This window comes from Lygodium microphyllum, chromosome 16, assembly GCF_053477565.2.
Source record: "Lygodium microphyllum isolate KBCC chromosome 16, Lygodium_microphyllum_v1.1.10, whole genome shotgun sequence".
Classification (NCBI taxonomy): domain Eukaryota; kingdom Viridiplantae; phylum Streptophyta; class Polypodiopsida; order Schizaeales; family Lygodiaceae; genus Lygodium; species Lygodium microphyllum.
In genome coordinates, this window is record NC_141150.1 from 12198538 (window position 1) to 12342716 (window position 144179).

A 144179-nucleotide genomic window follows, 5' to 3' on the forward strand; every position below is an offset into this window, starting at 1 on the left:
ATTCCTGGTACAATTGACAATATTTCCCTTAGGGGAAGACTCCAAAGAGGTGACACACAATTTGGAGAATTGATATATTTAATGGCATTATTATCTCAATACTACAATTTGAATTCATAGTAGACATGAAAGTATTATATAAAGAAGGGACGTCAAAGCTAAATTGCACTACACTTTGTATCATAACATTTCAAATTTTGATTTACAAGAAGAGGCACTTGCAACATCATAGTAACCTCTTCTATAGGGCAATTTTAAGATACCTTTAATGGCATGATATTTTACCTTACAATATATGTAGTACATCATACTCTCATATTCATTTCATCCTTATTAATCTTATTTGTTTAAATAACATTTGCAATTATTTTCATAGTAGCTTAAAGCATAGATTTTCCTTTAATTTTGTGAGTAGTCATGAAAGTTTAATCTATAACACACACATTGGACCTATTTTTCTGAGAGTGTTATTCTTGCAAAAACATAGAAACCAATTCATCAAATGACACGAGAGATTTGATAAGAGTCAAGAAGGCCATTGAGGATAGTTTGCACAAGTGAAATGTCCTGAAAAATGTCATTTATAACAATGAACTACTTCTTAAGATCTCTAATCTTTATTGAAAAATTGTCCATGGAGTCATCTTCATCCATATATTCACTCTTCTATATTTTCTTATGCAAGTAATAAATATGAGTCTCATTTCTTCCTTGATAGAAATGTACAAGTAAATCCCCAAGCAATTGTAGTTGTCTTACATGAGCAAATTTGTGGGATCAAAATATGTTTAACAAACAATAAAATCAAGGTATGAACCTTAAATGTATATTTGTCATCCCTAATGAATCTTTTTAAGAGTAGATAGTGGCTGTGCTTCAATATTAATTGGAGTATAACTAGAACTTGCAACATCCTTGACAACACTTATTTCTATTACACTTGCAGCTTTCAAAACACCACCAAGTCGTAGTTCACTTTAGCATAATGTTCCAAATCCTCATGTAACTAGGATGTAATATATCATATAAGCCCACAATGAATACTTGTTCCATCCAATATGCCCTTACTAGTTAATGTAAGGAGGACATCATTATTGCCAACCATCTCCATTTACTACAGTTGTTGCAAAGCTTGGTTGTATAGAGTAGAATATGCATAAAACCAACCAATGCTATGTAACAGAATACAAAGTAGATTGTAGAGGCTCTAGCCTATATAATTTATCATTCTACACAAGTGAATGAAATAACATGCATAATAGCGGCACTAAGTTGTAAACAAAGAATATGAAGGTTGTAAAAATAACGTGCAGTATCCAAAGGGGAAAGAGAAGAAAAGGAGAATAGGGTTGGAAGCAAGAGAAGCTTAACTATCCTAGTAGCTCTCTCTCTCTCTCTCACTCTCATCCTCTCTTATTCTCACTGTCTCTTATAAGCAACAGTTGTGTTGGAAGAAAAATGTTGAGCTCAAAATGGCACATACAATTAAGAACGAGAGTAACTAGTTATTGTACATATTATACACGCAGGGCGCAGAGTCTATTAAGCAGGTAGGCTCAACCGTTGGCCTCTTTCTCAAGTCTTTCTATACGCGAAAGTAGTGTTTTTGAAGCTTGGTTTATGGAATCTGATCTCTTGTAGTAGAGCCACATAACAACAATATTGTAATTATTGTCGTTGGATAATAGACATCTTCGTACCAAAAATTAGGTGATATCGATTATCAATCTAGCCTCTCATTGGCGCGCGCGCGCGCACACACACACACACACGTACGTATACAGTTAGTCGGCATATCTATCAACTACGTCATCGTTGGACCTGCAACCATGCGGATGCCTTCTGATCTGATCGGGCGTTGTTCTTATGTCATATTCAGATTGCGATCGTCAATTCGACTCGGTTGCTCCATCCAGCATATACAAGGGCGTAAACAAGTAAGGGGTAACTCGTTTTTTTATAATAGCTACTATTGTATGTTTGAGCTGCAGAGTAGACATCTGTGGCATGGATCTTGAGCTACCTTTAGCCTTGACAGACGATAATACTTTTGCAGTTGCAGTCGTGATGAGCTAGTAGATATATTATACTCATAAGCCGTGCGTTGTTATGGAACTGATGATCTCAATATGATCTGGCCTAGTCGAATAACGTGCTCACTACTAGTTACGTTAATTGCACGGCAAGCTAAATATCCTCCTGATACGACCGCATTATATTACGTCGTGATCTTATACGATGGGCTTAATTCATATCCTCCTTTGATTTTGAACGTCTGTGACGATGGAAAATATTCCTGTGCTACAGTATATCTAGGTATATAATGTTCACTCTACCTGAATCCTCTGCTTACGCAATTTCAACAGTCTGGTGTTATAACGAAGACGATTTATAATATAACGCCTGGTGCAGGGTGTTACGAGGATGAGGAAGCGGCAGCAAAGGCTCACGACCTTGCGATTCTCAAGTGCAAGGGTGCCGGATTTAAGCTTAACTTTCCTGTGAGCTCCATCCATTTCGTTTCTTAAGCAAGCTTACTTGGATAGATTCATTGCTTTATTTTGTAACCTAGAATCACTATAGATATCAGTGTTGTGTCGTGTTGCTGCGATTATGTTCTTGTATGTAGCTGAAGACCTATGCATTGGACATCGTGACGATGCATCAGATGAGCGATGAAGACTATATCAAGTCTTTGAGAAGGTGAGATTCCTGATACATTATGATCAAAGGTTTTCCTAACACACTAAAAGCTCAACCTTCTGGAAAGTCTCATGTCCACATTTGTAATAATATTGAGCGCCCAATTCAATGACACAGGCAGACTAAAGCATTCGCGAAGGGCGAAGCTAATTTTCGCGGCGTATCGAGGTAGGGAATTCCAACTGCATGCACTCCCGAGTCTGCAGTTTTGAACTAGTCTTGTCTTATAAAGAAACGTCTGACTTTCTTTTCAAAGCATGCTAATCATAAACCAGTTATATCAAAGCTCAGGAGCGATCCTGATAAGAGATTATGTTGCGTACTATCTCCACAAATTGGGTACATGCACACCTTCCCTCATAGCAACTCGCATCTTATGATATCATGGCGTCCTTGGTCTTAGCTATTGGAAGTCTCGAATCGTTTAGAATTCCATTTTGAAGCATGATTCCCAGTCTTCACGGGAGTTTAAGGTTTCACATGGAAGGTTGAATATACTTTGTAATGAGGCGTCGTATATCATAATTAAGATAGAGGTATAGTGGGATAGTATGTCATAATTAAGATAGAATTTAGGACAATTTGCCATGTCCTTATTATTCCTCAAAAGTGTGAACCTTGTTTCCATCAAGATTCTGGTTTTTTTTTTGGGGGGAGGAGAGTTGAAATAAAAATTTTCCCATCTTTGCAATTATTCCTTAATACATTGATGAGCCTTAAACCTCAACTCAAAGAGGGTACTATTGACCAAATTCTAACTATGCTTGGCTAGATCTCTCATGGCAAATGTGTGCATCAAAACATGATGATGTGCATTTTGAGGGAAATAAGTAAGACAATCAATTGTTTTGTGTCAATCAATCATGAAGAAGTCCAATACCTACTAGCCAACATCTACTACATCATGCGTACATGAGATTAAGCTAGTGGCACTATTCTTTTTATCCAAGTTTTGTGACAATGCTTGCTATAATATGGGGGAAGGGGGATGCTACTTGACACTATGTGGGGTCCATTCTCAAAGGAGAAGTAGATGACGATATTTCCAAGATAGTAGTATGGATTAATTCTCTCATTTGTGTTGGCGGCATATTTCTTGTTCCTTAATTATATGTCTCAAAAGGGTGGTTAAATGAAACCAAGCAAATGCATTAGGGACTAGAAATATCCACAACTATAAAAGTAAGAGGAGAGAAAATATGTCAATACAACTAGTTCTTCATTTAGCCACTTACAGCACATTATGTATGGGATTTCCCAGGAGCACTCATGTAGAGTATCCATTTTTATCCACGTTGTCGAAGGGTTTTCAAAAGCAAAGTCGCGACCACAGAGGACTTTGAATAATTTCAGGATAGAAGGTCAATAGTGGCGGCCTCCACAAAGAATAATATTTATATTTCAACAACTCTTCAGAAGACTGATGAGACAAACATCTTATTAGCTTAACAACTCCCTCTTTTACATCAGAGAAGCTGAACTCTGTTATAACAGCTTATTCTTTTGATTCAGACAGGTAATTATTGTCTATATTCACATCTACAACCTTTGAGAATCCTGAATCCAATTTAAGACAACAATTTTGTATGTCTCAGTTTTCAGAATAGCTACAGCAGCAATAAAGGACGAGTACGAAAGATCTTCAGAGGTGTATACAAGAGGTTTAGGAAACAGTTTTAGTGCAGATCATAATAATGTCCAGTACTGTAAAGGATTTATACAAAAATCCAATAACATTGGACCAAAATCAAGGATCCCTTTTCTGAATAGCAAACTTCTCAATTTGGCATTATCATAGTTCGAGAGTTCATCACAGAATCATAGTGAAGTTTGTTGGAGGATGGAGAAAGCCACCAGTATGCTGCATCATTACAGAGTACCTTCCTCTGGATCTAAAACAAAAGGCCTATTTGCAATATAAACAGCCAACATTTTTCATTTCACTGAAATTGGTTTTCAACATGGCTCTTGATATAGCTCGTGATATGAGGTATCAGTATTCTCAAGGTATACTGCATCGGAATTTGAAGTGACAGAATCTGTTCTTGGCAGAGGACCTGACTGTGAAGATCACAGATTTTGAGGTAGATTGTTTTGAGTCAGAGTGATATTGTTTAAGGAGTGAGGATATTGGAATTTCTTGCTGGATGGCACCTGAAATGTTCAATGATACGCCTTGTTCCAGGAAAGCAGATATTTACAGCTTTGGATTGGTAGTATGGGAGCTTTTGATAAGACAAGTACCATTTGAAGGCTACAATCCATGTCCCAGTGCTGTCAACAAGTATCCTCGATTATCCAATTCCTTGGCATTTTGCATGACCCGCAGCTGAGGAAGGATAGAAATAGCCTCCAAGTACACACAAATGCCCAAAGGATCCTGTTCACCTTTGCGCAGGTTTTCTTCATCCCCTTTGCCTAGCCGTCCTCTTCTGCAGATTCTTCTTTGTTGCATCTTCATCTAAATATCTCAGCCACTTGATCTCCAGAGATGGAATTTGGATCCACACCTGTGATTTTCACAAAAGTATCAAAGATCTTCCTCCAATAGCCCTCGCCTTTGCGCACCTTAATTCCTCAATGATGAACCACACAAACGATGACCCCAGCACTGTTGACGGCCCACAGTGGCAGTTTTTCACTCGTTCAAGATTGCCTTTTTCCCTTCCTCGCTTCGTTATCGTTGTAGTTTTCTGCAGGCTTCGTCACCAGCACTTTGTTGTCGCAGTAGCTCGCTAATCTTCTCCTCGTCATCATCTTCGTCCCTTCCTCGTCATCATCTTCAGACTCCTCTACCTTCATCTGCAAGCCGACGATGTTGAAGGCACTGTTGTTTCACTTTGTTCGCCTCCGCATTGTCACCTCGTGATCATCTTCTTTCTTCCTCCCTTTGTTGTTACTTTCGTCATCTTCCTCCTCACGGCCTGGTCCTGTTACTTCCTCTGATAATAGGACTTGCACTGGATCTGGTTGAAATCTACACTTTCCCAACCAAGGAGGCCCTTGGGCACATTTCTCCTGCTTTGCAATAGTTCGACACATCCACTTTTGATGCTTATTGTCTTCCTCATCTTCAATATCTCTGATTATTTCATCAAAGTTCAGAACATCTTTTCCTCTGTCTTGTCTTCCAAAGCTCGCCGAAGCTCCCCTGATTTCTCTTCCTTCCCCTGCTTTTATGCTCTCTCCTGGTAGATTCCAATTATCTTGCACCTCCTCTCCCCATATGTCGTTTGTTTTTTCTAATTTGAACACACTATGCCGCCTTTTTCAGCCTCTTTGCTTTTATCCTCTTTTCCGACCCCTTCTTAAAGCATCGGCATCATGCAATCCTTCACCAATTCCTAAAGCCATAATTTGGCTTGATTGTTTTCCATAAATAGGGCTTCATCTGAATCCACAAGGAGGCCACATGCTTGAAGAGTAGGAACAATCATTAACTCCAGCTGAACTGGCCAAACCCTTTCCTCTTGCATTTGCTTGTACAATTTTAAAGCATTGTTACATTTACCCTGCTCAACATATGCTGAAAGGAATGTTGTCCATGACACCTCATCATGACCAGTTCTGCTTCTGGTAGGCTTCCACAGCATCAGAATGTAATATACGACCAATATCCAGAGAATTTGCTCTTCAACCTCCATTTGCTTGTAAAATTGCCAGACCTTTTCTACTTTGTTATGGTCTACTCAGGCTAAAAGCATTGCGTTCCAAGACACTGTATCATGGTGATGCAACTCTTTGAAAGTAGCCTCTGCTTCTGCAAATAAACCACACATGGCATACATACAAACCAATGTGCTGCCAACAAAAAAGATCTTATTCAAACCCCTCCTTACTATATTACCACGCAGAATAAAGATGCAAACATAACAACTAAGTATGTACAAAATATCAACTCCCATACACAACTTTTGGGTGGATTTCACACCTCGAATGCGCAGCAATACGACATCCACCCCCTCTAATCCTGCGCATCCTCCAGATGGGCCAACTACCCATGATCGTTATCATCAAGATCCACAAACAGATTAATCTCTTCATTGTGCATTTCTGGTATATCAACAAGATTATCTGTCATATCATCTGTCTCTTCCATTGGAGTTTCTTCTCGTTGCTCTTCTCTTGAAAATTCTTCCAATGCATAATCTTCATCATCTCTTTTCTTGAAAATCTTGATTCTTTTTCCCGCAATAGGCACTCTAAGCACTGTCCCATCCAATTCTGTCAACTCATATGTTGCATTATCAAAGACATGTCTGACTATGTACGGCCCAAACCATCTTTTCACCATCTTCCGAAGTGGAGTATGTTGATTTTCGAGGCTGCTATCAAAGACTAATACCTAGTCTCCCTCTTCTATTGCTGTAGGCCGCAAGCGATGCCTGCTGTCAAACCTGTCCTTATTTCTTAGTCTAGCAACCTTCAACCTGTCAATAGCTAGCTGAATATCTTCTCGTCTTCTCTCCAACTGTCGAATCCGAAGAGCTAAAAGCTCCTCTCTCGTCAAATCCTCCTGCCAAGGTAAAACTGACCAAGTCAAGGCACAAGTCTCAGTCGGCATAACCGGTTTCTGACCATACATCAACTCTATGGGCATATATCTTGTGGTAACACTGTGAGTCGTACGATCAGCCCACAAAGCAAATGGTAGAAGTCTCGGCCATTCTCCAATCCGTCCTCTGCATGCTTTGGCTAATGCTTTCACTATCGGCGGATTCCCTCTTTCACTCTTCCCATTTCCCTCTGGATTGTATGCTGTGGTTAGAGCCAACTTGATTCCTAGTTGAGAGAAAAACTCCCTAGCTTCATCTGCATCCAATTCATCGCGATCCGCAGTGATCTTACCCACACAGCCATACCTGTAGAAAATTTCTTCCAATAAGAACTTATACACTGCACTAGTGGTCTTCGTTCTCAAAGATCTACCCTCAACATGATTGGTAACATCCTCTCTAGCCAAAACAATATATCTCATCTGCCATAGACACATAGGCATAGTAACCAAGTCAACTACCCACTTATAATGAATGCATAGCGGATAGGTTGGATGAAGTTCATCTCGATGACGCACTACCGAACACATCTGGCAGTCTCTACAAGTCTCTACAAAGTGAGAAACATCTCTATACATGCCTTTCCACCAATATTTCTCCTTGATTTTCTCATAAGTAGCCCACACTCCTCTATGACTAGCCCAAGGACTCTCATGAAACTCCCTCATCACCTGTAACTGTGTCTCTCTATCGCAGACAACCCACAAAGGTAATCCACCTCTTTTCTTCGAATGCTTTCAAAGAAATCCGTCCTTGAGAAAATAACCATAGGCTTTCCTTCTGATCTTCTTGAACTCTTCATTTGTCTATTCATCTCTTTTGCTTAGTGTACTAAGGTACTTGCCAATCTGCCACCAATCTCCAACATAGAGTTCTTCTATGAAAGCCACAATATCATAGACATTGCAAACATGATCAACCATAGCGGCTGAAATTTCTGCATCATCCTCTTCTACAAGTAGTATTTTCTCATCATCATATCTGGCTCTAGACAGCATATCTGCCACTGGATTATCCTTCCCAGCTATGTGTTTAAATTCTGGATTTAATGACTTGATGTATGTAATCCATCTCAACATAGCTATATCCAGAGTAGAGAAACTCGTAATCATACCAATCAATGGCAAGCAATCTGTCTCTACCACAACTGAGGCTCCAATAAAGTACTCCTTGTCACATTTGAGATCCGTAACAATCCCCAGTAACTCCCTCTTGATTTGCGGATATCTCCTCTGTCTCTCGTTTAGGAATTTCGCCCCAAACCGAATAGCACACCTGTTTCCATCTGCATCATCTTGACCCACAGCCCAACCTATGCCAATTGGACTAGTGTCAACTGTCAATACAATAGGCCTTCCACAATTATAATCCGCTTTCCTGAGAGTAGGAGCAATCTGCAATAGCTTCTTCAATTTCTGCATGGCTCTAGTGTGGCTCTCATCCCAATAGAATTTCTGCCCCTTTCGAAGCAACTGATATAAACAATCTGCTATGTGTGCAAAATGGGGTATCCAAATCATATAAAACACACAAGCTCCAATGAATCTCTGTACCTCTGAAGTGGTAGAACAATACTCCGTAATCTTGCCTATAGCATTCACCTTATCAGGTGAGGGTTTCCTGCCATAATATCCACACATATGTCCAACAATGACAACCTCATTCACTCCAAAAATAGATTTTTGCCCTGATAGTGTCAAGTTCACTTCTTCTAACCTGGTCAAGATCTTCTCATAAGCTGAAATATGATCAGCCACAAAGTATCTGCATCCCTGCTCATTTAGACTCTCATTCTTCTCTTCTTCTGCACACCCCTTAATGGGCACATCATCCAAGAAAGGCATGGTAAGTTGAGGTATATAATCACGAAGAACCTTATGCATGGCATTCATCATATGCGCAACAGAATTAGTGGCACCTTGAGGCAAGGTACACATCCTGACAAGCCCAATAGGAGTTCTCATAGTGGTTATGTCCCTGCTTTCCAAAGCCAACTGAAACTGATCATATCCCGAATACAAATCACCTAAATAATAGATGGCATGTCCAGCAAATGCTTCTGCAAACTCATCCACAACTGGACCTATACCAACATTCTTGATAGTAACTCTGTTTACTGGCTGCATGTCCTGTATAAATCGGAGAGTACCATTCTTCTTTGGAATCGTAAACCACCTATTTGAGTATGGTGCAGATGAAGGCTCTAGGATTCCCATCCTGATTTTCTCATTCAACAGATCAATCAGCTTTGGCAGGTGTGCCTTAGGCATTGGAATAGGTCGGAGGTTCCATGGAATATGAGGAATAGTAAAGATTACCATAGGAGCAAAAATATCTGGATTCACACATCCAATCTCATGCGGGAAAAAAGCAAACCCCCTTCCATGTCGCTCAAGAATCTCCTGAAAGCATTGCTTCTCTGTGGGTAGCAAGAAATCACCATTTCCAATTTTCAATTCAGCAAGAGTCTCTGCTGAAAATTTATGGCCTATATGCTCTGGATTTCTCAAAATTGACTATTTGGCAGCCCTCTCTATTTGCTGATCACTGTCAGGTGGAAGCGGTACAGCTACCGGCTTCACCTTCTTATCCACAGTCTTGTATTTTGTGTCAACCCTGGCTTCATTATGTTCCTCTGCATTACTCAAATCTTGCTGTAATTCAGCAATTCTGCACTCCAATGGCTGAATATCCTCAGCCCTCTGCTCTGTGGACTGCATAGGAACAGCCCTAAACTCTGGATGCTGAAATATTTCAGCAGCAGTAAACTCTGTTGGCTGAAAGTTTTCAGCCCTCTGTGTCTCTATAAGCTGATCATAATCAGCCGAAAACTCTGTTTGCTGAATTTCTTCAGCACTCAATACTTTTTGCTGAATCACCTCAGCCTCTGACTCAATCTATGACACAAAATTTGCAATTTCATGAAACATGTCCAGGGATTGTACTAATACATTACTGTGACAACTCTACATATCAGTTTTCAGCATATTTTCCATCTCTATCATCGTATCTACACAAATCATACTGTCATACATCCCATCTATATGCTCATCATCCTCTAAAATTCTTGCATTTTTCAAAATTTTCTCCTTCCTGCATATGTAATGTCTGGCAGCTTTAGGCAACTTAGAAGTCTTCTGATAGCTCATCGAACTGTTTGCTAAAATCCCAACAAAACTGGAGGAGAAAACACTACTGCCAGGAGGCGAGAACTCCAATCTCCTCTGCTCTGTACCACCGTCGTCTCGCGAAATGGCGGTACCTAATGAAAACCCAAATCCCTCACAGTGGGCAAAGGTGCATCTCTAAGAGTATCCCTGTTTCTAACATGGTTCACACACACAGTCATAAACTGAACTTCTCTCATGCCATCTTTACTGCGAATCCGTGCATAAGTAGATCCATCATCCATTACCTTTGTTTCCATGCGCATCTCTGTGATGAATGGCTGTCCAAGAATTATGGGATAAGAGCATGAATCCTGCACAAAGAAATGGAAATCCTCCTCTACATCTCCAATAGAAACCCTGACACTGGGACAGGCAGCATACAAATCACCTGCAGTGTTGTTGGCGGCTCTCATAGGCCACCCATGCTCTACATCCATAGGCCATCTGTTACTCTCATCAACTCCACGAACTATGAGATTAATCTCTGAACCATGATCCACCAAAGCAACATAAGGCACATGTTTCTCTCCAATTTTTACCATCATTTATGTAGTTGCCCTAGCCCAATGACTCCGCGAAAAGTGACTACGTGGTATCAAGGCTGGCTCATCAGTTTCAGCATAGTGCATAGGCTGAACTCTCTTCTCTATCTGTGGAAAAACGGAAGCATTCTCAACCATAACCTCATCCTCATCCTCATCCAACTCCCCAATCAAAACTCCCTGTGTATCAGTAGTAGGCAATGCATGTATTTTCCTCTTCAGGAGGCAATGCATGTATTTTCCTCTTCAGGACCTCTTGGAACTGATCTTGAAACTCTCTTTTCGAGATGTCCAAAACCTCAGAAATAGTAAAAGTCACCTCACTGCCAAGTATCTTGTCATTAAAAATTTTCTTCATGTCTATGGATGTCTCAATATCGGACATCAATCTAAACCCTGACTGCTTTCTCTCTCTAGGCTCTTGCCTCTTTTCTCTCTTTTGAGCATCTTCCATCTGTCGTTCTGGCCCTGGTCTCAAAGACAGTCCTACAGTAGATGGAGTAACAAACTCACCCCCTCTAGTCTTTTTAGCTGCACTTGGATTCTCTTCATCCCTCTTACGCTTCTCCTCAACAAGTACATCTGCTCCCTAAGACTTAGCCAAGTAGGAATAAATAGAGTACCTGTCAACAGGCAAATCCCAACCTGTCTCAGATCTGATGCTAGAGCCTGCACTAGTCAAAACAGTTTGCTGAATTTTTCCCTTGTTTGCCATCTCCATAGCATAAGTCCATAATGCTGACTGATTCTCTGATCCTTTCTCAATCTGGACTCCATATGCAGAAGCATCTCCTCTAGCTGTCACATAAGAAGTACGCGCAGCCATGTCATCCACTAACTTCTTCATTCCGCCTTTCCCAAAGTTGGTAGCAAGCGAAGCTCCTATTTCAGTCAACAAAAACTTACCATCTTGTCCCCAAAATACCAAATTCTTCCTCCTTGCATCCTGAAAATATTCACAATCACAATCCCTTCAATGCTGATGGTCTGTACTATCACACCAAATACATCTTCGATCTCTCCTAGGTGCACTAGGAGCACTCCTAGGTGCAGTAGGAGCACTAGAATAAATAGTAGGCGCAGTCGAAGCAAACTGCTCTTTTATTTTTCCCACCAACTCCGCTTTAACTGACTCCAGTGTCAAATCCGTTATGCCTTTGATTATGTCATCAAGAGAGGTAGGCACCGATGGAGTGGATGGTTTTGGAGTAGAAGGTGCTGGCACCGGTTGTGGAACAGGAGGAATAGGAGGAGTAGAAACAGTAGGCACTAGCATAGGCCAAGAAACTGGATGAGGAGGAGAAGAAATAACAGGGATAGAAGCAGGCATAGGAGCAAAAGACGGTGTCGGTGTCATAGAACCATTCTGTAGGCGGGTCTTCCATATCCTCCTCTTGGTCAAAGTCGAGACTGCATCCTGGGCATCTTGCCAATCTGTTTTAAGACCCACAGGCTTCATGCGATCCTCAAGAAGCTCTCCTAATTCTTCCTGAAGAGCAGGATCTGCAGCTTGCAAGAAAAGCTCAACTTTCTCAACATCCAATGCTCTTTGTTCAATGGCATCAAGTTGACTATACCTCTCTGAAGAATTCTCGAATCAACTCTGAAGCAGCTAGACCTTTGTTTGGCATGTAGACCCACTCTCGGAATGATCGCCGTGTAGCCATCCCAAAGTCCTCAAGGAAAGACTCTTCTTTTAGGGCCTTCTTAAAATCTTTCCAATGCAAATTTTGAATAAAAAGATCAGTCACTTTCGCCCTCAAGGCGGGTGTGACAAGACGAAGGAAATACTTACTCATAAGTCTAGCTGGAACTCCAAAAAACCCAATCTTGATCTCATATGTCTTCAAGTATGCTGAAACATTACGGCCATCAAATAGCTTCTTCTCATTCTCAACTGCTTCAATCGCCTTAGTCGCGCTAATTGCATTCTTCTGCTCTGAATATAGTTGCCTTTGCTGAGACAACTGTTGTTGATGCAATTGCTGCTGCTGCTGCATATACAATTGTGTCTACTGATTTTGAAGCTGCATATACATGGATATATTTTGTAAAATCTGCTTCAGATCATCTGTTGAAGTACTTGAAGCAGTAGACAATGATGGAGCTGAAGTAGAGGATGCAGCAAGAATCGTAGAAGAGGCTGAAAATGATGCTGCAGTATCTCCCATCCTGAAATTTCTGCGACGCTTTCACATCAGGTTCACCAAAGATATCGAAGGGTTTTCAAAAGCAAAGTCGCGACCACAGAGGACTTTGAATAATTTAAGGATAGAAGGTCAATAGTGGCGGCCTCCACAAAGAATCATATTTATATTTCAACAACTCTTCAGAAGACTAATGAGACAAACAGATTATTAGCTTAACAACTCCCTCTTTTACATCAAAGAAGCTGAACTCTGTTATAGACCACAGAGGACTTTGAATAATTTCAGGATAGAAGGTCAATAGTGGCGACCTCCACAAAGAATCATATTTATATTTCAACAACTCTTCAGAAGACTGATGAGACAAACAGCTTATTAGCTTAACAATTTCCTCTTTTACATCGGAGAAGCTGAACTCTGTTATAACAGCTTATTCTTTTGATTCACACAGGTAATTATTGTCTATATTCACATCCACAGCCTTTGAGAATCCTGAATCCAATTTAAGACAACAATTTTGAATGTCTCAGTCTTCAGAATAGCTACAGCAGCAATAAAGGACGAGTACGGAAGATCTTTAGAGGTGTATACAAGAGGTTTAGGAAACAGTTTTAGTGCAGATCATAATAATGTCCAGTACTGTAAAGGATTTATACAAAAATCCAATAACATTGGACCAAAATCAAGGATCCCTTTTCTAAATAGCAAACTTCTCAATTTGGCATTATAATAATTCGAGAGTTCATCACAGAATCATAGTGAAGTTTGTTGGAGCATGGAGAAAGCCACCAGTATGTTGCATCATTACAGAGTACCTTTCTCTGGATCTAAAAAAAAGGCCTATTTGCAATATAAACAGCCAACATTTTTCATTTCACTGAAATTGGTTTTCAACATGGCTCTTGATATAGCTCGTGATATGAGGTATCTATATTCTCAAGGTATACTGCATCGAAATTTGAAGTCACAGAATCTGTTCTTGGCAGAGGACCTGACTGTGAAGATCACAGATTTTGAGGTAGATTGTTTTGAGTCAGAGTGATATTGTTTAAGGAGTGATGATATTGGAATTTCTCGCTGGATGGCACCTAAAATGTTCAGTGATACACCTTGTTCCAGGAAAGCAGATATTTACAGCTTTGCATTGGTAGTATGGGAGCTTTTGATAAGACAGGTACCATTTGAAGGCTGCAATCCATGTCCCAGTGCTGTCAACAAGTATCCTTGATTATCCAATTCCTTGGCATTTTGTATGACCCGCAGCTGAGGAAGGACAGAAATAGCCTCCAAGTACGCACAAATGCCCAAAGGATCCTGTTCACCTCTGCGTAGGTTTTCTTCATCCCCTTTGGCTAGCCGTCCTCTTCTGCAGATTCTTCTTTGTTGCATCTTCATCTAAATATCTCAGCCACTCGATCTCTAGAGATGGAATTCGGATCCACACCTGTGATTTTCACGAAAGTATCAAAGATCTTCCTCCAATAGCCCTCGCCTCTGCGCACCTTAATTCTTCAATGATGAGCCACACGAACGATGACCCCAGTACTATTGATGGCCCACAGCGGCAATTTTTCACTCGTTCAAGATTGCCTTTTTCCCTTCCTTGCTTCGTTATCGTTGTAGTTTTCTGCAGGCTTCGTCACCGGCACTTTGTTGTCGCAGTAGCTCGCTAATCTTCTCCTCGTCATCATCTTCGTCCCTTCCTCGTCATCATCTTCAGGCTCCTCTACCTTCGTCTGCAAGCCGACGATGTTGAAGACACTGTTGTTTCACTTTGTTTGCCTCCGCATTGTCACCTCGTGATCATCTTCTTTCTTCCTCCCTTCGTTGTTACTCTCGTCATCTTCCTCCTCACGGCCTGGTCCTGTTACTTCCTCTGATAATAGGACTTGCACTGGATCTGGTTGAAATCTAGGCTTTCCCAACCAGGGAGGCCCTTGGGCACATTTCTCCTGCTTTGCAATAGTTCGATGCATCCACTTTTGATGCTTATTGTCTTCCTCATCTTCAATATCTCTGATTATTTCATCAAAGTTCAGAACATCTTTTCCTCTGTCTTGTCTTCCAAAGCTCGCCGAAGCTCCCCTGATTTCTCTTCCTTCCCCTGCTTTTATGCTCTCTCCTGGTAGATTCCAATTATCTTGCACCTCCTCTCCCCATATGTCGTTTGTTTTTTCTAATTTGAACACACTATGCCGCCTTTTTCAGCCTCTTTGCTTTTATCCTCTTTTCCGACCCCTTCTTAAAGCATCAGCATCATGCAATCCTTCACCAATTCCTAAAGCCATAATTTGGCTTGATTGTTTTCCATAAATAGGGCTTCATCTGAATCGACAAGGAGGCCACATGCTTGAAGAGTAGGAACAATCATTAACTCCAGCTGAACTGGCCAAACCCTTTCCTCTTGCATTTGCTTGTACAATTTTAAAGCATTGTTACATTTACCCTGCTCAACATATGCTGAAAGCAATGCTGTCCATGACACCTCATCATGACCAGTTCTGCTTCTGGTAGGCTTCCACATCATCAAAATGTAATATACAACCAATATCCAGAGAATTTGCTCTTCAACCTCCATTTGCTTGTAAAACTGCCAGACCTTTTCTACTTTGTTATGGTCTACACAAGCTAAAAGTATTGCGTTCCAAGACACTGTATCATGGTGATGCAACTGTTTGAAAGTAGCCTCTGCTTCTGCAAATAAACCACACATGGCATACATACAAACCAATGCGCTGCCAACAAAAAAGATCTTATTCTAACCCCTCCTTACTATATTACCACGCAGAATAAAGATGCAAACATAACAACTAAGTATGTACAAAATATCAACTCCCACACACAACTTTTGGGTGGATTTCACACCTCGAATGCGCAGCAATACGACAATGTATTATAGCAAATTAGTTAAGCACTATAACTCCTTATAATCTCATATAAGTTTACTATAAATTGATCCCTATGACTCATGATTAATGTTATGTTATCGTACTGGAGGTGGAAGGATCTTAAGGATTCCCACACTCTTCATGCCTTTCATGAATATCATTAGATGTGGTGTTGGGAATTTCTCAATCAAAAGGAGATAAATGCCTAACCTTACAAAACACACTTCTTAATATAGTTTAGGAACCATAAGAAGCTTACGTTCCTCAAATCCTCGTGAAATAGACGTACAGTAATGAACTAATGCTTCCACGTGAAGCGGAATTTCATTTTTACTAAATTGGGCATGAATGATTAAGGGGGAAGGGAGATTCTAAGGTTTCGAAAAAAAAGAATTGGAAAAGGAAGATATGAAATCCATCAATGAATTTTCATCAATTGGATGTGCCGCCACCGTCTAGGAGTCTCATTCTCCATCGCCATCCCAATATGCTACATGCATCCCTCGATCATGTTGAGAAGCTATTTGCATCCCTTGATCACTACTATTCACCGCTTAAATAAGACATTCGCTACGGCTACAAAAGGTGAATAGGTGGACAAGAAGAGAACGGAAGAAGAAGAATAGAAGAGAAGGAGAAGAAGAGAGAAGGTGGAAGAGGAGACGTGGTGAAGAAGAAGTAGAGAGTACGCTTATGGGAGGTACTGCCTGTGTATAGCTTCCTTCAACTTGTCCCAAGTAATGGTCACTTCCACAACCCCTTGGTGCTTGCACCATTGTTTCAACCAAAGTTGGGCTTCACCCATCAACTTCAATTGTTTTGCTTTACTACATTGAAGTTAGAGGGTGAATAGCTATTTCCATCAAAATCTTTTCTCAGCAAGGTTACAAACAAATCCTTCCTATACATTAGCTCCATTAATTTGCTCTAATACCACGTGTGACATGATCACTTGTTCGAGACATCCTTTGGGGTAGGATTTAGTGGTCCATCAAGATGATTTCTCTAGGAAACAATACTTAGTACTCTTTCAAATAACATTGGGTTTGCTACCTAGACTCTCTCAAGTACACTTTGCAATAGATGGTCTTACCTGTTCCCATGAGAATTGACCTAAATTTCAACTTCTAGGTAAGTTAAGGTCTGCTATTTGAGACTAAGCATAGTGTTGGTCTTCGAACAATGGCTTACAATTGATTGCTCGAATGAAAGTGGACTTGCATTGCACTCGGTTCAAGGAGAGTGAGAAATGAGGAGGAATACGAGTACGTCAGTCCCTCCACCCATAAGGCAAAGTCTCACTCCATTCCCCTAAAACAATACGCAATCAAGGTCCTAATTAATTCTAAGAGTCAAATTCTTTTATACTCTAATTCATCGAATTTGTGAGAAGCTCTTAGATTATTGAGACCACCTTGCCTTATGGCGAATCCAGTTAGGAATCACACCCTCCCGCTTCTCTTGATTGGGTAGTTTTAGTTATTTACTTGTCTAACACATTTAAGTTGTACATATAAAATCAATTTCTTTAATTAACCCTTTTAATCATAGTGTTCCTTTATGTAATTTAAAATCATAACACACAAATAATGAAAACAACCCTTTTTGAAAGATAGCTTCTTTACTTGATAGAAATTTCTTATACAAGTGTTCACCTGCTGCCCATCATATAGAAGAATAGCACGAAGGCTATTATTTCTCCAAGATTTCTTCCCCTAACTAGTATCGAGGCCTTGAGGAATCCATCCTAAGTCATATAGGAGCTTAGATGGTGTCTAGGAGTCTGAGGGTTTATCAACCATAGTCCCCCCTAGCACCCTTAACTCCTCTTGCCCAAGGATTCCCCTACAAAGCGACCTCTTGCCATTGGGATCAATCCAAAACTCACCGAGGTGGCAATTTGTTTCTCCTTGAAAAAGAGACCTACAATTAGCCTTGGGGGAGGTCTAATGCACTTTCTCTTTTATCCATTTTCTGACTTAGTGTATTAGAATTTTTTATTATTCAATCAATTTTCTAAGTGCATCAAGTTAAACTTATATGCATTGTTACAAGCACAAATAGAGATGCAATTGAGCAAGATCTTAACTTAAAGGTAATTCTTTCTAACTTGATCCTCTCACTATCTTATCGAGTTTTCTCCTAGTTTTTAGTTGGATTGGTTGTTCCTAAGTCCCCCTTTTTGAGATCTCAACTTTGATTAACTATTGTTCATTGGGATTTTCCTTGGTTGTTGTTAGTCTTTGTTTGCAAGTTTTACTCGTAACTCTTATCGAGGTTGGTTGCTTAACCTCATTCACTCTACAAGATACAAGGCTCATACCGACATTCAAAGTGATGCAAATGTTCATTAAAAAAACTACCCCATCATCGCTAAAAAGTGTCGGTATAAGTGTCTCTATAAAACCGTTGCTATGTGCCTCGCTATTTTTGTCATTGTTGCGACACAAATAGCAACATATATAGTGACGCTTTGTGATGTATATTGTGACGCCAATAGCGATATATGCAAAGAAATTAGTGATGGTTATACAGAAAAAAAGATTTGGCAGGGCAGCTTATTGTCCTGTCACATATAGCAGCATGTGCTATATAGTATTCTACAAATGCATTACATGTTGGGTACGCAATGGTCGTCAAGATGAGCACAAAATATACTTGAATCCATAAGACTGATACATAGAATAAGTACGAGACCACTGATGAAAAGTCATGGAATTATCACAAGATACAGAGGATCATAAGTACATCTAAGGAATAGTACATGGAAGATGCTTGCACAGATCACAAGACCAAAAAATAAGAGGGTGTGCACTCCACGAATCCAAGTGCAAGCTAGATATCCTCGCCATTAGAAAGCTTGTCCGCCGGATGCAAAGGAACATTGAATGCAGACTCTACAAAGTGAACAACTACATATCAGTCCACCATACAAAATGCATTTTTAAAAGCATAGTAACTACGGACAAGAAATATGATTTACTTACTGGGCCACGGCATGCATATAGTCTATTGATCAATGTAGTGAGACCGTGTCTCTCTACATATATCGAGTCTCTGAGCCGATGGGATCACGATTTGTAATGTAGTGCTATAAAGAAAACATAATACAATTGTTAGAAATATGAGTGTCAATGCAAGTCCTCCAGATAAGTCATGTAATCGCCACTCCCCAAATGATGCATGATGCCTGTCTCTAATCGTGACCTTGCTACTTCCACTATTGTCACCAATGTTCTAGAGAATTTGTAGCCTCCTCCCTGAGTCTCCACCAATCATTTGTGTCTAGCCACTCGAGCTTTGAGGTGCAACTCTTGAGTGCCTTGTGTGTGTTTGATCGTCTATGTGACATGTATGTACACATACACTCCATTATTCACCTAGTGAGAAACCTCTTTGCCATGGTAGGGACCGAAAACTCCTCGTGTAAGGATGCTACTATATAGTCCTTGCTCCCCTCGAGTATACTCTTCCAATGGTCCAACACATTGTGCAAAAAAACTTGTTGACACAACTCTCTCATGCGAGACATCACCCTTCTCTCCTCATCATTCATGATCATAGAACCTATCATGTTATCTATGAGGTATCTATACCCCTCTAGGATATGTCTAAGGTGTGTCCTCTCCCACCTATGATCGCACTCTTGAGCATAACTAGGAGACCCCTGTACATCTGGTGTATCCATGGGGATAGTATCTCTCGGAGTAGCATCCATAGAGGTGCCACTTATGGACCCGGCTGAGAAAAAGCAAGAGTCACTGGAGTAGATATCTCCACAAGTGTGACAAATCCTACACATGACATACCTCCACCAAAATAACGAGATGGAGACACTGCATTAGTGACTCGACAACATCCATCTGAGCCATTCTCTCTAGAACATGTATGAGAGTGAGGAGTGGCATCCCTATCTAGAGCCGACCATGGGCTCACAACATCCACATCTCCACAACACTCCCTAGAACCACTCCTTCCATGTGCGCCCAGACTAGAGCATGGATGTCATTTACTAGATATGGAAGCATCAAAGTGTGCCAAAGTAGATCTCACGGAACGGCCTAATGGTGTTCAAGACAGCTCGTAGTCTGCCATATCTCTGTATCGAGCCATCTAATCTGGAGACATATGTGTGAATATCTCCTACAACTCCTCATCGCTCATTCCTCGACTCATCTTGCTCTCCAAATATCATCAAAGGTAACTTGCATAAATAGAAAATGATGTTAGTATAATTAATATAAAGATTTAAGTAAATCGCAATAATATAACTCTTAAAAAGACAATGCTACTTAAAATGCATATTCTAAAGTACCCTTAAAAGCCATTCATCAATGAATTGAGTAGGTGAATGCAAGAAGTATGACCTAGCTTATGGTTCCATATCAATATCCTAGCACAACTCCATGTACACTAGAAGGTCTATAGATAGGTCAGCATAGAAGGATAAGTCCACTTCATTCTCAAAGAATTTTTGGCCTATTGTTATTCTGTCATCGTTACCTAGATCTGCCTCCTCTACATGCTCCAAGCCTTCTTCGATCTCCACCCTCTACAATATCGACCCCTCCATCTGCATACTTTCCTCAACTAGGTTGGGAACATAATCATATATTCTTGCACTCCGAGGGGATGACGACACAATATACCACCATCGAGATTGTCAAGGGTTTGAATAGAAAATTACTTGTTCAAAATAATATATAAGAGTGATTCAATATCTGTGATGTTCTATGTCGTGAAAAAATTTTAAAAAATAGTTCATATACCTATTCACAATGGGGTAGCAAGACAAATGTGTCACGCAGATTTGTCCATGTTCTTGGAATCTATTTCTAGAAATCCAAATGGACCTCATTGAACGATTGCCCCAGCTCCTTTCAGTATCACTTTGAATCACTATACATCAAATATGATCATGGAGAAGCTATAGTAATCCAGTGAGATAACACTTTGCAAGTTTCCAAAATACTTCATCTCATCTATAATGGTACTTGGATCCGTGGCTTTCCATGAGCTCTCTTGCTGAGACCTTGCCATAACACCACAATCCATTGTGGAGCACATTTTGTCGATGCGCTCAACGTGAACATTAGGAGAAATATGGACTCTCTTTTTTGCCCCTTAAGGGGTTTCTCTCACCTCTCTCTCTCTAAAAAGAGATTCCAAAATAATATTATAAAAAGAGATCTTCTACAATCAAGAAAATCTCGTTTTTGTGTTTTCAATAGATTTCACCTATTATTTTATTCCCAAACTGCAGGATAAGGTCACTTTTTCTCAAAATCCTCATAACTAAAAAAATACAATTCTATTTTTTCTAAAAACGCAGCCAATCATTCTTTAATGCCCTCATGACTCTTTAATGCCCTCTTTAGTGCCCTCATGACTTTTCAATCATTCTCATTCTCGCTTCTTAAAAGGGCGGAAGTTAAAAAACGATATAAAATGACGTACACATCATATTTTAAGATTATTTTTTACCCAGAGACACCTTTTTGACTCAAGAGTTTCCTTGTAAATTTTCATCTTTTTTGGACAAGTATATACCTATTTCTGGGCATTTTTTCATTCCCTCAGAAAGCTCTAGTTTTGTCCCAAATTTTGTGCATTCTTCTCTTTCCCTCCAGAATATGGTTTCTTGCATACGAGTTCTTCTGAAGCAGCATTGAGGAGTAGTTTTGATACCATTTGTTGAAATCAAAGAATCTCTATCTACAACACACTCTACCCTGCTACAAGCCATCTTCCTCTTCAGAAATATGCAGTAAGAAATCTTCGTCTTCAACAGTCTATACTACAAGCAATCCAGTGATAATGGAGGTATCTTTATTTTTTAAATCTTTGTGATGTTATTATTCTTCGCAGTTGTTGTTCAGTCCTTAAGCATCAATTCATAGAGCGAGAGAGAGAGGGGAAGAGAGAGAGAGAGAGAGAGAGAGGAGGGGAGAAGGGGGGGGATAGAGAGGACTGTGTGAGATGAACAAAGAAAATAAGTGATAGAGTGACAGATAGTAAATTAGGGTAGAAGATAAGATGATGTTATTGTTTTCCACTAGCCAAGCTTCAGTATGAATGTGTTTAGGGTTTCCTTGATGAATTTTTGTTGAGAGAGAGAGAGAGAGAGAAACAGAGAGAGAGAGAGAGAGAATATTTTGGATAGAACAGAAGATAAGATTTGATGCTAATTAGAGGTAGATTAAAAGCCAAGATTACAGGCAGAACCAACTGGGTTTTTAAAAAAACACAGATATAGTGAATCAAAGGGGTGTAGTTCTGCTATTTGAATGTTAATCCAAGTTAACGTTTGCATACTTTTTTTTTTGCAGAATGCAGGTGCAGGATGTACCAAGAGAAAGAGAGATATTCACTTTCAATTGGAGGATGAATATGCACCAATGTTCAAAAGAACTGTGGAAAGAGATGATGCAATAAGATGCAGGATGCAACAAGAAAGAAATGCAGGGAAAAAAAATGTGGACCTTTGGGTTGATGGGTGCATTTATCCACCCGATCCACTCACTCGAAGGCCACCACAATTTGAAGGGCTTACATCATTTGTAAAGTTTGCTTGTGAAGGCAATGAAGGATTGTATGGATACACATGCAGACTTGTCACACAAGGAATAGCAGGGGCTCATCAAACCTTGACAAATATGCAGACAAGATTACAAGGGAATATGCAGTCTTTGATGGAAAAGGATAGATTATTGGCTGAGAAGGATAGAGAGAACCAGAACCTACAACAAGCAATGTCTGTCATTGAAGATGCTATGCATGCTACACACGTGCAGAATATGGAGTTACAGTCTAAAGTCAATGACTTGGAGAAGGAGAATCAAAACATAGAGAGGAAGCTCACAAAAACTTTGGAGATTGGGCCCACTTTAAAAACCAAAGAGGCACGTCGGCGCATCCGATCCGTTAAACCAATTGGCCAATTAGCCAAAGGAAGTGGATAATATCATAGACGGATATATGCTCAATCTACTACAATGAGAAATATGTTTCCTCATGCAGAGAATGATACTATTGCCAAAGTCCTTAGCAAGAATATGGTCAAAAATGCATTGGAAAATCGTAAATTCAGGGACATTGTGGATGGTGTTGCTAGTGAACGTCTTAGGGATGTGAGCAACTTGTTTACTGCTACAGATGCTCAGGGATTATGTGACAAGGTGGGAATGAGTTCTGAGTCATATAGTATGCTCTATCAACAATTGGATACAGGTTTTAAGCAAGTCTTCAATACTAAGCGAGTAATGCCTCTGCCAAAACCATTTCACGTGAAGAAGGCTCGAAAACAACTAAATGAGAAAGTTTTAGAACTAATTGGTGAGCCTACGCATCTGGAACACACACACATATTGAAGTATGGTTCCAAAGAAGTTGCCTTTGTATTGAATGCATCCAACAACTTTGTATTGGATATATGTAGGGTTCAGATTGCTATGGTCAAGTTTTACAATATGTCTATGGAAGAATGTAGAGGCAAGCTTAAGTTTGTCCTCAAACTTGATGAGAGTGAGATTATCAAGGGGCAAAAACTTGAGCGTGTGAGTATAACACTTATGAATCGAGCATTGGATCCCAACATCGATGAAAAACATCCTTTATACTTCAGTGTACAATCGGAGAATGAAATATGGTGGCTTGCAGCATTTGAAGTACCAAAGGAGGACCATGAAGTACTTAAAGTTTTTTTTAACCTCACTAATATACCCTGTGTTATTCAACAGCAAAATAATGGAGCAGTTTTACATGTTGAGGGGTTTGGAGACTATCAAGTTGAATGGCATCTTGCAAGTGATTTAAAAACATTGAAGTGTATGTTTGGTTTATCAAATGCAGCAAATGCAAAATTTCCGTGCATATACTGCATGCAAACTAGGAAGAAAGGGAAAGATGGAAAGAAAGAATGGCTTGCCAAGGCAGGACAACAGGGTGCTCCGACACGTGATCAGAAAGTCATGAGAAATGGAATGCTAATTCCAGTGGATCCAAACTGGCGCCCTATTTTGGAAATACCACTAACAAGGGTTCACTTTTGCACATTGCACTGTTTGGTTAGAATAATTGAGAAGCTAGTATATGAATATATATGCTTTGCATACAAGATGCAGCCCGTGTCAGAATCTGATGCTACATGCAAGAAGGTAGAACAAGTCCTCTCTGAAGTTGGATTGCACGGAGGCCAAGTAGAAATAAAAAAGGACGAGAAAAAATCGGGGAAGAGTGGAAATGTTCCTTGTAAACCATGCTTTGGCGGACCCAAGGCTAGGAAGTTTTTATCTCCACCTCGAGATGGGGAAGGCAATATACTAGTAAAACAACCAGAGAAGTACGAAGCATGGAAAAAGTTGCACCTTGCTGTTTCAGATTGGAGCAATGGGGGACGAACGAGGATTGCGAAGGCAGAAGTGTGGATAGACCTAGATAGATTAGCAGCTCTCTTACAGAAGTTGGGGTTTATGGATGGTGATGCCAATGCATTTAAAGAGACAACTGCTAAATTTCATAAGTCCATGGTGGAGGCATGGACTACAAATAGCATAACACACTACATGGTCAGTATTATCACCATTGCAAAAAAAAATCATCATTTCGAATTACTTTGTGTTTCTAATCTCTTTTCTTGTGCAGCATATACTTGAAGCACATGGTCCATACTTTGCAGATCAAGGAAGTTTGGCAATATGGTCAACTCAAGGCATGGAAAGATCTCACTGGCAAGCTCGCTGTGCTTTTCAAAAGGCAAGTGATCATGGAGGTGGCATCAATGATTCCAATTCTATGAGGCAATTATTCCAATGGTGGTATAGGAGACTAGAGATACGATACGAGGAAAAAGAAAAGAAGTCCAAAACATCTCAAGCAGAATCTATAAGTAGGGCAATATATGAAGTGAGAAAAGCAAGATATGAAAACAGCACAGCTAGACAACGGCATGCAGAATGGTTGGCAACCCAAGAGAGAGATGGCAAAAAATGGAGACCTAGATAAAGATAATAATTTTGATGCATTTAGAGTCCACAAGAGAGCACAAGTCCCAAGGATATGACACATCAATACTCATATCTCTAACATGAGATGTCTTATAAATTTTCTTTAAAATTTCAAAGGTTTGTCACTATATTTTTCAAAGTCGATTTCGAACTTTGTTTTTTAATTATGAAAAGTCCATTTTGAAATCCTAAGACAAAGATATGAAAATTCTAAACATTGGAACATTCATTGGCCTAGAGAGAGAGGGGGGCATGAGGGGGGTGTCAGGAGATAGAGAGAGGTAGGGATGGGGTGGAGAAATGAAATGAAATGATAAATTTAAAATTCATTTACACCACAGTAAGTTTGAAAGTTTTGTATTTAAGTCGTCTCTCCTTTCATTTTTTCCCATTGCTCTCCACTCTACCCTCCACCTTTCTATCCTTCATCATCACAGCCATGGCACGTTCCAAGCTTCCTATCAAAAAGGCGCCTGCGAGAGCAAGAGCTCAACACTCTTCCGAATCTAGTGAGCGTACTGTGAGTGACAAAGATCCCCTGGTGACCGATAACGGTGGCCCTACTGCAGCCAATAATGGTGGCGCTACTATGGCCAACAATGGTGGCCCTAGTATGGTCGATAATGATGGTTCGCCATTGTCCAGAAATGGTGGTCCACATGCTCCAGCTACTCCACCTCCCACTACTGCTCCAACTCGTAATACACGCCCTCCAACACATAAAAAGCGAAGATGGAGACCAGGCACAGCTGCGCTACGCGAGATAAGGAAATTCCAGAAGAGTGCCGACTTGATTATTCCTAAGGCACCATTCTCCAGGTTGGTGTGAGAAATACTGCAAGATCTACAGTCAGGGCATCATCACAAGTTCTTTTCGAGGAACCAGGCAAGGAATGTGGGGCGATGGTCAAGCCAAGCCTTGCTTGCTCTCCAAGAAGCAGTTGAAAGCTACTTGATTGATCTAATGAGTGATGGTCAACTTTTAGCCATTCATGCCCGACGTATCACTATTAAGCCCATAGATCTGGTTCTTGTTCGCAGGATCGGCAATAACAAGGATGCATTTAATCTTAATGTCAACAATATGCTTTGAGAAGCTACCTTGTAATTGGATCTATGTTTTTAGCTCAGGTTTGGTTGTAGATTGTAAGGATCTTAGTTTTGGGTTATCTTTCCAATAGACCTTCAAGTATTTGATAGTAGTGGCCTGCAAAATGGAGCTAAATTTTCCCTAGCTCTAATTGTACTTGGTTCGATGCACTATCTACCGTGTATTTCATAGTTTCGCAATGCTAAATCCAATATGTGATATTCTATTTTGACCATGTTTCGCATTGTGTGAATTTTCAAGTTTCCAATTTTGTAAGTAGTTTTGTTGAGGATAAATTCAATGTGCAACCACGTACACGTCGGTGATCAGTTGTACATGGGCCGATGCACTATATCCTTACTATATTTAGTGGTTTGGCAACAGTATATCTGATGCGATATTCCATTTTACCCATGATTTATTTTTTGTCAATTTTTAAGTTTCCAATGTTTCGCATTGCGAGGTTGACAATACATTTAATCTGCAGTTGCACACACTCATTATCAATACATTTAATCTATAGTTGCGAGGTTGACAATACATTATCAGTGCAGTATAATGCAGTTAACGCATTTTCAAAAAAAGATTGAACCGTCAAATTTATAAATCGGAATCTGGTGAAACTTCACCCTCATGCTGGGCATTAGAAAAACTCATTTATATTAAAAATTTGGCCCCATCAGAAGCCTCTGGGTCCCCAGATTCCATCAGAAGCCTCTGATATAAACTCATTTATATTAAAAGTTTATATCATTTATATAAATGATATAAACTCATATAAACCATCCAAACTCATTTATATTAAAAATTTGGCCCCATCCAGAGGCTTCTGTTGGGGCCAAAAAAATTTTGGATGGTTGATGTGTCCTTGAGGAGCCTACAGGTAAAATTTCATGTGAATCGGAGCACTGGTGATATTTTTCCTAAGCGTGGATTCATTAATTGAAATTTTAGGGTTTTTGAAAAGTTTGGCTATAAGTTTAAAGTTTCACCTCCTTTTACACATTTCACTTTTGAGTTCTGAGTTCTCTCTCCTAGAAGACATGGTACGCACCAAGCAAGCGGCCTGGAGATACCCCCCTGGAAATTCCATACGGCAGCCACGTCCTCCAGCTCCACCACCACCACCACCACGCCAGCATCGCAAGCGTCGATGGAAGCCAGGCACAGTGGCTCTTCACGAGATCCGCCACTACCAAAAGACCACTCACCTCCTGATACCGAAGGCTCCATTCCAGAAGTTGGTGCGGGAGATCATGGAGGGCATAGTGATCATGAACAACAGGAACCAGTTTCCAAACACATCACGCGCGAAACAACCAGATCGCTGGACTGCCCAGGCCCTCCTCACACTACAAGAAGCTGCTGAAGCCTACCTCATCGACTTATTTGGAGACTCAGTCTATGTAGCGGTGCATGCAAGGAGGGTCACTGTCACCGAGAGGGATCTGCGGATAGTCAGGTTCTTTCGGCGATGGAAAGATAGTCCTCGCGGAGGTCAGCAAGGATAGAGGTGTACAAACTCAAAAGCACATGGAATGTAGCTTCTGAAGACATTTTGTAAAGCCTTGGTTGTAATGGACCCCATGTAAAATTGTTATTAATACAAATACAAAGTTTTTGGCGCGTCTTATTTTTGTTTAGTCACTTGATATTTATTTTATTTACGTCGTTGAGTTATCGTTACATGCGTTCGAACAAATACATGTTGCGCACGAATTCGATAAAGCACTGTGTATTAAATTTAGGGTACGAATTGTGTTACGTATAAATTCGATAAATAAATGTAACATTCAAGTTAAAAAAAACAGTAAATGACACGTATCACAAACTACATTGCACGCGAATCCAACAAACATCAGTTTTCATTACTTGAAGAGAAGATTACAAAGTGCAGTACATCAGTGATGCGATATCAGTAGGCAATAAGTACATCTATTCTCTCCTAGGCTTCTTGGAGCTAGGCTCCCCATGGTCAGAGCTATTCTTGATCATAGGCAACAATACATTTTGCCCCAATAGTTCCTGTCTAATGACAGTGGGGTCTTCAACATCGGCAACCATGCCACGGGCCACCATGGAGAAAAGTGGGCCAGACCTAGTACTCGTGAATAAGTAGAGAAGCTTCGAACGTCGAAGCAACACTACTTTCTCCAGGCTGGAGTTGGTCAGGATGGTCTTGAAGGGCCCAGCCTTTGTTAGTGCCCTCAACTTCAAGAAGTTCTCTGCAAAAGCAGGGGAGCATGTCTTATAAAATACAATAATGTCGTTGACAAGCTGCCCAACATACTCCTTCAATGCCGAGTCTTGCACCCTTCCTTGGCTACCAGATCGGCCACCCTGCCTAGATGAAAACTCATCTATATAGACAATCTCCTGCAACACACAAGTTCAGTATCAGACTCACTATGCATGGAGTGTGCTGAAGATATATAAATCATATTCATATGAACCTCTAGGGCATCGGGAGCACACACATGTGTTTTTGTCGGGATCGGGCCCCCAGAAGTGCCCTGGCCGGAGGCTCGCGTCTGGGGGCCTGAATCTGCACTTCTGGGGGCCCGATCCCGACAAAAACACATGTGTGTGCTCCCGATGCCCTAGAGGCCCTACTGGTTAAGTTTCATATGAAACCGAGAACATTACCTTCTCTACATCATCTATCTGCCGCTGTAATGGAGCATCCAGGTCTGCTCCTGCCACTGGGCTGCCCTCGTCTCTCTCCTGGGTAGGACCAAAAAGGCTTTCCTGCAACCGCTCGAACTCCTCATCAGAGATCTGATACTGTGGCGCTGCATCCTCAATCTGCTCCTGGATGCTCACAATGGCAGAGATGTCATCGATGCTCGTGCCATCATAACGAGCCACCTCATCAACATGTGGTGGGGCATCCTGTAAATCAAAATCTATGAAATCACTAGGTGCATCACGCACCATGATACAGTATAGTTCTTCTTCCCTAAGCTCCAACAACTCTAGCACATCCTGCATGAGTAGATATTCCACCCCCTCGATGGTGATAGCATGGAGAGAAGAGAGGGGTGGCTCTTCGCTCGTGGGCATCTCATCAGGGCAGGGAGGTGGGTGCACAATGGCCAAGCTCTGTGCTGCCTCAACACTTAGATCGAGAGTGATCTCCTCAGGCTCCCTCTCAAAGTACTCTAATAGTGGCCGAGAGGGTGCATCGATGTCCTCGTCACTGTCCTCTTGCACCTCAGTGCACATAACATATATGGCAAAGGCGGCATCCCTCTCAATGAGATCCATCGTGACGTGGTCCTGTGACGAGGTGGGCACTGCTCTAGCACGGAGATGTTGCCCCACATGCACCAGGGCTCGACTTATCACCTTTGCATGGCTGGATCCGGCACACAAACTATACAAAAAATCCATGGGAACCCACCTAAGAGTGGAGTCGGGAATAGAGCAAGTGAGAGGGTTCACTGCATCACAAAACGATGCTAGTATACTAGAGTCAGGGTCTACAGCGGAAAGTGAGCTCTCTAGACTCAAGGTCACACAAAACCTAGGGTATATCTGGTCCCCTATGTGCGTGTAGCATGTGGAACTGATCCATGCGGCGAAGGCGGGAGTGGTAGCCATGGCACACAAAGAGAGAAGGAATGAGAGCACAAGTGTAGGGAAGTGGAGAATGAAAGCGAAAATGAGTTTGGAGTTATAGCTTTTATGTGTCTAGGGTTTTAAATAAAGGTTCTTTATAAAGTTATTAATTCTAAAGTTTCAAATTAAAACTCTTACCTTAGTTTCTTTATTTCAGTACTTTAAAGTCACTGTTAAAATTACTCATACAGACAAACGCTTCGTTCTACATTATTATATCCTCGAATATGTTTGGGTCGCTGAGTATATTCAAGTCTAACGAGAGAAAATATATAATTTTTTAAAGAAAATAAATCTAAAAGGCCTTGAAATTCCCTTTGGATCCAATTTAATATTAAAATGTAATAAACGAGCAGCAGAGATGCGCTACAATATATCATTGTGCAAAGACAATATTCTCTAGATTATAGACCTCTAACCTGCAATTTAATTATGATTTTTAACTGCACGATTGAGTAATTACAGTATGTATTATCGCACGCTTGGATCACAGTAAACTAAAATTTAAAGTACTCAGAAGTTCAAAAAAGGTATGTATTCGCTCTTTATAAAGTTTTTTTACAAGGATTCCACTATCTCAAGGATATGTGGAGAAGCACATTGTTTACATGTCATGGATTGCTCACTACGAGTCCTGACTTTTCTATTATCTAACTTGAAATAGAAGTTGTAGAGGGGCTCACTAGACATTAATTGGATTTCTTGTCTCAGAAAATAAATGGGCCAATGACTCTCTGCACTGACTACGAAAGGATTATGACCACTCCACAAGATTACCACATCTACGAGCGATGTATGTGTGTCATCTCGGATATCTTGATCCAAGCTGATCCACTCCCCTCGCAAAAGTCGCCATCTTCTATATCGAAAGCGAACGCACAGAGTTTGTCTAGCAATGAAATACCTGTAATAAAAACAAAAATAATGGTAAGTGATCAATGCGACTAACATAACAATTCATCTAAGCGAGACCTATGTCAATTAAATCAAGGTATGCAAAGTAGTAAAAAAGTTTTACCTGAATGTAATATCAGATTGGTTGACCCTGCACTCAATCGTCTCATCAAAATGTGTTCTTTTGACTTCCCAAGACTCACCCAATAGCTGACTCATCCATTCCTCGGATGGACACTTGCATTGATAAGTAATCTTTGTTTTCTTCAAAACATCACATGAACCAAACAAATGTGCAAACAATGAGAATGGAATAAACCAATTAAGATGCACATCTTTGGAGCCTGTGGTGGGTTTCATAGCACTATTGATGTCAGATTTTATCTTCGACTTGCAAGCTCCTGACAACTCCAAGCTACCAATGAACCATTCACCACTAGACAGTGGCGGCAATGGGACATGCTGCAATCTCTGGCTTTCTACCACATACAATGAATTATAAAAAAAGATGTTTTGAGTGGCAAGTTGACTTGTAGAGGTATTATCATAGATCAAAGAACCTATCTCTTCATGCCAAACATGTATCTTGCCGCTTAAACATTCCACATTCTGCCATTCATGCAAAGTCGATGGATATAGAGCTGTCAATCAAACAAGACTGAATTAGAATACTGCAAAGACTTTTAAAAACAACTCTGATACAAAAGAATAATCAATGATAAAATTTAACAACTTACTGTTTTGTTTATAGTTTGCAATGTTGTTCTCGTCGTGTACAGAGATTTGTTTATGCGTATAAACATGTTGAATCAACACTTCTGTTACTGCACTTGTGCCATTAAACACTTTTCTGAACTCTAGAATTCTACCTTTCCAATGTTTGCTAGGGTTTGCAACATCCTTGCGCTTGACCTTGAAACTCCCTCGAGTACTTGGGTGCATCAAAATCCAATCCAACTTATAATACTTATCACAAATCCAATTACCGCCATTATCTTTCCTGTTGAAGACCTCCACTGCAAGTATGCTACTGATATTTTTCCTCCGTGAAGACATCTGTAACAACCAAATACAAAAGTTACCTATCAACATGTGTATAATTTGCAAATGTTATCTCCAAATGAAATTAAATTTAAATGGATCAATTTAAAAAAGAAACATTGTACCTGTAATTTCTTTCACAAAGATCCCTAGATATGTTGAACAAGAAGTTGACTTATAGCAAGACCATTGTTCCTTCACTGACAGATTCCTGTAGTACAAAAACAAAAGAAATATTGGGTCAACACATACATATAACTTATATAGGCTTTGTCCAAATGCGTTGAAATTTAACCATGGAACAGTAGTAAAAAATGGCAATATACTTGTGGCTTTCTCTGCAAAAAATCCCAAAGATGTTGTAGAAGTTGAGTTCTTAATAAATCATTGTTCTTCACCCTCGGAGATTCTTGGAGTAAAAAAACAAAGGAAAGCTCAGTATGCATGTAACTTGTATACATTTTGTCTAAACGAGATAAAATTTAACAGTGGAGCAACAAAAAAACAAGACAATATACCTGTAACTTTGTTTACAGAGAAACCCTAAGATGTTGAAGAAGAAATTGAGTGTTCAAAATCCCAAAGATATTGTAGAAGTTGAGTTCTTAATAAATCATTGTTCTTCACCCTCGGAGATTCTTGGAGTAAAAAAACAAAGGAAAACTCAGTATGCATGTAACTTGTATACATTTTGTCTAAACGAGATAAAATTTAATAGTGGAGCAACAAAAAAACAAGACAATATACCTGTAACTTTGTTTACAGAGAAACCCTAAGATGTTGAAGAAGAAGTTGAGTATTCAAAATGTCACTATTATTGACTGTAAGAGACTCCTAGAGCATCAAAACAAAAGAAATTACATGTCAGAGAATGCACATAACTTACACAGGTTTTCTCCAAACGAGATAAAACTTTACCATAGAACATCTATGGAAGAGAAAAATATACCTGTAGAGTTTTGTGAAGAGAATCTTAGGGCTTTGGTAAAACAAGCTCTGCTCTCATGAAACACATGAATCTCTCTCTGTGCTTGTGCAAAGCAAATGAAATTTTACAGGGTTACAGACATGGCAAGAAATAGTGAGGCTGTAAAATTTCGTCAGGAAAGAAGAAGTGGGGAAAGAGATATGACAAATTTGAGTTCCGCCTAAAAAAGAGGGGGAAACTGAAAAGGGGAGAAAAGAAAAGTCAAACATAAAAAATAAGAAAATGAAAATTCGAGGCACAAACTTCCAAGAAGTGACAACTTTGTACTCCCCTTTTCCCTTATTTTATTGCTGAGGGAAGATTTGGTCCAAGATATGGCTAGAAGATTCATGTTACATGAATCTGGAATCCCAGCTCTCTCATTGGTTAGGCCTATATTTGTTTATTCACTCCTTAAGGGGCAAAAAAGAGAGTCCATATTTCTCCTAATGAATGTCGCGTTCATGACCACACTACACTGTAGATTCTATATTGTACATTCAAACGGTTAGATTAGTTGTCACATATAAAATCCAGATACGATAGCTTATAAAACATACGGTCACCTTCAGACTACAATATCCCCTTGAGGATTCCCACTCCTCAGTAGAGACCTCCACCCCTTCGCGATAAGCTACAATCAAAGCTTCATGTAACCATTGCATAGACATAAACCATGGCATCTCCTCCATGCCATCGAGATATCAAATCAGTCGATGATGTGTATTACGATAAAATTCCAATAGCACTTCGTCCCAATCTTTCCTGGCTTGCTCGTACCTAGCGAGCCATGTCTCCATGGATGCATGGTGCAATATACAAAAACGATTCACTTTTTCCTCCATTGCAACGTCCATCCTTTTTCCTACCCCATTTCCAACCACCACATCTAAGGTCAGTTTATCATCATCCTTCAGCGAGACCATAGCATACTATTGTCTGAATCCACCATTGGTAGCAATTATGAAATATGCACTAATGCCTCTGATACCAGCCAACCTTCAATAATGCTACCTTCTGACCAAGCTCGTTGTCGCACAAAGCCTTTCAAGGTTTTCATGAAGCGCTCCAAGAAAAATATACATCGCGTATGGACGGATCCCGCAAACTACACTTCATCTATAAGATACACCAAGAGGTGGGTTTGTATTGTGAGCATGCTAGTGGTCAGGTACTTCTCAAAGAGACAGACGATCTCCATGGCTACCTACCTTGCGAATTCAATAGAGGATGTCTTGATCTCCGTCTATGAGATCCATTGCACTAAATTTGACAACCTCTGAATCGCCCCGTATATTTTAGGAGTGAGGTATCTTGCGATTGTGATCGATAGTACAAATTCTTACAAATAAAGAAGCATTATGAACACCCTTATAAGTTGTAACATGAGCATAAAGCTTGTGATATTGTGCCCTTCTGAGCTGCAAGAGGATATGGTTCTTTTTAGATTTAATATGTGAGCATTGACCATTGCCTTACTCTTGGGTGTATAGGATTTCCAATAGATTGGAGTTTCTATTAGTTGCTTAGGTCTTGGGTAGTGTTAGACTCTATTTCTCTTTTAGTTCTGCGATGGAAACTGATATATTCAATAGTGAGTGGAAAAAGTGGATGAGGTCAATGGAGCAAACGGAATAGGTAAAAATCAAGGGACCCCCCATGATTTTTGATTTTAAATAGGTGGGAAAACCTTTTTTTAGTCAAAGTCAAAAGTTTAGAAATTTTAGCAAATATTCTAGAAAAACCTTATCTTGGAGTGTTTTGGGTGACTATCAAGCTAAAATGTATCAAGTATTATACATAGGACTATATATTTAATTTTCTAGTTGGAAACTTAGGCCTTCCACTCAAAAAGTCTCCAAAACATAGCCATTGTGCTGAAAGTATCCTCTATATTGTACCTTGGGATAGATGTAGAGAGGGGTTAGTTTACAAGGTAGAAGGCGGTGATGATGTAGGCTTGAGAGTGGTACTATTAGTTGTAATTATAGTAAGAAAAATTGTAATCATTGTTGCAAATAGTAGTGGTGGTGACACTGATGACTCTATTGTAAAAGTGATGGTATGAGGATGGTACAATGGTAGTGGTAGCATTGTACTAGTAAATATAGGATTGTTAGTAATAGTGGTAGTGGTAGTAGTAAGCATAGTTAAAATTTTAGTAGAAATGGATGTGGGCATGCTTGTCACCATGGTGATGGTCATAATCATAGCAATTGTGTTCATAATTATTTTATTGATAATTGTGGTTCTTGTCATCATGCTTGTGGTGGTAGTGGTTGTAGTGGTAGTGGTAGTGGTAGTGGTGATGATACTAGTGTGGTAGAAGTAGTACTTACAAAAAAATTTGTGTTGCATTGCATATTATAAGTAATTATGCATTGCTAATTTTGTTACTTCAACCAATGCTCCTTTTACTAGAATAATAGAGACAATAAGAGTGTATAGCCTAGGTAGAAAACATTTGTTTTCCATTCTCAAGGTGTTGTGTATAGAGCAAAGTATTAATAAACGAGTCAATGACACATATTGTTGAAAATCATAGAAGAAACATATATCTACACACACTAGTAGCTTTGCAATGTATTATTGAAATATATTAAAGTCGTAGAATCAGACATTTGTGGGTTTGGAACCATTACTCATATTCCATATGGTCACATGACAGACGTTCTAACAACAGATGGTGTGCTAAAATAGGAAAATTTGAGAACAAAGATATCCACCTAGGATGCTATGGTAACACACTTGCCTTTATTTTCTTAGTTGTGATAATTTTATAAAGCCTCCTTACTATAAAAATGGTAAGCATTTTGTTTGTTTGTGAAAGAAAATAGGTTCTTTTTAATATTGACAATTTTGAAACTTAGACATGAATGAAACTTTTACCTTTTCAAATGTTCTACAGAAACTCCAGAAGAAGCTGCAAAAGCATATGACAAAGCAAGCATAATCTTGAGAGGACCAAATGCACCTACCAATTTTAATCATGTGTATCCAGACTTGCTTGAAGCTCATATGAAATTCCAACCAACGATCTACAAAGATGCCATAAATCTTTTAGAAAATTTTCAGATCAGAAAGAAAAAATGAGATGGTTAGAAAGATGGCATGACAATATATTTTTATTTCACGAGAAAAATAAAATAGAAAGATGTCATGACAATCTTGGTTGATGTTATGATACATTGTGCTTCCATGAAAATATTTTTGTCTACCTACAATAGAAAGAATAGTAAGAGAAATGGACCTTGAATACAAATCTTTCTTTTTTAAGGCATTGTCAAAAAGAATAATCCCTTAACTTCAACTAGTTTAAATAGTGAGTGTACTCTAAAAGTGAAATTGTATACGATTTTGATACTTTCTATTCATGTTGATATATATCATTTGTATGGTTTGAAAAATAAACGCAAGGGCTTTTTGGAATACTTGTCTCATGAATTTGAGCACGTTCTTTATGGCCATGATTTTTTGAGTTAACATAACATTGAGAATTCATCCACTTCTAAGGATAAGAGAATAACTTATACTTTTGATCTTTTGAGGAGCTCAATTGTCATACTTACAATCACACCTTCATAGAAAGGATAGAAATGTATGAGAATTTGAAACACTACCTTTATTGAAATTTAAGCATAATAGTATGCCTTCTATCAATTTACATAAAACATTTACTGGAGATTAGTAACTAAACACTCTTAGGATGAGCTACTAATTTGTAGAACTAGTACATTAGAGCTTGACTGAAGGCCATTAGTCCCTTCATGTGGGAAATGAACTTTCCCAAGTCTTCCCCTTGTATTCTAAGTTGAAAAACTCTATTTCGAGGGAGATTTTGGAGTTATTTCCTCTTGCGCCATACAATTCCTTGAGCTCATCCCAGTTCTCCTTTGAAGTTGTAACTTGATCAATGTGGTGGATTCGGGATTCGTGTAGGTGCAACATTATTACTGTTTGAGCTCTTTCATAATCTTCTATGTCTATATGAATGGATAGATTAATGGCCTTGGTCCCTTTGATGAAGAGCTAGTAACACCTCTCCATCATTTTATATTTCACTAATACTTGCCATGGGTGAAAGTCTCTCCCAATGAACTTACATATTTGAGGTTTTACATCAACATAGGCCATGATAGGAAGGTCTTACCGATTGCACAGGGAAATGGAAGTGTCTAACCCTTTACAATGTGGGCAATAAGAGTGGAAGAAAATGAAATGATGTTTAAATCAAATGAGGAATAGGCTAAAAGTGATTAAGAAATCAGCAAGACCACTTATGGAGAGGAGGTAAACTGGTCTATGTGTTTATATAAAACACATAACCTTACAATGGTCAAGAGAGAGAGAGAAGATTATAGTTAAGAGCTTAGTGAATATGCTTAAGATCTAAAAACCTTTAGATTACTATGAATAACTAGCAAGCAATGATAGCCAGATTGATGATGAGTAGTGTTTAAAAACACTAATATCTAAGCTTAGTAAAATGCTTGCGCTCGAATTTTGATTAAATGGCAAGCTTGAGAGTCACATTTGGGACAAGAAGATCTAAGTATTGAGTCTCTATATTTGCAATGAACTTGAATTTTTCTCACTTAGTGACTAGAATCATTGTTAATGACTTCATTAAGAAGAAAAACAAAAAACTTAAGCTTCAAGCTTTTGGCTATGGTTGCTACATAGGGTGATAATAAGGGTTAGTCCATAGTGGCCAATAGAGAATGAATTTTTGTAGGCCCTCTTAGAGGGAGATAACCTTCTTAGGGGGCTCCAAATGCCTTATGAAATCCCCTTCAATGAAGCTCCTAGAGAGAGTTTTAGTAGGTCATTTTTTTAGTAGCAAAAATAGCACCAGATTTGGGTTATTTTACAATGCCAGCCCAGAGAGTGCACAATGTGGTGGATTAAAGTGACAAATACAAGTATCTAGAAAAGACCATGAGTTGAAATGCCCTCCTTTGGCCACACCAACTCTTCCAAGATTTGTAGTTCTAGAACTACCTATGGAGGTTAGAAGGTAAGATGAAAAATAGAACTCTCATGTGCTCTTAGGGTGAGATGAGGTTAAGCGAAGCTAAATGGATCACAGATAGCTATGATATCATGGTGGAATGTTAGAGTTGCAACATAGAGCAGTGTGCACAAGAGGGAGAAGAGAGCTCACAAAGGACAATAAGAATATATTTCTTATTTAGTTGCTCGTGAAGTACAACTATTACACTCTCTCTTCTACACTGAGAGTGACCCTTAGGGTTGTTTATATGGCCACTTGAAGTTAGGTTTAGGATTTATCTTGTCCTCTAGTCTATTCACACCTCACCTTCCCTCATACACCATTGCTTACATAGGGTTCTAATGCTATACTTCTAACACGCTACATGCTCTAACACCATGATTATTATATAGCATTGAATCCTTCAAAGTATGTATTTGGGGTTTCTTGTGGTTACTATTGGGTCATATTATGAGTGGATTTGGAACTATTATTGATCTTAAAATGTAGCTATTATTGTCACAATGCGTCCACTCGCTAGTCCTAGAGAAGTCCACAATTTGGTTTCATCTATGGGTTATTATGGGAGGCTTATCAATGCATTGGTTGAGTGCTCATTACCCTTGACAAATCTTTTGTCACAAAGCTATAGTTTTGAGTGGATTGAACCATGAAAAGTGGTGCTTGAGGATGTGAAGATGGAATTATCTAAAAATTAGTGTAAAGGCTTCAAAAAGGAGTGAAGTTTTATATATCTTCATGTTTGCAACAAGACATGATATATATTTGTTGCCTATCCAACATTTGGAAGCTGTGACTATACCATGCTATCACTTTTGTAAGCTATGAGTTTGGTATTTCAAAGCTTTGATACAATTATTTAGGGAAGGTTTTTTTGGCTATGGTATTCACCATTAAGAAGTTTAGACATTACATTTTTTAAAGAAGGTGGTGTTTTTCACCAAGACTGAGAGTTATGCCTATTGTTGAATAAACTTCAACGTCTTGATTTCCTAGCCAAGTGGCTAATATCTTTGCAAGAGTTTGATTATTTGATTCGGAGCAAGCCTCCAAATTTACATGGAATTGTTGAATGTTTAGTAGATTTTGGTGAGCCTAAGGAGGAGTGGGCTGATATCATTGATTGTAAGAATCCTTGTAAGATTGATGGAGCCTCAATCCTATCGTGCTATGATTCCATTATATTATCTTTCCATAGGAAACTTGGTAGAAAATCTTTCGAAGTTTCAAAAAAGGAAGATCAAGAAACAAGCATTTTTCTTTTCTCTAATAGCTAGTGTCTTGTACAAAAAGGGAGTGGATGAGGTATAACATCGTTGCATGATGCATGATGATGTGCCATCTATTTTCAAAGAGTGCCATGATTCACTATGTGGGGGTCATTTTTCTAGATATCTCATTGCCTAGAAGGCTTTGCATGTAGAATATTGGTGCTCCGTAGTTTTCCAAGATGCCTTTAAATATGTAAAGCATTGTGATATTTGTCAGAGGTATGACGCTAGAAAAACTCGTATTAACTCCATTCTAGTGATCTTGTCCTTTGTAGGACATTGATTTTGTTGGATCTATGCATTCTTTGTCTACAAAACAAAATCAATATATTATTGTGGTGATAGACTACTTTACGAAGTAGTTGGAAGCTCATGCTATGATGAAGAGGATGATGCCAAGAAAATAGTGAGTTTCATCCCAGAGAAAATCACTTATCAGTTTGGTTCACCCAAAGAGCTTGTGTTTGATTGAGGAACATAGTTCTTGAATAATGACATATGCCATACAAGCATTGAATAAAACTCTAAAGATTAAACATAATAAAACGACACCTTATAATGTCAAAGAAAATGGATAGATAGAGAGTACTAATAAGCATCTTGTGGGAATTTTGCTCAAGATTGTATTATGTTGAAAGATAAGCACAGGAACCCTCCTAGGGAGGATAAGGGTAGCTAGGTGTAAAAGGGTTGGTGGACAGGGGAAACTCTAACCCTAACTCCTCCAGTATCTATATAAACAGCCTAAAGTGCACACTCAATGTAGAGGAGAGTGTTCATTTTTTCAATGTTTGGTCATTAACGGTGATTTTAATCACTGAGTCAACTCTTTCTGAGTCAATTACGGATCTGGGAACTTTATCTCAGAGGTTATTGTACTTGGAAGGTCATCATCAAGCTCATCAAGACTGACATCTACCATCTCTAGCAACATGAGCTATAGATGAGTGCTTGTAAGCACTAAGGCACATTGCTTAATCAACATTGCTGCTAGTACTTACACAATCTAACTGTTTTTATCGAAAAATTAAAACAACTGAGTGCTTTACTTCATGTTGTAAGGCTATGTGTACAATCATAAACACATAGACTGTCATACCCTAAACTTGTATTGCATGTCTTGTGTGGCTTTTTTCAAGTACATTGGTCAATGAAATCAGAGGGATTAGTGTCATTGGACTCTCCTCGGGACTCATCAACAACAAGCATGAAATGATAGACCATCCTTGTCCAACACAAGGTTCATCAACTAAGCCATACCACAAGGAGCCCGAAGTCTAGTATAGGTCACATCATTGAAGCCTAAAAAGACCATTAAACCTTAGAAGAAGACTGCATATAAGAAAGCACCATCCAAGTCATATTTTGAAATATTACATATGTATGATTTTCAGCCTTTTTCCTCATTACAACTTTGATATCAATTGTTTAATTTGCTTCCACATTCAGTGGCAAGGGACTAGACACTGCCCTTATTCTAACAAGTGGTAAGACCTTCCCAATGGCAACAACATATGCTGATGTCCATCCTCAAATTCGGAAATTTAATGGAAACGATTTCCATCCTTGGTAGGTTTTGATCAAATACAAAATGATGGAAAGAGGATATTGGCTCTTCATAAAGGAACCAAAGTAATTGACCCATCTAATCCCCTTGATGTAGAAGATGATGAACGGGCTCAGGCCATCAAAATGCTTCATTTAGATGAATCCTTAATTCATCACATTGACTAGCTCTTAACTGCAAAAGAAAAATGGGAAGAGCTCAAAAGGCTCTACGGTGCTATAGGGAAGAACTCCAAGATATTTCTCAAGATTGAGCTTTTTAGCTTGGAATACAAACAGGGAGAAGATCTAAGCAATTTCATTTCACATATGAAGAGGCTTATGGCACAGCTTGCCTCCGTTTAGGCACCTATCCATGATGAAGATGCCATTGCCATCTTGCTAAAGTTTGTGAAAAAGGTTTTTCCAACCCTTGTGACTACCCTAACTAATATCCCGAACCCAACTTTAGCAAGTACCATCCAGTCATGCCTATATGAAGATAAGAGAAACCATACTAAAGGGTCTTCAACATTTACTTCCCATGAGCAAGTTTTAGTTCATACAACTTCTACTAAGTGCTCCTTCTGTCACAAAAAGGGGCATATAATGAGCAACTGCTAGAAGAAATATCTTGACAAAATGAGGTGCAATAAATGCTAAAAGATCGGGCATATCAGTAGTAAGTGTCCTAGTATTCCAAAAGTACCTAAGGACTTGGAGGTCAACTTTGCCTCCCAATCCACATGTGAGTGACTCTTTTGAGTCTTTTAACACTCTCTACCTATAACCTTTTCTTGTAGCCTGATTTATAAAGGCATCTCATTGAGAATTAAGGGGAGGCATCCTATTATGTTTTTATCCAATGCCAGCTAGCATTGAGGGGGGGTGTTGAAAGATAAGCATAGGAACCCTCCTTACACTAGAGAGGATAAGGGTAGCTAGGTGTAAAAGGGCTGGAGGACAGGGGAAGCCTAACCCTAACTCTTCCAGTGGCTATATAAACAGCCTAAAGTACACACTCAATGTAGAGGAGAGTGTACTAGTTGTACTTTGAGCAACTGACTAAACAAGATCATGTTACTTGAGCTCTCTCTCTCTCCCTCTTGTGCACACTCTCTCAAGCCTTCTTGCCAATTTTTACCATAGTCTTTGTAGTAGTCTGAGCCCAATGATACTTAGAAAAGTGACTATGAGAGACAAGGATAGGTGTGTCACTCTCGTCGTAAATAATTGGTTGTGACTACTAAACAACATGTGATGAGTATACATGAATACTCTCCTCAGGTAACTCATCACTGCTCTTGTCCAACAACTCTATTTCAATTCCTTGTCCTTCAAGAGTTTTCACAATTTGTCTCTTTTGCTTTATGATGTTGATAATCTCTTCATGAAATTCCCTCTTTGCGATGCCCAACATCTTACCAGGAGTAAACTCCAATTTGCTATTTAAAATCCGATCCTAAACACCTTCTTGAGGTCTATAATATTCTCAATGTCAAAAAAGAATCCATAGCTAGGTTTCTTTTTAGATTGTGTATTTTAGCATTCTCAATGTCAAAAAAGAATCCATAGCTAGGTTCTTTTTAGATTGTGTATTCTACTTTTTCTCCTTGGGCTAAACATCATCCATAACCTACTCTGAAACTAGCCTAGAAGGGAGAGTGGACGTTTCACCCCCTCTAGTATTATTGGATGTACAAGGAGCCTTATCTTCTCGTCTTCTCTTCTCCTCCACCTATAATTCAATTCCTTGGGTCTTTTCCAAAAAGATATAAATCAAGTAAGTGTCGACTAGTGCATCCCAACGAATCTCTCTCTTTATTTTGTGACTTATAGTAGCTACTCTAATTGCTACATCTTTCCCCTATGAGCTATATCCAAGGCTAAAGAACATAAATCATACTTATTCAATGAACTCTTCTCAACTTTCATACCATAGCAGAAGCATGACTTCTAGCCACATAAGAATTTCAAGTAGTCATCTCTTTAGGAACCTACTTCATTCCTCCTTTGCCAGAATTAGGATGGAAAGGTAATCTAGTCTCTTTCAAACAATTTTTTTTTTCAAGTCCCCAAAGTACCAAATTCTTTTGTCTTGATTCCTTGAAAGATTCACACTCCTTGTAATAATGCTTAGGATTATCACACCAAATACATCACCGGTTATTATTTCTTATTGGATCTCTAAGAGGCAAAGGTGCTTGCTTTTGTTGCCCTACAAATTTAGGAAAATCAATTCTTAGATCTTTCAAAAATTTTAATTAACTCAATATCGATATTTAATGGCAGTGCATCAAAAGCTAGTGATGTAGTCGAAGGTATAGGAACATGCATAGACATAGAGGTAGAAGCAGGTGTAGGCATTGGAGTTGAAGGAGGCACATAAGGTGCATGAAGAACAACCATAGGCATAGGAGTTACATGCATGGAAAGAGAAGGAACATGAGTGGGTGTAGGTAGAGAGACTGGAGGTACAAGTGGAGTGGAAAAAGGCATGATATAGTAGGAGGGATCATGGGTGTCACAATGTCGTTCTGTAGCCAAGACTTCCACATCTATCTCTTAGCTGTGCTTATATCATTGGATCCACCACTACCTATAAGAATAACTCCACCATTTGAGGCTCTCAAGTAAACAAACTTCATGTTACAATTCCTTCTAAGTTGATGGAATCACATCGATCTTCCACCTACATTGATAATGACTTGTTGAACGCATTAATTTTTTTTTCTTAAGCCTCCATGCTTTTTTTTTCTATATGAATGATAAGAGAGTGCAACCAAACCATAGGCAACCACCCAGACAGCTGTCACCGGCCCAAGGATAACAATAGCCTCCTCGTTTCTTTTCTTTCTGAGGCAATGCTTCATTTATTTGTGCTAAAGGTGGTGAAGAGCCAAAAGCTTTCCCACATTCAATAATGCATGTTTTATTTTTCCCTCCAAGAACTACATAACTACCTTTCATAATAGTGCATGCATGGTATTTTCCCAAAGCACAATCTCTTTCTCAAAAATCATGTTTGCCTTTTATCCTTTCTAGCAATCACATCCAAGGCATGACAAAAAGCTAGCCTAAAGCTAGCAGTGTAAGTAATACTTAGTAGAGAGACTTATTTTTGCTCCCACTTCATTAGGTATAACGGTGTATATAATAATGCCACCATAAGGAAGTTGCACTTGGTGCCAATACTAATATATCCATGTCTTAGCTTGACCATCTCATAAGTTCCTCACTTCCTTATGTCAAGCATTGCAACTTAAACTTTGCTTCATCCTAGCATAAACCATCTTGTACTTCTATTTATTTAGCAAGTGCAACCTAGGTTTTTCAAGCATGAATGTGTGGCATCACAATACTAGAGTGAGATTCAAAAGTGAATAGTATCTCCAATGGAATTTTTGTTAAAGTAGCTTCAGACTACCTCCTTTCTTAGATGTATCAACAAGGGTGTATGGATCACCTTGATCGGGGTAATTGGATGTGGTAGACATGATGCAGTTAAGATGGTGATCACCTTTGGGATGGCCTTCATTAGATGTAGCACAATGGAAATTGGATAATATATATTCTAAATGGATGTAGTTAACGTTAGGAAACATGTTGAGTATAGTTGTGCTTGTTCACCTTAAGTACAAAATAGATTGAGTCAAGGTGGTGCATAGTTGAGTTGGTTGCAAAATTGGTAAAAGTAAAGGACCACCTTGAGTTGGTTGGAAAATTGGTAAATATGAGAACCACCTTATATAAAACCCTGAGTGCTTCTATGTAAGGTGATGGATTGCCTAGAGTGAAATGTATAGCACATTGATGGTCTATGTGGTATAGTAGTGGTGCTCTAGCAAGATTGATAAATTCTCTCCCATAGCTCAACCATTAAAGAAAAAAAGTTGGATGAAAAGATAAGAAAATTAAGAGAGCATGAAACAAGAGAGTGCATGTCACAAGATTAGGTGCAATATCTCCCAATGCATAGAGAGGGTTATCCTCAATGCATGTATGTAGTTAACTAAAGTTATGTTCGTTTAGAAATAGAACATTACAAATGTAAAACAAGCTTTCAGTAAAATTTCTTGTTTATTTGAGCAGAGGTTTATGAATCCTCATTTTTGAAAAAAGAAATTGAATTCTAAGGATAAATAAAACTAATTGTCCAATGCCAAGGCACTCATTAACCTAATAGCCATCAACATTGTAAACATTTAACTAAATCCATTCATGAGCCTCTATTCCAATAAACTTGATCATTCAAATAAATAGAAATGAATATAATATCTCACAAAATATGTGGAATGCTTAGTCTAACACTATGAGAATATCCAACACCCACCTCTAAACATCATCTTACTCTAATAACATGTAGAATTATGAAAAAGATTGCAAGCAAGGACTATTTACATATAAGGTGGTCCATATGTTTTGGATTTTTGTACTGATGGAATTAGAGTTGTACAAAAGATTGAGTCTCACGCTTGGAAAGGAAAAATGTTACTTTCCTTTTACCACCCAAAAGAGACATCTAAGGCCATTATCCCCTTGAGAACATACCTCAATGCATAAATAAGAATTATTTAAGGGCATCATTCCTATTTTTTATGCCTCCTAGAAACATAGGTAATGTATGTCAGTTAAGGTGGTGAGTCAATAAAGGTAAAGGGCAATCAAGGTAAAACTAAAGGCCAACGGAGGTGATCCATTTGAATACCTAGACTTGTACATTTTACCATAAAATATGCTCATTTGCATGGTATTGAATAGTATGTGTCCCTAAGATATATCCCACATAAAGAGTGATAGCAAGGATTGCATCTTGTATTTTTTTTTTTCTCTAATGTGGCATTCTATATGATATAACCATTTAGTCAATGTGATCATGATAGCAATCTAGATGTGTCTAACATATTTTTCGTCCTTTCTACTACTTTTTTGTAGACTTATTATGGGTGGTCCATAAGCCATAGGTGTTCCATAATGCACATCCTATTTCATAAGCGTACTTTGGTCAAGATAATGGTAACCTTCAAAACTGATTTGATGATGCCAAGACATTTTAAATAGACCTAAAAGGGTTATATCACCAATTAAACAACTATCCTGCATGCAATGGCATTCTTAGGAACCATAATGGTGCTAGGTATTTCTATGGATGGTTAATAAACATTCTTTTTGCCCAAAAATCAATATTTGAGGTTGTTACATTAGCAAGAATTGAGGTATTGATATGTTAATTCCCCCAAATTTTGTTTCACAATGGTGTTTGATGTTCACACAAGATGTAGTGCATACAAAAGGTTGCTTAAATGCAAATTGCAATGCAAGCTAGTATTGTTGATGTAGAATAAGTACTTTCTTGTCTTGTTGGGGGGGGGGGTACTATATGTAAACATGTTGTATCATACACATTCAATGCCTATTTAAAAATACCCTTATCTGTGAATTTTATAAAAATAAAATGCACCCCTTTTCTATTAAATATCTAAGTGACCCCTTTATATGGCACCCTTCTATATCTAAAAAATGTCAATTGTAGCTATGAAGGCTACCCTCTAGTAAGCTTCAAAATTAGAAGTGGCCCCAAAGGGCTACTCCTTTCTCAACCATGTTATGCATGAGTTTCTAAGCATGATTTAAAAACAACCTGCGAATATCTAAATGTTGTAACAAGCAACACAATCAAAAATCGAAAAGGACAAAGGTTATAAATTTGACAGTGTTTTTAACAAGATCAGAGGAATTCCTGGTACAATTGACAATATTTCCCTTAGGGGAAGACTCCAAAGAGGTGACACACAATTTGGAGAATTGATATATTTAATGGCATTATTATCTCAATACTACAATTTGAATTCATAGTAGACATGAAAGTATTATATAAAGAAGGGACGTCAAAGCTAAATTGCACTACACTTTGTATCATAACATTTCAAATTTTGATTTACAAGAAGAGGCACTTGCAACATCATAGTAACCTCTTCTATAGGGCAATTTTAAGATACCTTTAATGGCATGATATTTTACCTTACAATATATGTAGTACATCATACTCTCATATTCATTTCATCCTTATTAATCTTATTTGTTTAAATAACATTTGCAATTATTTTCATAGTAGCTTAAAGCATAGATTTTCCTTTAATTTTGTGAGTAGTCATGAAAGTTTAATCTATAACACACACATTGGACCTATTTTTCTGAGAGTGTTATTCTTGCAAAAACATAGAAACCAATTCATCAAATGACACGAGAGATTTGATAAGAGTCAAGAAGGCCATTGAGGATAGTTTGCACAAGTGAAATGTCCTGAAAAATGTCATTTATAACAATGAACTACTTCTTAAGATCTCTAATCTTTATTGAAAAATTGTCCATGGAGTCATCTTCATCCATATATTCACTCTTCTATATTTTCTTATGCAAGTAATAAATATGAGTCTCATTTCTTCCTTGATAGAAATGTACAAGTAAATCCCCAAGCAATTGTAGTTGTCTTACATGAGCAAATTTGTGGGATCAAAATATGTTTAACAAACAATAAAATCAAGGTATGAGCCTTAAATGTATATTTGTCATCCCTAATGAATCTTTTTAAGAGTAGATAGTGGCTGTGCTTCAATATTAATTGGAGTATAACTAGAACTTGCAACATCCTTGACAACACTTATTTCTATTACACTTGCAGCTTTCAAAACACCACCAAGTCGTAGTTCACTTTAGCATAATGTTCCAAATCCTCATGTAACTAGGATGTAATATATCATATAAGCCCACAATGAATACTTGTTCCATCCAATATGCCCTTACTAGTTAATGTAAGGAGGACATCATTATTGCCAACCATCTCCATTTACTACAGTTGTTGCAAAGCTTGGTTGTATAGAGTAGAATATGCATAAAACCAACCAATGCTATGTAACAGAATACAAAGTAGATTGTAGAGGCTCTAGCCTATATAATTTATCATTCTACACAAGTGAATGAAATAACATGCATAATAGCGGCACTAAGTTGTAAACAAAGAATATGAAGGTTGTAAAAATAACGTGCAGTATCCAAAGGGGAAAGAGAAGAAAAGGAGAATAGGGTTGGAAGCAAGAGAAGCTTAACTATCCTAGTAGCTCTCTCTCTCTCTCTCTCTCTCATCCTCTCTTATTCTCACTGTCTCTTATAAGCAACAGTTGTGTTGGAAGAAAAATGTTGAGCTCAAAATGGCACATACAATTAAGAACGAGAGTAACTAGTTATTGTACATATTATACACGCAGGGCGCAGAGTCTATTAAGCAGGTAGGCTCAACCGTTGGCCTCTTTCTCAAGTCTTTCTATACGCGAAAGTAGTGTTTTTGAAGCTTGGTTTATGGAATCTGATCTCTTGTAGTAGAGCCACATAACAACAATATTGTAATTATTGTCGTTGGATAATAGACATCTTCGTACCAAAAATTAGGTGATATCGATTATCAATCTAGCCTCTCATTGGCGCGCGCGCGCGCACACACACACACACACGTACGTATACAGTTAGTCGGCATATCTATCAACTACGTCATCGTTGGACCTGCAACCATGCGGATGCCTTCTGATCTGATCGGGCGTTGTTCTTATGTCATATTCAGATTGCGATCGTCAATTCGACTCGGTTGCTCCATCCAGCATATACAAGGGCGTAAACAAGTAAGGGGTAACTCGTTTTTTTATAATAGCTACTATTGTATGTTTGAGCTGCAGAGTAGACATCTGTGGCATGGATCTTGAGCTACCTTTAGCCTTGACAGACGATAATACTTTTGCAGTTGCAGTCGTGATGAGCTAGTAGATATATTATACTCATAAGCCGTGCGTTGTTATGGAACTGATGATCTCAATATGATCTGGCCTAGTCGAATAACGTGCTCACTACTAGTTACGTTAATTGCACGGCAAGCTAAATATCCTCCTGATACGACCGCATTATATTACGTCGTGATCTTATACGATGGGCTTAATTCATATCCTCCTTTGATTTTGAACGTCTGTGACGATGGAAAATATTCCTGTGCTACAGTATATCTAGGTATATAATGTTCACTCTACCTGAATCCTCTGCTTACGCAATTTCAACAGTCTGGTGTTATAACGAAGACGATTTATAATATAACGCCTGGTGCAGGGTGTTACGAGGATGAGGAAGCGGCAGCAAAGGCTCACGACCTTGCGATTCTCAAGTGCAAGGGTGCCGGATTTAAGCTTAACTTTCCTGTGAGCTCCATCCATTTCGTTTCTTAAGCAAGCTTACTTGGATAGATTCATTGCTTTATTTTGTAACCTAGAATCACTATAGATATCAGTGTTGTGTCGTGTTGCTAACTAGACACAGCGATTATGTCCTTGTATGTAGCTGAAGACCTATGCATTGGACATCGTGACGATGCATCAGATGAGCGATGAAGACTATATCAAGTCTTTGAGAAGGTGAGATTCCTGATACATTATGATCAAAGGTTTTCCTAACACACTAAAAGCTCAACCTTCTGGAAAGTCTCATGTCCACATTTGTAATAATATTGAGCGCCCAATTCAATGACACAGGCAGACTAAAGCATTCGCGAAGGGGGAAGCCAATTTTCGCGGCGTATCGAGGTAGGGAATTGCAACTGCATGCACTCCCGAGTCTGCAGTTTTGAACTAGTCTTGTCTTATAAAGAAACGTCTGACTTTCTTTTCAAAGCATGCTAATCATAAACCAGTTATATCAAAGTCCAGGAGCGATCTTGATAAGAGATTATGTTGCGTACTATCTCCGCAAATTGGTACATGCACACCTTCCCTCATAGCAACTCGCATCTTATGATTTCATGGCGTCGTTGGTCTTAGCTATTGGAAGTCTCGAATCGTTTAAAATTCCATTTTGAAGCATGATTCCCAGTCTTCACGGTAGTTGAAGGTTTCACATGGAAGGTTGAGTATACTTTGTAATGAGGCGCCGTATATCATAATAAAGATAGAGGTAGAGTGCGCATAGTATGTCATAATTAAGATAGAATTTAGGACAATTTGCCATGTCCTTATTATTCCTCAAAAGTGTGAACCTTGTTTCCATCAAGATTCTGGTTTTTTTTTGGGGGGGGAGGAGAGTTTAAATAAAAAATTTCCCATCTTTGCAATTATTCTTTTATACATTGATGAGCCTTAAACCTCAACTCAAAGAGGGTATTGACCAAATTCTAACTATGCTTGGCTAGATCTCTCATGGCAAATGCGTCCATCAAAACATGATGATGTGCATTTTGAGGGAAATAAGCAAGACAATCAATTGTTTTGTGTCAATCAATCATGAAGAAGTCCAATACCTACTAGCCAACATCTACTACATCATGCATACATGAGATCAAGCTAGTGGCACTATTCTTTTTATCCAAGTTTTGTGACAATGCTTGCTATAATATGGGGGAAGGGGGATGTTACTTGACACTATGTGGGGTCCATTCTCAAAGGACAAGTAGATGACGATATTTCCAAGATAGTAGTATGGATTAATTCTCTCCTTTGTGTTGGCGGCATATTTCTTGTTCCTTAATTATATGTCTCAAAAGGGTGGTTAAATGAAACCAAGCAAATGCATTAGGGACTAGAAATATCCACAACTATAAAAGTAAGAGGAGAGAAAATATGTCAATACAACTAGTTCTTCATTTAGCCACTTAGAGCACATTATGTATGGGATTTCCCAGGAGCAGTCATGTAGAGTATCCATTTTTATCCACGTATTATAGCAAATTAGTTAAGCACTATAACTCCTTATAATCTCATATAAGTTTACTATAAATTGATCCCTATGACTCATGATTAATGTTATGTTATCCTACTGGAGGTGGAAGGATCTTAAGGATTCCCACACTCTTCATGCCTTTCATGAATATCATTAGATGTGGTGTTGGGAATTTCTCAATCAAAACGAGATAAATGCCTAACCTTACAAAACACACTTCTTAATATAGTCTAGGAACCATAAGAAGCTTACGCTCCTCAAATCCTCGTGAAATAGACGTAGAGTAATGAACTAATGCTTCCACGTGAAGCGGAATTCCATTTTTACTAAATTGGGCATGAATGATTAAGGGGGAAGGGAGATTCTAAGGTTTCGAAAAAACCATTGTGGAAAAGGAAAAGATGAAATCCATCAATGAATTTTCGTCAATTGGATGTGCCGCCACCGTCTAGGAGTTTCATTCTCCGTCGCGATCATCCCATTATGCTACATGCATCCCTCGATCATGTTGAGAAGCTATCTGCATCCCTTGATCACTACTATTCACCGCTTAAATAAGACATTCGCTAAGGCTACAAAAGGTGAACAGGTGGACAAGAAGAGAAGGGAAGAAGAAGAATAGAAGAGAAGGAGAAGAAGAGAGAAGGTGGAAGAGGAGACGTGGTGAAGAAGAAGTAGAGAGTACGCTTATGGGAGGTATTGCCTATGTATAGCTTCCTTCAACTTGTCCCAAGTAATGGTCACTTCCACAACCCCTTGGTGCTTGCACCATTGTTTCAACCAAAGTTGGGCTTCGCCCATCAACTTCAATTGTTTTGCTTTACTACATTGAAGTTAGAGGGTGAATAATTATTTCCATCAAAATCTTTTCTCAGCAAGGTTACAAACAAATCCTTCCTATACATTAGTTCCATTAATTTGCTCTAATACCAGGTGTGACATGATCACTTGTTTGAGACATCCTTTGGGGTAGGATTTAGTGGTCCATCAAGATGATTTCTCTAGGCAACACTGCTTAGTACTCTTTCAAATAACATTGGGTTTGCTACCTAGACTCTCTCGAGTACACTTTGCAATAGAAGGTCTTACCTGTACCCATGAGAATTGACCTGAATTTCAGCTTCTAGGTAAGTTAAGGTCTGCTATTTGAGACTAAGCATAGTGTTGGTCTTCGAACAACGGCTTACAATTGATTGCTCGAATGAAAGTGGACTTGCATCGCACTTGGTTCAAGGAGAGTGAGAAATGAGGAGGAATACGAGTATGTCAGTCCCTCCACCCATAAGGCAAAGTCTCACTCCGTTCCCCTAAAACAATACGCAATCAAGGTCCTAATTAATTCTAAGAGTCAAATTCTTTTATACTCTAATTCATCGAATTTGTGAGAAGCTCTCGGATTATTGAGACCACCTTTCCTTAGGGCGAATCCAATTAGGAATCACACCCTCCCGCTTCTCTTGATTGGGTAGTTTTAGTTATCTACTTGTCTAACACATTTAAGTTGTACATATAAAATCAATTTCTTTAATTAACCCTTTTAATCATAGTGTTTCTTTATGTAATTTAAAATCATAACACACAAATAATGAAAACAACCCTTTTTGAAAGATAGCTTCTTTACTTGATAGAAATTTCTTATACAAGTGTTCACCTGCTGCCCATCATATAGAAGAATATCACGAAGGCTATTATTTCTCCAAGATTTCTTCCCCTAACTAGTATCGAGGCCTTGAGGAATCTATCCTAAGTCATATAGGAGCTTAGATGGTGTCTAGGAGTCTAAGGGTTTATCAATCATAGTCCCCCCTAGCACCCTTAACTCCTCTTGCCCAAGGATTCCCCTACAAAGCGAGCTATTGCCATTGGGATCAATCCAAAACTCACCGAGGTGGAAATTTGTTTCTCCTTGAAAAAGAGACCTACAATTAGCCTTGGGGGAGGTCTAATGCACTTTCTCTTTTACCCATTTTCTGACTTAGTGTATTAGAATTTTTTATTATTCAATCAATTTTCTAAGTGCATCAAGTTAAACTTATATGCATTGTTACAAGCACAAATAGAGATGCAATTGAGCAAGATCTTAACTTAAAGGTAATTCTTTCTAACTTGATCCTCTCACTATCTTATCGGGTTTTCTCCTAGTTTTTAGTTGGATTGGTCGTTCCTAAGTCCCCCTTTTTGAGATCTCAACTTTGATTAACTATTATTCATTGGGATTTTCCTTGGTTGTTATTAGTCTTTGTTTGCAAGTTTTACTCATAACTCTTATCAAGGTTGGTTGCTTAACCTCATTCACTCTACAAGATACAGGCCTCATACCGACATTCAAAGTGATGCAAATGTTCATTTAAAAAATTACCCCATCATCGCTAAAAAGCATCGGTATAAGTGTCTCTACAAAACCGTTGCTATGTGCCTCGCTATTTTTGTCGTTGTTGCGATACAAATAGCAACATATATAGTGACGCTTTGTGACGTATATTGTGACGCCAATAGCGATGTATGCAAAGAAATTAGTGATGGTTATACAGAAAAAAAGATTTGGCAGGGCAGCGTACTGTCCTATCACATATAGCAGCATGTGCTATATAATATTCTACAAATGCATTACATGTTGGGTACCCAATGGTCATCAAGATGAGCACAAAATATACTTGAATCCATAAGACTGATACATAGAATAAGTACAAGACCGCTGATGAAAAGTCATGGAATTATCACAAGATACAGAGGATGATAAGTACATCTAAGGAATAGTACATGGAAGATGCTTGCACAAATCACAAGACCAAAAAATAAGAGGGTGTGCACTCCACGAATCCAAGTGCAAGCTAGATATCCTCGCCATTAGAAAGCTTGTCCACCGGATGCAAAGGAACATTGAATGCGGACTCTACAAAGTGAACAACTACATATCAGTCCACCATATAAAATGCATTTTTAAAAGCATAGTAACTACGGACAAGAAATATGATTTACTTACTGGGCCATGGCATGCATATAGTCTATTGATCAATGTAGTGAGACCGTGTCTCTCTACATATATCGAGTCTCCGAGCCGATGGGATCACGATTTGTAATGTAGTGCTATAAAGAAAACATAATACAATTGTTAGAAATATGAGTGTCAATGCAAGTCCTCCAGATAAGTCATGTAGCCGCCACTCCCCAAATGATGCACGACCTCTGTCTCTAATCGTGACCTTGCTGCTTCCACTGTTGTCACCAATGTTCTAGAGAATTTGTAGCCTTCTCCCTGAGTCTCCACCAATCATTTGTATCTAGCCACTCGAGCTTTGAGGTGCCACTCTTGAGTGCCTTGTGTGCGTCTGATCGTCTACGTGATATGTATGTACACATACACTCCATTATTCACCTAGTGAGAAACCTCTTTGCCATGGTAGGGACCGAAAACTCCTCGTGTAAGGATGCTACTATATAGTCCTTGCTCCCCTCGGGTATATTCTTCCAATGGTCCAACACGTTGTGCAAAAAAACTTGTTGACACAACTCTCTCATGCAAGACATCACCCTTCTCTCCTCATCATTCATGATCATAGCACCTATCATGTTATCTATGAGGTATCTATACCCCTCTAGGATATGTCTAAGGTGTGTCCTCTCCCACCTATGATCGAACTCTTGAGCATAACTAGGAGATCCCTGTACATCTGGTGTATCCATGGGGATAGTATCTCTCGGAGTAGCATCCATAGAGGTGCCACTTATGGACCCGGCTGAGAAAAAGCAAGATTCACTGAGTAGATGTCTCCACAAGTGTGACAAATCCTACACATGACATACCTCCACCAAAACAATGAGATGGAGACACTGCATTAGTGACTCGACAACATCCATCTGAGCCATTCTCTCTAGAACCTGTATGAGAGTGAAAAGTAGCATCCCTATCTAGAGCCGACCATGGGCTCACAGCATCCACATCTCCACAACACCCCCTAGAACCACTCCTCCATGTGGGCCCAGATTAGAGCATGGATCTCATCTACTAGAAATGGAAGCATCAAAGTGTACCAAATGAGATCTTACAGAACGGCCTAATGGTGTTCAAGACAGCTCGTAGTCTACCATATCTCTGTATCGAGCCATCTGATCTGGAGACATATATATGAATATCTCCTACAACTCCTCATCGCTCATTCCTCGACTCATCTTGCTCTCCAAATATCATCAAAGGTAACTTGCATAAATAGAAAATGATGTTAGTATAATTAATATAAAGATTTAACTAAATCGCAATAATATAACTCTAAAAAAAACAATGCTACTTAAAATACATATTCTAAAGTACCCTTAAAAGCCATTCATCAATGAATTGAGTAGGTGAATGCAAGAAGTATGACCTAGCCTATGGTTCCATATCAATCTCCTAGCACAACTCCATGTACATTAGAAGGTCTATAGATAGGTCAGCATAGAAGGATAAGTCCACTTCGTTCTCAAAGAATTTTTGGCCTATTGTTATTCCGTCATCATTACCTAGATCTGCCTCCTCTACACGCTCTAAGCCTTCTTCAATCTCCACCCTCTGCAATATCGACCCCTCCATCTGCATACTTTCCTCAACTATGCTGGAAACATAATCATATATTCTTTCACTCCGAGGAGATGACGACACAATATACCACCATCGAGATTGTCAAGGGTTTGAATAGAAAATTACTTGTTCAAAATAATATATAAGAGTGTTTCAACATCTATGATGTTCTATGTCGTGAAAAAAATTAAAAGAATAGTTCATATACCTGTTCACAATGGGGTAGCAAGACAAATGTGTCACGTAGATTTGTCCATGTTCTTGGAATCTATTTCTAGAAATCCAAATGGACCTCATTGAACGATTGCCTCAACTCCTTTCAATATCACTTTGAACCACTATACATCAAATATGATCATGGAGAAGCTATAGTAATCCAGTGAGATAACACTTTGCAAGTTTCCAAAATACTTCATCTCATCTATAATGGTATTTGGATCCGTAGCTTGCCATGAGCTCTCTTGCTCAGACCTTGCCATAACACCACAATCCATTGTGGAGCACATTTTGTCGATGCGCTCAACATGAAAATGTCGCGTTCATGACCACACTACATTGTAGATTCTATATTGTACATTCAAACGGTTAGATTAGTTGTCACATATAAAATCTAGATATGATAGCTTATAAAACATACGGCCACCTTCAGACTACAAAATCCCCTTGAGGATTCCCACTCCTCAGAGGAGACCTCTACCCCTTCGCGAGAAGCTACAATCAAAGCTTCATGTAACCATTGCATAGACATAAACCATGGCATCTCCTCCATGCCATCAAGATATCAAATAAGTCGATGATGTGTATTACGATAAAATTCCAATAGCGCTTCGTCCCAATCTTTCCTGGCTTGCTCATACCTAGCGAGCCATGTCTCCATGGATGCATGGTGCAATATACAAAAACGATTCACTTTTTCCTCCATTGCAACATCCATCCTTTTTTCTACCCCATTTCCAACCACCACATCTCAGGTCAATTTACCATCATCCTTCAGCGAGACCTTAGCATACTATTGTCTGAATCCACCATTGGTAGCGATTATGAAATATGCACTAATGCCTCTGATACCAGCCAACCTTCAATAATGCTACCCTCTGACTAAGCTCGTTGTCGCACAAAGCCTTTCAAGGTTTCATGAAGCGCTCCAAGAAAAATATCTACACTTCATCTACAAGATACACCAAGAGGTGGGTTTGTATCGTGAGCATGCTAGTGGTCAGGTACTTCTTAAAGAGACAGACGATCTCCATGGCTATCTACCTTGCGAATTCAATAGAGGATGTCTTGATCTCCGTCTATGAGATCCATTGCACTAAATTTGACAACCTCTGAATCGCCCCGTATATTTTAGGAGTGAGGTATCTTGCGATTGTGATCAATAGTACAAATTCTTAAAAATAAAGAAGCATTACGAACATTGACTAGATATTAAATAGAAAAATACGCAAGCCACTTATAACCAAGGCCAGTACAACTTGACATATCTTATACCAATCATGGGATTTTAGCCTTAATAGTTGGTCACCTTTAGAAAAAGTGAATCTGAGAGAATACATCATACCTGTCGAGGTGCAGATAGACTTGATAATTTGCTTCATAATGTGCTCTTGTTTAGTAGACAAACCCAAGGAGCGGGAGGTAGTTACAAGCAACCATCAGTGCTTGACCATGGCCACCATCTTGCCTACCTCCTTCAAATCCATTCATGCCCCTGTAGTGTCTCTCTTTCCTATGATGTGGTCCCATAATAAGCTGCCCACATTCTTGAAAATATGCATGGCATCTAACAGGTGGTTGATCTATAAGTGGGTGAAAATATATATGGGATTCAACAAGTGGTTGATCTATAAGTGGGTCTAATACGGTAACTCATAGAAAATCGAGAAATGTCATATTCAGTTTGGATGTGACTTTGTGTGGACCATTTTCAACTCGTACTAGCTTTGGGCGCTCATTCGTGCGGGAGGTCATCCAAGAAACCTTCCCTAAATTTATGAGCCTCTCGCAAGAAATCAGTGTGTCCTTGATATACCATCTTCTTTATGGTTCATGACCTTTAGGATTCTAACTGTGACACACACGATGGACATGCATAATAACGTGAGGTAACCAGACATATCCCAACACCCCTATTTAGTCAACGCAAACTTGAACGAGGTATGTTAGATATCACCAACGACAATGGAAGCCTACTTACCTAAGACATCTCCAAACCTCGGAAAGTCATGCATGGTGTACATGAGAATGGCTCGAATATTGGCCGATCGTCCACCATCACATATGCTCATATTTTCCACGTCGACCCCCTCCTCCCACAAAATCTTGACCTCATCAACTTATGGACGGAGATAGACCTTCATATTCTCGGATTTTTAGTGCCCAAGAACAAGCAATGTAAGGATTGGGTGTCCTTTTCTCGTAGAAAGCCATGGCGGGATGTTGTAGTTAATAAGAACTACAGGCCACACACTGTAAAAAGTTGAGTAGAGACCAAATGGGTTCACGCCATCCATAGCAAGACCAAGCCTACAAAGCCTGGAAAGGTAGAGTCAATGTAGCTCCATGCGTGTGAATTTGTTGATATTCATTGGACTCCATCTATGGATCTATTATGCACATGCCATGTTGTCAAGCTTGCCATGCGCTTGACATATGAAACATATGACATATATGTTGTATAAGTGGAAAGTGTCAAAGAACTTTCTAAGGGATATTTTTCCCTTTTGCAAGTCCTATAAATACGTGTGAGTACCACACTTTGGGCATGTCTCCATAGTCCTGTAATCTCCTCGAAATAGCACACAATCGTTGACACATGCATGGATGTTATTGTAGTCCATACAAAGCTTTCTTAAAACTTGCTGCACATCATTCACGAGACTCAAGCATCATATTTCCGAGATGTAATATATGATACTTTAGCAACCTGAAAAGAAATCATAAAACACCTTTAAAAATCACAAGTGTTTTTTATAATAGAGTTAAAAAGATCAACGGAGCATATGTAGAATGTACCTGAACAACTTGGTCACACGTGCATCGCTCCACTTATATTTTGTCTACACACTTAGGAGCGCAAGAAGTGTCTTCAGACAAGATACTCATCACCCATCATATAATGGTATGGACACTTCCTCTCTTAGTGGATGAGATGAATCAATATCCTTGGGCATCAATGCATTGATCATTGCCTCCATCTCAAGCTCCAAGATTAGAGGAAGGTCCAAAAGGCTGATTGTCTCCTCTAGTATTGAGGGTGTAGACTGAGTCATGCCTTCCAACAACTAGTGGATTGGCACGTCTAATGATTTTGTATATGATATTCAATCAGTTTCCGAAAGTAAGGCATGATTGATACACACTTTTCTTATTGTTCACTCAAAGTTTGAGATCGCATGATCAATGATCTCTGATTGGAACTCAGTGAAGAATCGTACGTGTTCTATAGACAAGCGATGCGTTCATCTGATTGCCAACTTGCATTGAGAGTGAGGACACTGGACACACTGATTAACATATATCTCACAGTCTTGGACATCATGACAATCATTGTTTTCAATTTGGTCTACGTTACGACAAACAACTAGTTTTTATTATCTTTCTCTTTTTCTTTTTTTATTTGCCTCCCTTCATCCTTCTTTGCTTCTCTCTCCCCCTCTCTTTCTATTAATGTTTCTTTATCTCCCCCATCTTTCCTCCCCACTCTCACTTCTTCTCTCTTTTCCTTTCCCTCCCTTCTTTTCTGTATGTCTTTCTCTCATTTCCTCTCCACTCGCAGTTGATGTATCTCGTTAAAATCAAAATCAAATATAGAAAATAAAAAACCCATAAAACAAGACATTGAAAGAATCTCTCTCCTCACCCCACTTCGTGCCTCTCTTCCCCCTCTAATATTTTCTTTATATCATTTCGTTGTCTCTAATTCTCTCATTGTTTCTGCTTTTCTCTCTCATTCTCTCGCTCTCTATTTGTTGTTTTCTCTATTCCTCTTTTTCTCCCCTTCTCTTTCTAGCTCTCTCTTTTTTTCAACTCTCCTTCCTCTCTTTAGTACACCCTTTTATCCATTTCTCCCTTCACTATTTTTTTCTTTTTCTCTCCCCCCTCTCTTTCTTTCTCTCTTTCTCTTTTTTTGTTGCCTCTCTATTTGTTTCTCTCCACGCCCTCGTTGTTTCTCTCACTTATTATTCTCTTTCCCTCCCTTTCTCTCTCTCTTTGTCTCTTTCTTTGTTATCTTTTATCTTTCTCTCTCTCTCTCTCTCATTCTCTCTCCCTTTTCCTTCCTTATTCTCTCTCTCTCCTTTTCTCTCTTTCTCTCTCAATGCATCTCATTCTCAAGAAAAACAAATAAAAGAAAAGAAGAAAGCACAAGAACAAAGCAAGAAGAGGTAATGTACCTACCGCAAAGGTCCGAGGATGGATTCTTTGTCTCTTCTTCGCGATGTCCACTCTTTCTCCCTTGTGCACTTCTCACTCTTCTTCACGTATGACATTGGTGGCGGTGCTGAGATGCTCTCATTCTCTCTCTTTCTCTCTTTCTCTCTCTCTCTCTCTCACACACAAAGTCATGATCTCTCTCGCTCTCCCTTTTGCTCTCTCTCGAACTATTAGCGGAAAAATGATGCACTTGAGTTTTTGGTCCTTTTATTTTCTCAGAGTGGCGTTGCTATTTGCGTCATTATTTGTGTCACATTTGTGATGTGAATAGCGACACAAATAGTGACACCGTTGTTTCTCGTCAGAAATGACCGTTGCTATTACCCATTCCCTTGTAGTAATTATGGATCTAGAATTTATCCTAATTCATGAGGATTGATCGGTTCTTGAAATCATGATTTCTCTTCCGAGATTATGTGAGTCGAAAAAGTGAGTTCTTTCTCCCTAGGAATTCTTAGCCTTTTATTCTTTCCAATGAGAATTATATTATCCTTTTTGGTTATCTCATTATCCAAGACTCCTATTTTGCTTTGTCAAGTTGGCAAAGCGAATGGGTTAGAATATCCTAGGATTAAGATTAATTACATATTAGATTTTATAATTTTTTATGAATTGTGTATGCCATAATTTTTAACTTGATTAATAGTAAAGAGTTTCTTTGCTAAAAAAAAAGGACTCCCAATCAATTCACTTTGAATGAATTTTTGATACAAAGAAAAAGTTAATTTCTTATATTTTAATATTAAAGGAATATTTTTTATATTTAATAATTTTATAAATAAAAAATATTTTTTATATAAATTTCACCTTTCTCTACATTCAAATACTTTGTGAATAATAAAAGAATTATTCTTAATGCAATTTTTTACCTTTCTCTACATTTACATAGTTTATAAATACTAAAAGAGTTATTATTAATACAAATTTTTACCTTTGTCTATGTTTACATAATTTATAAATGCTAAAAGAGCTATTTTTAATTAGTCTTAATGTAATTTTTTATTTATAAGGACCTTAAGATAATTTACCCAAAATAATGCAATGTTGTGCAATTTATCCTCACTTCGAATAATAGAACTCTAATTTTTATAGCTTTTACATGTCTTAACATTTTCTTTCGATATAATTTCTTTACCAAATTGAATTTTTTAAATTTACGTTTCTAGTTGTGTATTGAATGAACGTTGATTTACAAAGGAACCTGGTCTTATGTCTCGTGTGATAGTGGAACAACCACGTTCATGACCACATTGAAAGCTCCCACCCCCTTCGCTCCTAAATACCATCTCTTCAAGGTTATTGTGAAAGGGCATCTATGGCATTAGCTCCAACTATATCTCCTCACTCCATCATCACTATACTCTCTTGATTGCCAAAGCCAACAATACCTACCTCTGTTGGAGCTCCTAGAACTTGCAAATCTTTCCCTCTACTCAAGTGTAGCTGGTCAACACCATAACCCATCACATTGAGCCATCCTTGCTTCGACATTGCACAAATTCATTGTCACTGCCCTCATTTTCTCTATCAGCGTGTCATACATTAAATATTGCACGAGCAGTTTGCGGTTTACCTTATGACCAAAGGGCAATCAAAGCCCATTATATAGGCTACCTTTCACTTAAATGACATACCAAAAGATCCACCCCTTGAGGTGTTGTGAAAAAAAGACCAGTCACCTATCCAGAAACCCTAAAGCAACCATAGCCATGTTCCTTCAAGCTCATTTTTCACTTTACTTACTCATTCCTCTGGGCTCTACCAAATCAGTGATACTATGATCCATTGTACCACTGAAGTTTGAGCAAGTAAAACCTTGAAACTCAGGAATAAGAAGATTCAAGTTAAAGATAAAAATCCAACATTAAGATTCAAGCTAGTATCTTTTGATACTACATAGTGTTATTGGACAATGTCATTGCTTGTGTCCTTTGACACAATTACTTTCAACTCTTTTGCTAGACAAAACTAAGAGATTTGAGGCTCATCGTCAATCAAGGGAATGAAGCTTTTAAAGTGGGCACCTCTTATGAAGAATGACACACAACACTTCTTGCTCACTTGGACTACATAGAAGATGTAGACAAAACTTAGAGATTTGAGGATCATCGTCAATCATGGTAAGGAAGTTTTTAAAGTGGGCACCTCTTATGAAGAATGGCACACAACACTTCTTGCTCACTTGTACTACATAGAAGATGTTTTTGCTATACTTGCAGCAAGAAATGAAGCTATCTACATCTAAGTGTAATCAATGATTCTATCTGAAGTTTTTGAATATGTTTTAGCCCTCATGGTCATTATGAAAAACCTAAAGCTTGTGGCCTCTTTGCTTGAGGGGGACCAAAAGATAAAAGACAAAGAAGAAGCAAGCAAAGTGGAGAGTATTAAAGTGAAGAAAGACGAGGAAAAGAAGATCTCCTATGATGGAAGAAAATCATAAAAAGCTTAAAATATCATATTTAAAGGAAGATCTGTTATGCTGAAAGAAAATCATAAGGGCCTATCGGTCCTTGTCTCCAAATTTTACTAAACCTTTTTTAAGCCTTGTATGTACTTGCATTAATGATCCAATCATAAGCTTTGTAACCCTCATGTAACATATGGTCTTGTGAGAGTCTGTAGCTTTATATGGTTTGTTTTTTCCATGTCTACATTTAGTAAGGTTCTACTTATGAGAACCTCTATATACTCATTGCTTTTTATGGTTGAGATTAAGGAGGGGTGTTGAGATTTATGCAATCACACTCCTAAGATAACCTCTTTGTATTGAGTAGAGTAAGAGACATGCAACAGCTTAGGAGAAGTTGCCTTTATCCCATAGGCATAGTGGAGGAAAGTGGTACCATCTTGTAACTATAAAAGTGTCTCGGGGGGGGGGGGGGGGGGGGGGGGGGGGGGGGGGTCACTCATGAATATATGTATATATAATGTGAGTTCAAAATAAGGGGTTTCTAAACACCATTTTTATACATGTTCTACATACAGAAGGGTGTCATATAAAGGGGTTACTTACAGATTGAATAGAAAAGGGTTTTTTTTAATCAAGAAAAATTCATAGATTAGGATATTTATAAATAGGCCATGAACGCACGTTATATAGAGAATATATATATAGTAAACCCCCCGAGAAAAGTGTGTACTTGATAATCATTTGATAGAGAATGCTATTGTACTTTGTACTTTCAGTCTTGTCTCTCTACTCAAAATTGTGTTTACGAATCCAAGCTAATCTATCTTGGAATCTAATTCACTTGAGTAACAGTCTCAGTGTGTCTAGTCTCTTCCATCGTGCATCTTTTCATTGACTTCCATCCTCCTTAGCTAAAACATACTCAAGGATCCGTGTTTCTCAAGATGTATCTCGACACAAGTCCCTCCTCACCAAGTCTCGATCTCCCAAGGAGCCCCCAAACCATTTAAAAGCTCAAGACCATTAAAGCTTTTGGAGCTAGTGCCATAGACTCTTCTTACAATGGCCTCGAAGAGGTGGTATTCTAGAGCGAAGGGCGCAGGAGCTACCAACACAATTACGAATGTGGTTGACATGCCATTACACATTACACAAGACCATGTTCCTTTGTAAATCAATATTCATTCACTATGCGACTATGAATGTAAATAAAGAAATTTTAATTTATTAAATAAATTATAATACAAATTATTAAAATATTTAAAGACTATAAAAGTTAGAGTTTTATAATTTGAAGTTAGGATAAATTTCTTAACATTGCATTACATTGGATAAATTATCTCAAGCTACTTATAAATATATAATTGCATTAAGAATAATACTTTTAGCATTTATAATTTGCGAAAAGTTAGGAAAATGTAAAAAGTTTCATTGAGAATATACACTATAACAAAAAGGGTTCATAGACGCACTTGTAGACGCAATATTTGAATTGTGAAAAAAAATGTCGGGCGCGTTTATTAACGTGTCTATTTGCGCGTCTACAAAATCGTGTCTAAAAGCGTGCTTATGATCAGCGTTACACGCACACTTAGACGCGCCTTTAGACGCGCGTATAAACACACTACGTAAATATATAATCATATTTTAAAAAAAGTGGACATATTCATATTGTGCGTCTATACAAGTGTGTATCTACGCGTCTAAAACCGCGTTTACTCTGAAAGTTTTTGAGGAAAATAGACGTGCATTTATCCTGCAATTTAGACACGCTGATAGACGTGCAAAATAGAGGTATGAAAAAAAAGCCACATGCTCTCTGGTTTTTTTCCCCCCCATCAACATCAAATTGTATGCTTAGGGATAACAGAGAAAGATTATTTCGAAGATTGGATACTGAAAACAAAACAATGTATGTAGCACATGAAATTTCATATATATAGATGAAACATTTTTACATTATGAGTTCTAGTGCTTGTGACGTCATGGTCGTAAGCACTAGCTGAAAGTAATACATATCAAAAATGAAATTTACAAGCCAAGGGGAGGCATGCATACATGGGGCTCCTCTATATCTGGTGCGCAGATCGGACGCAGGTAGCTCACGTAGTGAATTCCCAAAGGTCCCCAAGAATAAAGTACTCTACTTTTTAGCACAAAAACCAATGTAAAAGCAAGCACGACATGAGACAAGAGACAAATTGGGTTGAATCTCCCCCATGCCTTGTGTGAGCGCTTCACAAAGCATGTATTTAATGTATATTTCCAATCTTTTTGCTCAAAAATAGCCCAATTACAAAAATATGACAAGCTTTTAGCTTTTGAGTTTGCTTTCTACCAAAAATAGGAAAATAAAGCTAATGGATGGTGCCCAAAGAGTCTAGCATGCCCAATCTCAATGTCCAAATAAAAATAACATATCCAGGCGCATAAGCGCATACAAAATAATAATAAATAATCGATGTCTCTATAGACATAATCAAAATATAGGCGTGGCGCCTATCAAAATATAGTCCAAAGATCGAAAACCCGCTAGACTCCAATGCTTTCCTCCGCCACTGCTGCTATCTCTACACATCAACTGAAGCATTCACAATCGTTAGTAAAATAACACAATTAAACCGACAAAAGTGAATACCTAGCAGTCTTCAGCTACATAAATAAATCAACTGGTTAGAAATAAATCCTAACCTTAATTTATTACGAGTGCACACTCTAAACTCATAAACGTTTATTAATTTAATATGCATTTTGCAGAATCACCCGCTATGGAATCACCCATGTACACACTAAATTAATGAAACGCCCGAAAAGGACAGGCGTCCCCATCAACTTCTCGCACAAAGAATCCTCTTTGCGTATGAGCCCCGGTCATCTAAGTTTACGGAATCCACCGTAAAACCTCACGGAATCCACCGTGGAATATGCCTCCTGGCATCAATATCTCCTCAGAAGAGGCATCATCATCGCTACCACCACCGCTGCCTGTGCCACTGCCATTGTCACCACTGCTACTGCTAGTCCCCCCTTCGCTATCCTCAACTGCATCAGGGTTCGCCTACACAAAGGATTAAGGTATATAAATACCATTACAAACAATAAATTAGAGTTACCTATACTTTTCATGTAAAAAATAAAACATACATCTTCTGGTGGTGGAATCCTCATGGCGCGATTATATTACTCCTCCGTGATGAGTCCCTCCTCATAGAAATTTTGCCAAGTGGACGCCCGGTTATGACCTCGATGGTAGCCTACCTCTCTAGGAGAAGGCATCCTACCAACGATATGATACTACAAAACAATTTGAACATACAACGTATTAAAACACACTACATAATGAAGTGAAACAAATTACAAAATTTAATTTTTTAAAAAAATCAAATAATACTTACAAACTCAACCTCCCATGACTCCCTGCCACCCGATCCATAATGCGACGATCCCATGGTTGCCATCTGGATACGTCGCGCCTCTACATGCTGGCGACTTGTCATTTTCTCCGCTGCTCTCTTCTTGGCCTCTTTCCACTCCTTGCGGTGGCAATTGGGTGGTTGGCCATATCCAGTGCGCCCCTACTCTTGTCTCCGCAATGACTCCTTGGCGCACGTCATAAGGTGAGACCTCTTGTTATGAAGCGCGTCTCTCACCTTTGACCGTCCCCAATCATCTGAGAATCGTGAATTCTTGGGATTAGGGTACCTTTTATGTATTGCCCGTAGCACCTCTTGCCACAAACCATTTTTCTGGTGCTTGAAGGGAATCATGCAATCTTTGTATGTGGCATGCACGACACTCCTCAAGTAGGCTATCACTTCCCTCCCCTATACATGTATATCATGTCCGTATGATCCTATACATGTATATCATGTCCTAGCGTATGATGATTGTAATAGAGATAGAGAAAGGCATATTATCCATCAATAAATCAAAGATATGTGAGCTATAAGTGCACCTTGACATGATTGGAATAGCTTGCATATGCACAAGCCAACTGATTTACATCAATCTACTCATGCTATGAATTGGCATCCACAATCTTTCCCACTGCATCCACAATCTCAGCCAACTTATCATCAGTAAGATCTCTAGCATCATCCTCCATTTGAAATCGGCCTGTTTAGAAGGTTTTGTTCCACTAGCTGGCTATTATGTTTTTACATTTATCATTGATCTCCACAATAACAACAGCCTTCAAAATTATACCCAATTTGTGCAATGCCACTTCTTTTCCACCAAGGCTCGAGAATAAGGACAGAACTGTTAAACCTTGCGAATATAATTCTTTTAGTGGTGAAAGACCGTACGCAATAGTATTGACCTGAAATGAGTTGCCCAATGCATCATACCGATCTGAAAGGGTAGAGCAGCCTCAAGTGTGGTCACGATCATATCCAAGCACTAGCTCAATCTCATGGGGTTCAAGTGGGGCAGCTTGACCTGGGCTGACCCAAACCAAGTTCCATATTTTGCATGCCAGGACAATCTCATGTTGAAGATAAGAAGGTATCTTGCTTTCTTTGTGGGAAGAAAATATTTTTCTGATCAATCCACATATAGTGCTAGGGGCACCCCGTGTGTTTATGCAATTCAGCTTCTCTCTCGGATCCCATGGGGGGCAATACTTCTTTGTTTTAGGAAGCACCTCAAAGATTGTCATGGGAGCAGGGGGAAGGATCAACCTTCTTCCATCTACTGGAAGGTTATAAACATAACCACCTCGGCCTAAAGCATGCTGAAAAATATCTAGAGTCTGTGAACTCTGGATGTATGCCATTAAAATGCCGTTTGATGGTCTCCCACTATGAATTGGAAACGTTCTCAATATTTTCAAAGTAGAAAAGGGGAGGGTCTTCCATCAAACTATTCAATGGTTTTGGCTTGCCTTTAAAAAAGCCAGGAATTCCAAAACCCATGCCCTTTTTGAACTTGAAGGGTGGGATAGAACCTAGATGTGGACGTGATGTTTTTCCATTCATAGATTGAGTCTCAAGCCATAAAACACTCGAGTCTTCACTGGCACTTTTATCCAAGTCTAGAGTAGGAGTAATGTTGATCTTTGTTTTAAGGCCCAAGTAAGTGTACCATAGCTTAAGGGCTCTTTCATCTACCCAGTATATTTTGCTACAGACACCTCGTGAGGGTCCAGCATGTCTAGTTATTTGAACACCTCGTGAGGGTCCAGCATGTCTAGTTTGATCTTTTATCTTTTACGACTAGTGCACATTATTCAATGCACTTTGGTGTGAGGGTAAACATCTTCGAACTCAACGTAAAGATGAAAAGAGAAATGCCCAAGATTGTGGTGTCCTTGCTCACTTCGAGGATGCCAATGGTACTTCGAGTAATCATTAACTCAATTTTTTTAATTCAATGATTCAATGTGTATATTTCTTAATTCTATGGTTTTTATCATGCACGCACGTGCATGCTCAAGAATCAATTTCAGGTGGTTAAATAATTATTAAATTTGGTTTTTTAATTATGTGAATTGCAATTTTAGGTGGTTAAATAATTGTGCATCTGCTGGCGCGTCTATATTAGCGTCTATTTGTGCGGATAAATAGACGCACAATTCACGTCTATTTACACGCACGTTTACACACAGTTATAGACACCATGATAGACGCGCCTGACTTTGCGCGTCTATGCCTCGTTTCTATTGTAGTGATACTTGTAGCATTTATAAATTGTACAAACATAGGAAAAGGTGGAAAGTTGCAGTAATAATAATTCTTTTAGCATTTACAAATTTTGTTATCGTAGAGAAAGGTGAAAATTGTATCAATGTTTGTTTTTGCATTATAAGTATAAAAAATATTTCCTTGATATTATTTTCTTAATATTATAAGCATTCGAAATTATCTTTTTCTTAGTATAAAAAATTCATTTAAAGTGAATTAGGATAGCTCAAGTAGGTGATAAAAAATTATTGATTGGAAGTACTTTTCTTGAGGAATAAAAATTTGTTACTATTAATTAAGTTAAAAATTATGAGGTACATAGTTCATTTGAAATTATTAAATCGAATATATAGTTGATCTTAAACCTAGGATATTCGAACCAATTCGCTTTCCAACTTGACAAAGTGAAATATGAGTCCTAGATTATGAGATAATCCAAAAGGATAATTACTTCTCATTGGAAATAATAAAAGACTAAGAGTTCCTAGGGAGAAACAACTCACTTATTGGACTCATGTCGTCGAAGGACTTTTAGTTGAAAGGTTGTATCCATCGGGAATCAGAGAGAGAAGAAAATAGAGAATAGGAGATAGAAGAGAAGAAAAAAAATAGACAAGAGGTAAACAAGATAAAGACAAAGCTCAATGATTCAAAGCACTATGTATTGATAGAACTTGAGAAGATAAACAAAAACTTTTCCTAGGACTACTTGGAAGTAATCTCCAAGCATTAGATCTCCTGGAGCTCCCTAGTAGTCCTAAAACATGCACCAAATACTAGCTTCTTCTCTACTGCTCAAATGGCAAATCTGATAATTCCATTGGCTCCCAAAGGGGGATAAAATCATAGGACACCTACTTCAAATAATCCCAGATCTCTCTTTCTTCTACCCCAATGTTGAAGGTGTTTTAGTCGAATGGTCGTATTTATCGGGGATCAGAGAGAGAAGGAAGTATAGAATAGGAGATAGGAGAGAACAAAAAGAATAGATAAGAGGTGCACAAGATAAAGACAAATCTTAATGATTCAAAGCACTATGTATTAATAGAACCTAAGAAGACAAACAAATTCCTTGTTTGAGACTGCTCGGAAGCAATCTCCAAGCATCAGATCTCTTGAAGCTCCCTGGTAGTCTAAAAATGTGCACTAAACACTAGCTTCTTTTGTGCTGCTCAAATCGCAAATGTGATGGTTCCGTTGTCTCCGAAGTAATATCCAAAATATAAAAAATAGGCTAAACTTGTCCAAAAATCTTATATTTCGCAATTATCAGAACTATGGATACTAACACTAATGACTAATATGACATTGCCTCTGTAGATTAGTAAGAAAGCTAGATGATGATTCACTCCAGGGTTTTTCACACTATTTTCGTGTAGTAGCACGATAACGTAATCTCTAAAGAGAAATTGTGATTCCAAGACCCGATATCACAAATTAGGATAAATTCTAGATTTGTAATGAGGCTAAGCGATCAATCTTAACAAGAATTATGAGTGAAAATTGCAACTAAATACTAACAACAACGAAGAAAAAACCCAATGAAGAAAATTTAATCGAAGTTGAGATCTCAAAAAGGTGGACTTAGGAAAGACAAATCTAACTAAAAACTTAAAAATAACCCCGAGAAGATAGTGAGAGGACCAAGTTATAAAGAATTGTCTCCAAGTTAAGTTCTTCCTCAATTGCCTCTCTATTTGTTAGGAATATTGCTTGAAGGAAATTATTTGTTCTTGTAACAATGCATACAAGTTTAACTTGATGCACTTAGAAAATTGATTGAATAATCAACAATCCTAATATATTAAGTTTGTAGCAAAAGATAAAAGGAAAAGCACATTAGACCTCTCCCAAGGCTAGTTGTGGGTCCCTTTTCCAAGGGGGAACAAATGCCACCTCAAAGAGTTTTGGATCAATCCCGATGGGTGAGAGGTCACTCTGTACAGGAATCCTTGGACAAGAGGAGTTGAGGGTGCCAATAAAGCTATGGTTGGTAAGCCCTTTGACTCCTAGGAACCATACAAGCTCTTGTGTGACTTAGGATGAATTTCTTGAGGCCTCGATACTAGTTAGGGATGTAAATCTTGGAGAAATAACTGCCAAGGTGAACACTTGTATAAGAAATTTCTATTAAGTAAAGAAGCTATCTTTCAAAAAGGGTTGTTTTCATTGTTTGTGTATTGTGATTACAAATTATATGAACGAACACTATGATTAAAAAGGTTAATTAAGGAAGCTGATTTTATGTATACAACTTAAATGTGTCAGGTAAGTAAATAACTAAAACTACCCAACCGAGCAAAGTGGGAAGGCATGATTCCTAACGAGATCCATCCTAAGGCAAAGAGGTCTCAGTAATTTGAGAGATTCTCACAAATTCAATGCATTAGAGTATAGGAAAAAGTGACTCCTAGAATTAGGACCTTGACTCCATATCGTTTTAAGAAAACAGAGCGAGACTTTGTCTCATGGGCAGAGAGGAAAATATATTCATACTCCCCCTCATTTCTCACTCTCCTTGAACCAAGTGCGATCTAAGTCAGCTTCGGTTTGAGGAATCCAGCACAAGCAGTTGCTTAAAGATTGATGCTGGTTATTTCTAAATAGGAGACCTTAACTTACTGAGAAATTTAAATTGAGTTCGATTCTCATGGGAATGGCCAAGACCTTCCATTGCAAACTTGAGAGAGTCTAGACAGCAAACCTTGTGTTATTTGAAAGAGTACCAAGTGGTGTTGCTTAGGAAAATCATCTCGATGGACCATTAAATTATGTCAGTAAGGATGTCTCAAGTGGTCACGTCATACTTATCTCTTAGGCCATGATATGGTTCCAAGTTCCACATCAAGCTCCACAATTATGTTGCCTCACTCCTAAATCATGTCATGTCATTTTCTGCAATGAAGAAGGAGAGAAGAAGAAAATAAAATAGGGATGCAAAGTAGAAGCTCTTGCACTCAGAATCATTACCTCACCCTCTCACAGTTCATCTCAATCTCTTTGACATCCTCCATACACCCCCAATAGATGGATAGTAAAAGATAGAGACAAACTACTATGCCTACATTCCCACCCCATTTTGTGGCCCTTCCATGATTAGCCCCTTTCTTTGAATCCCTTGGTGGGACCCCTACTATTAGTCTAACATTTTGTCCCCTTTGTTGAGTTCCTATCCTTTGAAAATCATTGGAGATCAAATAGATGGGCACAACTATGGACGGTGAGTGTTAAAACTCAAGTGGGGTAGCTAGAGTGAGTTTGATTAGTTGATATAAAGTGGAATTATCCAACATTCTAGTCTTTGCTTGCAAGGTTGATGGCGTGTGAGTAGAACTAATACGAAGGAACCGCCTCATGTTTTCTTCCTTCTAGATATTCTAGTTTTTTCATGCACATGACACACATTTTTGAATTAGATATGTGACACATGCTAGGTAGATATAAATCTTGTATATTTTATCTTCCATTTGAGTTTCCAACCCATGCTTAGTTTGGAGCATAATTAATAAGTAAGTGTATGTTCTTACATAAGTTATTACATAAGCTAGAAAAATAGATTCTTAATCTTGTTCCTAGAATATTTTTCTAATGAAGGTATCCCTCAGTGTTGAGGGATATGATAATTGATGAAAGTGACTTTTTGATTTAATGGAAGGAGGATTAGGAAGAACTTAAAGGCTAGAACCATTGATAGTTTTCTAGGAGAACTATTCCAATGTTCTTCAATGACCACTTGGTTCTTACTTGAAGCCACGATCATGTATAGCATGGGACCTAGGATGTTGTTATTTGCACTAATAAATTAGTCACTACATTTCATCGATGCTTAATATCTATGGATAGGAAGAAGAGATGTTATGATGAACAAGGATGTGATAGCATGGAAGGCAAGATGTGGTCACTATAATGGATTGAGGGTTCATATCTGTGTATACAAATAAGAAATGTTATAATGAACAGGGATGCAATAACTAGGAGTGTGAAAGATTTGGCACATTAAATCTTAGAGCTATCTATGATATAAGTAATGCATTCTGATTCGAATTATTATGAGGACCCCTAATTTATTATGTACGGCTTTGAAAGATAAGATTATTAATGGGATACTCATTCTCCTATCTCATATTTTGAAAGTTATTTTGTGAGGATTGAAATTAGCTTTGTGTATTTTTAATATCTAAAATGAGAACTTATGGTTAGTGAGGCTGATTTTTTATACTAACCATTTTTATTGTCTATTTTGAATTTGGAGGAGGTCATCATGTCAAGCACTGTTGGACAAAATGATCATGCTAAGAACTTGCACTTAAAAAAGACAACGATAATAATGTCATTTTTATGTTTTAAAGCAAGGTGATGATGCTAATAATAAGGTACATAAAGTTGAGTTGATTGGGAAGAAAGGCCAATGGATCCAACTAGGTTCAAAGAGAGAGAGAGAGAGATAGAGAGAGAGAGAGAGAGAGAGAGAGTGTGTGTGTGTGTGTGTGTGTGAGGGGAGGAGAGAAGAGGGGAGGCCATTGTCAAGAAAACTAGTAGGGTAGTAATGTTGAATAGTGCGCGAGCGAGACGAGGAACGGAGGAAGAGAGAGACACGAGACACCGAAAGTGGAACCCCAGAAGTGCATCAACTGAGCACACATGATAGGAATATATAGAGGGGACCTAGGGCACTGTCGTGCTACTGTGCATCCGAGCCGTAAACACCTCCATTTTTGTTGTGCATTTGTGTTATCTTTTCGCGTGTGATACTCTATCCTTTCAGTACCCGCATCCAATGTAGATACTCCACTTGTGTGTTTGTGTTTATGTGTGTTTCAGTTTGTATGCATGTTGTATGTGTGACAGAAAAATATGAAAAACTGATGCCAAAAGACATTATCAAGCTGATAATTTCAATGATGATCTCCAAGAAAAGTGCAGGATATCGTGGAATCAAAGGAGGCGGAGTAGAAGCTAACATTAATAAAGATTGATTCTTCCCTCCTAGATATGTTAGAATTCGCCATGCCAATGAAGTCAAGACTGCAAAGAAAGGAGGGGATACGGAGAATGCGGACATGAGGCGGATGGGGGAGATGAACCAGAGAGCTTTGTGACATCGAAGGTCATTGAAGCATTGAATCAGATCGTGCTATCATGCTATTTTTCTGATGCTTGTGGTTCATGTCATCCATGGATGAACTTATGGACCTTGCTTCAATTGGATCACAACAGAAATCCTTTGCTACATCTGATTTCAAAGGTTGGTTATAAATTGGTGCATTTGATACCATGGATTCATGGGAGAAACCATTGAGGTAGTAAAAGAGAAGGCTTTCTGTTTTGAAAGTTGGAGGGAAAGATAAAAAGATTTGTACTTTCAGAATAGCCTTACGAATGCTATGTTGAGAGGGGGGAAAAAGCTAAAAAAAAGGGGGATTTTTTTGAAAGGCTATGAATGGCGGGCTGCGCCCGGATTGGACCATGCAGACACTACGACATGTTTCCAGGGGCTCCGGAGGAGGCATCGGCTGGCAAAAATCCACAATGGGTCAGGGAGTTGTGTGCGGGGTGCCGGCTTTTCGAAGCTATTGTTCTGAAGTGAGCTATATTTAAAAAGGAACGCAAGAGTAAAGAAGAGGGACATGCTCTTGTGATGGAGTTTTTTTCAAAATAAGTACAGGGCAACCAAACCATGGATTCTAAGAAGACGAGGAGGAAGAATCGATGAGGAACGAGGAGGCATAATCGATGAAGGAGGAGAATTGATCCATTTATCGGAGGGGCTGAAGCTCTGATTAGACGAATAAAGCATTATCGACAACAAAGCGGCATCTAACTTCAAGACTTGATCATCTCTCCGCTAACTGGGATCAAAGCAATGAGCTGCAAATTGAATTAAAGAACGAGGACATTGCAAACTCTGGAGTTGTTTATCTTTACAATTTTGTGGAAAAGATGGTCATCATAGGGTCAACCATCTGGATTTGTCCGATTTGAGAATGATGAAACCGCACAGAAGGCTCGCACTGCGGCTGTCTTGGCAGAAGCGAGTGGTCTGATTCTGAAGGCTCATTTAGTGACCCTTGAAGCTGTGGAAGGTGAAGATGAAAGGGAACATTGGACCATAGAACTCGGAGCTGCGGCCCATATACTCTCAACAAGCTGCGACATGCTTGGGTCTAAGCTTGGTGTAAGCTACATGTTGTAGCTCTGATAGGAGGATAAAGACTATCAACGGCTGCCGGAAAGCGCATGAATACTAGAGCTTCCAAACGGAAAAACCTTCTGTTACTACTTGTTTATACACATGATTTGTAAAACGCTCGTAATCCAATTTGGATTGTGAGCTTGATTGAGCCATAGACGATGATGGCTGGTTGAAGACTAGCTGAGACGGTTTCAAGGCAATTTGTAGACGATATACAGAGATGCAGCATGAAGAGGCAGACCAGGGACAGCCTCAAGTATATGATGAGCTTGTCAAGACTGTGGGAGAGAAGGAAGGAGTCTCACTTGAAGCTTTCTTGCTTGCACAATGGGGGAATACACACAGAGATGGAGGCTGAAAACAGTTTTCCTCTTCTTAGTTGTGTAAGCCAAAAAGAACTCTAGTACAAAGAAATAGAAGAACCCTATATATGGGTCTCAAACCAAACTCAACTAACTAAGGTGGCATACTAACTGAGCCATGAGCTAGAGTAGATAAGGATAGCTATCATGTAACTATTATTCATGTGCGGTGTACCAACCGCATCTGCAACTGACAAGTCGGTGACATAAATGCACAACGGTCACCCTGGCATATCACGAGTGGAGCTCGATATCTCAACACTCCCCCTCGAGCTCAATCCCAATCCCTGCACACCAAGCAGGTCTCTGAACTTGCGCAGCTTCTCTATGCCCAATGCCTTCGTAAATATGTCAGCTACCTGATCCTCTGTGCTGACATAAACTAGATCAATAAGATCTAGTAAAACCCTCTCTCGCACATAGTGATAATGCACTTCAATGTGCTTTGTTCTAGCATGATAGACTGGGTTATTTGCCAAGTGTATACTACTCATGTTGTCACAATAAATGACAACTGGCCCATCTATAGACTGATGCATATCATAAAGTAGCTTATGCAACCAAGCTACCTCACATGCAGCCATTGCTGCACCCCTGTACTCAACCTCTGTGTTGGATAAGGCAACTGTAGGCTGTTTCTTGCTGCTCCAAGTGACTGCAGCACTCCCAAAAGAGAACACATATCTACTGGTAGATCGTCTATCAGAAATGCTACCAGCCCAATCAGCATCAGTGTATCCATGCAACTATGTCTGAACCCCAGTCTCATAAAATAGTCCATACTGCAATGTGGACTTCACATACCTGAGTATGCATCTAGCCACATCCAAATGCAGTTTCCTTGGAGCCTGCATAAACTGACTTACCAATCCAACAACATAGCTCAAATCTGGCCTGGTAATAGTCATATAAATCAAGCTTCCTACTATGCGTCTGTACATAGTAGGGTCTTCCAGAAGCTCACCTACATCTGCGCTCAGCTTCACATTCTGCTCCAAAGGAACTGAAATAGGCTTACAGCCTGTCATCCCATATTTGGACAGCATGTCCAATCCATACTGCCTCTGTAAGAGCTGTATCCCACTTGGTGATCTAATTACCTCAATGCCCAAGAAATAACGCAACTCTGCCAAATTCTTTATCTCAAACTTCTGCTTCAATAGCATTTTCACATGAAGGATATCTTCATCACTGTCACCTGTCATAATCAAATCATCAACATAAATGACAAGTAGCATAATACCTCTCTCTGTTTTTCTCACATAAAGTGAGAAATCTGCCTTGGAAATCTGAAAGCCAATAGTGACAAGATACTGTCCTATCTTGTCAGACCATGCTCTAGGTGCTTGCTTCAAGCCATATAAGGCTTTCTTCAATCTGCAAACAAACTCAGGATGAACAGCATGCACATAACCTGGTGGCTACTCCATATAGACCTCTTCTTGCAAATCACCATGCAAGAAGGCATTCTTTACATCCATCTGATGTAAAGACCATCCCTTTGATGCAGCCATAGCAATGACTGCTTTTACGGTTGCCATCCTTGCAACCGGACTGAATGTTTCTTCATAATCAATGCCATATGTTTGTGCATACCCCTTGACTACTAATCTTGCCTTGTATCTGTTCACAGAACCATCTGCATTGTGCTTCACCTTATAAACCCACTTACAACCAATTGCATTCTTACTTTTAGGCAAAGGTACCAATTCCCATGTAGCATTTTCTTCCAAGGCATCCATTTCTTCATCCATGGCTTTCTCCCATTTTTCTTTTTCCATGGCTTGCTCAAAAGAAGTGGGTTCTAGTTCCTGTATCACTTTGACCATATATGCATAGTGAATGGCTGTAAATCCATCATATTTCAGCCTATCCACAGGATACCTAGCTCTCGTAGACCTGCGCAAAATAGGTTCACTCCCAGGTGCTCTCAAAACATCCCTGGTCTTCCTTACTCCAAGTATAACAATAGAAAGAATACCCAACTCATCATCAATGCTCTGTTTTGAGCCACTGGATTCACCATCCACATAAGAATGACCTGCATTCACATCAAACATAGGCTGATCAACCTTCTCTTTTCCTTTTCCTGATACCTGCATACCACTATCTGCATTGCTTTGAGAAGATTCTCTTGATCTCAATCTGCCTGTCCATGGCGAAGAATGTGAACCACTGCTAGAGGACGCTCCAGGTCCACTAATATTTTGTGATTGCGGCTGTGAATTATGTGCAGCATTGCCATTTTGTGCATCTACATCATCAATCACATTTACTGGTTTATACCAGCTACTCATCTCATCAAAAACAACATCTCTGCTCACTGTAAACTTACGAATAGAAGGGTTATAGCATCTATACCATTTTTGCTGCAGAGAGTAACCAATAAAGATGCACTTCTCAGCTTTTGGATCCAACTTGGATCTCAACTCATGTGGCACATGTACATAGGCAATGCAACCAAAAATTTTCAAATGAGGAATATCTGGTTTCCTACCAGTATACCTCTCCTCAGGAGTCATCCCATGTATTGCTGCAGTGGGAGTCCTGTTCATTATGTAGACTGCTGTAGCAACTGCTTCAGCCCAATAAAAATCTGGCAGGTCTTTTTCATTGAGCATGGCACGAGATACCTCTCCAATATGCCTGTTTTTTCTTTCTGCAATTCCATTTTGTTGTGGGGTATGACTGCATGAATATTGCTGCTTTATGCCATGCTCCTGCAGGAACCTTGCAAACTCATTTGAGAGGTACTCTCCCCCTCCATCTGACCTTAGGCATTTTATTTGCAGGCCTGTTTCTTTTTCAACCATAGCTTTAAGAGTTTTGAAATTCCCAAAAACTTCACTTTTCTTTTTCATAAAATACACCCAAACTTTTCTACTATAGTCATCAATAAAAGTGACAAAATAATGACAACCTCCAAGAGATGCAGCTTTAGTAGTCCACACATCAAAGTGGATTAATTCCAATGGCTTCTCACTCTCTTGAACATGTCTAGGAAATGGTTTCCTTGCCTGTTTTCCAAATAGGCAGGCTTCACATACCTTATGCATTTCTGCAATCTTGAATTTAGGCAATCCTGCAACAATATTTTGGGCCTGCATTGATTTAAGTCACTGTACATTAACATGACCAATGCGTTTATGCTAGATATCAATATCTGCAACTACACCGGTCCCATGCGCAAACATTGTTGCACTCAATTCAGACATGTCTGCATCCAACGTAAACATTCTGCCCTTCTTATTTCCTTTTGCTATCAAGCGACCTTTATTTTTCATATCCTCAACAAAGCATCCATGAGGATTAAATCTGACCTGCAAGCCCTCTTCAACCATTTGACCAACAGAAACCAGATTCTTGGTGATATTCGGGACATGAAATACATCGGACAGGTATTTCTTTTTCCCATCCTGCATAGACAAAGGAATATTTCCAATCTGCACAATCGGATGTGCAGTATCATCACCAGTCTCCACAAATCTTGGTTTTACTATTTTCCTTGCATCCTCCATCCATTCTGCATGACCTGTCATGTGGTTTGATGCACCTGAGTCAACATACCATACATTGTTGCTTTCTTCTGCACTTGTCACAGAATTGTTCATGTGCTGCACCATAAACAAATGCTCATTTCTGTCATCACCGTGTCTACTAGAAGATGCATAATTCCCTTGTTGCAGTTTTCCATTCATGATGTCATTCTGCTTTTTATAGCAGTCTTTAGCCATATGACCCATTTTACCACAGTAGTAGCATTCAACATTACTGTTTTCATTTTGGCCTCTTTGCCATCCACCACGACCTCTTTGGCTCCCCCTACCTCTAGAGTTACCACGTCCTCCTCCATAGGACTGATTTTCTTGAGTTTGCTGCATATTCTGATTTCTACCACGGCCTCCAAATCAGCTTCCTCTACCTCTGCCTCTACCTCTTCCAGCATTTGAGTAGAAGACAATTTCTTTTGAAGTTCCTCCTGAAGAAGATGCACCACCATTTCTTTGCTCCTCAGAAATTAGAAGAGCAATCAACTCCTCAAAATCACGAAATCTTTCACGAACTGAAATGGATGTCCGAAACTGTGCATAATCCTTTCCTAGACCATTCAAGGTCACAGAAACTAAATCATCATCTTCCACTGGCGACCCAATGGAAGCAAGTGCATCTGCAATCTTCTTCACCTTCATGTGGTAGTCATTGATGCTCATATTTTCTCTTTGCACATTATGCAACTCTTGCTTGAGCTGCATTTTCCTGGCTTGCGTATTTGTGCTATACATTTTTGACAGAGTATCCCATGCCTCCTTTGGCGTACTTGCATCCTGAATATGCACAATCATAGAGTCTGAAATGCTGATAGATAGCCAGTACATAACTTTCCTGGCTCTCTCATGCCATGCTTTAAATGCCTGCATTTGCTGTTGATTGGGAACATCAAGAAGAACTCGTTCTTCTTCATTTCCTGCAACAAATTCCCAATATCCTTTTCCCATAAGGAAATTCGTCATTCTAAACTTCCATGCTTGGAAGTTGTTCTTGTCAAGCTTTTCAGTGACAATCTGTGAGAGAGAATCAGACGCCATTACAGAATACTGCAAAAAATTATGTCACTGCAGAGAACACAGCTTTAGCCTCACAAAGGCAAATGTGCAAAACTAACGAAAGTCGTATTTGACCACACAGTCACTTCCTAGTGACGATTTTTGCATATACAGGACCAAGGATGATTCTATAACTCCCAATGTCTCTGCATACGAGCATACGATGCAATATCTGTGGTAACTTTTCACCGACCTGTAGAACAGTGGTCGTACAGTATAAAACAGGGCTTTTTTCTGAGTGCGTGCAGAAAACTTTCGCCTCCAAAACAGGCCCCGAAATGGCCTCAAATAAAAAAAAACAGGGTCGCCAAGGGCTAAAGCCCTTACCCGCAGCATATACTGCCCTCTTGCTTCACCGCGAAGGGCGTCTCAACCTGAGACAATGCACTCTTGCAATTTTCGGCTCTGCTGCCTGCAGAGATCTGCTCCCAAAACAGAAAATGAAAGCAACACTGCTCCTCTTACCAGAACACCGCGAGATTGGCTTGCTTTATTGAGCTCCTTACCACGAACAAGGCTCTGATACCATGTCAAGATTCTGGGAGAGAAGGAAGGAGTCTCACTTGAAGCTTTCTTGCTTGCACAATGGGGGAATACACACAGAGATGGAGGCTGAAAACAGTTTTCCTCTTCTTAGTTGTGTAAGCCAAAAAGAACTCTAGTACAAAGAAATAGAAGAACCCTATATATGGGTCTCAAACCAAACTCAACTAACTAAGGTGGCATACTAACTGAGCCACGAGCTAGAATAGATAAGGATAGCTATCATGTAGCTATTATTCATGGGCGGTGTACCAACCGCATCAACTGACAAGTTGGTGACATAAATGCACAACGATCACCTTGGCATATCACGAGTGGAGCTCGATATCTCTACAGAACTTTGGCACAGAGAAGAACCTGCTTCTGTCAGCTCAGTTTCTGCACAAGGAACTGTCCGTCCGCCTCGCCCACCGTGTCATTGAGCTTGAGAACCTGCCGCTTGGCCTTTCCATCAAAGCTCCCGTCCTCCGGGATGCTGTACTTTTCACTAGAGGTGAAGACTGCACTGTGAGAGCATGGGATATAAGAACAACTGAGCTTGCTCTGAAAATATCCGGTGCTCATTCCAATCGAATCAGGGGGCTAAGTGTATTGGGTTCAAGTCATACAGCAGAAGTGTTTCCATTCTCTGATGTCCACTGCTATTGTCTTCTCCTGTGGCAATCTTTTGCTGAAATTTGAATGCTGAGAACAGGCTTGAACTGGTGCTGAATGTTGGGTATAGTTATAGGTTGACTGCTTTATGATTAGATCGAGAAAAGGCTCAGAATTGCTGCCCAGTAAAACTCTTTCCAGCAGAACTCTTCAAGACACTTCAAGCTTATGTGCCAATGGCATAACTATCTTCAAACACCTGAATGCAAAACAGTTTATGAGATACTATAGATTTTTCATAACATGGACCTTATGTAATTTACTTGACAAGGAATATAGTGAACTTTGGCATCAAAAATTCGATTTCTTCTTGTTAGCCTCTTTCCTTGTTGCAACTTGAACTCCATGTTCAGCAGCCCTTACACGAAATCTACAACATTTCTGGTGAACCCGACGTGAAAGTGCTGCGTCAATTTTCAGCAAGATGGGAGACTTGCAAGAAGAGATGACAGATGACAATGTCATGAAGAACCTGTTTCAGTCATTTACAACCTATATGGAGCAGCAAGCTCACGTGAAACGTGATAGTGATGCCATGGATGCCTTGAAAGCTGTCCAACAGGAGATGAAGCAGTTCAACGGCCAACAAGTGTCAACTTACCTGCATTTGTATAAAGAAAATATGAAGTTTTTTGGGGTTTCTCAAGATGTTTGGAGCCGCTACTTCTTGCGGATCGTGGTGCGCGCTCTTGAAGTCCGAATTTCAGAAATTCAAGGAACACATGCTGGTTGGGCAGAGTTTAAGAAGGCATTAAAAGATGAATATTTCCTTGAGGATACAGGTCTTATGAACCGCAGGAATTTCTTAGCATGGGTTTCTATGCCTAATAAGGGACTTTCAGTTACCGCCCTTCTGCGAGAGTTTGAGAGCCGCTATGATCAGTTGGATGGAACTGAGCAGCAAGCTTTGGAGATGCAGAAAGTGGAATTATTTTTACAAGCCACTGATGCTGATTTACAGGAAAAGTTGGATTATCTTTTGGAAGATCAAGCTACTAATTCAGGTTTAAAGACCGAGTGGAGACATGTCATTGATGCTGTGAATGCTCTTGTTAAGAAGCAGCGCAGGAGAGTACGATTGCATCGTAATACAGGATCTGCTTCTGAAAAATCCTTGGAGACCTCTTCTTCTACCCCTGCTGCAAGTTCTATGCCTAAGCCTACTTCTCCTGTTGTAAATCCACCAGTTCCTGCTGCTCCAGTGCCCTTATCCGTAGATGATGTTATTAAAGGCTTGGCAGATTTGACGATAGAGGCAGTCAAAGCTGAAGTTGGAAAGTTAAAAGAGCAACTTATGTCAGTACCTGCTGTAGCACATGTTCCAGCAACTGCTTTTCCAGCTGGCCAAAGAAAAGGGAGATGAGGTATTTGGTGCGATAGTACATAGCACCAACACTGCAGAGATTGTGATGCTTTTCAGGAAGCCCGTAAGAAGAATGTAGTGTTCTGGGGACAAGATGGGAAGATATGGCTCACAGAGATTAGTGCTCCTCTTGACATGAACTTTGGTAAGGGAGGCATGAAGAAGCTTGTTGATGATATGGCAGCGATCAGCTTATCTGAGTATTAGAGGAGATGCTTCAGCTTATGGATTCCAGCTTGAGTAGAAATCAGATGGAGACTCTGCTTTATGGTCCTCTGCCTTGGAGATAGCGAGAAGAGGGAAAGTTCAGGCATCCACTATGACTTGTGTGGGCTCCAACATTCGAGGAGAAACAGGATGGGATTCTCTTCTTGATAGGTATTCTATTTTTGCTTATATGGTGAAAACACAGGGTTTAGATGCCATGGTTGAGGAAAAGAGAAGAAGAGATGATGAGGGTCTCAGCACCTCCAAAAAGACTAGAGGGGGTGACTTTGTTTCACCACCTATTACAGCTCCACCTATGACAAGTTCTCCAGCTCAATCAGGTCCTGAACAACCTATGGGAGATAAGTAGATAAAAGAGAAGAGGCAACCAAGAAAGGAGCCAGGATTCAAGCTCTTGTCAGACCTTGATATGCTGATGGATATGAGTAAGATTTTTCATGAAAGAATTTTGAATAGTGAAGTCACTTTTACTGTTGGAGAAGCTCTTGGGATTGCTAGAAGAGAAATACAGGATCAGATGCATGATCTTTTGCGGAGGAAATGACATGCGATGGAAGGACCTGCTTTACAGGGATTATGGCATGGAGCTCTTGGGGAAGAGCATGATGATGCAGTGATGGTTGAGAATGCTTCTGTCAATCCGCAATTGGAGAAAATAGTTCAGCCTATGCAGTATGAAGATGATGATACCCCTATCCTCATTCCTTGCAGCCATTTTTCACGCAATCATTGGGCTAGAGCAACCACTGAGACGGTGGTAAGGATTGGAGAGAAACAGATTCCTTTGGTCACTTTAGTCGATCATGGTTCCGAGATTAATCTTATTGCTCGAGGTGTTTATGAGAGTGGCAAGTGGCCTATGGATGCAGAGCATGGCTGGCGCATGAGAGCCGCCAATAATACTTCTGGTGATATGTATGCTGCTTGTCCGAGCATCAGAATTTCTATTGGTAATGTTGAAGAGGATTATCATTGCTTTGTTCAGGATTCTTGCTCTTATCCGATTATTCTTTGACAGCCTTTCATTACAGAAGCAAGAATGGAGACGAAAGTGATGGATGACCGCTCAGCCTATGCACGGATACGCAGTAAGGATGGTATGCGAGTTATTCAGTTTATGACTATTGGGGTAAATCATCGGAGAAACAGGGACTCCTTGCGTGAGGCACCACTACCTGCGAAGGAGTTGGATTTTCATTAGGTACCGCTGTCTTGTGAGACACCAGTGGTACGGAGCGGAGAAAAGAGGAGATCTCGCCTCCTGGCAGCCTGTCTTTCTCCACTAATTTTGTTGGTTTTTCTTCAGATAGTTCAGTGAGTTATCAAAAAATTTCAGATTTGTCTAGAGCTGCCACGTAGTACATTGGTCGTAAGGAGAAAGAGTTGAAGATTGCAGGTATTTTGCAAGCAGAAGAGCATGTAGATGGGATGTATGAAGGGATGTCTTATGCGGATACATTGTTTGAGATGGGAACTATGCTGAAAACTGATGTATGTAAGGGTTCAAAGATCATACCTGTGAAAACCTTGGATATGTTTCAGGAAATTTCTGATTTTATGCTGAAAATAGAGTTAAAGGCTGAGAAAACTCAGCAAACTGAATCTATGGCTGATCTTGATCAGCTTACAGAGTTGCAGAGGGCTGAAACCTTTCAGGCAACAGAGTTAAATGCTGGAAAAATTCAGCATATGGAGTATGAGGCTGCACCCATGCAGTCCATAGAGCCAAGGGCTGAATCCATTCAGCCAACAGAGTTTAATGCTGAAAATTTTCAGCATACAGAGTTTCAGGCTGCACCCATGCAGTCCATAGAGCAAACGGCTGAAATCTTTCAGCCAACAGAGTTGAGAGTTGTTGAAAATTTGCAGAAATTGCAGCAAAGAAAAGAGTGCCTAACTGATGCCAAGGTTGACACGAAGTATAAAACAGTTGATAAGAAGGTTAAGCCGGTTGCAAGGCCGCTTCCTCCTGATAGTGATGAGCAGATAGAAAAAGCTATGAAACAGCCTATGTTGAGAGATCTTGCAAATATTGGACATAAATTTACAGCTGAAACTCTTGCAGAATTGAAGATTGGAAATGATGATTTCTTGCCTCCAGTGGAAAAAGAATGTTTTAGAGAGATGCTTGGATGTCATGGTAAGGCATTTGCTTTCTTTCCTCATGAAATTGGCTGCATTAGTCTCGAATTGGTTGCGCCTATGGTCATCTTCACTATCCCTCATGTGCCATGGAATATACGTCCTATACCTATGCCTAAAGCACACTTGCCAAAGCTGATAGAGTTGCTAAATGAGAAGATTAAGATGGGGATTTTGGAACCCTCTTCTACGCCCTATTCTAACAGGTGGTTTACTGTACCAAAGAAGAATGGTACTTTGAGATTTATTCAGGATATGCAGCCCGTGAACAAAGTGACAATCAGGAATGTGGGAATAGACCCAGTTGTGGATGAGTTTGCTGAGGCTTTGCAGGACGAGCCATCTATTCTCTAGGTGACTTGTATTCTGGTTATGATCAGTTTCAGCTTGCCTTGGAAAGCAGGGATATTACTACTATGCAGACACCTATTGGTCTTGTGAGGATGTGTACCTTGCCTCAAGGTGCCACCAACTCAGTTGCTCATATGATGAATGCTATGCATAGAGTTCTACGAGACTATATTCCGCAGTATACCATGCCTTTCCTAGATGATGTGCCTATTAAGGGTTGCGCAGAAGAAGAAAAGAATGAGAGTCTTGATTTGCGAGGATGTAGACAGTTTGTGGCTGAACACTTGGTTGCTTGTGAGCAAATATTGACACGATTAGAGGAGGTGAACTTGACTCTTTCAGGGCTGAAATCTGTCTTTGGTGTTAATGAAGTCATCATAGTTGGGCATATGGTTGGTTATTATGGCATGAAGCCTTCACCTGCAAAGGTGGATGCCATAAGCAGGATTGCAAGGTATTGCTCGACTACTTCAGAGGTGCGAAGATTTGTGGGAGCTTGTGTATTTTACATGATTTGGATTCCTCATTTTGCTCACATAGCAGATGTTCTCTATTAGCAGCTTCGAAAGGGGTAGAAATTTCATTGGGATGAGAAGCATTCGAAAGCCATGCGTAAACTCAAGAAGCTGTTGCAGTCAGCTCCTACTCTTCGCAAGGCGGATTATCAGTGTGGACGGCCAATCATGTTGACAGTTGATACTAGCCCTATTGGCATAGGTTGGGCAGTGGGACAGGATGATGCTGATGGAAACAGATATGCAATCCGCTTTGGAGCTAAAGTTCTTAATGAGCGGCAGAGGAGATATCCGCAGATTAAAAGAGAGTTGTGGGGAGTAGTCACTGCATTGAAGTGTGATAAAGGGTATTTTATTGGTGCTTAAGTTGTTGTGGAAACAGATTGCTTGCCTTTGCTTGGCATGATTACTAGCTGTTCAACTCCAGATATAGTGATGCTTCGGTGGATTGCCTACATCAAATCATTGAATCCAGAATTTCGACACATAGCAGGGAAAGATAATCCAGTTGCTGACATGCTATCTAGAGCGAGATATGAGGATGAGGAGTCAATGCTTGTAGAAGATGATGAGATAGAGTTTGCATCTTCTGTCCTTGTTCATGATTGTCATGTATCTACTGTTGAAGCCTTTATTGAAGAACTCTATGTTGATGAGTGGCTGAAAATTGGACAGTATCTAAGTTCATTGACTCGAAGAGCTGATTGTACAAATGATGAATTCAAGAAAATCAGAAGAAAGGCTTATGGGTATTTCTTGAAAGATGGTTTTCTTTGGAAGCATCCAAAGAAGAGAGGTGGCTTACCCTTGAGAGTAGTTTGTGAGGTAGCGATGAAAATACAGATTATGCGAGAGTTTCATGAGAGTTCTTGGGCTGGTCATAGAGGTGTGTGGGCTATCTATGAGAAAATCAAAGAAAGATACTGGTGGAAAGGGATGTATAAAGATGTTTCCCACTTTGTGGAGACTTGCAGGGACTGTCAGCTTTACTCTTTAGTGTGGCATCGTGATGAGTTGCATCCGACCTATCCACTATGTATTCATTATAAATGGGCAGTTGACTTGGTTACTTTGCCAGTGGGACTTTGGCAGATGAGATATCTTGTCTTGGCTAGGGAGGATCTTACAAACTATGTTGAAGGCAGATCTTTGCGGACGAAGACCACCACTACAGTATGTAAATTCTTGTTGGAAGAAATATTTTGCAGGTATGGATGTATAGGCAAGATTACTGCTAATCGTGGAGAGCTAGATGCAGACGAAGCTAGAGAATTTTTCTCATGGCTTGGGATTAAGTTGGCTCTTACTACTGCTTACAATCCAGAGGGAAATGGCAAGAGTGAAAGAGGACATCCGCCGATAGTTAAGGCATTGGCAAAAGCTTGTAGAGGTCAGATTGGAGATTGGCCGAGATTACTACCTTTTGCATTGTGGGCAGATCGCTTTACACATAGTGTGACTACTGGATATATGCCTGCAGAGTTGATGTATGGGCAAAAACCTGTCATGCCTACAGAAATCTGTGCTCTCACGTGGAGTGCTCTTCCATGGCATGAGAATTTATCAAGGGAGGAGCTTCTAGCTCTTTGGACTCGTCAACTAGAGAGAAGGATAGAAGATGTGCAGCTAGCAGTTGATCGTTTGAAGGCAACCCAACTCAAAAACAAGGACAGGTTTGATTTGAGGCATCGCTTGAGGCCTAGAGCCATAAAATAAGGAGATTGGGTTCTAGTCTATGATAGTAGTCTAGAGAATCAGCGTAGTAGCATGAGAAAAATGGTTCAAAGATGGTTTGGACCGTATGAGGTGAAACAAGTTTTTGACAATGCTACCTATGAGTTGGCCGAATTAGATGGAACGGTATTGAGGGTGCCCATTGCTAGAAAACGAGTCAAGATTTTCAAGAGAAGAGAAGATGAAGAGTATTCACTTGAAGCATTGGCAGAAGAAGAGCAAGTAGAAGAAAGTTTAGCAGAAGAAGCAGAGAATATGGATGATGAAGCTGATAGAGAAACAGGTCTACTAGAAATTGATGAAGGACTAGACCTGTTTGTGGACTTGGATGATCCTGGATAGTTGGCTCATCTGGAGGATGCGCAGGTTTAGAGAGGGTGGATGTCATGCTGCTGCACATCCGAGCCGTAAGCACCTCCATTTTTGTTGTGCATTTGTGTTATCTTTTCGCGTGTGATTCATTGTGTGTGATTGATGCATTAAGATAATCCATCCTTTCAGTACCCGCATCCAATGTACATACTCCACTTGTGTGTTTGTGTTTGTGTGTTTCAGTTTGTATGCATATTGTATGTGTGACAGAAAAATATGAAAAATTGATGCCAAAGGACATTATCAAGCTGATAATTTCAATGATGATCTCCAAGAAAAGTGCAGGAAATCGTGGAATCAAAGGAGGCAGAGTAGAAGCTAACATTAATAAAGATTGATTCTTCCCTCCTGAATATGTTAGAATTCGCCATGCTAATGAAGTCAAGACTGCAAAGAAAGGAGGGGATACGGAGAATGCGGACATGAGGTGGATGGGGGAGATGAACCAGAGAGCTTTGTGACATCGAAGGTCATTGAAGCATTGAATTAGATCGTGCTATCGTGCTATTGTTCTAATGCTTGTGGTTCATGTCATCCATGGCTGAACTTGTGGACCTTGCTTCGATTGGATCACAACAGAAATCCTTTGCTACATCTGATTTCAAAGGTTGGTTATAAATTGGTGCATTTGATACCATGGATTCATGGGAGAAACCATTGAGGTAGTAAAAGAGAAGGCTTTCTATTTTGAAAGTTGGAGGGAAAGATAAAAAGCTTTGTACTTTCAGAATAGCCTTACGAATGCTATGTTGAGAGGGTGGAAAAAGCTAAAAAAAAGGGGGATTTTTTGAAAGGCTATGAATGGCGGGCTTCGCCCAGATTGGACCATGCAGACACTGCGACATGTTTCCAAGGGTTTTGGAGGAGGCATCGGCTGGCAAAAATCCACAATGGGTCAGGGAGTTGTGTGCGGGGTGCCGGCTTTTCGGAGCTATTGTTCTGAAGTGAGCTAAATTTAAAAAGGAACGCAAGAGTAAAGAAGAGGGACATGCTCTTGTGATGGAGTTTTTTTCAAAAAAAGTACAGGGCAACCAAACCATGGATTCTAAGAAGACGAGGAGGAAGAATCAATGAGGAACGACGAGGCATAATCAATGAAGGAGGAGAATTGATCCATTTATTGGACGGGCTGAAGCTCTGATTAGACAAATAAAGCATTATCGACAACAAAGCGGCATCTAACTTCAAGACTTGATCATCTCTCCGCTAACTGGGATCAAAGCAATGAGCTGCAAATTGAATTGAAGAACGAGGACATTGCAAACTCTGGAGTTGTTTATCTTTACAATTTTGTGGAGAAGATGGTCATCGTAGGGTCAACCATCTATATTTGTTCGATTTGAGAATGCTGAAACTGCACAGAAGGCTCGCACTGTGTTTGTCTTGGCAGAAGCAGGTGGTTTGATTCTGAAGGCTCATTTAGTGACCCTTGAAGCTGTGGAAGGTGAAGATGAAAGGGAATATTGGACCATAGAACTCGGAGCTGCGGCCCATATACTGTCAGCAAGCTGTGACATGCTTGGGTCTAAGCTTGGTATAAGCTACATGCTGCAGCTCTGATAGGAGGATGAAGACTATCAACGGCTGCCGGAAAGCGCATAAATACTAGAGCTTCCAAACGGAAAAACCTTCTGTTACTACTTGTTTATACACATGATTTGTAAAACGCTCGTAATCCAATTTGGATTGTGAGCTGGATTGAGCCATAGACGATGATGGCTGGTTGAAGACTGGCTGAGACGGTTTCAAGGCAAATTGCAGACGATATACAGAGATGCAGCACGAAGAGGTAGACCAGGGACACCCTCAAGTATATGATGAACTTTGGCACATAGAAGAACCTGCTTCTGTCAGCTCAGTTTCTGCACAAGGAGCTGTCCGTCCGCCTCGTCCACTATGTCATTGAGCTCGAGAACCTGCCGCTTGGCCTTTCCATCAAAGCTCCCGTCCTTCGGGATGCTGTACTTTTCACTGGAGGTGAAGACTGCACTGTGAGAGCATGGGATACAAGAACAACTGAGCTTGCTCTGAAAATATCTGGTGCTCATTCCAATCGAATCAAGGGGCTGAGTGTATTGGGTTCAAGTCATACAGCAGAAGTGTTTCCATTCTCTGATGTCCACTGCTATTGTCTTCTCCTGTGGCAATCTCTTGCTGAAATTTGAATGCTGAGAACAGCCTTGAACTGGTGCTGAATGTTGGGTAGACTTATAGGTTGATTGTTCTATGATTAGATCGAGAAAAGGCTTAGAATTGCTGCCCAGCAAAACTCTTTCCAGCAGAACTCTTCAAGACACTTCAAGCTTATGTGCCAATGGCATAACTATCTTCAAACACCTGAATGCAAAACAGTTTATGAGATACTACAGATTTTTCTGAACATGGACCTCATGTAATTTACTTGACAAGGAATATAGTGAATTTTGGCATCAAAAATTCGATTTCTTCTTGTTAGCCTCTTTCCTTGTTGCAACTTGAACTCCGTGTTCAATAGCCCTTACACGAAATCTACGATAGCGCTATATATAGAGAGACTATATATAGCTAACATGGGGCGCTATATATAGATAGACTATATATAGCTAACATACGTTGCATGCTTATACACTCTGGTTTGTCTTGAAAGTTTTGGACTGAAGCACTTCTAACAGCCATTTTTATTTAAAATCATCTTCCAACGACTACACCTGCTGGTAAAATTCCTATAACAATCTGGACAGGGAAGACACCTTCAGTCTCTCACTTTCGCACATGTGGACCGCCACGACGCGATGTCCTCACAAGGATCACCACAAGTTGCTTGAGCCTAACCGTTCGGCAGGGGATACATGGCATTTTCTCACAATACACTCCCTGCATCAGACCTCATGTGAATGATCTGCCAGTGATTTCTTTTCATTCATCAACTTAAACAGAACATCTCCATGCTAAACATCATGCGTTTGACACTTATCCAGCACCAGAACATGACGCAAATCAATCTCACACGCCCATCTTGATATTAGAGAGAACAATTCAATCACTTACGCAAACATAACGAATCGAAGATCGGAACACAAAGCACAGTGAGGGGGTAATTGCCCTCGGAAGACAAACAAAAGTCTGCTCTTTTATTGCAAGTGGATCCACCCTGTGAGCACACCCACAGGGGAAGGATCATGCTTCGCTCCATCTCCAACAAAAAATGCTCTCTCTCTCTCTCTCTCTCTCTCTCTCTCTCTCTCTCTCTCTTTGCAATTACAGATCTGAGATCATTCTGTCCTAAAAACAAGCTCCGCCTGATATGCTCCAAGATTTGGTGGCTTTACTCATCTGCAAATCAAGGGAGAGAAACAAAAGAAAGACTTTGCAAACTGAATCTAATGGAAGGGGGAAAGTCAGTATCAGACCTCTCAACGCAAGGACTATAGAGCCACCCAATTGTAGGATTTGAACCCTTCACCTGCCATTTCTCCAATAGTTATCCTCCTGACCAAGCTGTCAGTCATTGGTATTATCATGCAAGTTAACCAATACTGTTGATTAGCTTCAAACCTATACCTATTCCACATTTGTTTCTAAATATTTCCCTCGGATTCTCATATTAAAATATGAGAGCCCCAAGATGACAACTCACTTCAGTACACACCAGATTGTTCTACATCTAACCAAAGGAGACAAGAAGTCACTTCACTATAATTTAAATTCTTCTACACATCAAGACATAGATATGTCAAGAAGGACATCTGACACTTCATGCACCTACTGGCAGTTAAAGATGGTATATTAAAATTCAGCACCATATTACTGCAGGACACTAACTTCTGCAAGACATAGATGTGTATTACTGCAAGACACTAACTTTTGGAAGACATAGATGCGTCAAGAAAGACATCTGCCACTTCATGTGCTTGTAGTCAAGGCATAGATACATCAAGAAGGACATCTGCCACTTCACACTCCTCATCGCTGTGTATCTTGTCTGTGCGCTCAAAGCATGCTCCACTTGAGCTCAAGCCCTGGACTACTGCCGCTACTCTTAGAGGATGAGTTCTTGGCCCCGCTGCCTTGTTCCTCTGTATGAGGACCGCGGCTTCCTTTTTCTGCCACCCCCCTCACACGATAGCATTGCTCTCATCTCGTCTCCGCCCGCAATCTACACATGCCTTCCCAGTGCCATGGCTGGAGCAACGATGATGTCGCACGATGCCTACAATATCAGCATCAGCAACAATACCAACGTCAACATCAACCTCGACACAGACATCATCGTCAACACATGCCTTGTAGAACCTTGCTCTGGTACCATGTTGGAAACTACGAGGAAGACGAGAGACGAAAGGAAGAAAGGATTGCCTTTGCCATAGTTGCTCATGCTCATCGTGAGTCCTTCACTAGCCATCTCCAACAGATTGTCTCTTCAGCTCCCACCTTAAGTGCCCTTGGTTCCACCCTTCGTCTGCTACCTCAGTAGAGTACCCTTGCGCCTGGCTACTGCCAGCCTATCCTACTCTTTGAGTCTATTACTGTCTCGCTTGTATCACCATAGCTCTTGCAGAGCTCTTGATGTATTCATTTTGATAGTTATACATATATTGAGTTGGTTCCTTCTAGTTCTTGTGCATTCTGAGTATTGAGTTTCAGTCTGTTTGTCAGTGCCCAGTGTAGTCTCTCAACGTGCGGAATCCTCCAATGGCTATTAGCATGCACTACCGTGTCTATCTTGTGTCAATCACTCCACTGTTAATGCATGGCGATTGTGTTAGTGTACGTAGCACCCCACAGGAAGATGGTCAAACAACTCCTGGGCCTCTACTAGTGATCTACATTTGGCATACATAACTTAGCGCCCCAGGTTAGCTGTATATAGTCTGTCTGTATATAGCGCCGCAGGTCCCCTCTATATATTCCTATCATGTGTGCTCAATTGAGGCACTTTTGGGGTTCCACTTTCAGTGTCTCGTGTCTCTCTCTTCCTCCGTTCCTCGTCTCCCTCGTGCACTGTTCAAAAAGTAAAAGGGAGAATTACTACTACTTTTTAATATTTATATTGCAATTTGACGATATTTTTTCCTTTATGGAAGCTTAATTTTATCATGACACCCTATTTATGGTGAATCTTTGATTACTTTGCGTGTTTTGGCCACTATTCAAATGACTTAATTTATTATATCTTTTATATCAAAATTTATACTTTAATAACTTATATTGAATCCCTTAAAAAATTAAGGGTTGTTCATGATTTGATTAAAAAAATCTAGAACTCAAGAGTTTGATGCTAAAAGTTGGTGCCACTACATCCACTCCCCCTTGGAAGAACTTGAGATCTCCTCATCATGAGAAGTATGCTTACCAATGCTTTTCTTTTAGGTGACTTTTTTACTTTTTAAGATAAAAATATGGGTCTTCGAGCAAATCAAGCAAAAAATAGGGACATTTTTTTGTCCCCCAAAATCATAACAATCACTTAATATTGAAAATTTTGGTATAAAAAGTGATTTCTAATTGCCTTAAATTTCTATTTCTATAGAGGAAAAGAATGGATATCAATTGGCATCCATAAAAAAGTATATAGAAACATGTGATAAGATACCTCTCAAGTTGAGAAACTTTTCACCAAATTATGAGCAAAATTTTAGGAGAGGTATTTGAGAAAAAAATTCACAATGCTTATGATAAAAGAGTTTTTTTAATTCAAGTGGATAGTATTCTTTTATCCCTTACTTTATATCTTTTTAATTTTAGGAATCTTCCATCACATAAGTAGCCTTGCAGCATTACTTCCACCAAAGAATGGCCCTACTCTCCATGGGTTTGCTTACTTAGCTACATATCTACCCCATTGCCTTGGGTATTCTCCACCTACTCACCTACTCAACACCTACTCTAGGCCTCCTCTCCAGAGCAATGGCCTCCATATCGCATGTTCCATGAATCTCGTACATAACCTTGTCATATGGATTATCCTCTAGTGCATGAAAACTCCAAGCATGAGTCTCTATATGACATTACAGTTATGCTTCACGACTACACTCACTAAGTAGAAAAAGAACATCAAGATCAACGTCAACATGTCGAGGACGTTAGAGGGTGTTTGGCATGAAAATTTTGACCAATTGAACTTGCAAAGATATACTCCAATGTTTTGAAAACAATTGCGCACACAAATGTACTCTAGTTTTGGTGAGCCTAAATAAAAATATATATAATTTTTATTATGCATATCAACAAAATATCGTCAAGGTAAGCAAGAAAAATCTTAGCTTTTTCTAAGCTAAGCTATTATGACCTTAGAGAAGGTTTTTTTAAGATGAGTGTGGCACTGTTTTGGGGTGAAGGATGGCTCATGTATTCAAGGGGGGGTATAAATTCGTGGTAGCTGAGGTTGCCACCTTTTCTCCTTGTGACTATTTATTGTGATGGTTGATGTGTGACATAGGAGGGTGTAATGAAGGAAAAGGCCAACTAAAGTTGTGGAGAGAGGCAACTACCATGGAGATTGGGGAAGTGTATGATCATGAAGAGGTCATCATTCAAGTGTTTAGTGTGAAGAGTGCAGTAGTGAAGGAGATTTGACTACATCATCTATTCAAAAAATTGGCATGATTTGAAGAGCTGAGTGGTGGATTGGCAACTGATGTATTAATCGGGAGGGTCTTTGCATGTGATTGGGGACAATGGCTAGTCGACATGATCTACACATTTTTTGGAGTGTGTCTACATAAATCTAGGGTCTAGCCTTCATTTTACGGGCTTATCATGTAGCACAATGTATGATTACTAAGTGGGGGCTTGTGAGCCAATGTCTTTTAGTGGCATCTACCTTGATATGCAGGTACAACCACCAAATTTCATGGTGGGATGCCATCCTGTTTGATGCTCATCCTATGCATTCACTATCATAGTGCATTGTTGCTGCTTGCAAGCATCCTAAGCCATATACTCCCTCAATTGATTTTGGCCCCTGACTTTTGCACATGATTTTTAAGACCAGATGTTTGATTCAATGTCTCAAGCTGGATGTTGACTCATGAGGTCTTGTGCTTTGTGCCAGAAAGGGATGCAATTCATCGCCTATGAGTCCACCTTCATCACAACTCACCAATTGAAAAAGGGTCTATTGATAGAAGTTGTTTTTAAGCACCATCATTAGAATTAATTATTAGCTTGATATAAATGTGATGTCATTAAAAAAGGGCTACTATGGAAGGTCTTCATCAATGACTATGGTCTAGAGTGAATCAAGAAACCAGTAGACTCAAAGAGAGCATGGGAATGTAAAGAGAATAAATCTTAAAAATTGATGAAGGCACACTTTACCTTTGTATTTGTCCATATCAATATCTTTCTTAGGCGGTATCATGGGGATGAAGGGTGTGATTGATTTGGAATTTAAGTGCAAGAGGAAAGATGAAGAGGAACACTTATATCTATGAGGATGACCAAGGTAATGAGTGGAATGTTCATAATGTATACATGGTTTCTCCTTCTTGGGATAGTGTTTGAGCTAGATGAGAATAGATGTAGCTTAAAGGAGAAATAAATATAAGGATTTTCATTTGTACTTTTCTTGAATCACATCACAAAGACCCCGCATCTTTTTTGACCTACATGCAAACCTTGCTAGTATTTTGGGTGAACCCAATGTGAAAAGCCACATTAAGATTGTAGCATCCTAAGACCGTAGTAACTATAAATTTGACAATGAATTTTATAGGGGTTTTAACAATGAGCACATATAGATAGTTGAAGAGTGTATACATGTTACAACTACTAAGTGTAAAGATTTAGATGTGGACTGCAAGATACAAGTAACTCAAATATTTATGAAGACAATACAAATGCAATTGATGTACCAAGTCATAAATATTTAGGAACATGAAGCCACTAAGCAAGAACTTGAACAAATGGAGGATTTTGTAATGGAAGCACTTCATGTGATTTCATAGAAAGTGGATTTATTAAATAAGTAGAATATATCTAACTATCTCAAGTTTTCGACAAAATATTACAGTCGTATGGTATTTCAAAAGAATATAGGATTGGATATTTTGAATGCATTGTTGAGAGCAAGATCAAGACACAAGTTAAAGAGATAGGAAAAATGTATGGAAGAGCTTGGAAAGATTACAAGCATCCTCTTAAAGAAGAAATTAAGCATGCTCATTGGACTATCTAAGCTTCCATCATCAAATGCAAAGGAGATGGAGGATATTGTAGATGCGAACATAGTGCTAAAGAGTATCAATGATGTATAGATTTTGACTAGGGATGTTTCTATGCTATCTAATATGTAGGTTGGTGCTACCAATACATATGTATCGCCTATAATTGTAGATGTAGAGATAGTGCTAGAGGGTTATGAAGATGTAGAGGTCTTGACTAAGGGAGTTTCTATGTTGTCTAATATAGGTTGGTGCTACCAATATATATGTGTTGGCTATAATTATAGATGTAGAGATAGTGCTAGAGGGTTATGAAGATGTAGAGGTCTTGACTAAGGATGCTTCTATGTTATCTGATATATTAGTTGATGCTTAGGATACAAATGCATTGACTTATTCTTTAGTACTATAAGTGAAGAGTGTTATACATACTACAATTCATGATAGAAATCAACTAGCTACTACTAAAGTTACTAGAAAAATGTCTACTAATGATGATGCAATGATGAAGTATGGAGATGCTACTGTGCAAGAGAGGGAAGATGCTATGGTACTTGATGATGCAAAAGAAATATATGCTTTGAGAGAACATTTAGTTGTGCAGATGGTTGATCCAGTCATGCAAGCCAAAGAAGATGCATTTGTAAGTCCTGTTTTAGCATCAAATAAAGAGATATATATCATGGGGTTTGTTCTCTTGTAGTTTCTTGAAGTTGGGGCTGTATGCTCCAATGTGCAAGATGATGAAAAAAATATGAAAATGGTTTATGTAAGGAAGCTGTAGAATACGAGGTGCTACAATGGGATTTTGCATTATCATTTGATCTTGGATATCGTAACATGTTCCTGGATTTGGTTGCACAGGGTTATGTCACTACAACAAAAGGGCTCCATAGATGCGCTTGTAGACGCGATATTTGAATTGTGAAAAAAAAATTCGGGCACGTTTATTAACACGTCTATTTTCGCGTCTACAAAATTGCGTCTAAAAGCGCGCTTATAGGCAAAAGTAGATGCACATTTAGACGCGCCTATAGACGCAGGTATAAACGCGCTACATAAATATATAATCATATTTTTAAAAATGTGGATATATTCATATTGTGCATCTATACACACGTGTATCTACGCGTCTAAGACCGCGTTTACTCTGAAAGTTTTTGACGAGAATAGACGCGCATTTATCCTGCAATTTAGACGCATTGATAGACGCGCAAAACAGAGGTATGAAAAAAAAACCAGAGAGCATGTGGCTTTGCAGGCCACATGCTCTTTGGTTTTTTTCCCCCCCATCAACATCAAATTGTATACTTAGGGAAAACAGAGAAAGATTATTTCGAAGATTGGATACTGAAAACAAAACAATGTATGTAGCACACAAAATTTCATATATATAGATGAAACGTTTTTACATTATGAGTTCTAGTGCTTGTGACGTCATGATCGCAAGCACTAGTAGCTGAAAGTAATACATATCAAAAATGAAAATTACTAGCCAAGGGGAGGCATGCATGCATGGGGCTCCTCTATATCTCCTCAGAAGAGGCATCATCATCGCTACCACCACCACTGCCTGTGCCGCTGCCGTTGCCGCCACCGCTACTGCTAGTCCCCCCTTCGCTATCCTCAACTGCATCAGGGTTCACCTACACAAAGGATTAAAGTATATAAATAGCATTACACACAATAAATCATATTGATTTATACTTTTCATGTAAAAAATAAAACATACCTCTTCTGGTGGTGGAATCCTCATGGCGCGATTATATTGCTCCTCCGTGATGAGTCCCTCCTTGTAGAAATGATGCCAAGTGGACGCCCGGTTATGACCTCGATGGTAGACTACCTCTCTAGGAGTAGGCATCCTACCAACGATATGGAACTACAAAACAATTTGAACATACAACGTATTGAAACACACTACATAATGAAGTGAAACAAATTACAAAATTTAATTTTTTTAAAAAAATCAAATAATACTTACAAACTCAGCCTCCCATGACTCCTTGCTACCCGATCCATAATGCGACGATCCCATGGTTGCCATCTGGATATGTCGCGCCTCTGCATGCTGGCGACTTGTCATTTTCTCCGTTGCTCTCTTCTTGGCCTCTTTCCACTCCTTGCGGTGGCAATTGGGTGGTTGGCCATATCCAGGGCGCCCCTGCTCTTGTCTCCACAATGACTCATTGGCGCGCGTCATAAGGTGAGACCTCTTGTTATGAAGCGCGTCTCTCACCTTTGACCGTCCCCAATCATCTGAGAATCGTGAATTCTCGGGATTAAGGTACCTTTTATGTACTGCCTACAGCACCTCTTGCCACAAACCATTTTTTTGGTGCTTGAAGGGAATCATGCAATCTTTGTATGTGGCATGCACGACACTCCTCAAGTAGGCTATCACTTCCCTCCCCTCGAACTCATACAAGATACCACCAAAGTCAGTGATAGAGTAGTACATTTGTGGAGGCTCACCTCTCTCATTTTCCGGTGAGGGTGATCGAGAGCCACCAGCTAGGCAACCCCCACAAAGCCCTCGACCTCCTCGTCCTCCCGCACCACTCTCCCTCCTCCCTCTATGTGCACTACCCTCTACCTCACTCGATACACGTGCCTCTACAGATGTACGTGCTTCGGCCGATCCATGTACCTCAGCTGATCCCTGTGTAGGCAAAGATGTGATAGGTGTCCCAGACATCACACTGAAAACCTCATCTGCAGTGGGAGGGCGACCAAGATAATTGGTCATCTCCCCCATGAATTGCTCCTTGTTGAATGGGGTGCTGGAGGATCCATGATTCCACATCTACACAAAAAAAATCATTTTACCCTGTGTAGATAAAACATATTACATACAGCGTCTATACCTGCGTCTTTGTGCGCGTCTATACATGCGTCTCTGTGAGCGTCTGTCAGTGCGTGTATCCTCGCGTGTACACTGCAGAGCACATGCGCCTACACACGCGCTCAAAGATGCGCCCCCAAAGAAACGTTTTCCACATCTATATCTGCGTCTACACTGAGATATAGACGTGCTATCAGACGCGCTTGGTCAGATGATTTTAGCACACGACCGCCACTATTGATTTACAAAATGCAATACATAATGAAATCACAAATCCTAAATACACAGACAGAGCAGAGAGAGGAAGATAGAAAGAGAGAGAGAGAGAGAGAGAGAGAGAGAGAGAGAGAGAGAGACTCACCTTGGGTGTTTGGTGTGGCGGGTGGTAGCGCTTCTTCCTTCTCCTTCCTCTTCTTGGTAAGTTACCCTCCCTTGATGCTTGCTTCCTTGCTTGCTGCTTCTTCTTGTTCTCCTCTCTCTTGTTCTCTCTTTCTTCCTCTCCTTGGATTTCCTTTTTCCCTTTCTGTGTGTTTGAAATGAAAGAAGAGGTGAGTCATGAGGAGGTGAGGCATGAAAAGACTAGGTGAGGCATGAAGAGACTGCATGTTGGCTAAACTCAAGCTTCAGAACCGCAAAAAACGTAGGAAAGGAAAGACGTAGTTTGAAAAGAAATGATTTAAGTATGATTTGATTTTTGACATGTGCGTCTATTTTTGTGTGTATAAGTGCGTCTATTTGCGTGGATATATAGACGTAAAAATCGTGTTTATTTACACGCACGTTTACACACGCTTATAGACGCTGTGATAGACGCGTCCGACTTTGTGCGTCTATCATGCGCGTCTATGCCTCGTTTCTGTTGTAGTGTGTGATAGTTGGATGTCATGAGCTATTGATGCCTTATAATTTGGGTGGAAGTGTTTGGGATTCTTATCCATTTCTCAGGATACTTATGATTTGGGTTTATGATCATGGCAGAAGAATGATTATGGACATGTTCATTTGGGTGAAGATCGTGGGTCCATGATGTCAGTGGGCTACATAGTGCGGCACATTCAAGGGATGTGCACGTTTGGAGGGGATGGATATCATATGGATCATCGTCTACTACATGAAAACTCTAAAAGAAGAAGAACCCACCTTTGATCAATAAGTACCTCTATCCCCAACCCTTTCACTTCGAGCCTACAAGTTCTCTGATGTCAAGTACGTGCAGACGAGTTAGTTCCTGCCGATGCCCTCTATGCCTGCGATATGTTCCCCTCTGCTTTCTTTTTTAAAAAGTAATAACGTTTGACATCCAAAAGCTGCTCCTCAACCACTTCATGAACAACAATCTTTGTTTATGCTTTTGGGCTCCTTGGCGCTGATCAGAGGCGCCCAGTTCGGAAGCATGTCTTTTGCATCAACACCATAAATCAACTCTTGCTCACAACCAGCTTCAGTAGTGCACCTCAGCACCATTGCTTCCTCTCTATGATCATAGCTCCTGTGTGAAGGCATCGAGGCTGGTGAGGCTTGAACCAGCACCTGTAGACGTCAGCTCAGCATAAACTTTGGCAAGACCTTGTCTGCTACTACAATCCATCTACGTCTTTGATTTATCCTACTTAGAAATTGCAAGAGCTGTAAACGATGAGGTAGCTCTGATAGCACCTTCTTCTAGCTCATTAAACAGAGCCCGTATATTCACCCACGTAATATAATCAGCAATATGCCAGAAAGGTATATTCACCCACCCATGGTAGCACTGACAAAGAACCATTGCACCATAGCTCAAGATCTTATCCCAAGTACATCTAGTGCCTCATAAAGATTAGGAAGGTCCAACCATTTGCCTTGTTTGCATCACACTTGATATTGCTTGAGGAATCAAAACAAGTGGCTAGCTCCATCTCAATTGTAGCTTCAATGACATTTCTAAAGCTTGAAAAGGCATCATTACCCCATCTCCTCTAACCATCCAAAAACATATGCACAACTTTATTGAAAGCATATAGAACTTGAGCCTTTCATAATCACTATCCAGAATCCTTGGTAGAGCATTATGAGATACCCATCTCGAGTCTTTATTCTCCCTAACTAATGAAACAAAAAAAAAACAAACATGTAATAGCTATATAAACTACCATGCTAAGAAATCCAAAGCATACTAATGGTGTCAGTGGCTTTATTCCCATTGAACAACTAGCGTATGGCCATCCTCCAAGGTTTTTTGTAAGTAGATGTGCACTGTCACGACATCTACCCCCTCCGAACTTGCACATCCCCCAAATGTGTCATGCTATATAGCCGCCTAGATCAAACACCCATCTGATCTACAACCAAATGAACATATGTATAATCAACCTCTTGCCAAGATCATAAACCAAAATCACTAGCATCCACCAAAATTTATAGCAATTCCATTCTATCCCACCTAGATCATGCAACACATCCGCAACCAAATCCACAAACTTCGTAGGTTCTCTAGGATCAAAGGGTAAACCAAAATCAAGTCACAACATCGTGTATTCCTCAGTTTCTCATATAAAAACTATTTTCTCTAGCACGGTAAAGTATTTGGTTCCAGTCTCAACAAACCTCAAAGGAGCACTCTCCCTAACATATAGCTCTTCATGTGTTGCTAGAACTTGTTGTATAAATGTAACCTCTTTGCATTGCATAGTTGGAGCATCCAAATGTTCTTCTAGATTCACGTCCAAAGCACGTATTTCATTTACATCCTCCACTATCATAGCATCATCTCTCTCTTGCATAATAGCATTAACACACACCATCATTGCATCATCAGGCAGGGTACCAATAACCTTAGTAAGAAGCAGATCCACATTATCATCCTTTTTAACATCTTCTGTGACTCCATTAGTCAAGACATTTGTGTCTTGAATACCCTCCTATGTATTAGAAAGCTTAGCTACATCCTCAATCAAAACCTTAGCTTATGCATGACTATCAAGTACTATATCTATTTCTATAATGATAGGCAATACATTCATCTTTAGCTCTCTCTCCGCATCCACATTATCCTCTATCACTTCAGCATCTAGCAGTGGAAACTCAAGCAATCCAATAGTCAAGACATAATTTTGCATACAAACCTTGGATTTTTTTGCACACTTACATTCTTTTTAGACTTTAAGAACATGCTTATATTCATCCTAGATTGTACATTATATCTATTGAACTTGTTCTTTGAACCCCCTGTCATCAATGCATTCAAAACATTCAATGTTGTAATTCTTTGGGATATCAAACTACTTTATTCTTTTATCAAAACTTTAACATATTAGTTTGATATACCGTGTCTATCAAATAGACCCACTTCCTCTACAATTAGGTAAAGTGCTTCAATTGCCAAATCCTCCATCTGCTTAGGTTCTTGTTTAGTAATTTTCTTCTCCTACATATCTATCACTGATGTGATACTTGTATTTGCACTACATCCATAAATATTTGAGTTGCTCATACCTTGCAATCCATATCCAAATCTTTGCACTTGACTATCTATATATACTTCCCCACTAACTGCATCTGTTCCATGTTACATTCCCTTTTAAAGTCTTTTTCAGCTTCATGATTCCTATGGTCACCCATCCTGTAATCTTGATGTTGAAATTCACGTCGGATTCATCACTTATGTTTGGAGGATGGGCATGTAGGCTAGAGAGACATGGGGTCTCTAGCAATCAAGTCAAGAAAGAGGATAGATCCAATGAAACAAGAAGAGTTTCTTTGAATATTATCTATAACAATAAGAAAAACTGGATTACAATCCCTGTAAAAATATTTCAACCCAAAACATAAATATCCTATGAGAACATCCTGAGTGCTAGCCCTCTTGTTCAAGCACTTCCATGGCTTAGGAGTAGTCAACACTAACCCCAAACTTTGCTTACCCCTCCACTTCATCGGAGTATATTTTGCTGAGGAGTAATCAAAACTAAGCTCTTCAAGTTAACCCTACATGTATTCAAATAGGGAGATAGAAACCAATTTCCTTCATTGCTTTCTTTAAGGCATCAATTTGGTTCTATAGGATCAACGCTCCCAAGCCTTTGATCAACAAGCACTATGTAAAAGCCTAGTAGTTATAAGCCCAATTCTTAAAATACCATGATTTATTTTCATGGATAGAGGTATTTTCCTTCTCTTTCCAATAACTTCCATTCTTCATAGTATAGATTCCAAATAACGCACATAACCCTAAATCTATTCTTCGAAGCTCAACACTTCAATTTGTGCTCCTTTAATGCATGCTAGTTTGCCCAAAAATCCATCTCAATTTTTCTTGATAAGTGACGGCTTTACCAAAGCTTTTGAGCCATGAATGTTCATAAGCTTAATCTGAATCTCTTCTCGACTCTTCCCAAGCATTACCTAGACAAAGACTTACACAAACAATCCAATTTCTTAGCAATAATGATGGCTATAAAGCCCCGACCCTTGCACTTTGAGCCTCTACAAGTTCTCTAATGTCAAATATGCGCAGGTGAGTCAGTTTATGCCAATACCCTCTATGCCTACTACGATATTTTCCCCTTTGCTTCTTGTAGGGTTTCTTGGATCTATAAGGTTGTATTCCAATAATTTGAGTTGGTGCAAGACTATTGTTAGTGTTAGGATCATAGCCTCAATACCACCTCTATATATTGAATTTGGGAGCATTCAAAATTTTGTTTGTGATAGTATGAATGGCTAGAGATTATGGACATATGGTTGGGTTTGGAGTTGGTATGCTTGGTTTTGTATGTGCATGATACTAGTTGGAAATACTAGCCATGATGATTTCATCTATGCTTGGTTTCTTGTATACATGATGCTAGTTGGAACTACTAGTCGTGATGCATAGAGGGGATGAGATATGGATACTTAATGACATGATCCTCACCATTAATATGGGTAGTTAATGAGATTATCCTCAACATTGATACATCATAGATGATGATAATGGACTTCCCAATAAGTTAGTTGGCTACAAGACATGATATATTGATGCGTGTTGACATGATAGAGGCCTTCCTAATGATGGATAACTTGATATCATGGATAAGATGATGACCTTAGTGCATGAGCTACAACATGATGTACATGGCAATGGCATGCTTCCCATGAAATAATTATTAGCATTGAGGTAGAAGGGAGGATATTATGATAATGATGACATCTAATTAGGAAACATTGTGGACACCAATTATTGTGGAAAGGTAATGAAAGACATCCATGGCCCAATTAATAGAGATGGATGGTAATGCACTATGGTGAGACCATATACCCAACATCAATCATCCAAAATACATAATCTCTAATGTCAACATGATGCTGTTATATGAAAGAAAATCAAGGAAAAGCATAATTCAAATTATTGAAGGAAGGAAGAAAAGCATAGGCCACCATACTGGCCTTAATGAGGTGTATAATAAGACAAACTATCCTCTTGGAGGCAGAGGTTGTAGTAAAGAAAGGAGGATGTAGTCATCATGAAAAACGAGAATGAAATGATGCATATTGTGGTTGAGATGTTATTGTAGGCCATTGTTGTTGGCTAGTAGAAGGTCAATTGTGGTGATTGTGAAGTCAAAATTGGGCAAACTAAACATTCATACTCATGGTGGAAAGTGAAAAGAAAAGGTGATGGCTAAGGCTTTTTACTGGAGGAGTGGTTCTCCATAATTGTGCATGTTTATATCAAATGTTTAATGGTTTTGAGGTCCTTGTGGAGGTGTATAAGAGTGACTTGAGGAGTGAGAGGCCTTGTAGGTTGGAAGAGTATTGGAGTAAGACACTAGACTCAGAACGTGAGATGTAGTATTTGTCTACATAACTTTTAGTTGGAAAGGATAGTTTATCCAGTTCTCTTGGTGTGATAGAGATCCTAGTGTTTATAGGCATTTGCTTCAATTATGAGGGTTCTATTATTTCAAATATCAAATGCATTGAATAGTAAGTTGTAACATGAGCACACCCTTATAAACCATGCACCATTGATCTTGGGTAGGCATAAAGCTTGTGATATTGTGCCCTTTTGAGCTGCAAGAGGATATGGTTCTTTGTAGATTTAATATGTGAGCATTGACCATTGCCTTACTCTTGGGTGTATAGGATTTCCAATAGATTGGAGTTTCTATTAGTTGCTTGGGTCTTGGGTAGTGTTAGACTCTATTTCTCTTTTAGTTTTGCAATGGAAACTGATATATTCAATAGTGAGTGGAAAAAGTGGATGAGGTCAATGGAGCAAACGGAATAGGTAAAAATCAAGGGCCCCCCCATGATTTTTCATTTTAAATAGGTGGGAAAACCTTTTGTTAGTCAAAGTCAAAATTTTAGAAATTTTAACAAATATTCTAGAAAAACCTTATCTTGGAGTGTTTTGGGTGACTATCAAGCTAAAATGCATCAAGTATTATACATAGGACTATATTTTTAATTTTCTAGTTGGAAACTTAGGCCTTCCACTCAAAAAGTCTCCAAAACATAGCCATTGTGCTGAAAGTATCCTCTATATTGTACCTTGGGATAGATGTAGAGAGGGGTTAGTTTACAAGGTAGAAGGCGGTGATGATGTAGGCTTGAGAGTGGTACTATTAGTTGTAATTATAGTAAGAAAAATTTTAATCATTGTTGCAAATAGTAGTGGTGGTGACACTGATGACTTTATTGTAAAAGTGATGGTATGAGGATGGTACAATGGTAGTGGTAGCATTGTACTAGTAAATATAGGATTGTTAGTAATAGTGGTAGTGGTAGTAGTAAGCATAGTTAAAATTTTAGTAGACATGGATGTGGGAATGCTTGTCACCATGGTGATGGTCATAATCATAGCAATTGTGTTCATAATTATTTTATTGATAATTGTGGTTCTTGTCATCATGCTTGTGGTGGTAGTGGTTGTAGTGGTAGTGGTAGTGGTAGTGATGATGATACTAGTGTGGTAGAAGTAGTACTTACAAAAAGATTTGTGTTGCATTGCATATTATAAGTAATTATGCATTGCTAATGCTGTTACTTCAACCAATGCTCCTTTTACTAGAATAATAGAGACAATAAGAGTGTATAGTCTAGGTAGAAAACATTTGTTTTCCATTCTCAAGGTGTTGTGTGTAGAGCAAAGTATTAATAAACGAGTCAATGACACATATTATTTAAAATCATAGAAGAAACATATATCTACACACACTAGTAGCTTTGCAATGTATTATTGAAATATATTAAAGTCATACAATCAGACATTTGTGGGTTTGGAACCATTACTCATATTCCATATGGTCACATGACAGACGTTCTAACAACAGATGGTGTGCTAAAATAGGAAAATTTGAGAACAAAGATATCCACCTAGGATGCTATGGTAACACACTTGCCTTTATTTTCTTAGTTGTGATAATTTTATAAAGCCTCCTTACTATAAAAATGGTAAGCATTTTGTTTGTTTGTGAAAGAAAATAGGTTCTTTTTAATATTGACAATTTTGAAATTTAGACATGAATGAAACTTTTACCTTTTCAAATGTTCTACAGAAACTCCAGAAGAAGCTGCAGAAGCATATGACAAAGCAAGCATAATCTTGAGAGGACCAAAAGCACCTACCAATTTTAATCATGTGTATCCAGACTTGCTTGAAGCTCATATGAAATTCCAACCAACGATCTACAAAGATGCCATAAATCTTTTAGAAAATTTTCAGATCTGAAAGAAAAAATGAGATGGGTAGAAAGATGGCATGACAATATATTTTTATTTCACGAGAAAAATAAAATAGAAAGATGTCATGACAATCTTGGTTGATGTTATGATACATTGTGCTTCCATGAAAATATTTTTGTCTACCTACAATAGAAAGAATAGTAAGAGAAATGGACCTTGAATACAAATCTTTCTTTTTTAAGGCATTGTCAAAAAGAATAATCCCTTAACTTCAACTAGTTTAAATAGTGAGTGTACTCTAAAAGTGAAATTGTATACGATTTTGATACTTTCTATTCATGTGGATATATATCATTTGTATGGTTTGAAAAATAAACGCAAGGCCTTTTTGGAATACTTGTCTCATGAATTTGAGCACGTTCTTTATGGCCATGATTTTTTGGGTTAACATAACATTGAGAATTCATCCACTTCTAAGGATAAGAGAATAACTTATACTTTTGATCTTTTGAGGAGCTCAATTGTCATACTTACAATCATACCTTCATAGAAAGGTTAGAAATGTATGAGAATTTGAAACACTACCTTTATTGAAATTTAAACATAATAGTATGCCTTCTATCAATTTACATAAAACATTTACTGGACATTAGTAACTAAACACTCTTAGGATGAGCTACTAATTTCTAGAACTAGTACATTAGAGCTTGACTGAAGGCCATTAGTCCCTTCATGTGGGAAATGAACTTTCCCAAGTCTTCCCCTTGTATTCCAAGTTGAAAAACTCTATTTCGAGGGAGATTTTGGAGTTATTTCCTCTTGCACCATACAATTCGTTGAGCTCATCCCAGTTCTCCTTTGAAGTGTAGGTGCAACATTATTACTGCTTGAGCTCTTTCATAGTGTCTATATAAACAGCCTAAAGTGCACACTCCATGTAGAGGAGAGTGTACTAGTTGTACTTTGAGCAACTCACTAAACAAGATCATGTTATTGTACGTGAGCTCTCTCTCTCCCTCTTGTGCAAACTCTCTCAAGCCTTCAACTATAATTTTCAACATGGTATCAGAGCCTTCTCTCATCCCTTCATCTTTCTATACCCTCAGCTTCACTAAGTGCACATGATTTTTCCACCATCTTCATATTTTACCTCTTGCCCCCATAGTCAAACCAAAACCACCTCTAATGAAGGACTTGGGGAGAAAAAAGGAGGAGGTTTCAAGTCAAGGCCCCTTCTAAGGAACTCTTCCCCAACTCAAGGCGCATCATCCCAGCACCATAATCCTCCACATTAGCCACGTAGAAGGAAGACATTGCATCAAACTCCAAATTGGCGCAGTTTTTGGTAGCTTGATGTTTCTAGGCTTGGCATGGCCACTAGGCATCGCAATCTCCTTGGCCAACATAGGGATTTCATAGCCTCCCTAATGGGCCATCTCCACTAAGAGGGCTTGGGGAAATTTCATCTCTATTGGCTGCTAGAAGCCAAACCCTAACTGTGAATTTCATGGCAGTCATAGCCAGGAAGCTTCAAGCTTCTTCAACTTTCATTTTTTCAATGTTTGGTCATTAACAGTGATTTTAATCACTGAGTCAACTCTTTCTGAGTCAGTTACAGATCTAGGAACTTTATCTCAGAGGTTATTGTACTTGGAAGGTCATCATCAAGCTCATCAAGATGGACATCTACCATCTCTAGCAACATGAGCTATAGATAAGTGCTTGTAAGCACTAAGGCACATTGCTTAATCAACATTGCTACTAGTACTTACACAATCTAACTATTTTTATCGAAAAATTAAAACAACTGAGTGCTTTACTTCATGTTGTAAGGCTATGTGTACAATTATAAACACATAGACTGTGATACCCTAAACTTGTATTGCATGTCTTGTGTGGCTTTTTTCAAGTACATTGGTCAATGAAATCACAGGGATTAGTGTCATTGGACTCTCCTCGGGACTCATCAACAACAAGCATTGAAATGATAGACCGTCCTTGTCCAACACAAGGTTCATCAAACTAAGCCATACCACAAGGAGCCCGAAGTCTAGTCTAGGTCACATCATTGAAGCCTAAAAAGACCATTAAACCTTAGAAGAAGACTGCACATAAGAAAGCACCATCCAAGTCATATTTTGAAATATTACATATGTATGATTTTCAGCCTTTTTCCTCATTACAACTTTGATATCAATTGTTTGATTTGCTTCCGCATTCGGTGGCAAGGGACTAGACACTGCCCTTGTTCTAACAAGTGGTAAGACCTTCCCAATGGCAACAACATATGCTGATGTCCATCCTCAAATTCGGAAATTTAATGGAAACGATTTCTATCCTTGGTAGGTTTTGATCAAATACAAAATGATGGAAAGAGGATATTGGCCCTTCATAAAGGAACCAAAGTAATTGACCCATCTAATCCCCTTGATGTAGAAGATGATGAACGGGCTCAGGCCATCATCATGCTTCATTTAGATGAATCCTTAATTCATCACATTGACTAGCTCTTAACTGCAAAAGAAAATGGGATGAGCTCAAAAGGCTCTACGGTGCTATAGGGAAGAACTCCAAGATATTTCTCAAGATTGAGTTTTTTAGCTTGGAATACAAACAGGGAGAAGATCTAAGCAATTTCATTTCACATATGAAGGGGCTTATGGCACAGGTTGCCTCCATTTAGGCACCTATCCATGATGAAGATGCCATTGCCATCTTGCTAAAGTTTGTGAAAAAGGTTTTTTCAACCCTTGTGACTACCCTAACTAATATCCCGAACCCAACTTTAGCAAGTACCATCCAGTCATGACTATATGAAGATAAGAGAAACCATACTAAAGGGTCTTCAACATTTACTTCCCATGAGCAAGTTTTAGTTCATACAACTTCTACTAAGTGCTCCTTCTGTCACAAAAAGGGGCATATAATGAGCAACTGCTAGAAGAAATATCTTGACAAAATGAGGTGCAATAAATGCTAAAAGATCGGGTATATCAGTAGTAAGTGTCCTAGTATTCCAAAAGTACCTAAGGACTTGGAGGTCAACTTTGCCTCCCAATCCACAGGTGAGCGACTCTTTTGAGTCTTTTAACACTCTCTACCTATAACCTTTTCTTGTAGCCTGATTTATAAAGACATCTCATTGAGAATTAAGGGGAGGCATCCTATTATGTTTTTATCCAATGCCACCTAGCATTGAGGGGGGGTGTTGAAAGATAAGCATAGGAACCCTCCTTACACTAGAGAGGATAAGGGTAGCTAGGTGTAAAAGGGCTGGAGGATAGGGGAAACCTAACCCTAACTCTTCCAGTGGCTATATAAACAGCCTAAAGTACACACTCAATGTAGAGGAGAGTGTACTAGTTGTACTTTGAGCAACTGACTAAACAATATCATGTTACTTGAGCTCTCTCTCTCTCCCTCTTGTGCACACTCTCTCAAGCCTTCTTGCCAATTTTTACCATAGTCTTTGTAGTAGCCTGAGCCCAATGATACTTAGAAAAGTGACTATGAGAGACAAGGATAGGTGCGTCACTCTCGTCGTAAATAATTGGTTGTGACTACTAAACAACATGTGATGAGTATACATGAATACTCTCCTCAGGTAACTCATCACTGCTCTTGTCAAACAACTCTATTTCAATTCCTTGTCCTTCAAGAGTTTTCACAATTTTTCTCTTTTGCTTTATGATGTTGATAATCTCTTCATGAAATTCCCTCTTTGCGATGCCCAACATCTTACCAAGAGTAAACTCCAATTTGCTATTTAAAATCTGATCCTAAACACCTTCTTGAGGTCTATAATATTCTCAATGTCAAAAAAGAAAATATAGCTAGGTTTCTTTTTAGATTGTGTATTTTAGCATTCTCAATGTCAAAAAAGAATCCATAGCTAGGTTGCTTTTTAGATTGTGTATTCTACTTTTTCTCCTTGGGCTAAACATCATCTCATAAGTTCCTCACTTCCTTGCGTCAAGCATTGCAACTTAAACTTTGCTTCATCCTAGCATAAACCATCTTGTACTTCTATTTATTTAGCAAGTGCAACCTAGGTTTTTCAAGCATGAATGTGTGGCATCACAATACTAGTGTGAGATTCAAAATTGAATAGTATCTCCAACGGAATTTTTGTTAAAGTAGCTTCAGACTACCTCCTTGCTTAGATATATCAACAAGGGTGTATGGATCACCTTGATCGGGGTAATTGGATGTGGTAGACATGATGCAGTTAAGATGGTGATAACCTTTGGGATGGCCTTCATTAGATGTAGCACAATGGAAATTGGATAATATATATTCTAAATGGATGTAGTTAACATTAGGAAACATGTTGAGTATAGTTGTGCTTGTTCACCTTAAGCACAAAATGGATTAAGTCAAGGTGGTGCATAGTTGAGTTGGTTGCAAAATTGGTAAAAGTGAAGGACCTCCTTGAGTTGGTTGGAAAATTGGTAAATATGAGAACCACCTTATATAAAACCTTGAGTGCTTCTATGTAAGGTGATGGATTGCCTAGAGTGAAATGTATAGCACATTGATGGTCTATGTGGTATAGTAGTGGTGCTCTAGCAAGATTGATAAATTCTCTCCCATATCTTAACCATTAAAGAAAAAAAGTTGGATGAAAAGATAAGCAAATTAAGAGAGCATGAAACAAGAGAGTGCATGTCACAAGATGAGGTGCAATATCTCCCAATGCATAGAGAGGGTTATCCTCAATGCATGTATGTAGTTAACTAAAGGTATGTTTGTTTAGAAATAGAACATTACAAATGTAAAACAAGCTTTCAGTAAAATTTCTTGTTTATTTGAGCAGAGGTTTATGAATCCTCATTTTTGAAAAAAGAAATTAAATTCTAAGGATAAATAAAACTAATTGTCCAATGCCAAGGCACTCATTAACCTAATAGTCATCAACATTGTAAACATTTAACTAAATCCATTCATGAGCCTCTATCCCAATAAACTTGATCATTCAAATAAATAGAAATGAATATAATATTTCAATAAATATGTGGAATGCTTAGTCTAGCGCTATGTGTCAAGATTGTGGGAGAGAAGGAAGGAGTCTCACTTGTAGCTTTCTTGCTTGCACAATGGGGGAATACACACAGAGATGGAGGCTGAAAATAGTTTTCATCTTCTTAGTTTGTGTAAGCCAAAAGAACTCTAGTACACAGAAATAGAAGAACCCTATATATGGGTCTCAAACCAAACTCAACTAACTAAGGTGGCATACTAACTGAGCCACGAACTAGAGTAGATAAGGATAGCTGTCATCTAGCTATTATTCATGGGCGGTGTACCAACCGCATCTGCAACTGACAAGTCGGTGACATAAATGCACAACGGTCACCCTGGCATATCACGAGTGGAGCTCAATATCTCAACACTCCCCCTCGAGCTCAATCCCAATTCCTGCACACCAAGCAGGTCTCTGAACTTGCACAGCTTCTCTGCGCCCAATGCCTTCGTGAATATGTCAGCTACCTGATCCTTTGTGCTAACATAAACTAGATCAATAAGACCTAGTAAAACCCTCTCCCGCACATAGTGATAATGCACCTCAATGTGCTTTGTTCTAGCATGATAGACTGGGTTATTTGCCAAGTGTATACTACTCATGTTGTCACAATAAATGACAACTGGTCCATCTGTAGGCTGATGCATATCATAAAGTAGCTTATGCAACCAAGCTACCTCACATGCAGCCATTGCTGCACCACTGTACTCAGCCTCTGTGCTCGACAAGGCAACTGTAGGCTATTTCTTGCTGCTCCAAGTGACTGCAGTACTCCCAAAAGAGAACACATATCCACTGGTATATCGTCTATCAGAAATACTACCAGTCCAATCAGTATCAGTGTATCCATGCAACTGTAACTGAACCCCAGTCTCATAAAATAGTCCATACTGCAATGTGGACTTCACATATCTGAGTATGCATCTGGCCGCATCCAAATGTGGTTTCCTTGGAGCCTGCATAAACTGACTTACCAATCCAACAACATAGCTCAAATTTGGCCTGGTAATAGTCATATAAATCAAACTTCCTACTATGCGTCTATACATAGTAGGGTCTTCCAGAAGCTCACCTGCATCTACGCTCAGCTTCACATTCCGCTCCAAAGGATTTGAAATAGGCTTACAGCCTATCATCCCATATTTGGACAGTATGTCCAATCCATACTGCCTCTGCAACAGCTGTATCCCACTTGGTGATCTAATCACCTCAATGCCCAAGAAATAACACAGCTCTCCCAAATCCTTCATCTCAAACTTCTACTTCAATAGCATTTTCACATGAAGGATATCTTCATCACTATCACCTGTGATAATCAAATCATTAACATAAATGACAAGCAGCATAATACCTTTCTCTGTTTTTCTCACATAAAGTGAGAAATCTGCCTTGGAAATCTGAAAGCCAATAGTGACAAGATACTGTCCTATCTTGTCAGACCATGCTCTAGGTGCTTGCTTCAAGCCATACAATGCTTTCTTCAACTTGCAAACAAACTCAGGATGAACAGTATGCACATAACCTCGTGGCTGCTCCATATATACCTCTTCTTGCAAATCACCATGCAAGAAGGCATTCTTTACATCCATCTGATGTAAAGACCATTCCTTTGATGCAGCCATAGCAATGACTGCTCTTACGGTTGCCATCCTTGCAACTGGACTGAATGTTTCTTCATAATCAATGCCATATGTTTGTGCATACCCCTTGACTACTAATCTTGCCTTGTATCTGTTCACAGAACCATTTGCATTGTGCTTCACCTTATAAACCCACTTACAACCAATTGCATTCTTACTTTTAGGCAAAGGTACCAATTCCCATGTAGCATTTACTTCCAAGGCATCCATTTCTTCATCCATGGCTTTCTCCCATTTTTCTTTTCCCATGGCTTGCTCAAAAAAAGTGGGTTCTGGTTCCTGTATCACTTTGACCATATATGCATAGTGAATGGCTGTAAATCCATCATATTTCAGCCTATCCAAAGGATACCTAGCTCTGGTAGACCTGCGCAAAGTAGGCTCACTCCTAGGTGCTCTCAAAACATCCCTCGTCTTCCTTACTCCAAGTGTAACAATAGAAGGAATACCCAACTCATCATCAATGCTCTGTTCTGAGCCACTGGATTCACCATCCACATAAGAGTGACCTGCATTCACATCAAACATGGGCTGATCTACCTTCTATTTTCCTTTTCGTGATACCTGCATACCACTATCTGCATTGCTTTGAGAAGATTATCTTGATCTCAATCTACATGTCTATGGCGAAGAATGTGAACCATTGCTAGAAGACGCTCCAGGTCCACTAATATTTTGTGACTGCTATTATGAATTCTGTGCAGCATTACCATTTTGTGCATCTACATCATCAATCACATTTACTGGTTTATACCAGCTACTCATCTCATCAAAAACATCTCTGCTCACTGTAAACTTACGAGTAGAAGGGTTATAGCATCTATACTCTTTCTATTGTGCAGAGAGTAACCAATAAAGATGCACTTCTCAGCTTTTGGATCCAACTTGGATCTCAACTCATCTGGCACATGAACATAGGCAATGCAACCAAAAATTTTCAAATGAGAAATATCTGGTTTCCTACCAGTATACCTCTCCTCAGGAGTCATCCCATGTATTGCTGCAGTGGGAGTCCTGTTCATTATGTAGATTGCTGTAGCAATTGCCTCAGCCCAATAAAAATCTGGCAGGTCTTTTTCATTGAGCATGGCACGAGATACCTCTCCAATATGCATGTTTTTTCTTTCTGCAATTCCATTTTGTTGTGGGGTATGACTATATGAATATTGCTTCTTTATGCCATGCTCCTGCAAGAACCTTGCAAACTCATTTGAGAGGTACTCTCCCCCTCCATCTGACCTTAGGCATTTCATTTGCAGGCTTGTTTCTTTTTCAACCATAGATTTAAGAGTTTTGAAATGCCCAAAAACTTCACTTTTCTTTTTCATAAAATACACCCAAACTTTTCTGCTATAGTCATCAATAAAAGTGACAAAATAATGACAACCTCCAAGAGATGCAGCTTTAGTAGTCCACACATCAAAGTGGATTAATTCCAATGGCTTCTCACTCTCTTGAACATGTCTAGGAAATGGTTTCCTTGCCTGTTTTCCAAATAGGCAGGCTTCACATACCTTATGCATTTCTGCAACCTTGAATTTAGGCAATCCTGCAACAATATTTTGGGCTTGCATTGATTTAAGTCACTGTACATTAACATGACCAATGTGTTTATGCCAGATATCAATATCTGCAACTACACCGGTCCCATGCGCAAACATTGCTGCACTCAATTCAGACATGTTTGCATCCAACGTAAACATTCTGCCCTTCTTATTTCCTTTTGCTATCAAGCGACCTTTATTTTTCATATCCTCAACAAAGCATCCATGAGGATTAAATCTGACCTGCAAGCCCTGCTCAACCATTTGACCAACAGAAACTAGATTCTTGGTGATATTCGGGACATGAAATGCATCCGATAGGTATTTCTTTTTCCCATCCTGCATAGACAAAGGAAATTTTCCAATCTGCACAATAGGATGTACAGTATCATCACCAGTCTCTACAAATCCTGGTTTTTTCATTTTTCTTGCATCCTGCATCCATTCTGCATGACCTATCATGTGGTTTGATGCACATGAGTCAACATACCACACATTGTTTCTTTCTTTTACACTTGTCATGTTGAGATGACAAGCTCAACACATGCGGACATTGATGATGGATCGCGTGGTTAGATGGGTCCACACATCTACACTTAGCGCGTCGGTGGTCATTATGCATCTCACATGGCCACTGACTCATTACTTATTATATGCAGGTCATTACACCTATTTACAGCTGGCATAGTTATAGCGCCAGTCGACTAGTGTAGTCGGTTATGCATTGTTTGACTTAGTAGGCCACTTTCCTTTTATGTTGTATCTTATCTATACTTTGTGTACATTGTAAAGTGTGAAGAAGAAGAAGAAGAAATCAGCAAGAAAACGTTTTGGCCTCCATCTCTCTTCTTGTCTCTTGAGTGAGCTTCTCCTTGTGCATTCTGTGTGTGTTCGGTGCAGCATCTTGAGCAACCCCCTCCACCACGCGATTCTTGACATGGTATCAGAGACGCACCATTGAGAGAGGCTGATTTCGAAGGTTGAAGCAAAGGAGAAGAAGCAAGGTCCGAGCAAGCAAGCCATAGGTAAGAAGCTCTCCCATCCTTCAACTCCTTCTCTTCGATAGTGCCTGTGGAGGCACCAGAAGCAGGGCAGAGCAAAAATATCAGATTGCAGTGAGATTTGGTGCGCACGAAGAGCGCTGTGTATTGTGCAGATGAGTCGTTTCGGGCATTCTCGCAGTTATTTTGGGCATCTGAGGCCGTTTCAGGGCCCGTTTTAGAGCCGCAAGGTTGCGGACAACAGTTTCAGGGTACACTGTGACTTCGACTGTATTGACCGAAAGTGGGTGCGCAAGTTACAGATTTCAGATATATAAGTTCAAAGGTGTTTACCAGTGAGTGAACACAAGGTTTATCTGTAAACAGGTTGCAGATTGCATGTATTGTTGAGCAGACAGTGAAAAAGGTTGTCTGGTGTATTGTTGTGCACTACAGATCCAGGGTTGCAGAAGATTTTCTTGCTGTTGGTATTAATTTTGTGATAATGGCAGAGAACAGTGGAAGCCCCATCATTGAGAAGCTCGACAAGAACAACTACCCTTCATGGAAGTTCCGTGTCACGAATTTCCTTATTGGAAAAGGCCTCTACGAGTTCGTTTCAGGTGAAGAAAATGAGCCGGAGATGAGTGATCCTCCAACTACAGAAGAGACAAAGGCACGGAAAGAATGGAATGCAAAGGATAAAAAGGTCATGTATTGGTTGTCTGCAATAATTGACAATAATATGTTGGGACACATTAGAAATGCAGAGAATTCATATGCAGCTTGGACCATACTTGAAAGTATGTTTTCTATAAATACAAAGGCATGAAAGATTCAACTCAAGCAAGAGTTGAATACATTAAAGAAAGGGAAGATGTCTATCAATGAGTATGCACTGAAGGTAAGAAGCATTGCAGATGCATTAGCAGCGATTGATACAATGCCCGATGATGATGATTTGGTGTCGTCTACCTTGGGTGGACTTAATAATGAAAAGGCTTGGAAGTCTTTTGTAACTTCCATATATGTCAGAAAGCCATTTTCAGATTTCGATGAGTTGGTCTCTCTAATGATCACTGAAGAAATCAACATGCAGAGTGAGACATCTGAAAGAAGTGGTGAACAGGTCTAGGCTTTCTACTCCAGTTCAGGAAGGGGACGTGGCAGGTTCTCTTCAAGAGATTGTGGTAGAGGACGTGGTAGTGACAACCAGCAAAACAGATTGAATCAGCAATTTGGCGATATGCAAGTTTCAGGAGGTCGTGGTAACTTTAGAGGCAGGGGGAGCTTTAGAGGAAGAGGTGGATGGCAGAACAGAGGTTCTAATAACTCTGGTATTGTGTGCCACTACTGTGGCAAAATAGGTCATATTGCAGCCCAATGTTATGCTAAGAAATATAATATCCGCAGTGGTAAGTTGTAGCAAGGAAACTATGCATCGTCTTCACGATAGAATGAAGACAAAAATGAACGTTTGTTTGTTATGCAACATATGCTGAATGCTGTTACAGGAAAGGGGACACATGAAGATGTTTGGTATGTTGATTCAGGTGCATCCAATCATATGACCAGCCATGCAGAATGGTTTGGAGAGATGTAGGATTTGCAGAATGCAGGTTATGTGCAGACGGGTGATGACTCATGCCACCCAATTTCACACATTGGAAAAGTTTCCTTGTCCTTGCATGATGGTAAGACAAAGAGTCTTTCAGATGTATTACAAGTGCCATCTATTACAAAGAACTTGGTGTCAGTCAGTCAAATGGTAGAGCAAGGGCTGCAAGTCAGATTTAATGCAAAGGACTGCTTTGTAGAAGACTTCAATGACAAGTGCAGGTTGGTAGCAAAGGGAAGTAGAGTTGGACGTATATTCACTCTAGATGCTGGAATTCCTACTATGAATGCTGCTATGTATGCCAAAGGAAAAGGTGTTGTTGCAGACATTGAAATTTGGCACAAACGCATTAGACATGCAAATGTACAAAGGCTGAAATTAATGCAGTCCAAAGGGTTGGTTACAGATTTGCCTACATTTAAAGTTACAGAATTTCAGAAGGTATGTGAAGCATGTCAGTTTGGTAAGCAGGCAAGACAACCCTTTTCACATGACAGAGATGTAAGCAGAAATATCCTTGATGTTGTGCATACAGACATTTGGGGGCCTACACAAAATGTATCTCTTAGAGGTAGTTCATACTTCGTCACGTTCATTGATGATTGTTCTAGAAAGCTGTGGGTATATTTTATGAAGGAAAAGAGTGAAGCTTTTGAGCACTTTAGAACCTTCAAGGCTGCAGTTGAAAGAGAAACAGGCTTGAAAGTAAAGTGCTTGAGGTTAGATGGAGGGGGAGAGTACCTCTCCAATGAGTTCAGTGATTTTCTGAGGTCTCATGGGATAAAGAGACAGTTCACATGCAGGTATACGCCACAGCAAAATGGGGTTGCAGAAAGGAAAAACAGGCATATTGCAGAAGTTGCACGCGCCTTGATGGCTGAAAAGAATATGCCTAAGCATTTTTGGTCTGAGGCTATTCATACTGCTGTTTATATTATGAAGAGAACTCCCACAGCTGCAGTTCATGGTACGACCCCCGAAGAATGTTTTACAGGTAAGAAGCCTGATGTTTCACACTTGAAAGTATTTGGTTACATTGCGTATGTTCATGTGTCAGATGAGTTGCGGAAGAAACTGGATCCAAAGGCTGAAAAGTGTGTCTTTATTGGATACTCTTTAGAGTAGAAAGGGTATCGTTGTTACAACCCTGTCACATGTAAGTTCAGAGTGAGCAGGGATGTCATCTTTGATGAAATGAGCAGTTGGTATGCATGTAGTGGTGATGCATTGGATGATGATGATGATCATGACACTCATGTGCAGGCTGAAAAGCAAGAATCACGAACTCTTAGCGGACCAGAGACATCATCTGGTAGTCCTTGGTCTGGGAGACTAAGGAGTACCTCTACATCTTCGGGTGCATCTAGTAGCACTACAGGTAAAGACAAAGGAAAGAATAAAGTGTCAGAAGGCGTTGATGCAGTTCTTGATGGAGACTCCAGTGGCTCAGAGAGCTTGGATGATGAGCTTGGCATTCCTTCAGTGAGGACTCCAGGTGTGCAGAGAGCACGCATTAATGCAAAGACTCCATTGAGTGATCCAGTGGTACGCAGGTCTAGTAGGGTGAGATACCCTGTTAAAAGATTTGGTTTTGAAGGTTATGCAGCTCACCATTATCCTTATATGGTGAAACTAGTTGAGGATGTTGAGCCCACATGTTTTGAGGAGGCTGTTGGTCATGCTCATTGGGATGCAGCAATGGATGAGGAGATGGCTGCATTAGAGGCCAATAAGACTTGGGATCTAGTATCATTGCCGAAGGGAAAGAAAGCTATTGGATGTAAGTGGGTTTATAAGATTAAGCACAATGTAGATGGTTCTATTAGCAGGTACAAAGCTAGGCTGGTTGCAAAAGGCTATGCCCAGACATATGGCATAGATTATGATGAAACCTTCAGTCCAGTTGCTAGGATGGCAACTGTCAGATGTGTGATTCCTTTGGCAGCAGCCAAAGGTTGGAGGTTGCAGCAAATGGATGTGAAGAATGCCTTTTTGCATGGTGATTTGCAGGAAGAAGTGTATATGGATCAGCCAGTAGGTTATGAAGATTTAGAGCATCCCACGTATGTGTGCAGGTTGAAGAAGGCACTCTATGGGCTCAAGCAAGCACCTAGAGCATGGTCTGACAAGATTAGAGAGTATCTTGTCAATATTGGCTTTTATGTTTTTGATGCTGATCACTCACTTTATGTGAGAAAGGGAGATGCAAGTTTGGTCATCATAGTCATCTATGTGGATGACTTGATTATTACAGGTGATAGTGATAGTGGGATTGCTGAAGTCAAGGGCTGTTTGAAGATGAAGTTTGAGATGAAGGACTTAGGTGAGCTAAGGTACTTCCTTGGCATTGAGGTGATCAGATGTGATGATGGTATATGGCTGTCCCAAAGACAGTATGGCTTGGATATGTTGTCCAAGTATGGTATGACTGCATGCAAACCACTTTCAATCCTGTTGGAGCAGAATATAAAGCTGAGTGCTGATGTTGGGGATGAGATAGAAGACCCTACTATGTTCAAGAGGATAGTGAGGAGTTTGATCTACATGACCATTACAAGGCCAGACTTGAGCTACGTTGTTGGTCTTGTGAGTCAGTTTATGCAAGTACCTAGAAAGCCACATTTGGATACAGTCAGACGCATATTGAGATATGTGAAGTCCACATTACATTATGAACTTTTCTATGAGTCAGGTATAGAGGTACAAGTGTTTGGACACACAGATGCAGATTGGGCTGGTAGTATGTCTGATAGAAGATCTACCAGCGGATACATGTTCTCTCTTGGTAGTACAGCAGTTGCATGGAGCAGCAAAAAGCAATCTACAGTTGCTTTGTCGAGTACAGAGGCTGAGTATAGAGGTGCTGCTGTTGCAGCATGTGAGGTAGTATGGCTGCAAAAGCTATTGGCTGATTTGGATGTCCAGGTGAAAGGTCCAGTTGTCATTTATTGTGACAACATGAGCAGTATACAGTTGGCTAGGAACCCTGTGTTCCATGCCAGGACAAAACATATTGAGGTACACTACCACTTTGTGAGAGAGAAGGTACTAGGAGGTGAGATTGACTTGGTGTATGTCAGCACACAGGATCATATAGCTGACATCTTCACGAAGGCATTGGGTACAGAGAAGCTTCAAAAGTTTCGAAGCTTACTTGGAGTTGCAGAGATGCAGTTGAGCTTAAGGGGGAGTGTTGAGATGACAAGCTCAACACATGCGGACATTGATGATGGACCACCTGGTTAGATGGGTCCACACGTCTACACTTAGCACGTCAGTGGTCATTATGCATCTCACATGGCCACTGACTCATTACTTATTATATGCAGGTCATTACACCTATTTACAGCTGGCATAGTTATAGCACTAGTCGACTAGTGTAGTTGGTTATGCATTGTTTAACTTAGTAGGCCACTTTCCTTTTATGTTGTATCTTATCTATACTTTGTGTACATTGTAAAGTGTGAAGAAGAAGAAGAAGAAATCAACAAGAAAACATTTTGGCCTCCATCTCTCTTCTTGTCTCTTGAGTGAGCTTCTCCTTGTGCATTCTGTGTGTGTTCGGCGCAGCATCTTGAGCAACCCCCTCCACCACGCGATTATTGACATGTCACAGAATTGGTCATGTGCTGCACCATAAACAAATGCTCATTTCTGTCATCATCCTGTCTACTAGAAGATTCATAATTCCCTTGTTGCAATTTTCCATTCATGATGTCATTCTGCTTTTTATAGCAGTCCTTAGCCATATGATCCATTTTACCACAGTAGTAGCATTCAACATTGCTGTTTGCATTTTGGCCTCTTTGCCATCCACCACGACCTCTTTGGCTCCCCCTGCCTCTAGAGTTAACATGTCCTCCTCCATAGGACTGGTTTTCTTGAGTTTGCTGCATATTCTGATTTCTACCACGGCCTCCAGATTGGCCTCCTCTACCTCTGCCTCTACCTCTTCCAGCATTTGAGTAGAAGACAACTTCTTTTGAAGTTCCTCCTGAAGAAGATGCACCACATTTCTCTGCTCCTCAAAAATTAGAAGAGCAATCAACTCCTCAAAATCAGGAAATCTTTCACGGACGGAAATGGATGTTCGGAACTGTGCATAATCCTTTTCTAGACCATTCAAGGTCACAAAAACTAAATCATCATCTTCCACTGGCGACCCAATGGAAGCAAGTGCATTTGCAATCTTCTTCACCTTCATGTGGTAGTCATTGATGCTCATATTTTCTCTTTGCACATTATGCAACTCTTGCTTGAGCTGCATTTTTCTGGCTTGCGTATTTATGCTATACATTTTTGACAAAGTATCCCATGCCTCCTTTGGCGTACTTGCATCTTGAATATGCACAAATATAGAGTCTGAAATGCTGATAGACAGCCAGTACATAACTTTCCTGGCTCTCTCATGCCATGCTTTAAATGCCTGCATTTGCTGTTGATTGGGAACATCAGAAAGAACTGGTTCTTTTTCATTTTCTGCAACAAATTCTCAATATCCTTTTCCCATAAGGAAATTCGTCATTCTAAACTTCCATGCTTGAAAGTTGTTCTTGTCAAGCTTTTCAGTTACAATCTGTGAAAGAGAATCAGACGTCATTACAGAACACTGCAAAAAATTATGTCACTGCAAAAAACACAACTTCACCCTCACAAGGGCAAATATGCAAAACTGGCGAAAGTGGTATTTGACCACACAGTCACTTCCTAGTGACGATTTTGCATAAACAGGAACCAAGGATGATTCTGTAACTCCCAATGTCTCTGCACACAAGCATACAATGCAATTTCTGTGGTAACTTTTCACCGACCTGTAGAACAGTGGTCACACAGCATAAAACTGGGCCTTTTCCTGAGTGCGTGCAGAAAACTTTCGCCTCCAAAACAGGCCCCGAAATGGCCTCAAATCAAAAAAATAAGGTCGCTGAGGGCTAAAGCCCATTCCCGCAGCATATACTGCCCTCTTGCTTCATCACGAAGGGTATCTCAACCTGAGACAATGCACTCTTGCACTTTCTGGCTGTGCTACCTGCTGCAGAGACTTGCTCCCAAAATAGAAGAATGAAAGCAACACTGGTCCTCTTACCAAAACACCGCGAACTTGGCTTGCTTTCTTGAGCTCCTTACCACAAACAAGGCTCTGATACCATGTCAAGATTGTGGGAGAGAAGGAAGGAGTCTCACTTGTAGCTTTCTTGCTTGCACAATGGGGGAATACACACAAAGATGGAGGCTGAAAACAGTTTTTCTCTTCTTAGTTTGTGTAAGCCAAAAGAACTCTAGTACATAGAAATAGAAGAACCCTATATATGGGTCTCAAACCAAACTCAACTAACTAAGGTGGCATACTAACTGAGCCATGAACTAGAGTAGATAAGGATAGATGTCATCTAGCTATTATTCATGGGTGGTGTACCAACCGCATCTGCAACAACTGACAAGTCGGTGACATAAATGCACAACGGTCACCCTGGCATATCACGAGTGGAGCTCGATATCTCAACACTATGAGCATATCCAACACCCATGTCTAAACGTCATCTTACTCTAATAACAATTAGAATTATGAAAAATATTGCAAGCAAGGACTATTTACATATAAGTTGGTCCATATCTTTTGGATTTTTGTACTGATGGAATTAGAGGTGTACAAAAGGTTGAGTCTCACGCTTGGAAAGGAAAAATGTTACTTTCCTTTTACTACCCAAAAGAGACATCTAAGGCCATTATCCCCTTGAGAACATACCTCAATGCATAAATAAGAATTATTTAAGGCCATCATGCCTATTTTTGATGCCTCTTAGAAACATAGGTAATGTATGTCAGTTAAGGTGGTGAGTCAATAAAGGTAAAGGGAAATCAAGGTAAAACTAAAGGCCAACGGAGGTGATCCATTTGAATACCTAGACTTGTACATTTTACCATAAAATATGCTCATTTGCATGGTATTGAATAGTATGTGTCCCTAAGATATATCCCACATAAAGAGTGATAGCAAGGATTGCATCTTGTATTGTTTTTTTTTCTCTAATGTGGCATTCTATATGATATAACCATTTAGTCAATGTGATCATGATAGCAATCTAGATGTGTCTAAAATATTTTTCCTCCTTTCTACTACTTATTTGTAGACTTATTATGGGTGGTCCATAAGCCATAGGTGTTCCGTAATGCACGTCCTATTTCATAAGCGTACTTTGGTCAAGATAATAATAACCTTCAAAACTGATTTGATGATGCCAAGACATTTTAAATAGACCTAAGAGGGTTATATCACCAATTAAACAACTATCCTGCATGTAATGGCATTCTTAGGAACCATAATGGTGCTAGGTATTTCTATGGATGGTTAATAAACATTCTTTTTGCCCAAAAATCAATATTTGAGGTTGTTACATTAGCAAGAATTGAGGTATTGATATGTAAACTCCCCCAAATTTTGTTTCACAATGGTGTTTGATGCTCACACAAGATGTAGTGCATACAAAAGGTTGCTTAAATGCAAATTGCAATGCAAGCTAGTATTGTTGATGTAGAATAAGTACTTTCTTGTCTTGGGGGGGGGGGGGGGGGGGTACTATATGTAAACATGTTGTATCATGCACATTCAATGCCTATTTAAAAATACCCTTATCTGTGAATTTTATAAAAATAAAATGCACCCCTTTTCTATTAAATATCTAAGTGACCCCTTTATATGGCACCCTTCTATATCTAAAAAATGTCAATTGTAGCTATGAAGGCTACCCTCTAGTAAGCTTCAAAATTAGAAGTGGCCCCAAAGGGCTACTCCTTTCTCAACCATGTTATGCATGAGTTTCTAAGCATGATTTAAAAACAACCCGCGAATATCTAAATGTTGTAACAAGCAACACAATAAAAAATCGAAAAGGACAAAGGTTATAAATTTGACAACTTTTTTAACAAGATAAGAGGAATTCCTGGTACAATTGACAATATTTCCCTTAGGGGAAGACTAAAAAGAGGTGACACACAATTTGGAGAATCGATATATTTAATGGCATTATTATCTCAATACTACAATTTGAATTCACAATAGACATGAAAGTATTATATAAAGAAGGGACGTCAAAGCTAAATTGCACTACACTTTGTATCATAACATTTCAAATTTTGATTTACAAGAAGAGGCACTTGCAACATCATAGTAACCTCTTCTATAGGGCAATTTTAAGATACCTTTAATGGCATGATATTTTACCTTACAATATATGTAGTACATCATACTCTCATATTCATTTCATCCTTATTAATCTTATTTTTTTAAATAACATTTGCAATTATTTTCATAGTAGCTTAAAGCATAGATTTTCCTTTAATTTTGTGAGTAGTCATGAAAGCTCAATCTATAATACACACATTGGACCTATTTTTCTAAGAGTGTTATTCTTGCAAAAACATAGAAACCAGTTCATCAAATGACACGAGAGATTTGATAAGAGTCAAGAAGGCCATTGAGGATAGTTTGCACAAGTGAAATGTCCTTAAAAATGTCATTTATAACAATGAACTACTTCTTAAGATCTCTAATCTTTACTGAAAAATTGTCCATGGAGTCATCTTCATCCATATATTCACTCTTCTATATTTTCTTATGCAAGTAATAAATATGAGTCTCATTTCTTCCTTGATAGAAATGTACAAGTAAATCCCCAAGCAATTGTAGTTGTCTTACATGAGCAAATTTGTGGGATCAAAATATGTTTAACAAACAATAAAATCAAGGTATGAGCCTTAAATGTATATTTGTCATCCCTAATGAATCTTTTTAAGAGTAGATAGTGGTTGTGCTTCAATATTAATTGGAGTACAACTAGAACTTGCAACACCCTAGACAACACTTATTTCTATTACACTTGCAGCTTTCAAAACACCACCAAGTCGTAGTTCACTTTAGAAATGTCCTTACTAGTTAATGTAAGGAGAACATCATTATTGCCAACCATCTCCATTTACTACAGTTGTTGCAAAGCTTGGTTGTATAGAGTAGAATATGCATAAAATCGATCAATGCTATGTAACACAATACAAAGTAGATTGTAAAGGCTCTAGCCTATATAATTTATCATTCTACACAAGTGAATGAAATAACATGCATAATAGCGGCACTAAGTTGTAAATAAAGAATATGGAGGTTGTAAAAACACCGTGTGGTATCCAAAGGGGACAGAGAAAAAGAGGAGAATAAGGATGGAAGCAAGAGAAGCTTAACTATCCTAGTAGCTCTCTCTCTCTCTCTCTCTCTCTTTCTCATCCTCTCTTATTCTCACTCTCTCGTATAAGCAACAGTTGAGTCGGAAGAAAAATGTTGAGCTCAAAATGGCACATACAATTAAGAACGAGAGTAACTAATTATTGTACATATTATACACGCAGGGCGCAGAGTCTATTAAGCAGGTAGGCTCAAACGTTGGCCTCTTTCTCAAGTCTAGCAATCTCACTTCTATACGCGAAAGTGGTGTATGTGAAGCTTGGTTTACGGAATCTGATCTCTTGTAGTAGAGCCACATAACAACAATATTGTAATTATTGTCGTTGGATAATAGATATCTTTGTTCCGAAAATTAGGTGATATCGATTATCAATCTAGCCGCTCATTTGCACACACACACGTACGTATACAGTTAGTCGGCATATCTATCAACTACGTCATTATTGGACATCCAACCATGCGGATGCCTTCTGATCTGATCGGGCCTTGTTCTTATGTCGTATTCAGATTGCGATCGTCAATTCGACTCGGTTGCTCCATCCAGCATATACAAGGGCGTAAACAAGTAAGGGGTAACTCGTTTTTTTATAATAGCTACTATTGTATGTTTGAGCTACAGAGTAGACATCTGTGGCATGGATCTTGAGCTACCTGTAGCCTTGACAGACGATAATACTTTTGCAGTTGCAGTCGTGATGAGCTAGTAGATATATTGTACTCATAAGCAGTGCGTTGTTATGGAACTGATGATCTCAATATGATCTGGCCTAGTCGTAGGAAGGATCTACTAATTTGTATCGACGGATCTCACGTTGATGATCGCAAGGATGGAGTTTATACTCATCATTTGTTTTGCATGTTTAACTGCACATTTTATAGGCATCGAAAGTCTGGACTCTACGAGGCCCACATTTGGGTTAATCCAGCAGAGAAGAACGGCGTCAAGCAGAAGGGAAAGCAAGGTAGCCCACCAAACTCGAATAACGTGCTCACTACTAGTTACGTTAATTGCACGGCAAGCTAAATATCCTCCTGATACGACCGCATTATATTACGTCGTGATGTTATACGATGGGCTTAATTCATATCCTCCTTTGATTTTGAACGTCTGTGACACAACTGTGCTCCCGATGGAAAATATTCCTGTGCTACAGTATATCTAGGTATATAATGTTCAGTCTACCTGAATCCTCTGCTTACGCAATTTCAACAGTCTGGTGTTATAACGAAGACGATTTATAATATAACGCCTGGTGCAGGGTGTTACGAGGATGAGGAAGCGGCAGCAAAGGCTCACGACCTTGCGATTCTCAAGTGCAAGGGTGCCGGATTTAAGCTTAACTTTCCTGTGAGCTCCATCCATTTCGTTTCTTAAGCAAGCTTACTTGGATAGATTCATTGCTTTATTTTGTAACCTAGAATCACTATAGGTATCAGTGTTGTGTCGTGTTGCTAACTAGACACAGCGATTATGTCCTTGTATGTAGCTGAAGACCTATGCATTGGACATCGTGACGATGCATCAGATGAGCGATGAAGACTATATCAAGTCTTTGAGAAGGTGAGATTCCTGATACATTATGATCAAAGTTTTTCCTAACACACTAAAAGCTCAACCTTCTGGAAAGTCTCATGTCCACATTTGTAATAATATTGAGCGCCCAATTCAATGACACAAGCAGACTAAAGCATTCGCGAAGGGGGAAGCCAATTTTCGCGGCGTATCGAGGTAGGGAATTCCAACTGCATGCACTCCCGAGTCTGCAGTTTTGAACTAGTCTTGTCTTATCAGGCTGACGTTATATATCGGCCTGCTATGGGCTATCGCCCGTAGACAGGCCACGTGTCGGTGACCCCGCACTTTTTAGGGGTCACATATTTTTATATGATATATAAATTTAAGAAAACTTTATTTTTTCAGCTGTGCGCGCGCAGGTGAGATGGTAAGGGAGTTGACTTTCATGTGGGTGGTGCAGGTTCAACCCCTAGCAGCACCAAAGCCGTGACCTTTTGGTCCAAAGAGAGGGCTTTGCACTCTCACCGGATGTGACCGGATGCCACGTCACCAGGCAGGCCGAGATTTAACGTGAGCCAATCAGAATAGCATCGAGCTTTTTTAATTCAATGGATCTGTCATGAACAACCCTGGATTCACACAATAATGACCAGTGAAGCTCCCTCTCCTGGCAAAAGTGGCACATGGCGGAAAACCATGAATCTTAGGAGGCTCACGTTAAATCTCGGCCTGCTTGGTGACGTGGCATCCGGTCACATCCGGTGAGAGTGCAAAGCCCTCTCTTTGGACCAAAAGGACACGGGGCCTGTCTACGGGCGATAGCCCATAGCAGGCCGATATATAACGTCAGCCATTCTGATTTCCATAGATGAATGACAATCAAGCATGCTTTCTAAACACGAAGCAATATGATCCCTGTTTTCTGTTCAACTGCGCTTCTTTCCCTATTTCCAAACCCTGGAAGATCCTGCCCACAATAGCCTGCAATCATGCGTTTTTTTTTTCCTTCCCCAAAAAGCATAGTCTCTTTCTCTTCTCCTCTTCTCCAAAATCAGCATCTCCTTTTCTGCCTCCCCTCCACACACATAATAACCTTAGAACAACATTCTTCCTTTGCCCACAAAGTTTGCACTCATGCACCCCAATATTGATAGTATTAATGTTGTATTGCCAATTCAACGGGAGCCCAATAGTCACAAAGACTTGAATCCAATACATTTTCTTCAGTCAACTATTACCAAGTGAGCCACCCATGTAATCTAGTCAGCAATATGCCACAAAGGTATATTCACCCACCCATGGTAGCACTGACAAAGAACCATTGTACCATAGCTCAAGATCTTATCCCAAGTACATCTAGTGCCTCATAAAGATTAGGAAGGTCCCATTTGCCTTATTTGCATCATACTTGATATTGCTTGAGGAAACAAAACAAGTGGCTAGCTCCATCTCAATTGTATCTTCAATGACATTTCCAAAGCTTGAAAAGGCATCATTATCCCATCTCCTCTAACCATCCAAAAACATCTCATCAACTTTATTGAAAGCATATAGAACTTGAGCCTTTCATAATCACTATCCAAAATCCTTGGTAGAGCATTATGAGATACCCATCTCGAGTCTTTATTCTCCCTAACTAATGAAACAAAAAAAAACAAACATGGAATAGCTACACCATGCTAAGAAATCCAGAGCATACTAATGGTATCATTGCCTTTACTCCCATTGAACAACTAGCGTATAGCCATCCTCTAAGGTTTTTTGTAAGTAGATGTGCAATGTCACGACATCTACCCCCTCCGAACTTGCACATCCCCCAAATGTGTCATGCTATGTGACAAGTGACGACTTTACCAAAGCTTTTGAGCCATAAATGTTCATAAGCTTAATGTGAATCTCTTCTCGACTCTCCCAAAGCATTACATAGACAAAGACTTACACAAACAATCCAATTGCTTAGCAATAATGATGGCTATATAGCCCCGACCCTTGCACTTTGAGCCTCTACAAGTTCTGTAATGTCAAATATGCGCAGGTGAGTTAGTTTATGCCAATACCCTCTAGGCCTACTACGATATTTTCCACTTTGCTTCTTGTAGGGTTTCTTGGATCTATAAGGTTGTATTCCAATAATTTGAGTTTGTGCAAGACTATTGTCAGTGCTAGGATCATAGCCTCAATACCACCTCTATATATTGAATTTGGGAGCATTCAAAAGTTTGTTTGTGATAGTATGAATGGCTAGAGATTATGGACATATGGTTGGGTTTGGAGTTGGTATGCTTGGTTTTGTATGTGCATGATACTAGTTGGAAATACTAGCCATGATCATTTCATGTATGCTCGGTTTCTTGTATACATGATGCTAGTTGGAACTACTAGTCGTGATGCATAGAGGGGATGAGATATGGATACTTAATGGCATGATCCTCACCATTAATATGGGTAGTTAATGAGATTATCCTCAACTTTGATACATCATAGATGATGATAATGGACTTCCCAATAAGTCAGTTGGCTACAAGACATGATATATTGATGCGTGTTGACATGATACAGGCCTTCCTAATTATGGATAACTTGATATCATGGATAAGATGATGACCTTAATGCATGAGCTACAACATGATGTACATGGCAATGGCATGCTTCCCATGAAAGAATTATTAGCATTCAGGTAGAAGGGAGGATATTATGATAATGATGACCTCTAATTAGGAAACATTGTGGACACTAATTATTGTGGAAAGGTAATGAAAAACATCCATGGCCCAATTAATAGAGATGGATGGTAATGCACTATGATGAGGCCATATACCCAACATCAGTAATCCAAAATACATAATCTCTAATGTCAACATGATGCTATTATATGAAAAAAAATCAAGGAAAAGCATAATTTAAATTATTGAAGGAAGGAACGAAAGCATAGGCCACCATATGGCCATAATGAGGTGTATAATAAGACAAACTATCCTCTTGGAGGCGGAGGTTGTAGTAAAGAAAGGAGGATGTAGTCATCATGAAAAAGGAGAATGAAATGGTGCATATTGTGGAGAGGGAGGGAGAGGAAATGAGAGAGGGAGAGGGAGAGGGAGACATTAAACATAATAGGGAAATGAGAGGGAGAGGAAACGGGAGAGGGAGAGGGAGAGGGAGAGAAAGAGAGGGAGAGGGAGAGGGGGAGGAAATGGGAAAGGAAGAGGGAGGGAGAGGGAGGGAGAGAGAAAGAGAGGGGGAGGGGGAGGAAACGAGAGAGGGAGAGGGAGACATTAAACATAATAGGGAAAAGAGAGAGGGAAAGGGAGAGAGAGAGGGAGATGTTATTGTAGGCCATTGTTCTTAGCTAGTAGAAGGTCAATTGTGGTGATTGTGAATACAAAATTTGGCAAACAACTGAACATTCATACTCATGGTGGAAAGTAAAAAGAAAAGTTAATGGCTAATGATTTTTAGTGGAGGAATGGTTCTCCATAATTGTGCATGTTTATATCAAATGTTTAATGGTTTTGAGGTCCTTGAGGAGGTGTATGAGAGTGACTTGAGGAGTGAGAGGCCTTCTAGGTTGGAAAAGTATTGGAGTAAGATACTAGACTCAGAACGTGAGATGTATTATTTGTCTACATAACTTCTAGTTGCAAATGATATTTTATCTAGTTCTCTTGGTGTGATACAGATCCTAGTGTTTATAGGCAACTGCTTCAATTATGAGGGTGCTATTATGTCAAATATCAAATGCATTGAATAGTAAGTTGTAACATGAGCACACCCTTATAAACCATGCACTATTGATCTTGGGTAGGCATAAAGCTTGTGATATTGTGCCCTTTTGAGCCGCAAGAGGATATGGTTATTTGTATGAGATTTAATATGTGAGCATTGACCATTGCCTTACTCTTGAGTGTATAGGATTTCCAATAGATTGGATTTTCTATTAGTTGCTTGGGTCTTGGGTAGTGTTAGACTCTATTTCTCTTTTAGTTTTGCAATGGAAACTGATATATTGAATAGTGGGTGGAAAAAGTGGATCAGGTCAATGGAGCAAACGGAATAGGTAAAGATTAAGGGACCCCCCATGATTTTTCATTTTAAATAGGTGGGAAAACATTTTGTTAGTCAACATCAAAAGTTTAGAAATTTTAGTAAATATTCTAGAAAAACCTTATCTTGGAGTGTTTTGGGTGACTATCAAGCTAAAATGTATCAAGTATTGTACATAGGACTATATTTTTAATTTTTAAGTTGGAAACTTAGGCCTTCCACTCAAAAAGTCTCCAAAACATAGCCATTGTGTTGAAAGTATCCTCTATGTTTTACCTTGGCATAGACGTAGAGAGGGGTTAGTTGACAAGGTAGGAGGCGGTGATGATATAGGCTTAAGAGTGGTACTATTAGTTGTAGTTATAGTAAGAAAAATTGTAATCATTGTTGCAAATAGTAGTGGTGGTGACACCGATGACTCTATTGTAAAAGTGATTGTATGAGGATGGTACAATGGTAGTGGTAGCATTGTACTAGTAAATATAGGATTGTTAGTAATAGTGGTAGCGGTAGTGGTAGTAGTAAGCATAGTTAAAATTTTAGTAGACATGGATGTGGGCATGCTTGTCACCATGGTCATGGTCATAATCATAGCAATTGTGTTCAGAATTATTTTATTGATAATTGTGGTTCTTGTCATCATGCTTGTGGTGGTAGTGGTAGTGGTAGTGGTAGTAGTAGTGGTAGTGATGATGATAGTAGTGTGGTAGAAGTAGTACTTACAAAAAATTTGAGTTGCATTGCATATTATAAGTGATTATGCATTGCTAATGCTATTACTTCAACCAATGCTCCTTTTACTAGAATAATAGAGACAATAAGAGTGTATAGTCTAGGTACAAAACATTTGTTTTCCATTCTCAAGGTGTTGTGTGTAGAGCAAAGCACTAATAAATGAGTCAATGACTTACCTATTGTTGAAAATCATAGAAGAAACATATATCTACACACACTAGTAGCTTTGCAATGTATTATTGAAATATATTAAAGTCATACAATCAGACATTTGTGGGTTTGAAACCATTACTCGTATCCCATATGGTCACATGACAGACGTGCTAACAACAAATGGTGTGCTAAAATAGGAAAAATTGAGAACAAGGATATCAACCTACGATGCTATGGTAACCCACTTGCCTTTATTTTCTTAGCTGGGATAATATTATAAAGCCTCCTTACTATAAAAATGGTGAGCATTTTGTTTGTTTGTGAAAGAAAATAGGTTACTTTTAATATTGACAATTTTGAAATTTAGACATGAATGAGACTTTCACCTTTTCAAATGTTCTACAGAAACTCCAGAAGAAGCTATAGAAGCATATGACGAAGCAAGCATAATCTTGAGAGGACCAAATGCACCTACCAATTATAATCATGTGTATCCAGACTTGCTTGAAGCTCATATGAAATTGTTAACCCCAACACGAAGAAAGCAAAAGAAAAAAGCAAAAGAAAGTGGAAAAGACGCAGGGAAAAGGCAGAAAAAAGGTAGCCCGATTGAAGAAAGAAGAGGAAAAAAGACCAAAAGCGCAAGGGCAACCTTAAAAGTCCAAGGGAAATGCAAAAGGGGAAAGGCGCATTTTAAAATAAAAAGGCGTACCCTGAAATCTTGTAAAAGAGCACCGAGCTCTCACCCATGCAATTTGTAAATGTAGACAGGCGGTGGAAAGGAAGCTAGGAAGATAGAAGGACAATGAGAAAAGGGGCCTAGGCTAATGGCCGGCCATGTAAAAAAGGGGGATGACCGCCCATGGAAATTAGGGCATGTATATAAAGTTGAAAAGTAAATGAGAAGCTCATTCTTTGGTGTGTGGAAAAAGGAGTCTTCTTCTTCCTCTCTTCTTCTCTCCTTCTTGCTTGTGTGTGCTCTTGAGAGAGGGAGTGTGAGAGTGTGAGGGAGTGAGTGTGTGTGAGAGTGAGGGATCAAGAGGGTGAAGCTCTTCACCATCTCCTCTCCTCTTCTTCTCTTCTCTTCTCTTCTCTTCTCTTCTCTTCTCTTCTCTTCTCTTCTCTTCTCTTGAGCGCGCGGCTATAGAGGATGGAGCTTGGAGATGGAGGAGGCTTGAGGATGCTTGAGCTAGCATCTAGGATCGTGGAGCTACCGGAGTGCAAGAGAGAGGAGAATACTCGATCGAGCATCAAGGTAAGCTCACTACACTCATAGGATCGACGGCGTGTCGGCTAGGTGAGAGATAGCCATTAGAGATCGCTTGAAACGCTTGAAAGAATAAGCGGTCCAAGGGTCTTGGCAGTTGAGTGAAAGCTCCCACATTTTGGTTCCGTTTTGTTGGGACCAACAGATTCAAGCTTGAGCACTTGCATGCCTCATATCGAGCATCGAAGTAGGGTATTCATCCCCGAAACGGAGCTTGAGATAGGTAGGAAGTTGGGTGTTTTTGATCTTCAGAACAGGTAAGTACTTTGGGATATTCTGGCTGTTTGATGATTGGAAAACATGGAGAAACTAGTTCAGTGTTTTGCTTTCAATTTACAGTAGGAAATCACACACGAAGAGGCAGAGGGTTGCTACTGTGAAACAGGGAGAAAATCGGAGAAAATCGGAGAAAACACGGGGAGAAAATAGAGGAAATGCGAATGTTACTGCGTAGGAAACGCCAGGAGAGTGATCTGTAGTGTTCAGGGAAGGACCAGCAGGGTATAAATTCTGGAAGGGCAAGAGAACCCCCATTTGCAACCAACGGAGAGTGAGAGAGAGAGAGAGAGAGAGCGAGGTTGGCGACCGTCCGATCGACCAGGGCACGGAGTGACATCGCATTCGGCGATCCCCAGGTACACCAATCTCCCCCTCACCACTCCAACTCCATCGCTGGTGAATTTCGTGGTCAATAGAAATAGACATCTGGAGATATTTGGGTGAATCCGTGTGCGCAAGCTCGTCGGGCCAGCGGACTCAGACGTCCAACCCAGTGTTCGATTCCCAGAATCAAACACTCGAATAACCGTCCGATCGGATGCTCGGAGACTCGGACGCTTTGACTCGGACCCACCCTATCCGATCGGACGAATTAAGACACATCACCAATCGGACCACCTGCCCGGTCCGATTCCCAAAATCGGACCTGCCCAGAATCGAACCACTAGGATCAGACACTCGGACCAGTCTGCCCGATTCTACAAATCGGACCACCCTATCCGATCGGACCATTCGGATGAATCGAACCAACCCAAAATCGGACCCCCCTTGTCCGATTCATTGAACACTTGTCTGTCCGATTTTTAAGAATCGGACACTCGGACTTTGAGACTGCCACTCAGCCCTGATACACCTGGTTCGATTCCCAGAATCGGACCACTGGTAAATCGGACGTCCGATTCCTAGAGTCAAACCAAAAAAAAAAAACTTGACCCATCCAGGGACACACTGGGGCACTCCCCAGCGACCCACCCCCGCGTGAACAACAGGAAGCAGCACAAGATCCTAGAACCCGTTAGAACGGCCAGGACTGGAGTAGCAAAGCCTATCAGGCCCGAAACGAGCGAGAGTGAGTAAGACACCGGGGAATTGCTTGCAGCACTCATGTTGAATTTCCGCACTTGAAGTACACTTAGGAAAGCTGAAAGCCTGATTGAGCACAAGTGCACGAGGAACAACACACTCATGAGTGACCATAAGTTGAGCACTGCATTCAAAAATTAAAGGAACTCACTCAGATAAATCGCTCAAAAAACCCACCAATAGGAGAAGACCCAAGGTATAGGCAAACGTGCGAAGCGCAGGGTAGAGTCAAGCAAGGAGCGTCAATGACAAGCATTTGTCTCACGACCGGTTAACCTGATCGAGAGCGCAACGAGGCGCAAGAATTCAACCTTGACAGAGGAAGGCTCAGGCCATCGGTTTACCGAGGAGCTCGATGTGAGCGTATTCCCAGAGGCTATACAACAGATGGTGAGCAGTTACGATGCGCATGCCCGGTACGAGCACCGTGGCAGGACGGCAGATGCAATCATTGCGGACCTAGAGGAGGAGAGAAGGCTAGCCTGCAAGGCATTGCAGGGCATAGCCGAGTATAATAGGGATCAACAAGCCAAGAGCCTAAGGCAAAGCATGGAGCTGCATGAGGTGCATCGAGTGCTGAACTTGGCTGGCCAGAACCGGACAGACCAGGAAAGAGCACTAAAGGGAGACCTGACGCTGAGCGAGCTCCTCATGAAACGGCTGCTAGATAACACTGCAGTAGAGCAGAGTGTCACTACACTAGCGACGTCGCTGCTTGCAGAATTAGGGGCAAACCAGGGCTCAAAGAACCAGGCCAAAATACCGATTCTTGCCAAGCAACTCGACAAGTACTAGTCACGTGACGATCCGTACAGCTTTGTTGAGCAGTTTGAGCAAGTCTGCGAAGCCAATGGCCTCAACGACCAGACTCAACGTGCGCAAGCATTTGGACTTTGCTTAAGCGATAAGGGTAGGACGTGGTATACAAGCCTGGATGCCGTAGAGCGAGCCAACTTCAATAACCTCAAGGATCTCTTCGTCAAGAGGTTTGCCGAGCCCGGATACTCCGACAACCTCCTAGTACGCTTGATGAATGTCAAACAGAAGGAGAAGGAGGACATCCGCGACTATGTGACCCACGTGAGAAGTCTCTTTAAGAGAATCCCCTTGGGCGAGCGATCGACGGACAAATCAGTATCAATTGTATTCATCAGCGGAATTAGAGATGAGGAGTTGTACAAGGCATTGTCAGGCAATTCAAGCTTGCAGTGAGACGTGGTGGCCAGGATTTTTGAGGAAGCCATCAGAGTCAATGACCAGCTAAAAGAGCGAAGCTCTAGGAGCTCAACTCTAGAAGAGACTAACCCGCGAAGCATAGATCGAACGTCAACCTCTAGCGAGCGATCAAACCCATCATCCCAAGATAAGGGGAAGACCACCGAGATGGACCAAGGCTTGGCCGAGGTCAAGATGGAATCGGCCAAAATACAAGACATGTTGAGGCGACTGACGCGTCCGCACATCCAGTGCGTGTACTGTGGAGGAAACCACCTGCCAGCAGAGTGTCAAGACCCTAGGTCGAGACCTTGCGCTAACTGTGGTAGGTTTGGCCACGATGCTACACACTGCAGACTACCACGAAGACTACCATACGCGCAACCCTACGGCCAGCCTTATCCGGCTAACAGGCCGCAGCCATTCTTCGGACGGGAAGCCCCGCTAGCCCTACCTGCGCCTAACGATATGAAACCAGCTGTCCCTAGGCTGGACATAAATCCTACTGGCATTCCTAGACCGCCTGGTCCCTATGTGACCCACCCACCGAGCGACGCTCCCATACACTATGCTGGACTTGTGGACATCCCGGTCATGTCTCATCGTGCTGCCCCGAAAGAGAGCAGCAAAACAGGGACAAAGCTGACCAAAGGTGCGCAGAGTGCGGAATCACCCATCTTTTCATAGACTGCCCAAAACGGAAGTCGCCCTCTAGTTCAGCTAATTTGCCATCCGTCCCATTAGGGCTGTTTGGTGTTGAAAACCCCGATGGGGAGGCCACACCTATTCCCTTATGAGTTATGACCCGAGCACAAATGAAGCAGGTCGGCATCTCTTTGCCAGGACCTAGCAATCTTGACGCGACCTCAGTAGGAAAGAAAAGCCGTAGGCGAAAAAAGAAGAGATCAGAAGCTAAGGACGCACTAAAAACCGATAGTATTACGACCTTACCTAATGGGAAGAAAGTCTCAGACGCAGAGGCAGAGACTTCAGCCCCTAAAATAGCCCAAAAGGGAAGCGCTAAGATAGGGGAACACCCACACCCCAAGCGGCAATTAGAGGCCATAGAAAAGGTGAAGGAATGAGTGAGGGAGGCTCAACAGCACCTCAAAGATGTTGAACCCATCACGGAGAACGAGATCGATGATCTCTCCAGCATAAGCATGCCAATGTCACCACCTCAACCTAAGTCGACCGAGGCTACTATGCCACAAGCAGTGCCATTGAGGCCAAGCCTAGACGCAACAGAGCCGCAGATCAGCCGCGGCCATTGGCCCGGACAGTCTAGGCTAAAGGAAGGACGAGTGTTTAGCAATCTCCTGACCACACTAGTGACCACCCCTGTAACATTTGGCCTGGGAGATCTGCTTAAGCAGCACCCTGTCGTATGGCAAGACCTCAAGCAGTGGGTCGAGGGATCGCAAGAGCAAGCCACGGCAGATCCTCAAGACCAGGATGTGGAAACACAATTGCCAAGTTTGACGCTACACTCCGGGCCTAAATCCTTGCACGTCAACGCCTTCTGGGAGGGCTTGGACATGCACACAGTCCTGCTGTGGTCCTAGCCCTGGGGGATGCAACGAGGAAGGGAATTATAGACACAGGAGCTGGGGTTAGTGTGCTTAGCCACGCAGTGCTGCAGACGTGGGGAAACCCGCCTGTCAAAGCTGCTCGGTTTAATGTCACGCTAGCAAATGGTATGCGAGTGAAGCCATTCGAGGTCTTGAAGAATTGGCCAGTAAAGATTGTAGGAGTCCAGTTCTCTGTCGACTTTATAGTCATGAAGGGAGTGGACTATGTTATCATATTGGGTCAACCCTGGATGCGCAATGCTAGAGTCATCGAAGATTGGGGTAACAACCTGATCTTCCTTGGCAACCGAACTGGCACCGTGAGAATAGAGATGGACACTTGGAAGACCTCACTAGTCGACCTAGTTGCCATCTCTACTATGCTCAAAGGGAACACTCAGGTCAAGGAACCCTATGGGTCCTTAACTAAGTATATCCCATGCCTAGAGGACGAGTGGGATTGGATGCACGTTCTCGCTATACTTGACCTGCCGTTCTCAGACCATGAGGTGTATGAGCAGGCTATCAAAACATTTGGCAAGCCAAATGAAACACTCTCTACACCTGTCTACATGATGGCAGCAAGCCTCCATGAAAGGCCTAAGCATGTCATCTTCCAAGTACCATCCAACAAAAGGGAACTCCAGGGGGTACTGGAATATCTAGCAAACCAGCTAGCGGGTAACCCGGCTGCCAACTTCAAGCTGCTCCAGGATCTCTTAAAGGATCCTAAGTGGCAATGGACCAGAGTGCACGAGCTGAACCTCATGTATAACTGGGCCCTGATACGAGACCAACGAGACGGAGCACTCCAATCCCTAGAAGATGATGGGCAGTTAAACGACACAGATTCCTGCGAGATGAATATGAAGATTGCCAATCTTTCAGCGGCAGTGAGAGCGAGGGTGAAGTGGACACCATAGAGTACGATACGGATGGATGCGAAATTGAGGAGATATGAGCAGACGCCAAGCCACAACAAAGGCAAGCCCTTAGACTGGAGCACGGAGTCATGCGCATGGAATGTGATCGTGCGTGGTTGGAATGTATGGGGGCCATAGACATGGAGCAGGCAGGCCTAGCCCAAGTAAGAACGGCGTCAATACTTAGAACCTAATCGCCATCCGAACTGCGGCCACCAAGGGAGACCAGCTCCTCTGGTGAAAATGAGGGGTTTAACTCTGAATCAGAAGTTACTTCGGATAGTGACCTAGAAATCCCTAGGCCACCCATGACCAAACGTACCAAGGGGGACTTACCTGTCCACCTGAGGCGCAGACGGTTGCGGCAGGATGAGGCAAAGCGTCCCAAGGATGCACGATCAGAGGAACAAAGGAAGCCGCAAGACCTCCCTAAACGCTTCTCTAAATTCAAAAAAGGGGACAGGGTAGTGGTTCTGCTAAGTGCCAAGTGCCAAGGGCAAACCAGTGAACCAATCGAAGGGCCAGCCAAGGTGAAGGAGGTAAACCTAGCCTTGGAAGTGGAAGTGCCCCGACCAGTGTTCATTGCCGAGGACTTGACTACTGAAGAAGAGTCCGGTCTTGTCACTCTTTTGCGGGAGTACATAGACGTATTTGCTTGGTCCTTAGAAGAGCTACGGGGGGTAGATCCGAGTGTTGTGACTCACAATATACCCATGACATCGGATGCAATGCCGGTCAAGCAGCGACCGTACCCCACGAATCCAAAACACGCCCATGCTGTCAAGGAGGAAATTGACAAGCTAATGACATCTAGATTCATTTACGAAATTGAGCACACAGACTGGGTCTCACCCATAGTCATTGTGATGAAGAAAAACGGCAAGATCCGAGTGTGGGTCAATTACAAAAAAGTGAACGCCGCTACAAAGAGAGACAATTATCCCTTGCCGTACACCGAGCACATGCTTGAGAGAGTGGCAGGAAAGGAAGCCTACAGTTTTCTGGATGGCTTCTCAGGGTACAACCAGGTGCAAGTGCATCCTGCAGACAGGCACAAGACCGCCTTCGCCACTGAGTGGGGCGTCTTTGCGTACGTAGTCATGCCCTTCGGGTTAACCAATGCCCCCGCTACCTTTCAACGCCTCATGTACACCATATTCAAGGACATGCTTCGCAAGGAGTTAGATGTCTTTGTCGATGACCTGTGTGTCCATTCGACCTGGATTGAACACCTAGACAAACTCCGCGTGGTCTTTGAACGATGTCGCTTATATCGTCTCTCCCTGAACCCCTTGAAATGTCAGTTTTGGGTGAAGCACGGATGCATCTTAGGACACGTGGTGTCAAAGAACGGCATTGCCACGGACTTCTCGAAGGTCAAAGTTATCGTTGACCTTCCACCCCCAAGTAATTACAGGGGAGTTCAATGCTTCTTAGGTCACACAGGATACTATCGATGGTTTGTACTGAACTACACGCTGATGGCTAGGCCATTGTACAAGCTGCTAATTGTCTTCGAGTGGACCGAAGCATGCCAACGGGCATACGAAGAATTGAAAAAGGCTCTAACAACGGCACCTATTCTACGAGCCCCAGACTGGACCATTACTTTCCACGTACACATTGATGCCTCTAAGTTTGCCGTGGGGGCAGTGTTGTGCCAACCTGGTGAGCATAACCTAGATTGCCCAGTAAGTTTTGCTAGCAGGCAACTCACTGAGACGGAGATGAATTATTCAACAACGGAAAGGGAGGGATTAGCCATGATGTTCACCATGAAGAAGTTCCATCATTACCTGCTGGCCACCCCCTTCACCTTCTTTGTAGACCATCAAGCCTTGCTCTATTTAGTGAACAAACCTTGTGCTACAGGACGTATAGCTCGATGGCTTCTCCTGCTCCTAGAGTTTGATTTCTCCGTGGTGGTGCGGAAGGGAAAACAACATCACATGGCTGATCATTTGTCTCGTATACCCACAGGAGAAGCCGCTGGACAAGGCATCATGGACGAGTTACCGGACAGCCACTTATTCCATCTGTCTAGCGAAGGAGACCTATTTAGGGCCGATCTGACACCATACTGGGCAGACGACATAGTACAAGTGCTCGAGCATGGGCTGCCCGAACGACCAATAGAATGGGCATGGCTTAGGCGCTTGATCCTGAAAATCCAGCCCTACCAGCTGATTGCAGGCCAACTCTATAGGCTGGGGCAAGACGGATTGCTACGTAGGTCGTATGTGAGCATGAGATGCACGATGTGCTCTCAGAGGCGCACAACAGTATTGCAGGAGGACACTTTAGCGGAGACACAACAGCACGGAAGGTGCTGCAGTCCCAGCTATGGTGGCCCACACTTTTCCGTGATGCTACACAATTCGTCAAGCATTGTGACAAGTGCCAATGGACAAAAGTCCCGATTCGTAAGGATCAGATGGAGTTAACCCCTATTATTTCTCGCCAACCTTTCGAAAAATGGGGGATTGACTTCATAGGACCCATCAGCCCCGCGGTGCAATACTCACAAGCCAAGTACATCGTGGTGGCCACAGATTACCTCACCAAATGGGCGGAGGCGAGAGCCACACGGAGAAACGATGCTAGGACGACTGCCAAGTTCTTATGGGAGCAAGTAATCTCGCACTTTCGTTGCCCCATCGAACTGGTTAGCGACCAGGGAACGCACTTCATCAACGAAGTGATAGCCCATCTCCTGTCCGCCTTTTTTATCATCCATCGCAAATCCTCACCATACTACCCTCAGGCTAATGGCCAGGCAGAATCAACCAACAAAATTCTCATCAATGTCTTGACTAAAGTGGTCTCAGCCTCACGAAGCGACTGGGATAACAAGTTGATGGAAGCCTTGTGGGCCTACCGAACAGCTTATAAAACGGCCGTCGGTCAAACACCTTTTAGGCTGATCTATGGGACTAAAGCCATTCTCCCATTAGAATTCATCGTCCCTAGCCTGAGAATAGCGCTCCAAGAACAGTGGGAAGGAAAGGAAGCATGGACGCAACGCTTGGTTGAGCTGGAACGCCTATCAGAGATTCATCTTCTAGCCACCCACGCACTTATCTGTGAGAAAGCTCGACGCAAAAGCTGGTTTGACAAACATGTCAAGCGACGGGAGTTTGAGCAGGGTGGCCTAGTGCTCCTCTACTCAGTTAAAGGACATAAGCAAAAGATGAAATTCAGAGGTCGTGAACCCTTCAAGGTTCGGGCAATCAGGCGAACTGGTAATGTCGAGCTTGAGACACTGGATGGTGAAGGAATGGGCTTCTTCAATGGCAGGTGTGTCAAGAAGTACTACCCGCCCACTCATCCTTTGCATGAGCCACCAATGGTAGAACCACCTGTCAAAATACGAGTAGCCACAATTACGAAAATCTACGAGAATGAGGAGGAGCCTGTAGAACCCGCCTACCTCCGTGTCACAGTCACTGCCAAGCAAACGTGCTCCTTCAACGCCCTGATTGATGAGGGGGCGGATTTCAATGTTTTAATGCACAAGCATTGGATCCAGCTCGGCAAGCCAATACTTCATCCCACAACAGCCAAATTAAGCCCATACGGGGCTCAATCCTACCCGCTTCTCGGCACATGCTGAGTCATCCACTGCAAAACCTCACGGAATCCACCGTGGAATATGTCTCCTGGCATCAGGACAACTGTGGGATCATTATAAGAAGAGTGATGGTTGTCACTAAAGATTTATTTGAATGTTGAATTGTTTGAAAGATCATTATGGAAATTGGAGCTATTTGAGCTTTGGATGCCAAGAAAAAAGTGAAATTTAGATTGAATGAAACTCATAAAACTAGAATCTCCTTGTGCGAGGCCATTTGGAATCAATTGGATTGGTTGAAGTTGGACATTACAAAGAATGTTAGCTCAAGGTAGAAGTTGCAAGCTACTACATTTTCTTGTACTTACAATGGTAAGCCTCTTCTAATCTCTCCCTCTAGGGGAGTTCTAGTTTGATTCCATGCACAAGACATTAGTATGGATTGTTAGATGGATCAAACTCAAGGCAAAGGTCAAAGTGTTGTCCCACAGTTGAGGACCCAGTCCGTATCTAGGTTATGGTGCAACTATTATGTGAGTGTATACACTTACATTGGCTCTGACATAGTTAGAAGACAATATGATGGCCTTTTTTTGTCGATCATTAATGAAGTAGGCACCAATTGATGGATAGGTGATGGAAAGTATTGTCATTGCTAAGGAATAAAGTAGTCAATAGGATATTAGGAGAAGAACCTCGAAGTACTCTAAGATCTTTTCTTTCTTTCTTTTGAAATACAATATAGTACAGAAGGAATTTAGAGCATTGGCTAGAAGAATACAATGGCGAGCTCAAGAGGCTTAAGAAGACTCTTAAGTAGGGATAGCACAATCAATGTCGAAGAAGTAAATATGGAGTGATTCATGGGACTCGAGGCATGGTGTCACTGAAATTATGACTTAATTGATGAAGAAGATTTCGCTATTGGTAGCATCTTGTCTTCTCATCATTAGTATTGTGCCTTTTTTGTTAGTAAGAGAGTAGCTAAGAGAATGTCAATGGAGGAAAACTTGCATATGGAGCATGATATTGTATATGTGGTCATTAAATTCCTTCCAATTAAATGTTCCAGGTAGGCCTTCATTCCTCGATGGTGCTTCTTGTAATTCTTTCAAGGGATGGTAGTCGGTTGCTTCAAATATTTGATTCATCGGTGGCTCACATGAAGGTATGTTACTTACTTATTCATAACATTTTCTAGGTGTAAATGTTAGTATGTCACTTGGTTTGTCTAGTTCCTTGTTCTAAAACATGAGATCGAAACAATCAATCCCTTCCTTGTTTCCAATTCTAGAGACAATGATTTGTCCTCCTTAGAGCTCTTTAAGAGGTATAAGTGTCTTACAATGTCTCTTGTTGTAGGTAATCTCTAGAAACCAAGTATTTTCCCCTTATTAGATGGTTTCTTTCATGAATGTGCAATGGTTCCTTCCCCTTGGTTCCCACTAGGGGTGAATACATGCACAAGAAACTTTTCCCTCGATGTCTTGATTGCAACTCCAATGCCTTAAGTACGTATGATACTCAAATTTTCAAATCTCCAATCGTGCCTATGTGAGCACCACCAATTTGGTATATGATAATCTCTTCTTAATTTCCTTGAGGTTCATGCCAATGTGTAATCCCATCTTGCCTTTTAGGGCTTACACATGGTCCAAGATATTTTCTTCTTACATGTCATACTCACATTGCCAACAAAAAATAATTCAATGCATGTACAAGATGATACCTTCCCTTTTGATATGGATGGCAAAGGGTTGGCCTTAACTCTCTACATAGACCAACACTACTTCGGGAATGGTATCCTTAACTTCAAGTATTTTGTGTGAGATGATCATGCTAACTAATGGGCTCTATTTCACTGCAAGATAGCTCTTTGTTTTGGGCCAAATTCAATGTTGAACTAATATTAGAGATATAGGATTCATACAAGCTAAAAAGGTTGAAAGAGAGCCTTTTCTTGAGCCATAGCACATCCAATTTAGGTCAACCAATGCCAAGTTATTACACATTTAGTGCAACAAGGTCTGTAGTGGACAACACTATGTCTACATCTAGGAGGACCTCTTAATTGAAGAAATTTAACCTAAGATTTCATTTTTATGCTTCCCGATGGATGTAAATGCTTTGTAATTGATTCTTAGTCCTTTGGTTGTACTTCTTTAGTGAATTTTTGAATATTAGGCTAACTTATATTTAGTCTATGCTATAGAGTACTCTACCACTTGGAAAATTATAATAAGTCCCATCTTTGTTTTTCAGAACGAAAACATCCGAGTGGGGATGGAATGCAAGGAGTTGAATTAGGGGCTTATTTGAACAAATGTTTACTATTATATTGAATTAATTATAAAATATGTGAAGATACATGTACAAGAACCATCATTTGAATCGAAAAACTTTTCCTTTCACCTTATCAAGACTCTTTTGTTTCCTTTCATGTTTGCCAACCATCTCTCTCTTCTTTCCCAATTTTTCTCAACCCATTTCTAGTATTTCTCTCTCCTCTAGACTCTGCTCTCTGTTGAATGATGTGGATCTAGGACATGACACAAGCTATGGTGGATCAACGATGTAAACCAAGTTCATAATGACATGGACAAGTAGAGACAAACTATTACACAAGTGAATTAGGTTCCAAGATAGATTAGCTTGGACTCATAAACACAATCTTTTGTAGACTTGACAATGACAAGACACTTATCTGAAAGTACAAAGCATCATGATATTGTATTCATTTCATAGTCAAGTACAATGCTTTATAGACTTTGAGTTATTCCACTCTCTTCACTATGCATATGGGATTCAGAACAGCTCCTCTTGGAGCATACATCATTTGTCTATTTCTCAACACCCCCCCTCAAATGATGAGTCCCTAAACTTGCTGGCTTTTGCCCCCCCTACATGATAACATGGCCTGGAAGACTAGCTCATAGGCAGCCTAGTCAAGTTAAAGATTGAGACTTTACATCTTTGGCAAGGGTTTTTACAAATCAAATATACTAAGGGAACAAATTTCTTAAAACAGTTTGTCATAGTTGTTGATGGTAGCGGAAGTATCTTTTTCTTCTTCTTCATTCATGAATTGATTTTGTTGGTGGTTATTCCACATCTACTGTGCTCTTTTCTTGTGGAAGCATTCACTAGCAATATGGCCAGTTTTACCACAATAATGACATGTCATCCGATTCTTGTTGTCAGTGTTGAATCCTCGACCTCTTCGTTTGGGTCCAATAGCTCCTCTAGTGTATAAGAGGTTTTCCCTTGAGCTAGTTTCTTTTACATCTTTGCTTTTAAATTTGCTTTCTTCATCAAGTAGTGAGTGCTCAATATCTTTGAGTGAGAGACTCGGAACATTACTTAGAGTGGACACAAGGTTCTCATATGGATCCTTTTTTACACTTGCAAGCAGTATGGCTATTCCTTCATCTTCATTAATATTCCTTTTAAGAGATGCAAGTTGAGTTTTAAAACTCTTAAAATTATTAATGTGTATGGTCATAGAAGCATTGTCTTTGATATCCAGTTTATAAAACTGCATGAGAAGTTTTACCTTTGAATTCTTTGCTTGAGTACCAAACATTCTATCAAGTTCCTCCCAGGCGGTTCTAGCATTTCTAATGCCAAATATATGATGTAGCACATCATCACTTAGTCCCCAGGAAATGATGCCTAGTGCCTTATTATTCATCTTCTTCCATTCTTTGGATTTGAACTGGTCTTCTTCAACAAACCCGTATTCATCATCTTCCTTCTTGTTGTCTGCATCATCTTCAAACAAGTCCCACAAGTCTTTCCACATTAGG

General features: G+C 40.0%; 2 protein-coding genes across 2 annotated transcripts; both read left to right on the forward strand.

Moving 5' to 3' along the window:
• Nucleotides 1-1998: 1998 nt before the first annotated feature.
• On the forward strand, nucleotides 1999-35717 carry LOC148022534 (ethylene-responsive transcription factor WRI1-like). The gene is made up of 6 exons (XM_087696560.1): nucleotides 1999-2316; nucleotides 2413-2501; nucleotides 2630-2703; nucleotides 2821-2871; nucleotides 35293-35363; nucleotides 35533-35717. Exons 1-6 carry the CDS (start codon nucleotides 2130-2132, stop codon nucleotides 35715-35717), a joined length of 657 nt encoding a protein of 218 aa, XP_087552686.1. The 5' UTR covers nucleotides 1999-2129.
• A 12471-nt stretch (nucleotides 35718-48188) lies between these two features.
• LOC148022535 (ethylene-responsive transcription factor WRI1-like) lies at nucleotides 48189-105027 on the forward strand. The gene is made up of 6 exons (XM_087696561.1): nucleotides 48189-48506; nucleotides 48603-48691; nucleotides 48831-48904; nucleotides 49022-49072; nucleotides 104615-104685; nucleotides 104855-105027. Exons 1-6 carry the CDS (start codon nucleotides 48320-48322, stop codon nucleotides 105025-105027), a joined length of 645 nt encoding a protein of 214 aa, XP_087552687.1. The 5' UTR covers nucleotides 48189-48319.
• The last annotated feature ends 39152 nt before the right edge of the window (nucleotides 105028-144179 follow it).

What these genes read in the sequence shown, in the direction of transcription:
- LOC148022534 (XM_087696560.1), top strand. Translation starts at nt 2,130, where the DNA reads ATGATCTGGCCTAGTCGAATAACGTGCTCACTACTAGTTACGTTAATT. An exon ending in CTGTGCTACAGTATATCTAG is followed by an intron (nt 2,317 to 2,412) that starts GTATATAATGTT and finishes CGCCTGGTGCAG; the next exon opens with GGTGTTACGAGGATGAGGAA. An exon ending in TATATCAAGTCTTTGAGAAG is followed by an intron (nt 2,704 to 2,820) that starts GTGAGATTCCTG and finishes TCAATGACACAG; the next exon opens with GCAGACTAAAGCATTCGCGA.
- LOC148022535 (XM_087696561.1), top strand. Translation starts at nt 48,320, where the DNA reads ATGATCTGGCCTAGTCGAATAACGTGCTCACTACTAGTTACGTTAATT. An exon ending in CTGTGCTACAGTATATCTAG is followed by an intron (nt 48,507 to 48,602) that starts GTATATAATGTT and finishes CGCCTGGTGCAG; the next exon opens with GGTGTTACGAGGATGAGGAA. An exon ending in TATCCACCTAGGATGCTATG is followed by an intron (nt 104,686 to 104,854) that starts GTAACACACTTG and finishes AATGTTCTACAG; the next exon opens with AAACTCCAGAAGAAGCTGCA.